The 122,355-nt window shown below is 36.0% G+C and overlaps 4 protein-coding genes and 1 long non-coding RNA gene across 18 annotated transcripts in view; 2 read left to right on the forward strand and 3 right to left on the reverse strand.

Annotated features, from left to right (window-relative positions):
* LOC147846970 (uncharacterized) overlaps positions 1-4,651 on the reverse strand; it is a 5,349-nt gene extending 698 nt beyond the window's left edge. Inside the window, exons 1-2 of the mRNA XM_087237416.2 lie at positions 1,831-4,651; positions 1-1,749 (exon numbers count right to left, since the gene is read on the reverse strand). The exon at positions 1-1,749 is cut by the window's left edge and continues 698 nt beyond it. Coding sequence (XP_087093542.1) covers positions 1-1,749; positions 1,831-2,278 — 2,197 coding nt within the window. The 5' untranslated portion in view covers positions 2,279-4,651. The remainder of the gene's footprint in view (positions 1,750-1,830) is intronic.
* Positions 1-8,607, forward strand: part of fbxo41 (F-box protein 41) — a 120,606-nt gene extending 111,999 nt beyond the window's left edge. For all 4 annotated transcript variants that reach the window (XM_087237425.2, XM_087237423.2, XM_087237424.2 and 1 more), the window contains one exon: positions 5,652-8,607. In XM_087237425.2, the coding sequence (XP_087093551.1) occupies positions 5,652-5,714 (63 nt within the window). In that variant the 3' untranslated portion in view covers positions 5,715-8,607. The remainder of the gene's footprint in view (positions 1-5,651) is intronic.
* Positions 8,608-16,448: 7,841 nt separating this feature from the next.
* On the forward strand, positions 16,449-118,291 carry smox (spermine oxidase). 6 transcript variants are annotated; one of them, XM_087235300.1, is made up of 10 exons: positions 16,449-16,797; positions 31,036-31,082; positions 46,667-46,765; positions 63,624-63,662; positions 106,596-106,830; positions 108,471-108,697; positions 110,927-111,100; positions 111,919-112,618; positions 114,720-114,880; positions 117,773-118,291. In XM_087235300.1, the coding sequence occupies exons 5-10, from the start codon at positions 106,623-106,625 to the stop codon at positions 117,920-117,922; spliced, it is 1,620 nt and encodes a 539-aa protein (XP_087091426.1). In that variant the 5' UTR covers positions 16,449-16,797; positions 31,036-31,082; positions 46,667-46,765; positions 63,624-63,662; positions 106,596-106,622; the 3' UTR covers positions 117,923-118,291.
* rnf24 (ring finger protein 24) lies at positions 21,589-68,527 on the reverse strand. 5 transcript variants are annotated; one of them, XR_015475721.1, is made up of 7 exons: positions 68,192-68,527; positions 64,479-64,532; positions 45,687-45,836; positions 35,344-35,386; positions 32,492-35,180; positions 26,840-28,015; positions 21,841-22,547 (listed from the first exon to the last, which is right to left on the reverse strand). XR_015475721.1 is itself a non-coding variant. In XM_087235606.1 (7 exons), exons 2-7 carry the CDS (start codon positions 64,493-64,495, stop codon positions 22,406-22,408), a joined length of 474 nt encoding a protein of 157 aa, XP_087091732.1. In that variant the 5' UTR covers positions 64,496-64,532; positions 68,192-68,527; the 3' UTR covers positions 21,841-22,405.
* On the reverse strand, positions 73,921-89,951 carry LOC147846971 (uncharacterized). Of its 2 annotated transcripts, none has more exons than XR_015476823.1 (3): positions 89,799-89,951; positions 78,294-78,419; positions 73,921-75,417 (listed from the first exon to the last, which is right to left on the reverse strand). It is a non-coding gene; the product is annotated as an uncharacterized LOC147846971 (long non-coding RNA). The 2 variants fall into 2 exon arrangements; XR_015476822.1 differs by having other exon boundaries at positions 73,921-75,513.
* Positions 118,292-122,355: the final 4,064 nt, after the last annotated feature.

The raw sequence follows: 122,355 nt of genomic DNA on the forward strand, positions 1-122,355 counted from the left end.
TTTTGGATGCAGTAATGGTTGCCCCATCCATCTGGATTGAAAAGTTATGGTGTAGAGTCGGGTTGGCAGAAACTACAAGCATTTCCGTTTTTGCGAGGTTCAGCTGAAGATGATGATCTTTCATCCAGTGTGAAATATCCAACAGGCAGGCTGAGATACGAGCTGGAACCGAGGGATCATCAGGATGAAAAGAGAGGTATAGCTGGGTGTCATCAGCATAGCAGTGGTAGGAGAATCCATGTCTCTGGATGACTGGTCCTAGAGATGATGTGTAGATGGAGAAGAGAAGTGGCCCAAGAACAGAGCCTTGAGGTACCCCAGTGTTTAGATGCTGTAGGTTGGACACCTCTCCCCTCCAAGACACCCTGAATGACCTGTCAGAGAGGTAAGATCTAAACCATTGTATAACAGTGCCCGCAACGCCCAGTGACTCAAGCGTAGATAGCAGGATCTGGTGGTTGACAGTGTCAAAAGCAGCTGACAAGTCCAGCAAAATGAGGACTGATGATTTAGAGTCTGCTTTAGCCAGTCTGAGATCCTCCACGACCGAGAGCAGGGCAGTCTCAGTTGAGTGGCCTTTCTTAAAGCCGGATTGCTTGTTGTCCATGAGATTGTTTTGAGTAAGAAAGTCCAGGACTTGATTGAACACTACTTTCTCCAGAATCTTGGCCATGAATGGAAGCAGGGATACTGGTCTGTAGTTTTCAAGTAGCGTATGGTCCAGGTTGGGTTTCTTTAGCAGTGGGGTTACCCTAGCCTGCTTAAATGTAGTGGGGAATAAACCAGAGTCAAGAGATGTGTTAATTATGTGAGTCAGTGTTGGTATGACTGCAGGAGAGATGGCTTGCAAGAGATGAGAGGGAATGGGATCGAGTGGACAGGTGGTTGCATGGCTAGATAGCACAAGTTTGGACACCTCAGACTCAGAGAGCTGAGAAAAAGAGGTGAGTGTGTGTGGTGTTGGTGTTGTATCTTGCGTGTTTGTTGTAGGTGCAGCAAATTGAGCACTGATTTTTGCAGTTTTGGTGCAGAAGAATGTAGCAAAGTCATCAGTAGTAAGTGTGGAGGATGCGGGTGGAGGAGGAGGATAGAGGAGGGAGGAAAATGTTTTAAAAAGTAGGCGAGGATTAGTGGCATTGTTGATTTTCAGACGGTAATACGTCTGCTTTGCAGAAGTAACCTCAGCTGAGAAAGAGGACAGAAGAGTTTGGTATGTTAAGAGGTGTGCAGGATTTTTAGTTTTCCGCCAAATTCTCTCTGCAGCCCGAAGTTTTGAGCGATGCTCACGGAGAGCATCCGAGAGCCAGGGTGCAGGAGGACTGGCACGGGCTGGCCTGGATGCAAGAGGACATAATCGGTCTAGACATGATGCTAGTGTGGAGCAGAGTGTATTAGTGGCACTGTTCGAATCAAGTGCAGTGAGTTTGCGAGATGGAGGAAGAGAGTCTGAAACAATGGTGGATAGTCTATTGGGTGAGAGAGATCGTAGGTTTCTGCGAAAGGTAACCAGTGTTGGAGTGTGTGGCGGCTCAGGAGTAATGTGGATGTTGAGAGACAGAAGGAAATGATCAGATATTTGTAGTGGAGTTACTATTGTTTGATCAGTGAAGCAGTGTCGTGTGTAAATAAGGTCTAGCTGATTACCTGATTTGTGGGTAGCAGAAGTAGGTGCTCTTTTTAGGTCAAAAGAGGCAAGCAGAGTCTGAAAGTCTGCAGCTTGCGGTTTGTCAACGTAAATGTTGAAGTCACCTAGCACCAATAAGGGAGTGGCAAAATTAGAAAAAGATGAGAGAAGAACATCCAGTTCATCTAGGAAGTGACCTAATTTACCTGGTGGGCGGTAGATGACAACCACATTTATGTAGAAGGGGTGGATAATGGTGACTGCATGGAATTCAAAGGAGCTGATTGTTGGCAGGGACGGTATCAGAGTAAATTTCCATTCTTTGGAAATTAGTAGTCCAGTCCCACCCCCTCTCCCTGTCTGACGAGGAGTGTGGGAAAAAGAGAAATTAGCAGAAAGAGTAGCATGTGTAGCAGTGTCCTCCGGCCTCAACCAGGTCTCAGTTAGAGCCATGAGATTATAGTCAGAATATGTAGCTATGGAGGTAATAAAATCAGCCTTGTTAACAGCTGATTGACAATTCCAGAGGCCCACGGAGAGAGAGAGTTGTGAAATAGTAGATACATGTATTGAACGAAGGTTGTGAGGATTACGCCTGCAGCGTACCTCCCGTGTTTTGCGAGTGTTAGTAACAACAGGAATTAGAAAACACATAATAAAAGTGCACTGACAACAAAAAATAAGTGTAAAGTAAAACAATAAAAACAATAAAGTAAAGTACTCAAGTGCTTTGTCGGTGTCTTTGCTCGGTGGAGTCGCGCAGGTAGAGTGGATGGTCTTTACCCTCGTCGGTCTTCACACGAGGCTGCCGCGACCGCTGCCGCGGTGAACTAGTTGTTTATATAACCCCAAAGCACTAGCTGATTGAATTCAGCTGGACACGCCTCGAGAGTCAAAACAAGGGCCGAAACTGAGGCGGACGACGCGAACCGCGTCTGCGTTCGCTACACAAGCTCTTATAGTAACCAAGGAAACAGTGGCTAAACAACTTCTAGTATTATACACAACCGAAAGCAAGTTTAAATGTCCTACAACTTTACACAAACAGCTGGAAACAAGTCCTCAAACCATACACAACAACTGAAACAAATCTTAAATGTACTTACAGGCTGCTGTTCTAGATGCTGCTAAAGTGCTTCTCCTGCCGACTAATGCTACCGTGCTCACTATATAGTGGTTACCTGGCGTTTGGACACGCCTCCCGAGTCAAAACAAGGGCCGAAACTGAGGCGGACGACGTGAACCGCGTCTGCGTTCGCTACACAAGCTCTTATAGTAACCAAGGAAACAGTGGCTAAACAACTTCTAGTATTATACACAACCGAAAGCAAGTTTAAATGTCCTACAACTTTACACAAACAGCTGGAAACAAGTCCTCAAACCATACACAACAACTGAAACAAATCTTAAATGTACTTACAGGCTGCTGTTCTAGATGCTGCTAAAGTGCTTCTCCTGCCGACTAATGCTACCGTGCTCACTATATAGTGGTTACCTGGCGTTTGGACACGCCTCCCGAGTCAAAACAAGGGCCGAAACTGAGGCGGACGACGCGAACCGCGTCTGCGTTCGCTACACAAGCTCTTATAGTAACCAAGGAAACAGTGGCTAAACAACTTCTAGTATTATACACAACCGAAAGCAAGTTTAAATGTCCTACAACTTTACACAAACAGCTGGAAACAAGTCCTCAAACCATACACAACAACTGAAACAAATCTTAAATGTACTTACAGGCTGCTGTTCTAGATGCTGCTAAAGTGCTTCTCCTGCCGACTAATGCTACCGTGCTCACTATATAGTGGTTACCTGGCGTTTGGACACGCCTCCCGAGTCAAAACAAGGGCCGAAACTGAGGCGGACGACGTGAACCGCGTCTGCGTTCGCTACACAAGCTCTTATAGTAACCAAGGAAACAGTGGCTAAACAACTTCTAGTATTATACACAACCGAAAGCAAGTTTAAATGTCCTACAACTTTACACAAACAGCTGGAAACAAGTCCTCAAACCATACACAACAACTGAAACAAATCTTAAATGTACTTACAGGCTGCTGTTCTAGATGCTGCTAAAGTGCTTCTCCTGCCGACTAATGCTACCGTGCTCACTATATAGTGGTTACCTGGCGTTTGGACACGCCTCCCGAGTCAAAACAAGGGCCGAAACTGAGGCGGACGACGCGAACCGCGTCTGCGTTCGCTACACAAGCTCTTATAGTAACCAAGGAAACAGTGGCTAAACAACTTCTAGTATTATACACAACCGAAAGCAAGTTTAAATGTCCTACAACTTTACACAAACAGCTGGAAACAAGTCCTCAAACCATACACAACAACTGAAACAAATCTTAAATGTACTTACAGGCTGCTGTTCTAGATGCTGCTAAAGTGCTTCTCCTGCCGACTAATGCTACCGTGCTCACTATATAGTGGTTACCTGGCGTTTGGACACGCCTCCCGAGTCAAAACAAGGGCCGAAACTGAGGCGGACGACGCGAACCGCGTCTGCGTTCGCTACACAAGCTCTTATAGTAACCAAGGAAACAGTGGCTAAACAACTTCTAGTATTATACACAACCGAAAGCAAGTTTAAATGTCCTACAACTTTACACAAACAGCTGGAAACAAGTCCTCAAACCATACACAACAACTGAAACAAATCTTAAATGTACTTACAGGCTGCTGTTCTAGATGCTGCTAAAGTGCTTCTCCTGCCGACTAACGCTACCGTGCTCACTATATAGTGGTTACCTGGCGTTTGGACACGCCTCCCGAGTCAAAACAAGGGCCGAAACTGAGGCGGACGACGCGAACCGCGTCTGCGTTCGCTACACAAGCTCTTATAGTAACCAAGGAAACAGTGGCTAAACAACTTTTAGTATTATACACAACCGAATGCAAGTTTAAATGTCCTACAACTTTACACAAACAGCTGGAAACAAGTCCTCAAACCATACACAACAACTGAAACAAATCTTAAATGTACTTACAGGCTGCTGTTCTAGATGCTGCTAAAGTGCTTCTCCTGCCGACTAACGCTACCGTGCTCACTATATAGTGGTTACCTGGCGTTTGGACACGCCTCCCGAGTCAAAACAAGGGCCGAAACTGAGGCGGACGACGCGAACCGCGTCTGCGTTCGCTACACAAGCTCTTATAGTAACCAAGGAAACAGTGGCTAAACAACTTCTAGTATTATACACAACCGAAAGCAAGTTTAAATGTCCTACAACTTTACACAAACAGCTGGAAACAAGTCCTCAAACCATACACAACAACTGAAACAAATCTTAAATGTACTTACAGGCTGCTGTTCTAGATGCTGCTAAAGTGCTTCTTACTAGTTTGCCCAGTAGCTCACCATGTATATCAGCGGACTTCAAATGAAGAGAGGAGTTGACCACGATGACACGGTTAAAATCCGGCAAAGAACAGTTCCAGAAAGCAGATAAAACAAAAATAAAAGGCAAAAAATAAAATAAACAAGTAAACAACAGGGTGAGAACATGGTAAGTTCTGAAAACCTTCTCTTTTTCTGGATTTCTTTTAAAAACACTGTCGGTTGGGTTTAGGGGAAGGGGTGATCGGGTCAATCTGTGCTTTTAAAAGCACTATTGGTTGGGTTTAGTAAAGGGGGTGGGTGGGGCGATTGGTCAGTCAGTCGACAGCGACCTCTGGTGGATTTACGCGAGAACAGCATGTGCAAATGGCACTTGCGAGAGAAATATGAGATCTAAAAAAGCATACACAGCGGCCTCTGGTGGATTTGCAAAAACAAACTGCAAAAAAATGTAGCTCCTGGGACATTTTTGATTCTCTAGAGAAATATACAAATAGCGGTACGTTTCAATAATGAGCCTGGGTTGGTATAAGCAGTTTTCAATAATATATTACATTTTGGAATAGGAATTACCCCAATGTAATACTGCACATAAGTAATAAACAAGTTTTTTTTTACAAATAAAAAGCCTGATGATCATTAAATTTTCACAATCATTCAAAATGTTTTCTCTTTTTCTCCTTTTAGGCACTAAAGAAAAGACCTGGTTTCTCTAAAATTCTCCATGTGAAGGCCGATGGCTTGTGCTAACTCTGCTGTGTCCAGGCTTGAGCCACAAAAGGTTCACTAAATATTTCAGCCTGATCGAGTCATTCTCTCCTCGATGAAAAAGGAGAAGAATCAAACACTTCTGCTTCAGTTTGAACCCTAAACGCCAGTCCACCACACCACGATGGGCGTATTTGTTGGCTTTGACATGACGCAACCAAATAGAGGAGTCTGTAAAGATTAAACAAAACAAACTCTACTAGAAGGCATTATTACTTGCCATGGATGCCACTGCAACATCAAAGACCCAAGGGTTTTTTCTCCTACTTGCCAAACACTAAACTTAAGATCTCAGAGAACATGAAGTCTCTTGAAAGGAGAAGTTTTACCTGTAACAAAAAAAAAAAAAAAATAAAATATATATATATATATATATATATATATATATATATATATATATATATATATATATATATATATATATATATATATATATATATATAAATAAATGTGAAATCCAAGCAGCACAAATGTAAAATGCACATGGGTAAGTTAATAATGTGGGAGTGTGTGAATAGCTTGATTGTTTCAACAAATCGTCCATTAGTCGCCACTTCGAACGCTGAACTTGATGCGTCAGCCAGCCATATTACTCGGACAATTTCGACATTACATGATCACCAGCTTCAGACATGGCTTTCTGAGAGCCTTACTTGGGTGCCGTTTCTCCTCAGAAACTACTAATATCTTTTGTCTAGAAGAACGAGTTCAAGCCGAGCGAAGAAGCCAGTAAACACAAGTTCTGCTGCCTCTTTCATGTCAGACCCTCCAGGCTTCAACTGTATTTCAGTGACCGGGGTTTCTCTGCAAAGGATTGTTTCTATTCTTTAGATCTGTTTTTGCCAATGCCTTCTCCATACCGTGCCATTCATTGCTCCGACATTTTGTTTTAAGGTTGGATTTTGGTCATGCCAAAATGTGCCATTGGTGAAGCAGCGAAGCCTATAGGTGTTAAGTCATACCCTATAAGGAGTGTGATTATGTAATTTAAGGGCAAATTCATGCAGTGATGGATAGAATCAAGCTCATGGTGCTGTTGTTTCTGCGTTTGTCTATGTTTTTACTTCAGATCTCAACATCTTCATCTCCTCCATCACTGTTTAAACTTCTGAGGAATTTCTTTGGAGGTCAAGATGATGCTGCTGAACATGACTGATGATTTCCATCAGTGTTAAGTTAGCATAATTGAAACACGACTTTATTATTTTGATTTTAGTTTTTCTATAATCATTTTAATTGGTTAATTTAAATGTTTTTTTTTATGTCTGTATTGTTTATTTTTAGTTTTAGTTGTTCAATTAGAAATTAAACTAAACGAAAATGATAATTTTTTAGCTGATACACAAACTTTAGGTACTGTTTATTTTATTTCAATGAACTTTTAGATGTTTTATCTTTATTTGACTATAATAATCCCATTTTTCGGGTTTACATGCTAGATGGCACTAAATAACAACTTCTCAGTTATGAATCTATACAATGCACAGTCGAATAGAAGTGACTTAACCAATACATACACAGGTATATTGGCAGAATCTGCAAGAATTCACTTCTGAAATATGTGGATTACGTTTTGGCTTTGGTTCCTTTAGACTTATAAGGTAATAATGGCCATATTAGACCAGTCATATCAGACTCCAAAATCAAGAATAATTAGCTTATAGTGAATTCAATATTCATAGTCTTGTTTTGTCAGGGCCAGGATATTTTTTTATTCTTGTTTGGAAAAGGAAATGTTCATTTATTGGTATATTTTCGAACATATCACATGACATGTCAGGCTTTGAAGATGTAAAAATGTGTTTTAGCTAGAAGTCAATCATACAACAAAACAAAAATTTCAAGTTTATTTAAAAAAAACATGCTGATGCAATAATAGTGATGCAAGTCAGTTAATCAGGCATTGCTGCTCCCCTTGGCCGATCTCTGAGCTAGAGTTAAACAGTCCAAACATTCTTCTCTTGAGTGCTTTAGTCAAGGCAAGCACTTTTGTGGTGCAACATTTTACTTCATGTCTTAAAACAAATTATGGGGCTTGAACTAGCGTGAGAGGAGCGTCTGCTTGAGTTTACTTTGAGCTCGCTTTTCTAGTGGCCGTTCGTGGAATTATGGAAAACCTTTCTCCAAACAGAAGCTGGAGAAGTTGCAAACTCGCAGCAATGATTTTTGGAGTGTGCTGGCGCTCGGTCTTCTAAGACTTTAAAAACCATGTGTATATGTTGTTTATATAGGAAAAGAGAATCGCAAACGGTGTAAATACTTGACATGTCACATACAGAAAGTGAGAACATAGCGTGTTTACCCGAGATGAGTCCAAATGTATGGAATTTGCAGTATGCCGTGTACGATAGATGCTTTATATTGAATGTGTATCAGAGTCCTATAGAGATGGAAATAATTTAAAAACAGAGTACAGTTTATTTCAACTATTTATTTCTATAAAAGAGATGTCTATGATGATGGCATGTTTGTGCTAAAGCATTATATATCATGTTGCCTTTTCAACTGTTCTGCTGTAGATGTTATAGATTATTAGACTATTATCTGAGTGCTCTGCTTGCTGCCTTTCATTTTTAGACTGAGCAACCAATGCACCATTATTCTGACAAAAGTAACTGCTAATGTTTAGTATTAAGCCGTCGATGTTCTATTTTATTTGACGTCAAGCCTTTTGAACGAATCTGACATGTAATGCACTTTTTTTATCAGAGCGCTTCCAGTGCTCTGCGATGGTTGGTTTTCTATTATTCATGTGCAATTCCTCTTTTCCTAAGCTTTGCACCAGAGGACTATCAGCTTTCCATTCAGCGTGATCAATAGTTTTAGTGACTTTTTAGCAAACTCTTGCTGTGGTCTTATTTGATGCATAGCATTACCTTGCAATATAAAAATACATAGTATTTTATATATCTATATAATCGCTTGGTCATGTAAAAGCATTTGATCATGTTTTTTTTTATTCTGAATTCATTTGCTTTGGTGGTGGAGAAAGTGATGTGGAGTGGAGTGTTGACTGAGCACTTTGACTTTTACATTTATTTCGGTATTATTACTTGATGGGGTGTTCTTGAAATTGTTGTGAAACCTTTTTATCATGACACGATGTCATGAATATGAATGATATTTTATGCATGCTTATGACAACCGCCATTAAGTGTCATTAGCTCAGTTATGTCATTTTAAATGCAAAGATAGCTGTGTGAAATTACTTGACACTACCAAGACAACATACACTCACCGGCCACTTTATTAGGTACAACTGCTCGTTAACGCAAATTTTTAAACAGCTATTTACATGGCTGCAACTCAGTGCGTTTATGCATGTAGACATGGTCAAGACGATCTTCTGCAGTTTAAATTGAGCATCAGAATGAGAAAGAAAGGGGATTTGAGCGACTTTGAATATGCCATGGTTGTTGGTGCCAGACAAGCTTGTCGGAGAATTTCAGAAACTGCTGATCTACTGGGATTTTCACGCACAACAAATTCTAGGGTTTACAGAGAATGGTTAGAAAAAGAGAAAATATCCAGTGAGCTGCAGTTCTGTGGGCACAAATGCCTTGTTGATGACAGAGGTCAGATGAGAATGGGCCGAATGATTTGAGCTGAAAGAATGGCAACAGTAACTCTAAATAACCACTCGTTACAACCGAGATATGAAGGAGAGCATCTCAGAATGCGCAACCCATTGAACCTTGAGGCGGATGGGCTACAGCAGCAGAAGACCACTCCAGGTGACACTCCTGTCAGCTAAAAACAGGAAACTGAGGCTACAATTCGCACAGGCTCACCAAAATCAGACAATAGAAGATTGGAAAAACGTTGCTGGTTCGATGAGTCTCGATTTCTGACTGCGGGTCAGAATTTGGCAACAACATGAATGCATGGATCCATCCTACCTTGTATCAACGGTTCAGGCTGGTGGTGGTGGTGTAATGGTGTGACTACAGCCATCTCCATGTCATAAAGCGTGAATCATCTCAGGACGGGAGATTTGCATCATGGATATGCAGCCGAAAAATTATGCAGCAACTGCATGATGCTATCATGCCAATATGGAGCAAAATCTCTGAGGAATATTTCCAGTACCTTGTTAAATCTACGGCACGAAGGATTAAGGCAGTTCTGAAGGCAAAGGGAGGTCCAACCCGGTACTAGTAAGGTGTACCTAATAAAGTGGCCGGTGAGTGTAACTTGTCATAAACCCGCCATAAACATGATCGTCATGAGGCAATTATAATTGTCATGTATTTTATAACATCTTTTGTAACATATTTGTTTATGTGTTGACCTCAACTACAGAGATTTAAAAAAAAAGAATTTAATTATTAAATTAAATCTCAATATTTCTAAATATTTTTGATGCTACTATAAAATTATTCAACAGTATAGATGTATATTTTACAGAAATTTTTTTAATGACAAATTTATTTTGTTCCATTTAAAGCTTGTTTAGAAACATATTCACGGCACAGTTATAATGGCGTCATCATGTTTTTTTTCTCACCTTTAATGGATAGGAAAGTATAGAGCATTGACAGGAAAGCATGGGGAGCAGAGAGAGGGGAAGGATTGGCATAGGGTTGTGAGGGATTAATCGAACGCCCCGAAGTGCATGTGTCGACGCACTAACCACTAGACCACTGGCGCCGACATGGCATTATCATGTTTATTACAGATTTATGACAAGTGTCATGAAAATGTCAAGTTTTCATGGTAAACAAAGACAGGACTTTGTATTCATGACGTGTCGTGGTTATAAAGGTGTCAAGACAGTCTTATGAACACCCCCTTTAAATAAAGCATTACCTTTTATTCTAAAAAAATGGATTGAAAGGGATATTTTACTGTGTGATCAACCCAAAACCGGACAGATTTTAAAATCAAAAGAACAATAGGGGGATAAAATCACAGAAAGCCACTTTAGGAGAAGGCCTGAAGCACTCAGAAAGAAAATTATAACTTCTATGTACGCTTAAAATTGTTTTTGTACCACTGAACAGAACTTCTTGAAACAATCAGTTATAGTGGTGTTAGCTATATTGTTAGGTGCCAGATGTTGTGACAATTCATGTGTAGCTGTTATTGTAACCATCAGATCAATGACCTATTATTAAAGACAAATCCAAAAGCAGGTTAATTATCGCTGGAGTATTATCCGCTCTTGCATGGAAATGACATGGTAAAAGACAGAAACAGGATTCACTATTTAAACAGCCATATTCGAACTCAAAACAGTGTGAACATCTAAATGCCTTTCATTTATATTTAGTTGCTCTGCTCATTAATATGGCATTCAGACATCCTTGATTGTGCAGTTTTGATGTACTGCTTTTCAAGTATTCAGCTTTGTGCCATGATATTCTCTTCATTACCTCTCTTATTTGAATGATTGTATTTTATTTCCTCCTGTCTGAACTGCTTTCATGCATTACCTCAAACATCTTGCAACAGGAATTAAATTGTTGCTTTTTTTATACCAACAGATCACATTGACCTTATTTAACAAATGCCCTGCACATTCTCTGCCGTTGCACAAAAAAGACGATCCATCACCCAAAGGTAGTTGGTTTAATATTTATTGGACGATGTTCATGTTTAAGCTCTTTTCTTGCCTGTCGGAACAACTGACTGCAGCTCATTTTGTTCATGCGTTGTGTTGTTGTGGCCTGCTCAGTAGCATTTCTTATTGTCTGTTCGACCAGTTATCCCAGTTTGCGAAAAAGCAAAAAGTGTGATGGAATTGTTTACATTCCAAATCTCATGCCATTTTGTTCCAGGCATATTCTATAAGTTATAATAAAAATCTGATACATGTACACGTTGTGTGGAGAGGTCTTAATTTCGCATGTTTCAGTTTTGATAAAATATGCACATTAAAGTTACGAGAATGAAAATGTTTGATTGACAAATTGTGTAAAAAATCATTCTATGGTTCTATTATTTTAATTTTTTAATTTTCAAAATATGTCTCATATTATTTGCAATGTCTCATTTTGTGCCAGGCATTATAATAAAATTATAATACATTTTAATAACTTTTAATTATATTAAAATTATAATTTAAAAAATTATAAATATTTTTTTTATGTCTATTGTTATTTATTTTAGTTTATGTAGCCATTTTCAGCAAAAATTAAGAAATTAATTTGTTTGTGAAACATGAAAAAGAATATTGCATTGTTTACAGAGGTGCAAAGAGTACAGGAAAATCATACTCAAGTAAAAGTACCATTACTTGCCTAAAATGTAGTGCAAGTAGAGTAAAAGTATGTGTTGTAAATATTACTCAAAGTATGAGTAAAAAGTAGCCCTTTCAAAAGTACTCAAGAGTAGTGATTATTACACTGTAAAAAGCTGATGTATTTACATGTAATTTGTGAATGTGTGTAAACGTAACATTCTGTAGTGCAAAAGTTATTGCCCAGCAGGCACACAATGTCATCAAACGTTAATATTAGGTTAGATTTAGGTCGTGACGTCAGGAAACCAAAATTCACTGTCTAGTCAGCGTCTATGGACAATGTTATTTTGATGTCAAATAACGATGTAAAGTTGAGATTAAGTTTATTTTAGATTGTGTTAGAAAGTGACCAAAGTCCAACGTCGAGCCAACATCTTAAACCAACATCATATTGATGCCAAATACTGACATTTATTTGTCAGGTATGGCAACCAAAATCCAGCATCTGATAGATGTCATAGCGTCCACCTAACGTCAAACTGTAACATCATTAGACGTTGATATTTGGTTGATTTTAGGTTGTGTTAGAAAGTTAGCAAAATCCAACGTGTAGCCAACATCTTAAACCAATGTCATATTGCCGATAAATACTGTCATTTATTCGTCAGGTATGGTAACCAAAATTCAACATCTGATAGAGGTCATAATGGTAACGTCCACACAACGGCAAGCTTTAACATTATTAGACGCTGATTTTTGGTTGGATGTTGGACATTGACATCGGCCTAACATCAACTTGATTTTAATATCCATACAAAATGTAACGTCCCCACAGCGTTGGTATTCAATGTCAATTCGATGTCATGTTGACGTCTTGTGCCTGCTGGTTGTTTAAGGTAATTTCGGTCATCATACAGTAAACATCCATCATCTTCTCATCAATAAAATGCATCTAAACAGTCTCGGGGTCACTGTGTGGAAAGATTTTGCACATCTTCTTAGACAATTTAATAAATCACTCATGTCTTGAGGTAGTTCATTTTGATACAATTTATCTTCTATGTGCGATTTGATTGGACAGGAATCACAGGACTGATTTTTCTAATCCCCATAGACAAGAAAAAATAAAGTAGTGACTGCAGGTTGAAGGAAAGTAGAGGAGTAAAAGTACCGATACTGCACTAAAAATGTACTCAAGGGAAAATAAATGTACACATCTTTAAAACTACTTAGTAAATCACAATTTCTGAGAAAAACTACTCATTTACATTAATTTGAGAAATTGTAGTTTGTTATTTCACACCACTGACTGTTCATCATTTTAAATTAAATCCAATTAGCTACAGACATATTGGATAACTTCTAATAACATATATTACATACATTGTAAAACAAACAATTAACTTTGTATTGCATGCATTCATTTAGATTATGCCAGTGACAAGGACTAATGTGACCCCACTCTTATTGACGACAGGCCTAAAGTTGTTAGTCAAGTGATAAATCCAGTATATAAAATAGGACCTGATTTGGGTAATGTTTTATCTGAGAAGAAAAAAAGACAAGAAGTGAAGTGCGTCCTTCATGCAGTATCAACATACAGGTAGGCTGACCAAAAACAGCAAATTATGAACAGAAGATTATTTTTAAAGCCCAAATTGTCATAAACAATTTGCCAATCATTACGTTATTAACCCTTACGTGCTGTTGGGGATGTTTTCATCCACTCTGAGGAGATTTTGAGTCTTAATTTGGCCACAACTTTTTCAGCTAGCAGAAAGATGTTTGGTGAAAAATCTTATTTTGACACATATTTTGAAAAAATATGTGAAAAAAATAAATAAATATATATTGTTTACTGTCATCATGGCAAATATAAAATAAATCAGTTATTAGAAATTAGTTATCATAACTATTATGTTTAGAAATGTGTTGAAAACATCTCTCCATTAAACAGCAATTGAGGAAACAATAAACGGGGGCTAATAATTCAGGGTGTTTAATAATTCTGACTTCAAGCATTTTTTGTATAAATCTATTAGTCAACCTCAGTCCTGTTTAAAACTACTAAATTACTTGTACACTCTTTAATTGCCAAATTAATAAATGATGTTGCCGAATTTAATCACAATCTTGAACATGTGAAACAACATTGTTGATTGATTTTCATTTTTTCTCCCTAATTTACTGTTAGTGGATGTTTTTGCCCCATTGACTTCTATTATGACCACATTTTTTTTTACTGCAAAACCATGACACCATATAATCATGCATTTTTGATTGTTGGTGGTTTTCCCTGTTGGGAAGAGGTAAAAATTGTAATTTTTACTGTTGATCATCAGTTGGCACCGTTAACCCTTCAGATAGGCCTATGCAAAAAAAGGTTTGTTTCTGGATTTTACATAGAGTAAAATGGAGTGTGTGAGAGTGTGAGAGTGACCTTTGCCCACTTACCTTGATGTGTCTGAGAAAATAAAAATATGCATCTCAGCTCTCAGAACTACATGGAGTAAATAAAGACAAAGACTGTGTATTCATGCACCATCAAATGTAGGTATAACGGAAGTCAATGGGGCAACCAACATTAAATTAGGGAGGAAAAATGAAAGTCAATACTTCAAAGCCAATGTTGTTATAGTTGTTAAAATGTTCAAGACTGTGATAAAAGAGCGCTTCTACAAAAACTATTACTTCATGGATATGTGCAATAACTAAGATAAAATATATGCTATAGTGAATTTTCTTTGTATTTTATTTAACCTATTTGTTTATTTAACCAATGTATCTGCCTTTGTTAAAAGTATTCTTGTAAAAAGTTAAATGCTGAGGCTGATTTATTTATTTATGTAGTTTTTATTTTATTTATTTTCTCTTTTTGTTTTCTGCTCTGATTTTCTTTTTTGTTTATTACTATTTTCGCCTGGGGTGGGTGGGGTGGAATAATAATAGAAAATGCAGTTGGTTGGTATTTTTGTCTATAACTATGTGTGCGAGTTTATTTTCAACTGTTCAATAAAAATTTAATCACAAAAAAATGACTGTGATAAAAGAGAAAAAATCTACTTTTTGCATTAAAAATACATGATTGGTTTTTTTTTTCACCAAATCAGTGACATTATTTAGGAACTTAGAAATAAAAGAGTTAAAATCCTGTAATGTTATAGAACATTTAGTAGTTATGATGTGAACTGAGGTAGATTAACAGATTTATGAAAAAACTATTTATCTATGCATTTTTACCGCAGTTTAATTCGGTGGAGATTTTCATAACATTACAAAAGGATAGTAAATTTGAACAGTGCACAATGATTATTATGTAAATTAAACAGTAGTAATCTCCATTTGACATTGACGTTTGGTTTTAGAACAATTGATTCCATAGTGTGTCCACCAGAGGCCAGTAGAGCACAGTAAATGCGAGCAGACAATCAACGTGACCTGCGGTCTTCTTCAGTTTGTGTATTGATTTATTTAATGGTTCATGTTTATTATCCTTACATTGTGTTTATTGTGTTTTATTATTCACCCCAGGAGTGCGTTTAGTAGAAAGTTGGGATACAAATACATCAGGTTTCAGGGGTAAATTTCCACAAAGAAACAGCTGTGTCTTTATTATTGTGTGCGGTAAAGAGAAGTTCTTTCTCTCCTGACGGCTTATCAGCAGAGGGAAAGTTGTGTTTGAGAAACACGTGCTAGCAGGCCAAACTGGTGTTAGTGGGTCAGTAGGCTGGAAGTAAACACACCAAGTGGCCCTTTGGACAGAACATGACCTCGTTTAGTTAGATATTTACATTTTCTAAATAAAATGTGAAAGAAAACTTGGGGTGGTTAATAGTTAATCTATTTTAAATATTTTCTAACTGCCTTCTTAAATGTATAGGCTACAAAATAACTATATAGAGAATTATAGTGTGTGTGTGTGTGTGTGTGTGTGTGTGTGTGTGTGTGTGTGTGTGTGTGTGTAATTAAACATTTTAATTAAGCTATTTAAATTAGTTTATTGTGATTGCTGGGTTTTGTTTCCACGCTGGTTATAATGTAATATTTCTATAATAAAATGTAACTAACTAACTAACAATATATATATATATATATATATATATATATATATATATATATATATATATATATATATATATATATATATATATATATATATATATATAGGTATACATATATATATATATATATATATATATATATATATATATATATATATATATATATATATATATAACAAAAAATAAATGAATGCATATACATCTTTAAAGAATGTGGATGAATAATATGTGCAAGTTAATCTACTGTATAAAAAGTTTTTTGTTAGTTAGTTTGTTTGTTTTGTTTGTTTTTATTCTTCAAACAACTACTCTTTACTTCAGCGTTCGGGGTGGCGGCCATTAACAGTTTGACAGCTTCAGCCACAATATCCGTAACCACGACCCTGTAGGTTTCAGGTGTTTTTAATTACGGTTGAAGCTAAACTGTGCAGGGCCGCGGCCATTCAGGACTGCGTGTGACACCTGTGAAATAAAGATTATAACACATGGGGTGCCCAAACTCTGTCCCAATGAGCTGGTGTCCTTCAGAATTTGGTTCCAACCAAAGCTAATCAAGCTTTTACTGGGCACAACGATTCAGAATAAGTGTGTTCAGGCAAGTCGGAACTAAAATTTGCCCGACACCGGCCCACCAGGACTGATTTGGGCACCCCTGGTGTAAAAGATGGAGACACTACCAAAGAAGAAAAAGCTCAAATTAATATCACTGGAAAATTAATTTTTATAATGTCCAAGAAACAACTACTCAAGTTAAGGATAAGCCAGGAGAGAATCTTGGGAAGACCTGGAAATGGAAGCCAATGTTGCTCTTTGTCAACATGTAAGTAACTTAACATTCCTTTTGTCATGTTTCACAGAAACAATATTTTGTTGTAATTTTTAGCTATAGTAAGTATTAGGGAAGTTTTGAGTGTCCTCATTAGAGCTGTCTGGTGCTAGCTCTGGTTAGTTATTAGCAATTTGCATGATGCAAATTTGAGCAATAAGGGGAGACATGTGTTTGTTTTGGATATTTTCTTTTAAAATAATTCTTGAATGTGAAACCAGATAACACAAAACCCCTCCAATATTTTTGTTGTTTTGTTACTTTCAATAAGAAACATAGACTTTTTTCAAGTGTTTTTGATGTTGCAGATTGTTTGGCACCTCATTCATTTTACAACTAATTATAAAAGAAAAACAGTAATAGCTCATGTAATTGCTCAACCAGTCTTCTACCCATAGCATTACATTTAGCTTTATCATTCAATGTCCTTCAGATTGTCAGTTTAAGAAAAGTCAATGAACTCTTGAGCTTTATCTAAATATTTGCTCTATATTGACCTACATATTGATGGATTGATGTCCAGGATGTGTTCGTTTTAAAATTGTAATTAAAACAAGATTCTCAAGTTGTTTTTTCACTGTTGATTATTTTTATTATATTATTATCTAATAGTTATGCGTGTCTAATAATATAACATAGTTGGGGTTCTGCTGAGAAATCTAGCTTTTCATAATAAAGTAATGTGCAAGTAACTGGTATTCAAAGTTTATGGCATTCGCTAAGATTTTATGCCATTAAGATTTTTAATTAGCATTAGATTTATTTACAGATGCAATACTTTTTAAATCGATAATTAATTGTATGTATTCAACCCCTGTCCATAAAAAAAAAAAAAAAAATTGTAACTTTTATTTTATAGTTTAACTTTTGTCTACTGTTCAAAGAATATACTAAACCATGACCTTAATACAGGCACATATTAAACCAATGAATTTATTCACATTTAGTTGGCTAACCTTCAGGGATTTTTTCCATCGTTTAATTAAACTCCTAACAAACGCATCCCTCAAAATGAGAGAAAAGAGTCTTAATTCAAATGAGACCGATTTGGTTCTAATAAAAATAAAAAATAAAATCTATTTCTGTTTCCAAAAATCATAAAGTAAATGGCATGGATGCAAAAAGACACCTAGCTTTTGTAAGGTCACAATTGTTTATGGATGTGAAAAGTTGTGATCTGTGACTAAAGATCATTGCAGAAAAGCATAAGTGATTTTCCTTCATGACAGTGAAAATTCATCTGACGTAAAAGCAGGTCAAAGTGTCTCATGAAAGTGATTTGGCTTAATTAGCTGTATTGATAAAGGATATATTATTAGATTAAGAACATCTATTTTTCAAAATAGTGATTGTGAGATTTGGATTTCAATATTCTAAATATTTAACCTGGTTAACCTTTATTGACAAAACAAGAAAAAGTGGACCAGCTTACCTCGACCAGCCTCTTATGTATGTATTATAATGCTACTGATGCCTGGTTCTAATGCTGAACTGATCACAATGTTTTCAGTCATAAAAAAAGACAACACAATTTCTTTATTGCAAAAACTTGGCAACTTTATTTACAATTCAAGTCAGTCACATGCAACATATTTTAATGAATATAACACAAAATTAGCAAAAAAAAAAAAAAAAGCGTCTTTGCATTTTTTAACTTTTCTTCAAAATGTTGATTAAATATACAAAAATATAGTTTACAAATACTGTACAGAAAATATTCTGCTGCAGAATTCTTACTTTTACAAACATGTCTGTGAGATTCACAAACATTAGCAGTGTTAAAACAAGACTGTGTTGGGAAGGGGCGGGGCTATGATGTTTACATCTGTGAGGTCACAACGGTGAGGGGCGGGACAAATATTAGATCACCTCAGACAAAAAGAGTGGCATGGTGAAGGAGGAACATCATGGAAACCTTGAAAAACCATGTCACAGATTTGACACTGAGATAGTTAATAGATAGGCAATTGTTTATTAAAACATAATATTTGAATTGCGTCATGTGCCTTAATAAGCACATTCTACAAAGTATTACTAAACAACAGAAATACTGCCGGGCTGTTCCTAACAGTCTTTTTTCACAATGTCTTATTGGTTTAAAAAGCCCATTAGGAACAAACAAGAGTTGTTAAGTAGTAAGCAAACACCTAATGTTGCCTTTTCAAATTAAAACGGGTAAACCAGATATGGCACTCTCAGTAATGATCAGTAGAAAACATTAGTTTAAATATGCTAAAAATGTGGCCTAACATTAACATTCCCAATTTTCTTGAGGACTACCACTTGTATGAACATGCTAGCTTGACTTTCTAGATATGTTTCCAAACCGATTTTGAAATTGCTTTTAGCAACAATCACAAAGCCTTGCTTTGCCTAAACACTAAATTAGAGCAGTTAGAAAGTACTATTGAAATGTTATGAGTTTTAAACTTTAGCACACAATAAATAACATTTTTGCGCCGTTTCCGTTCCACCTCAACAGAGAGGCACTAATACCACCTAAACAGAAGAATATGAAAAGTGCAGTGATGTAACTTGTACATTTTAGACACAATCAACTACTTTCACATTATAATGACACAGTTGAACCACAGCTCTCTATATGCATACATTCGTGATCAGAGTGACTCTTTAAGACCTGCTGTGTTACTAAAGCCAAAGAGATGAAGAAGAGATCCTAATTTAGGACTCAATGTTATTTGTCCACAATAAAGGGTTTTCTAAAGGAAACCCTCAGTGTTTTACACTTCGTTAAGACAAAGTACCAAAGCACACTGAAAAAAATGATTAGTGATATCAGAGTCAAAAGAGTTTCTGCACACACTCTGCAAATGCAAACAATTATTAAATATAAAAAAAATATTTAAATAAGCTTAACTTTAATTCACAATCTGCCTTTCAAGCACACACAAAAAATACATTGCAGAACACGGTGGGCAGTTTTCTTGGCAATGAATTAGCAGTACTCCATTTACTCCATGACCAGCACTTTTGATCAAACCCAATACTGATATGTATCAAGCTTGTATCAGATAATGGAAATTAAGTTTTCCCATTTGGCATCATTTATAGTGTTGAGGCCAGCTGTATGCACAACATTATGCATGTTTCACTAATAGGTTGGCTTAAAATGGTGGGCACAGAGACCCAGGATGACCTTATCTGGTTGGTGGGATGAAAAGGGCGGAAAATAGTTGTACTATAGAGCAGGAAAGTGCCAGAGTGTCTATTCTGTTACAGACTGCTGACTACATCCACCTGCTGGTCAATGATCTTTATGGCTGAGGATTCTGAGTTGCAAAGTGCTGGACTGATTTACAGATATGCTGGAATGATAACTAGACTGTGTACTGTAATCTGGGGCTGTTCACTGTCAAAAGCAATGAGTAACTTTTAAAAAGCATTACTGTTGTCTTAAAAGCAATAAGTTGACTTTATTTAAAGTGAGTAAACCTGTTGTAACTTGGAATTATGTTCACTTCACATTTACTGAACTTTAGGGCAGCAGGTTTACTTTTTTTATGTTATTTTTGATTTTTCTTTACTAGACTGACATTTAATTTATTAATATTTATTGAAGACAGATCTGGGCTCTTTATGCCAAGTATATTTTGAGAAAGCTATGCAGCACAAAATGAGAGCTTGTGTGAACACACACACACAAGCACACAGACACAAATTAGCTGCTTTGCGTAGAACCAAGGCTTCATTGGAGATATGGGATAATTAAGCAAATATTGTACAATGGGAATTAAAAACCTGACCAATTTGCATAAAAGGTAATCATGAAAGTCAAAACAATACTTTGGGATATTTAGTTGGAGTTTAAATTTGGGTAAAACCCCTCTTGGTCAATTTGTAACTTTTCCATTAACTCTATATAACATCTGCAGAATGAAAACATTCGCTCTGGATTGGGAAACTGAAGCCAGAATCTGACTAATCCTCTAACTATGATCAGTTAGTGAAGACAGAAGCGATCTTATGGCAGCAGTTTCCTAAAGTATCAGCTGACATGAATGATCTTGCGGGAGGTCTGCAAGTTCATTGCTAAATTAAAGGTGTTACTTTTATAACAGATGTTTTATTTAGTCTGGGAAATATTTTGAATTATTGCGATTTTGTTATATACAGTTGAAGTCATAACTGTTAGTCCCACTGAATTATTAGCCCCCCTGTTTGTTACCCAATTTCTGTTTAATTGTGTTGAAAAAACTTTCTCTCATTCTCATTCTCTCATCAAACGTAATAGTTTAAATAACTCATCTCTAATAACTGATTTGTTTCATCTTTGTCATGATGACAGTAAATAATATTTGACTATATTTTTGAGACACTTCTATACAGATTAAAGTGATATTAAAAGGCTTAACTAGGTTAATTAGAAAAACTAGTCAGGTAAGATTAATTAGGTTATTATTGTATATGTTATTGTATAACGATGGTTTGTTCTATAGACTATCAAAAAATATATAGCTTAAAGGGGCTAATAATTTGGACCTTTTAAAATGTTTTTTAAAAAATTAAAAACTGCTTTTATTGTAGGTTAAATGGAACAAATAAGTATTTCTCTAGAAGAAAAAATATTGCCAGACATACTGTGAAAATGTCCTTGCTCTGTTAAACATCTTTTGTTAAATATTCAAAAAAGAAAAAAAAATCAATGGGTAGGGGGCTTGGTTAATTATTCTGACTTCAACTGTATAGTGATTGGGAAAATATAAATTCTATCTAGAATAGTTTGTGTATCAGATCATATGCGTTTTCTCTTTCTTTTCCTTTTTAGGTTAGTTTCAGATTCTTATCAAATACAGCCTTGAACTCAAAGCAGTCGACGTGTGTTTGTGTGTGTGTGTGTGTGTGTGAATGTGTATTTAACACAGCCCTCAGTTTAAAAAGCATTTTCAATATAAAGACATCCACAGAACACAGATTAAATACTGCTGGGTCAGATCGTGACCCTAATAAGACAAACTCTGCATTCACATTTGTTTATGGCCATCGATGCACAAACAGTCAAACAAACAAACAAACATATACACATTGGAGAGCTGCTGTCCCTTTAATATACAGTATAAACGTAACCCTCTCTAATCAATGTAAAACCAATGGTACTTTGCTCTGTGGCTCTGCGTACATCACCTTTATAAAAAAAAAAGTTTCAAATTATAAAATATAAAACAAGATCTTGCTACTATCACAAGCAATTAGGTTTGAGTTTTGTGTAAAGTGCTTGTTTAAAAAAAAGTTTGTTAAAAAACTGTAGATTATCTTAATGTGTTTAATGCTGTTTTTAAGTCCTGTTTTGCCTCTCACTGGTATCCTCAACAAAAGTGCTTTGGCGTGGAACGGTTACTTAAACTCTTCTTCATGATCCCACAGGGGAAAAAAGCTAAATCCAAATAAGACCGATTGAGTAAATCATCTATTATTGTAATTTGGAGATCCTTTATAATCCTTTTATAAAGCCACCAAGGCAGGACTTGAGCATTTGCAGGTCACAGGTCACCGTGGGCCAATCCTGCAGTCTGTCCTTGGATACGAGCATGTACCTGTACAGGAGGGAGTGTGAAAGTAGTGGCAGTCACATTTGTAGAAGGTTCTAGACCAGGTTCTCCACCCCGGGCAGATGTTGCTGTGTTGGGGCAATGGGTTCAGACATGCTCTGCTGCTGCGCCAGCTGTAAGACTGGCATGTTGCACAGCGGGCAAACCTTCCTCACCTCCAGCCATTTAATAAGGCACCTGAGAGGAAGATGCAAAGAAAATGTTGAAGATTAAAGGCAAACTGGATAACATCATGCCTAACATTTGACAAAGCATGCGAAACTACTAGCTACAGTACAAGGAGACTCTGCTAACCCAAACTCTCAATAAAGCATGTGTGGAGTGCTTTCATATGATGTGTCTGTGTTGAGGAAGGTGGGCGTCTCGATACAGGAAGCTCATGTGAATGTGAGACTGAATCTCGGGTTCGTTGGAGTGAGATGCTGGCATCTCTGCTCTGATGAATAATTCACTGTAAGCAGACTTCTATTTTAGGCCGTGTTGGTCACATCAGGTACACAAACAGATCTATGATACACAAGTCTCTATTTAACCACTGACACAGTCTGGATTTTGACAGTTTTGTAAAACTAGTTTAAAAAAAACAACATCTTCCAATGACAGTTTTTGTTATATTGTTTCTTCTATTATACTACTTTCCCTCTGAAGCAAGACTGCCTGTACTATAAAAAAACTCATTGGATGAACTTAATTAAAATGAGGGCAGGATTTCCATTCAATAATTTTGTTTAGCACCAACTAAAAAATTCTGTTTACACAGTTGAATTCAACTGAGTTGGTCCAACATGATTTTATCAAAGTTTAAATACATTTCTTTTTTTATTTAACTTCCACTCAAAGGTCTGATATTATCATGCATATCTATTATGTGTCATACATTTTGAAGTTTCTTGAAGTTATCCTAAATGAACTGAAAGAGTTACATATACAGTTGATTGAAACCGATCTCAGAACTCATTTTAGGACAGTTATTGCTCACTGAGCAAAGCAACAAACTGCATTTTTGTTATAATTAAGCTGCAAACACCAAAAGCATGGGTGCTTCTGCATGTCTCATTTCAAAAGATTACATGGCATTTTCTAAATCTTCAAACTAAAGTGAAGATTAACCTCTAACAAGTCTTTCTATTAACTTTAAACACCTAAGATTACTTTTATCGTCAATATTTCCCTCTTCAAACCATGCAGAGAAACTACATTTCCCCTAGCCAAGTAACACAATTCCTTCATGATGTCCCAACACAAAATGCTTAAATTAACTTAATGGTTAACAAACTCAAGTGGACTAAACGTAAGAGATAAATTGGCCAACGAATTTACAAGAATTGTTTCAGCTTATTTTAAATGGGTAGTTTGAACAAGCAGCAGTAATCATTTTTTTGCGTGTGAGAGGAATTTGCATAGGGGATTTTTAAATTGGAATGAGCTGCTCAGTGCTCATGCATCATATTGTGCGACATGCAAATGATACGCAATAAGCATCATGTGATTTAGTGTCACATTATGTAACGTGTCATGGTTATGTCTATTTGGGGCCTGATTTTCATCAGGTTACACCCTTGTGTCTTTACTACAGTCACTCTGCAACCGTGCTTCTAAAGCAAAGTGTTTCTACGTATATTGACAATCTAAGTCATCATTTAAATATTTAAAGAGCCCATATTATACATGAAATAGGGTCATATCCTGGTTGTAAGGGTCTCCAACAACAGTTTAATATGCATGCAAGGTCAAAAAACACTTTCATGGTCTTATAATCTGCATTTATTTTTAGCTAATTATTCCAGCGACTCCTGTATGAATCGTCCAGTGATTCATTTGTTCCCAAACCCCTCCTTAGCGCGGAGCTAATCTGCGCTGATTGGACCGATGACAGTCTGTCGCGATTGGTCGACTGCCTTCAGTCAGAGAGGGAAATGGCCAATAGCTAATCAGCAATTTAAAAAGTAATCACAGTTCATACACGCTCGATAGTGTAGACGTGGATTTTAGCTGCCACACTATGGCGAGTGGATAGTGCCACGGATAACCGAACGAAGGAGACAGTCGTGTACTCGCCATACCACACACACACAAAAACACACACACACCTCCGGATGACAACGCTCCCGCTTCCGCCCGCACCCGCCAGGTTTTAGCCTGAGAACCCGCTCCGTTTTCTGCCCGCCGCGCCCGGTCCCGCTAGAGCGGAGAACACAACCAAAAATCACCCAGTATACAGTCCAGACAGCCAAGCTGTCTGTTTAAACACACACACACAGCACAAAGCTCGTTCGTTCGTTCGTTCGTTCGTTCGCTCTCTCTCTCTCTCTCTCTCTCTCTCTCTCTCTCTCTCTCTCTCTCTCTCTCTCTCTCTCTCTCTCTCTCTCTCTCTCTCTCTCATACGCGCGCGTGCGCACTAACATACACACAAGCACCACGCAGACTCTCTCTTTCTAATTCGCATAGCAATATCCGTGATATTGCTAGACAGCCCGCTCCCGTCCCAAATTAAACCCGTTACCGACCGCTCCCGCGATTTATTCGGAAATTTATTCCCGCGGCTGTCCCCGCGCCAGATTTCTGCGGCGCGGGAATAAATTTCCGAATAAATCGCGGGAGCAGAACTCTAGCACGGAGCTCCATAAACAAACAGCACGCGTCGCGTTTTTAACGTGACTTTGCACGCGATAAGATAAAATATCCAGTTAACCTGATACAGTACACGCGGTTACAAGTAACAAATCACAACTAAATACATTTGCAAGCTAGAGTAAACGAGGCAACAACTTTAACCGCATGTACTTACACTTGAGAAATGGAAGAAACCCATCCTGACGTCCATCAGTTACTCTTTACTGATCCTTCCTTTAACAAACTCAGATGAAGTATTCTTTGTAGCATGTAGCTTCCAGAAGTTTCCAACTGCTTGGTTATAATGCTGATGTTTCATCTTTGGGTAGAGACTCAATATAATGTCCATCTGCAGTGTGACTTCAAACGACCGGCATGTTTGTGTGCGTGTGTTTGTGGGTGTGCGTGTGTTTGTGGGTGTGTGTGTGTGTCTGGGTTTCTGCGTCAGAGGGCGGGGCCTCAGGTTTGAAATCTCCCGGGTTTGCGCGTGCACGTGAATAACTTGGTTTCGTTCGTACGTCATGGCGAAACACCTAATGAGTCGGTATCAAGGCGACTCGTTTGAAGCACTATGAGTCGACTCTTTTATAGATGAATCAACCGTTTTAAACACTGTATTCTTACAGATTTAAGCCTTAGCTGGATACTTCACTTCACTTAGAGCTGTGTTACACACTACATGGAGGGGAATTTTCAAAAACCCATAATATGGGCTCTTTAATGTCTAAGTTTATTGTAAGTCTACAATAGATTATATATAGCAGCAAATGTAATGTGTGTGTGCATTGTATTCCTTATGTTGTGCCATTAAATGTCCCCACAAGTATTGAAATATTAGTTAATTTTGACATTGTGGTCCCCATGAGGAAAATCACACAGAATGAAGTATTTTGAAGATGTAGGCATCCAGATTGTTTCCTGTGAGGGTTGAGTTTGGGTGGGAGCAGAATATACAGTCTGTACAGTATAAAAATCTTCTATAGAAAGTCTCCATAAAGATAGCTGCAAGCGTGTGTGTGTGTGCAATTTCACTTCAGTGACCTATTTAAACTCAGAAATTTGGCTGGATTCCTATGGCAAACTGAAATGTTTAAAAAGACCCGAGCTCCCCACCCCTCTGATAAATGTCCAAGCATCGGTCTGACATTTACTTTGGCATTTACTCTGACATACAGCCTAGTGCAAATGTTTCACAAAGGGGTGAAGGAGAAGATGGCTGAAGCAGACACATTTCAACTAGATCAATGCCTGATCACATCCATTTAGCACTGTGGAAACCATAAAACATTGCATATTCACATGCAGGTTAAGGCTTTTGATGGTTTATTTGTATGTAATGTTTTAATCTAGTTGTGTGTTTTTTTTTTAGACCTATCATGGCTATATAAATGTGATTCTAATACAGCTAGTAGGTGACTGCATGTTTGTTTTGAATGATTAACCGAATCATTGATTCAAACTCCAAAACATCTGATTTGCTTTGTTAAAAAAATATGATGCATTTAGAAACAAAGTGAGTGACTGTTTTTATGAATGAATCAAAAGATCAAAAAAAGACTATTCGTTCATCAATTGCTAATGTGTGTCTGAACTAATAAAATAACGATTAACCACCAACAATTATGATTGAACCACTGATCACCCATGGATGATGTTCCTGCTTTCTTTCTGTGCTTTGGATGTTTCATGACCTTTTATGTCTATGGGGAGTCAGAGAGCTCTTTGATTTCATCTAAAATATCCTAATTTGTGTTCCAAAGATGAACAAATTTGGGGGGATGCTCAAACCAACAGCTTGCAAAACTTTGTGTCTTGAGGGTCCTCATTTAGAAAACAACATATGCCAGGGTACTCACTTTCTGTGAAAGGCATGTTTACACGGACAGATTCCCAGCTCATCTTTCTGCTTGAATTCTTCCAAACACACCGCACAAATCTGGGGAGATAAAACAAACTCTAGTGAATGCACAGATAAAAAAATTCCCTTCAAAAACAGTTCTTCATAACATGCTTTTACAAGCTGTGAATTAATATAATCTTCAATGATCAGTAAGCCGAAATCATACTTTACTGCAGTATTCATGAGAACTTGTGATTGATGTTACACTGATATGCTTGAACAGTTCTTTTTCAAGGCTTTTGTTTCATCTTAAGCAATGAATCAGACTACTCTCAGAATCTAGCAGGGAGCTGAACCAGTTTGGGGAGCAGATATGACATTTCATCAGGCAAAATAGCAACATTTCATGGACAGTAGAAATACAGCATTTTTAGATAGCTGAACATGTCTGGACGCGGAGCTGTAAAAGGCAAGCCAAGCACTTTGATTAATGACTTGTCTCGCATCAGAGAGTGGAATTCTGTGAACATTTGGTCGTAATTAAATGATGTACTCTGAAAGTAGGTGAAAAACTCAGGTACTTGCTATACCTTATAAGGCTAAAAGCTACCAGCTCCTACTCCAAGTAGTCATTAACTTTGAGGAACAAGTAAGAAAATGAGAAATCAACTGAGGAAAAGCTAAACTGCTAGACAACACTTAACTAACAAAATTATGAATGAAAATAAACTCTTTCAGTGTCAGAAAAAATCATTACATGTTTTTACAAGATTTTGTCTATGTATATTGTATCAGTCTCTGTCCGTCCGTCTGTCTGTCTGTCTGTATATCTATCTATGTATATATCTGTCGGTCTATATATCTATCTATTCATCTATATCGATGTGTCTGTCTGTATATATCTATCTGTCTATGTTTACATCTATCTGACTGTCTGTCTGTATATCTATTTGTCTGTCTGTCTATGCATATATTTATTTGTCTATCTATCTGTCTATCTACGTATATCTATTTATACATCTATGTATATCGAGATATCAAGCTATATAGCTATATATCTGTCTCTATCGATCAATCTATTTATATATCTGTATTCATTCATTCATTTTCTTGTCGGCTTAGTCCCTTTATTAAACCGGGGTTGCCACAGCGGAATGAACCACCAATTTATCCAGGAAGTTTATTTAAATGTCTGTTTGTCTGTCTGTCCGTCCATCTATGTTTCTATGCATCTATCGATCTATACATCTGTCTATCTATCCATCCATTTGACCATCTGTCTGTATGTCTATCTGTCTAACAGTCTGTCCATCTGTCTGCCTGTCTAGCTGTAATAATTGCAAGTGAAGGTTAAACCTGATACATTCTCGCTACTTTTATGTAGAGCATCTTCCAGAGTTGCGTACAAAGCAAATATTTAATTAATCTTGTTGACGGCAAATATAGGCGGGTGGGGGACTCACAACTGTAGTAATTGTAAAAGGACAAAAGAGGTTTCAGACAAATGTGCCTGGACACTTGGGTGTTTTTCACAACAGTTATTTACTGTTCTGTGTGTTTCTTAAAATGGGTTGCATCTCTGTATACTGTCTGAGTGCCTGAGGTGTCATTGACCCTGAGAAGGGGGTGGCTGGAGAATTATTGAGACACAATGGTTCTCTGTTTGAGAGGAGCGAGACTGCTAGCACACGTCTCGCTGTAAGAGATTGTCTGCTGAATATACACTGTTGGGTTTTGTCTGGAGAGAATGGCATTAACAGGGCTAAGAAGGGATGTTTCATTGTAAAACGTAACGTGTAGCCACTGCATCCAGCACAAAACGGACAGTTCCTAAAAGTCACCATTGTTTTCTGTACTCTGTGTGATAGTACAGAATGGTAAACAAATATTAAAATAATTCATATTCACAGAAAAGTGTATATTTAGTAATAGTGTTGATTTTTAGATCAGATTAGTCTTTTGAATTTTAACTCTTAGCCTAATAAAACATACTTGAAGCAGCTAACCAAGGCTTTATCCGAATTTCAGGCTGCATTAAAATTTTGGGAACAATTTAGTGACAAACACATTTTGTCACTACAGTGTATGAAGTACATATGGCACCAGCAACATTGAGTACATTTATGTGGATGCCAATAATTTGATTTATAATATGATTAAGACCATACTCTGATTAAGAGTCTACCATGTAAACAGCTTTTTTTTTTTTTTTTAAATCTATTGGGTTTTGCAGGTTTTACCAAATTAAATTTAAGACCTTTTTTTTTTTTTTTTTTTATTAAAGACCATAATGAATAAAATGTAAGGATTTGTTTTCAAATGTCCCAGTTAGAAAAGATTTTTACTTGCCTTATCAAAAGTGACTAAACATTAATACATTAATACATTAATACTAAGAATAGAACAAAACATGGCTGTCAATAACAACTCTTACATTTCTGGCTAAGAAATGTATATTACTAAAATAGTCTGCTTCTCAAATTCCAACTATTTCTTTCTTCCTTTGGAAAAACTAACCTATGACCTTAACCACAAACAGGACACATTCAGAAGACTTTGGGATCTCCATTACTTTCTACATAAACTCTGAATTTTCTCAGAGAGTTCTGTCTTTTTGTTTTCTTTATTATAATAATAATAATTATTATTATTATTGTTGTTGCTGTTGTGTTATTATTTTTTAATTATTAATTTTTTTAAACTATGCAAATTATTTAATTTGTAGCGCTTGGGGATGGTTTGTTTGTCTGAATGTCTTTTGTCTTTGTTGTTTTGTACTATTTGAAGACCCTTAATTTAAAAAAAAAAAAAGATTTATGTACACCAAATTTCAGATTTAGGGTCTAAAATTTAGCTTTTGAGATTTTAAACATTAAGACTTTGAGACCCTGCGGATTTATGTAATAATCATTAATCAAACTAAACAGAAATCGAATAAAGTCGCATGTCGTACTCAATGACCTTAATTGGATTATGTGCTATAACGTGTAAAACAGGATCATGAAAGGAACATTCAAAAAGCAACTTATGTAAACACAACCATATTATTGTCTAATTCACATTAAGGCAAATCATTAGATAACTGATGTCCATGTAAACCTAGTCATTGACTCATCTAGCCAGATCTTTCTAGATAACAATGACCAAGAAAATAAAGATAAATGCAATAAACAACAAATCAAAATGCTTTAAATTGCAAGGAAGACCAAAATATTTCTGGCCACACCTGATTTGAATAAAGCATGGCTTGACTAAACAGTGATGCTATGCCACCATGAATCTCTGTTTTATTAACATCCTGGCCTCTCTGCTGGGATTCTGAATTGAAAGGACCACCTCTGCTGTTCAATCGTGACTCCCCAAGCTCTTTTTTTTATAGAAACGGAAATAAGCCTTCATAAGAATTGCTCAGTCTGTTTCACGCGGCTGCTCTCATCTGTTTGATCTCTCCGCTAGAGAGCTGCAGCTATGCAGGAGCATTATAAAAAAACAAACTGTCTCATTTTATTTCCGACAGTTTGACTGCAGTGGAATTACACACAGTAACTCTTACTCACTGATGTGGTGATATTTATGTCCATGCTGTTCTGGTTGCCAGCTGAGGATCCATATCTTGGCAACCGTCTGGCACATATGCTAGGTTTCTGCACCATTGTGTTTGCACATCAGATGCTGCGCACAAACTCTACAGTACAATGTGTTTATTCCTTTCTGTATATAATCACGTTATAAGAAGGGGACTTGATGTTTTCGAGAACTAAGATTATATTCACTCCTCTCATGCTCGGGGCCTCTGTATCTTATGTAAGATCAAGGACAGAGTTGATGGAGCAGCATGAAGCTGTATAACTCTGTTCATCAGGTCAACTACACACAGATTACCTTTCTAATGTGGCCTTGAATGAAAAAACAAAGGCTACATTCCTTATTTCATGCTTCTAGTGGTTCACTCCCTCTTAAAATGATATTTTGTCATGTTTATATGAGGTCCAAACAACTCTGGGCCTTCAGAAAATTACTGAGAAATTACAATGGTTGTTTTCATTTACATGAACAAACCAAAATGAGTAAACCATTTTGATAAAGCCCACAATCCTTAGGCTAAACAGTAGCTGTACATGTCTGTAAAATCTCTTAACTATGCAAGTGTGAAACTCTCATGCCTGTGGTGCACAATCATGACAGTGTTTTTCCCCTTTGGCTTATGTGCAGGGGATGCAGAGACCAATCAGCTTGCAGTTTGGCCCCCACCCCTTTATGTAAGACACTCTTTCTTGTTTGAGCACACATACAAGCGCAAACCAGACTTGCCAGTACAGGCGAGGGGACTACTGACCTATTTATTTAGAGTTTCACGAATCCCCTCTAAAAACCTGTTTGAGGAAATGTGCTAAGTGCTTGCTATATGATAAATACAGCAAACCACAAGTTTGTATGGGGAAGAATTTGCAGTAATGACTAAAATCAAAAATGTTTTTTTTTGGGGGGGGGGGGACTAAAATGCAACAAGGAAAATTCCTCTATAATTAATATAAAAAAAAAAATATATATATATATATATATATATATATATATATATATATATATATATATATATATATATATATATATATATATATATATATGGTCTCTTAAAACAGTCTGAAATTAGCCAAATACAGCTACTTAAAACGAGAACAGCTGCAAATCTGAACTGGGGAATGTCTCTGGGGAGAAAGGGTTGTATATTTGTGAAAACCAAAGATCAATGTCAAATATAAAACTTCTATATAAATATATAAAATAATAATTCTGTTATTTACTCTTTACTTGTCACAAACCTGTTTGTCTTCTGTTGAAGTTCTTTTGAACTGTGATGGAAACTGGTAAGCATTAACTTCTATAGCAGTGTTACCCCTACCATTATCATAGGGGGCGTCCCGGCCTCCCAATGGCTTTCCCCGCCCCCCTTGAAGTCAAGTTAATTGTATTTTATATAAAGCGCCAGATCACAACTCCTTTTAATAAATAAGCTAAATAGTCGTATGTAATATCTTATTCACACAAACGGTGAACAATTGGCACGACTGGTGCAATGTTCTCTTTGTTGCAAGAGCAGCCATTGTATTTCCAGTGTTTTGCGCTGCTGTAACACAAGTGGAGGGTTCCCCCTATCTAGCGTCTCATCCAATGCGAATTGACCTCTTTCGGAAGCTCCGCGATCACAAAAAGGAGTTAAAACACCAGACAGATAACCTAATATAATAACCAATAACCATAACAGATCGCAAGAGGCACAGTGATGGTCTAAGCATTATATTTATTAGGTTAAATGAATGGAGCAGTAAAGATATTACCCTCCCCCCTCTCTCGCTCTCTCTCTCTCTCTCATTGAGATATCTGCTGTCAATAGTTGGAGACAAGCAAAATATTTGAATGGTCATGGCAGGTATTTAGGCCTTTTTACATAAATCCACTGAAGGTTCTGTGTTGACTATTACAAGTTCAATAAAAGCTGGCTGGAATTGTTAATCATATTTATTTTTTAACATGAATATTTAATAATATAACTTCTTGTAATACACTCATTGCTATAAACAGTATTTATAGGCCTATTTCCTTTTTAGTAAAGAAGTTTTTGATTTATAGCTGTTCATTTTAACTTGTGCATCAAATGTGCTCTTCAAACTTGTTCTAGATTATTATTAGAGACGTTTTTAAGGTATTATATGCAGCATCCTTGATTTATTTTCTTAGGTAAGGCAAGATCTTCTATTAAGTTCATACTTGGAGGGAAAATGTGCTCAATGCATTATAAAGCTTTGAAGCATTAGAATCGGTGCTCAGTATCAGCCTATTACTCTGACAAGGAATCTGTACTGTAAAAGAAGTATACTTAAATAAAGATCAAGTATAAAAGTATACTTTATTAAGAAAGTACTAACATCAATGTACTAGTAGTGTACTTGAAATGTTATTCCAGAAGCCCATTAAGATACACTGCAGAGACAAAAGCTGCACGCTTTGTAGATAAAGATATAAAAATAAATGTTAATGTTTAGCTTATACTTTTGTACAGTTCAAATAATTGTTCAGTTTTTTACTGCTGTCATTTAAAAGAAACAAATGAACACCATGACTCCTTGTGTGGGTGCGCTGCTCCCCCAATCCCCCCTCGTGTTCTACAAGTGCGACTGACATTTGCTTGGCACTTTTGGGCAGTGCTGATAGTTTTTCGGCACTGCTTCAAAAGATATGACTAATGTAAAATCACTGACCGTGATGCTAATATCATTGGCACTTCTAGTACCTAAAAGAACCTTGTGTTCCTTCCTAAGATTAAAATGTTATTTTTTTCTGGTTGGGTTGTTTTTGAACAAACTTTCACAGTGTATACAGTACAGCTTGCAATATCAGTGCTATTGTATCAAGTTCAAATGGGGAAAAGGCAGACGTAAGACAAGAGGCAGATCTTTCCAGTAAAACAAACCAAACCAACAAAACCAATGTTGTTTTGCTTAAATGAGTTTCATACAATTCCACTGAGAAGACAAGTCACTTAATAATGATTAATACAGCCAGAATATTGAAAACGCAAGAAGCTTTGAGTGGACACTATTCCTTGACAGTGAGCTCATATGAGAAACAGAGCGGTAGCAAAAGATTATGAGAAATTCCAGGAGAGTTTGAGCAGTCAGCAAGAACCCTGGTGTCCTCACACCTCAATTTTTTTCATTAGCACCTACATATGAAGTCAGGACACTAGCTTATGAACACAGCCACAAACACTCAGTGAAGGTTAAACTACATAGGCTCTTGCTAATAATAAACGTGTGAAGTGTACAGGTCGTGTAAAGGTCTTGAGATTCAGGGTAGTTTGTTCTCTAACCATGAATAGATACAATGTCACTGATATTTCTTAATATCTCGACCAGCAGTTACTACTGTATGTAATCACACTTGGTGACATCAAGACTTAAATCACACAAGATGAATTGAACACTAAGACCCTAGGCAAAAATTTCTGCCATTTAAAAACACAGGAAAATCCAGTTAGATGTTAGACTGTTAATTTAAAGGACATTGATATGTTGATGTGCTCCAAAACCGGGACAATTTGCGTTTTAATTTTGAGACAATTTGAGATATAAAACCAATATAAACACCCAAAACATGTCGTTTGTCACTGTTTTTTTTCACATCACCTTATTCTTCAGTTTTTCATCAAGAGGGGAGTTTAAGCTCAGGTAGATCTTGAGAGCTCCCCTTTCATAGTGGCTGAAGAGCGGAAAGTAGTTGCTCTTTAAAGAGAAGTACTTGGTAGGAGCATGTCCATGGTGCTGATTTGGATTAGTCAATAAACTTAAGTTGCATGTTTTTGGACTGTGGGAGGAAACTGGGGGACCCGGGGGAAACCCATGTGAGCACGGGGAGAATGTGTAAACTCTGCACAGAAGCGTCAGCTGGCTTTGTAAACTAGGACCAGTGACGTTCTTGCTGTGAGGCAACAGTGCTAAGCACTGGGCCACCGTGCCACCCATATAGGAGGAGGAGGAGGAAGAGGTGGAAGAGGGATTCTTCAAAAAGAAGATAGCTGTGATGCGTAACCTAGGATATTTATAGTAGCTTAGGAATTGTCTGATTGGTGCATTATGAATTGAATAATGTGGGTCCAGCCGCAAGCAATCATAAGCATGTAATCCTCTTGAAATTAGTTTATAAATAAACTTCACTTAGTGACTCTTACAATTGCTTGTGATCTTATTTTTCTAGAAAAATACATTTTTGTGGCAAAACTAGCACTGCAAAACTGCAAAAGACAATCATAATTTTAGGTCACACTTTTTAGAAAATACTACTTGGCATTCCTGAAATTTTCTGCTTTGCAACGCTGACAAAAACATGTATCTTAATTCACATTGTGTATTACTATCTTGATTGTTGTTCAAATGTTAATTAATATAAAACCAATATACAGTCACCATGAGTGTTGCTCGCACACTATCGTTCAGCACTCTTGCTTATGATATTACTTGATTAATGTATTTGTCTGTCTATTTTAACTTTTTATTTAAATGATTAATCTCGTTTTATAAAAAAACAAAAATACAAGGGTATATTTTGCTTTCATCACTTGAAAAACGAGATTCTATTTGTGTTCTAACAGATTCTACTGTTCTACATTCATTGCCATACTTCAAGTTAGCGTGCACATTATATAAACAATTTTTTTAAATTATTTTAAACAATAAATATAACACACCTCTGTCTGATTAACATACTTGCCATTAAAAAAAGGATTTCTGCACAACTAGAAAACTAAAAGTGGAACTCACCTCATGCAAGTTTAGTTCTTTCACCTTTTCCTTTTGAATAACCTGTGAATGAAAAGATAATCAATAAGCAGATATTGTATTATTTACAGTAATATAGGTTGAGTTAAACCCTATGACAAAGAATAACACTATTGCATAATTTATAATGAATATTGTACATTTATACAATACAGTAAATGTTTGAATAGGCAAGTCATCAGCTTACCTGCTTGTATGCATAGAGCTCTTTGTGTGCCTGGTGCCGTAACCTAGACAAAAGAAATCCTTTGTTTCAGTTTTTTGAGAACTTTTTCAAAAAATTGTCTTTGTTATTATTATGATATTGATTTGTACATAACCATATATATATACAAAAGCCAAAGACATCTAATTAAATACTGATAATGAAATACAGTTCATCTTAAACGCCACTTGCTTTCTTTAGGTTTTGGCAGAGCAAAATGTGGCCATGTGCTCCATGGCCTTTGTTTACATATTCCAGCTGTATGTGGTCAACACATGCTTTAATCTTATTTTTAAGTCTTAATTTGACAAATTGTAGCCTTCAGTTCCCATACATCGTCATGCTGATCATTTATAGTCAAAACCAACATTGAATTAAAATGTAATTAACTGTACATTTCCTTTAAAATGCATTTTGATATGTTCCTCTTACACTTTTCACTGGATGCCACAAAAGCAAAAATGTTACCATTTTTAAAAATATATATTTCTAAAAGTGCTTTTGACTCACATTTTTCCTCAGATGCCAGTAACAACCAAAGTAATCCATACATACAAAAAAACAAATCTAATTAGTTAATCTAATTATTAATTAGAGAATTAATATATGTGCAATAAAATTAAAAGACAGACCAAAAAAAGTATTGAACCCATGAAGAAAGAGGGGTGTAAAGGTATGGAAAGCCCAGACAGCAGCTAAAATCTTTCTGTGCATTTATAAAGTAACCCTTGTCCTTGTAAGTGTGAATAAATAGCAGCCCAACACCTAAATTACCAGCTGAAACTACCTAAACAAAGGGAACTCATTAAAGTTGGTTTCAGAAAAGAATGTATCTCCATGTATTAAATACATTTCAGCAGTTCAGTATTCAGTGTCATTCCATTATTACACAACTCTAGATCTCATTTACCCTTGGCTGCATCAAGTTCTAGCAGTGCTGTGAGCTTCCTTGGTATGATTAAAGTATGTTTATATATTTTTCTTGAAGAAATAGGAATTGTTTGAGTCTTTCTATTGTAGTTTGGGTTTTGTATTGTTTCATCGAGCTTGACTAGACTTTAAGAGCCTGTCTGAACCAGCCTGCCCACTCAACACCGCAGCTTTGCAGAGTGTGACTGTCAGTCCAGTGCCAGACCCTTTAAATAAAACTATATACAGATACTCTTGGCTTGAACTCAAGGAATGAGGGCAGCCAAGCAATGGACAGTCTACATTTAACACTATTTTGATCTTGAGCAAGCGCGTGTGTCACAGAGAAAGTGAGAGAGAAACACTGATGGAAAATAACTGGAATGCGTCAGGCATGATTGAAGGGTCTCTAGTGTAAGAAAGAATCTATTTAAAGAAACCAGTAAATGTCACTCTATGTTTAGCTTTTGATTTGCGGTTTTACTTTTAAGATTTGTTTGAACTTTCCAGTTTTAGAAGTCCAGTTAACTTTAAAATACATTCATCCTGGCTTTTTTTATCGTCTGTTTAGCCGAATCCATTAGATTTTCTGAAACATATGACAGCACATTCACTAATGAAAAATAATACTGACTAGACCATTATGACTCTCTGTACAAAGAAAAGTTATAAGTGAAAGCCATGTATCAGAGATTAATTATCAAGGGGAAGGAGTAGGACAAATATAAGAAATTGGAGATTAACATATAAGATATAAGATTAACCTCTATTTTAAGTAAGCTTAACCTCTCAGCATGGAGAGAGAGACCTGTAAAACAGGCAGCACAGTCAAGAAGAGAAACTGAAAGAGACTATGGTGCAGGTAGTCCTTTTGGGGGACCTTATGGAGTGTTTATGGGTCTTTATAGGACATTGGTTGACTTGTGCTTTAATGCAAATGCATACAAACCCCAAAACATGTAAGATTTGCTTATATTATAAGCACCATAATATGCAACGAAAAGATTGTAAAAGTATAGTCACATTAGTTTCATTAACTGTAGCAAAGTTTTGGTTGACAAAAAGAAGTGTAGTGTAGAAATTCATGCACTACTCACAGAGAAATTACTTCTAAAACCAAACCGTGAATTTACTTAATCGACTGAAAATGAGCAAAATGTCTATTATGTGGGAAACTTGTATTGAGTTAAAACATTACAGCTACAAAGCAACAGTAAATGTGACTATAGACTGTCATTCTTCAAAATTAAATATGAATGGGATCACAAAATAAGACCAAATAACAATCAAAGTAATCCATACATGCAATAAAGACTAATTAGTTTAGAAATTTGTTTATGCAATAAAATTCAATGACACCGGGAAAAAGTGTTGAACACATTAAGAAAGGAAGGTAAAAAAAGGAATGGAAAGCCCAGAAAGCAGCTAAAATGTTTCAGTACATAGAAATCAACTCTAGACCTTGTCAGTGTAAATGCATATTAGCTGCTTTTAGTCCCATCTAGTCTGAAGAAGACGTTAAATCTACAAGTCTTAAATTTATATGACCATAGCATTTATTTTCCTGTGAAGTTGTTTATTTTACAAGTAGCTGCGGTTACAGTTTAGCTAACTTGTGCTAGGTTCACGCGCTGTCTGCGTCTGCCTTGATCGTCATGACAATAGTTATTTACGTTGTACCTGTACCACAAAACAATTTATTCAGGACGTCATTCAGTGGTGTGATTTTTAGATCTTACGTCTGTAAGGATGTAATGATACTGTAGAGCAATAATCTCCGCTTATCAGGCAGTCGCATACAAGATAACGAAACTGCCTTGAAGTGAAGCGTGCTTTTATTTTGAAAACATGAGTACATCTTCTTTTTAGAATTCCTCTATGCGAGTTAACTCAGCCATGGGACTGAGTGCACATTTTACAAGATAACATTATCATTTGCCAGTCATATGTCATTACTTATTTAATCAGTACTATAGCTGAGCACCATGTACAGTACAGGAACACCAACATAACTACTTATGATCTAAATAAACAATGCATATCTCATTTTTTGGTCTTCAATGGAAAGGCTATATTCCATATTTTAATTAATTAGATCATTTATTTAAGTTTTTAATTGTAAATATTTTGTATAAATAAATATAAACAATATTTTAATAAAATTCCACTTAAATTAAACCAAATATATTTTACTTAACCTCAAGTAGATTAAAGCCCTGCTCACACTGTGAGATTTCAGCCATGATTTTGACATCTAAGACAAATTTGGGAAATCCTAAAAGATTGCTGAAATCCCTGGCAAAAATCTGTGGTCTTTCATCGTTGGTTTGACATGTTCAGCCACTTAGTCCCCGTTGTGATCAGATTTTTCTTCCAATAAAGTTCTGGCAGTGTCAGAAGATTTTAGACACTTTCCTGCAGTGTGACAGCAGCTGCGATGAGCGTCGATCCAATAGGAGCTCCGAATTTGATGACTCAATTCATGCGACAATTCAAATGACTGCGAGGAAATGTCTAAACTGTTTTTTTCTATCTAGTTTTATTATTGAGACTCGCTGTGTTGCAAAATTGCCACAACAGATTGTTTACGTTTGCTGTGAGGAATCATTTCAGAACATTAGATTGTGAAAGTGTCATGGGTGGATGTTGTCAAACTCCTTTCGTGTTTCGTTCAGTCTGACTTCATGACAGCTGTGATCTTACAATGTGACATGGGAGCCATATTCGTGCAGTCTGACATGCTACAATCGTTGAGGATTATAAAAATTTAATAACTTTAAATTTAATTACATACATTCTTAAAAAAAAATCGCACCGTGTGAGCCGGCCTTTAGTCGACTAAGATCTTATGAAATGTAGTTGACTAAAACTAGATATCAAAAACTAAAATGGAAGTTTATTCAAAAGACAAAAACTAAATCAAAATTGGCTGTCAAAATTAACACTGCACAAAAAATAAATAAAAAATAAAAAAAGCTGCTAGAATGGCTCTCCTATTTACCTGACCTAAATTCAATAGTCATCAAGATATTGCATAATCATAGCAAAGTCATACAGTGCAGTTTGGTCTGTCTCCTGAGGTGGGCTATATACATCAAGACTAACTACAAGCAGTCATGATTTCTCATGCATCATTAGGCAAGTGTTACGATTAATTTAGTTGAAAAATCACCTTGTGACTGTTCCTAAGCAATGTAAAATAACTGGTACAGCTATTAACACATCTCACCGAGTGCTCAATCTCAGACGTGTGTGTGAATTTAAATTCTCTTCCCATGAGGGAGATTGTGCCAGACAAACACTCCTCCACCCGCCTCTATCCTTTTCGAAGTGTGTGTTTGCCAGTCACAGGGGCATTTTGCATTTGTGTGTCAGAGCTGGTGCATGGCTGCTACGTGCGGCTGATTGTGTTTGCTCTGAATCATGTCGTCCTTCACAGGTCCACTCGAGCTCACGACTCCATCATCTCTCACGATGTGAATGTCTACAGAGCTGCTCAACACTACAGTCAGGGGGTTGTTCATTCAGACTTTGAAGTGTGTGATAAAATAGCATTTTAATTTGACCGGTAACTGGCTAAGAGCCAAGTTTCTCAGATCTCGTTCATTTTGTCTTGACTTTAAAAATGGAAAGCCACTTCTGTTGTCAAATCCCTGATAGAAAGACCAGCTATATGCTTGTCTAAGCACAACGGTGTTGATTTCACTGGCAAAATGGCTTAATGCAAACAAACTTGACGAGTCTGCTGCGTGACCAGTATCGTGATGAGTATCGTTCATTCATTTAATGAATAAACCACAAAATGCAACGGATTATAAGGAAAGCTTTGGCTGTTAACTTTTTTTACTGAACAGTAGTTGTCTTTTTTCATCAAAAATGAGTCATTTATTTCATTTATTAAATGAAAATAAAACTTTAGTCACGTTACAAACACAGAAGATCTGTCGAATTTCTGCTTCGTAAAGCCAACAAACATTTTTCGCCCATGTTTTAGTTTTTAATAATTTATTATAATTGTTTTTTTTTGTTGTTTTTTTTACTTTGAGCTACAAAACTTTTAAACCAGTAGCTCGGTGTTAGTTTCACGCAACAAGAAAACTTCTGTCATTATCCCCTCATATGTGCTACACCGGCTCATACAGAAAATGTGCCCAGGGCAACATTCTTAAGAACCAAGAAATATGTGCCTCTGGTTACATAATGGCTGCATTTTTTTTTTTTTTTTTTTAAATTAACTCTATGGCGTGGTACCACTCACCATTTTATCCCCATATGGATGGCTTTTCTGGTATGACACGGTTTGGGTTGCTTGATCGCTCACTGCGGATAGCACCAAAGTTGGGAGGCAGAGCAAACTAAGGTTCAAGTCTGGCGAAGGACAGTTTCAAAAACAAGATAAAACTAAATACAAAAAAAGAGCAGTATGATACCATGGTAAAAGCATGCAGCTTTTCTCTTCTAATTTGCTTTTGAAAACTCTATCAGTTGGGTTTAGGGAAGGGGCTACGTGGGTCAGATGTTATCACATGCACATGGTGGCCTTTTGTGAATTTGTGAAAACTAAAACTGCAATAAAATGTAGTCCAGGGTACATATTTTTCAGCTCTCAAACATGTAGCTGTGGGTGCACATTTCCAATAATCCTGGGTTAGATATTTTCAAAACCCAACATGATTGATTTAATCAAACACAGTAATAGTTGCCAACATTAGTGCTTTTACAATTTGAATGCCAAACTGAAACTTTCAAAATTCATAAAGGATGCAAAAAGACCCATTTTACCTAAAAAATAAAAACAATTTAAGATGCATTTTCTTCAATCCAATACCAAGTAATCAACATTAAATGCAGGTGTAAAGACAGCCTAAATGCATTTAAGCTTGTCCACTTTTACCCACCTCCAGATGCGTTCAAACACATTTGATCCCTTTTGTAGTATAATGGCCCGTTTCCACTGAGTAGTATGGTTCGGTATGCTTTTATGGATGTTTCCACTGTCAAAAGGTACTAAAAAGTGAATTGTACAGTACCATTTTTGGAAGGGTACCTAGCGTAATTAAAGGGTACCAAAATGCGGAGCTAGACTTGCAGCTGAACACTATTGGTTTACAGAGATGCGTCACTCGCTTGTGCAAAAGCCAGGAAAATAAAAACCATGGAAGCGCCATTTTGAAATGCATAGACAAATTTTAAATACACTGTGCCATGTAGTTTTTACAAGGCCGTCTAAAGCACAAGTGGTTTTGCTTTCTTGCGTGTGCTTGCCTTTGTATATATTTGAAATAACAAACATTTTGAGCTCAAGATAATAATGTGCGTGTGATTTATTGAAGTGCTTCTTACATCCGATCCTTGATCAAATCGATCAAACTCGAGAGTGAAGCATGAAAAAGCAAAGGAGAACCCGGGAAAAAAAACAAAGGACCAAATGATTCTTTCAGCAACCTTAAAGATTAACACACTGCCATCTATAACTATTATCATCACCTTTGGGACTATTATGAACTAAGAATGACGGAATTACTTTCTAACGGGTTATATGTGCTGGTGAAGATTAAAGACACAGTTGAGAGGTTTGCACTGACTGTGAGCTATATGTTGCATGTTGTTTTTGAAGCCAAATAAGGACTAACTCTATGCTGTGTGTAGTTTTTCTGTAATCAGTAACATATCGGAGACTATAAGTCTTTATGTTTTCAAATGTTTTATTTATTTATTTTATATAATTGCAGACATTACAGTAGGTTATTTTGATCAGCAGTTATGTTCATAGAATTTATGCACAAGTATTTGTGTATAAAGCATCTGTTTTGTGAAAAGTGCTTCTCGTATGATATGTGAACGACCTGTAGAGATTTACTTTGACATTTCCTCGAGCGAGAATGAGGTTGACTGAAACTTTGTTGTACACCATTTGGTACCCTTTTGGCAGTGAAAACGTAAGCCTGATAAAGGTGACCCGTACCAACCCTTACCCTGCTGTACCACTCAGTGGAAATGATAAAATGATCATGATCATGTGGTCATATGAGTTTATATATCATATAGCCACTAAAGATCACTAACAATCTGCCTACTGACATAATGTAATTTGTTATGGGACATCTTTTAAGAAAGCGAGGTCACAAAACAATATTTATATTTCACTACATTGTACATAGCAGTCTCATCATTTTCATTTGCCTTTTTTATTTTCAATGGATACTAATGCTAGGTGTAAAGAGAGTCTTAGATGTGGTCAAAGCAACTACATTCCTTACACCTCCATACACGCTACTATTTACACCATTTGTAAAGCTGCTTTGAAATGATAATTATTGTGAAAAGCACTAAACAAAAAAACTTGAATTAAATTGAATTTCAAGTCCATCTTGAAGTAGCCTAAAACAGCCTAAAATGTTTAAAATGATATGAAAAGCCGTGGATAGTCATTGTGGACTCATGACTATTGTTTCAGTGACGCTGAAGGTATATGTGGAGGTGATAAATAGCATGCTATAAATATAGTGAATTATGGAGCTACGTAGAATGGTAGCCTACTATTTTAGTGCTTGCTGAATTTGCGATTTGTTGTCATTTTCATATTACTCAGCTGGTGTTATGTATAAATATTTCAGAGCTGCTTTTCAGAGGTACAGTGAACCATCACGACCTAACAAACATGTTGAGGAAAGAGTGCTTGTGCATTCATCTAAGATAAATTGTAGATATTTTTAAGTTAGGAATAACAATGATGCATTTTTATGTGAACCTAATGTATCTGATTCATTTTTCGGGCACTATATGTACTGTATGCATAATCATTAAATGAGAAATGAACTAATTGCATGCAAGAGGGACTGCCTTTTTTTTTGTAACAAATGACTTTGTAATCTGAATACAAAATCCAACGTTTTCAGTAGTCAAGGCAACCGATTCAGATGTACATTTGAAAATGCAAAAAGGTGGAAGCTGCGTAAATCAAACATAACGATTATATAAGAAAGAGTAAGGAGCTTAACATCTGCCCCATTGGTTAGGGAACATTTGGATAAGTTGCTGGTTCTCACTGTTTTAATTAAAAGATGCTAACTGCACATTACTGTGTGTGTGTGAGAGTATCTTTATGCTTCACGAAGAACCAGATGCTATTTCTATTTCTGTATGGTAAATATAAGTGGCCAGTTTTTTTCATTACCAGGTTCATACTCAAATGAATGTCATGAAGCAGATGCAATAGCTCACTCAGTCCTAAAGGGTGTTGGTGACACAATGAATAGTAGTCTTGTCAAGGTCAAAAATACATTTGATTGTGCAACTAAGCTGCTTGGGGTTAAGTGCATATAAGAAGCTTTTATATCCATCTACACTGAAACCACAAGCCAAATCCAAGCGGTGGGAGTTTGTAGTGGTGATTTTTATTTTTCATTTCAGATTATAAAAGTCAGTTTTCTTAGCTTCTCCAAACTGTACTGTTCAACATTCTTACTCATCATGAAAATGCTTTTTTTAGTGCACAAACAACCTTTTATTATGACGCTGTTGTTGTTGTTGTTGTTGTTATTTTTAAAACTATTATTCATTCATTCATTGTCTTTTATGTCCCTTTATTAATCTGGTGCCATCTTATCCAGCATATGTTTTACGCTGCGGATGCTCTTACAACTGCAACCCATCACTGGGAAACACCCATACATTCTCATTCACACACATACACTACGGACAATTTAGCTTACCCAATTCACCTGTACCTCATGTCTTTGGACTTGTGGGGGAAACCAGAGCACCTGGAGGAAATCCGCTTGAATGCAGGGAGAACATGCAAACTCCACACAGAAAACCCAACTGACCCAGGCGAGGCTTGAACCAGCGACCTTCTTGCTAAGAGGCCAATTTATATATATATATATATATATATATATATATATATATATATATATATATATATATATATATATATATATATACATACATTCTGGGTAACCACTATCAATAACAATCACGTTATTCGCTATTTGATCTTTTTTTTGCTTTGTCTCAAAGAAAATGAGTACACACAACCACTGAAATTAACTACTACAAACCTATTAGACCAGTATATGCTGCTGTGATTTTTGCCACAGATATGCACAAAAAAAAAAGAGAAGACTTGTTCATGTTCATCTTGTGTTTGTATACGCTTACAAGATTTATAACGAATGCTTTTTAGAAAAGCTCTTGGGTTGTGCTGCAAAAGCTACGGAGCTCAAGCATGCAGTCTGCCATAATTGTTGTGTACTGTTACGCAATGTTGTAGCGTCTGACTGTGGTCAAGACGTGGGCTGATGACATTATCATTTCACAAAATATACAGATTGGATGCTCACACAAAAACACCAGGGTGTTGTTTTCAGATTCATCCACTTTGGGACCCGGTTTAAAAAATTGGGAAACAACTATTTGATACTAAATCTTTCTGTATTGACCTTACTCTTATGTTGCAGCTGGTGTAGCCATAAGAATATTATTGGCTCGAGACTTCTGGCCTGATTCACTAGCATTGATTAGATTTTTTTAACTATAATAAACAGCTTGTTATGCTGCTTGATTTTGCAAGTTAATGATTTTTTTATTATATTGATTATATAGATTTTAATGTATAGTCATAAACACTTGTTTGTAAATCAAGTAGTTTGACCATTTATTACTCCAAGTTATTTGTCCTATAGGCAATTAAATCGGAAGTCCTAAGACAATCACAGAAAATAGCTTATTTCCGCATTGCAGAGTTCGGTCAGTATAGCAAAAAGATTCTCCATGTGGTCAGGGCCTAAGGCACGGCTCTAAAATGCAGAGCTGTTTCAATCTTCAAAGTGAGCATAATAAAAGCAAGATCACATAGACATTGTGTGAACATGAAAGAACTTCTCTGTTCCACTACCATCTGTCAGCTTTCTTTGAGCTTCTCACTGAAGTCTTTCACACTCCCCTCCATTTTTTTTTCTTTTTTTTCTTACCTTTTGACCATGATGCATTAAAACTGTCTAGATGAACACTACTGAACAATGGTTAGTCCAAGCATTTGTGGCCATAATTTCATAGTAGGTAGTATGGCGTCAGCATATGTTATTCCTGAAAATCTCTAACTGATATTTGTGGTATAACGGTGATGTTTGACGTACATTGGTGTTGTTCTACACCACAGGTTTTAACTACAATCACATGTGAATTCTTTTTAAAGCCTTTTTACTCATTTCCAAACCAATCATGATGCAAATTATGCTTAGAAAATGTTTGAATTGCAGCATGTCTGTATTGTAGTCTGTATGTTTTTGACGATCACGCCAAGACTTTCAAACCTGATGAAGGCAAATAAGGCAAAATGTGTGGCGTTTTGAGGCTTGTTGAAACACATTTTGCTGCTCTGCACACACTGTAGAAAAGACAGGTGATCTTACCGAATTAGGTAGCAGCAGAAGAGTAAGCTGAGGATGAAGACGAATATGGCCGTCCCAAAGACGACAATGTAGATATTGAGAGGAAGGTTTTGGAACCCGATATTCGGCATCCTGAAACTGTAATGCTGTAAATCTGAGGTCATGGATAACCTGGATGGAAAACGAGAGGGAAAAGAAGCATTAGATGGTGATTCATTGATCACAAAATGCTAGTGCAGATGAAAGCAGACCACATGGCCATTAGTGCAGTAAATCCATTTATGCTTTGTCAGCTCAATCCCAAAGGGAAATAATCACCCATGCACATTTAAGAGAAAGGCTCTCGTCAATATGACTGTGATTTGATATGTGACTTGGCTTGATTTCTAGACTGTTTCCACAACAACTGTATATGCACCCAACAGACCAATGAATAAACTCATTAATGCTTTAAATTGTGCATTGGGCAGTGCATGTAATATTCCAGTAGAGAGAGTTTGAGAACATTGGTCCGGCAGGAGCCATTAAGCAAATCCCACACTGTCTGTCTGTGGGAAATTAGTGTTAACGAATCTATGAGAGTCAGCGCTGCTTTTGATTTGGTCTGTTATTATCGTGTTTTTATGTCCAGTATTTTAATTTCTTGGTAGCAAAATAATCAGAAAGCCTCAGATTTTAAAGAAAGCTGAATATGGCTAAAATTATTTAACATTCAAAACCAATTCAAATGTATCTGGACCCTAAGAGTTTATATTTTCATGTGCTTGGATAGCGTTATTAAATATAAATATATTGAAGACCAAACCTTTTAAAATAGGATACTAAAACCTTTTGGAAAATCTGTTTAATAACATAATTGAAATGTGTCTTTAAAGGCAAAAGACTAGAGGCAAATTTGCAGTAAATGAAGTTGATTTCTGTCTATATTCTGAGTCTTTTGTTTGTATGTCTGTCTGTCTGTCTGTCTGTCTGTCTGTCTATCTATCTGTTGTGTAATTTAGGCCCCATCTGATACATTTTAGCAGTGGGGGTGTGTGCGCGCGACATTTTTAAAGAGCGGTGGGGGCATGTGCGCCCAACGTATCTGAAGAGCAGTGGGGGTGAGTTGTGCGCGACGAACCTGAAGAGCGGTGGGGGTGAGTTGCATTTTTCAATGAAAATGAAAAGAGGCAGTTTTGTTGTAGGCTTTGTTTTGTTATAAATTTGGATTCAGTGAAGACGACGGTCATATAAATATTTAGTTACATGACCCCTCAACATTTTTGGTGCATGTTAAGTTGTTAATATCGAAATAAAAATATCATATGTTTTCATTTTATTGTTAAGTTTGTGAAACAAAAAAAGCTAGGGAGATTTGAATAAGGTTATAAAGTACACTGTTCCCTTTGAAGATTTACCCGACGTGTCCCCAGGAGTTTGTTTTCCATATCATACTTGCGAAGTCTAAACTTTACAAGAAAATAATGCAAGACTGAACTTTGAGTACTTAATATTGAGGGAAAGAAAAGCCTTAATCACATAGGTGAATGTCTGCAGCCACACAATTTCAGACATCTTCGTTTTCCCCTATCCAGACTGACACAGAGCAGCAGCATTTTAAAACCAAAACAGCCTCTTTAGTGTTTTGAAAACTCCTGGAGTAGTGTGGACTAAAGGCATAACCATAGCAAAATTATGCGTTTTACCACTAAAGCGTATTAGTGTAAACGAGGCCTTCAATGCGGTGTTGGGAAAAATGGCAGAAAATGGCCTTAGCTCAGCCTAAACACAACAAAGGCTTCTCACCATAGTAGAAAAAAACTTAAGCAAATGCTTACAAAATAAAGAGGGTTGTATTTTTTTTCCTACAATCTAAAAGTCTAATTCAAGAACAAACGGAACCAGTAAAACATCCATACAATGGTTTTAAAAGTGTTTGTGTATGGCTCTTTGTTTATGTGTGAGAAATGACACTGGTTTTACTGGACATTAATAGGATGTTGCTCCTCCCAACAGGGGCATGTCCGGACATGCCTTTAGTAGATAAGACTAGAGTAACAGCACATGTGAGGCTCTGTGTATAAACAAAGGGGAGGTTGAAAAACTACTTAGTGATGTAACATCACATCCAGCGGATGGTTATCCATCATACTGGGTATATAGACATACTAAGAGCATTACTCTCCCTAAAAACATTGGACGCCTTAGACCTGTTTAAAAAAGCCAGAGCCTTGGACACATTCAGAAACGCTCCCACTTTCACCCAAATTCCTACAAACCTCAAACACACTGTTTACTTTCAATCCCAGAACTCTGCCTGTCATGTTCTGTCTCTGTCTGTTACAGCTCAACCCATGCGAAGCTTTCTGACAGATGAGGGTAAATAACCAAACAGAAAATCAATGAGCAGCTGCCTATACACACACTCTTTTATATCAATAACAGCATCCCTCAGAATTTCCAAAACAATATGTACTAGTGAACAGTTGTGTTTGTTTTTGTTTTAAGGCTAGGTTGGAGGTCTAAATCTGTCTGGTCCAGGATGGTATTTTGCCTCTTATTCTTTTGTTTTGTTTTACAGTCATTACTCATCTGAGCCTCCGGTGCACTGGTTTGTCACACGGCCAAAACTTCTGACATTTTTAATGCCCGCAAGCACATACGTCCATGCACTTGGGAAAACTCCACAACTTCAAGACAGGGAAAAGAATCCGGAAGGACCTACATATTAAAGGAATGAGGGGGTTGGGCATGTTGAATGGGTTCAAGACTGGGAGAGGCTCCCTTGGCCACAGTGCATTACTTTTCCTTCTTTTCTCCTCAGTGTGTCATGTATGCTACATGCTTACTTGCTTAATGTGCTACTTTTATATAACAAACGAAAGGAATGGAACTTATAACAAGCTCTGCCAATCAAAAAATGCCTCAAAAACATCTATTGGCACAATACTGCAATCACAGCACATGGGTGATTAGAAAAGTGTGCACTGCCAATCAAAAGTTTTGACTCATTATTGATATTTGTATGTTTTTGTTCTGAATCTGAAAGTATTTTTAATACCAAGATGGTTTACATAGCCACAAATTTTTAATCTAGCCCAATTTTATTAAAATGAATGGTGAACAGTTTTACCCGATAAAAGAATATCATTCAGAGAGTAATCAAGAGTATCATCAGTATACATTCAAGTTTTCATACGAGTATTTAAAGAGTGAGAATGTGCATATTCAGCCATAGTATTCACTGATGATAATAGAGAAACTTTAATTGATTTAAATCAAGGTCAATGCCAGGTTACAGTGAGCTACTCGGAGACAAAGTATGAGAGCTGGAAGTGTTTGTTACAACATCACTTTCACCCCAGTTAACAGTCACAACATTCCAAGCGAGACTTGTGTTTGTGTTTATTAACCATAATGAGGGCAAATCGAGTGCACAATGAAATTTTGTTGGGTATAAAAAAAGTCTACAACAGCCTTTAGTATGCATCGCTGTCAACATTTTGAGCCAACATTAATAAACAATAAGCAACAGCTTGCTGTGGCCCAAACAATATCCATTTAATCTGATCAGTAGCAATAATCAGTAATCATCCAGATTAGATCATCATTACTGAGGTGTACACTGAAAAACCCAAAAAGTTTACTCAAATAATTTGATGCAATCGGTTTCCTCAAATGGTTTAAGTTCAAACACTAATCTAAATGAGTACTGTGAACCTAATCCATTTGAGTAAGCAAAGAAATTTGAGCACAGTAAACCCCAATAAATGAAGAGAACTCAAGCCAGAGTACTGTAAAACGTACTAAATTATAGCAACTCAAACTGTTTTAGGAAACCGATTGCTATAAACACAATTTGAGTTAAAACAAATCTAAATGACTATTGTGAACTTAATCCATTTAAGTTGAGGTAATGAGCTGTTTAATTAACTCCTTATCTTCAACACTGTTTACAACTCCTTTCAAATGAGTAGAATTAACTTTCAGTAAATTAAGTTCACTACACATTTCATTGGATAAAGTTCACTGTTGGAATTTACAGAGTAGTAAAGATTAAAACAAAACAATGAAGCAAAACAAGTTAATGATCTAAAACAATGCCGTTTAATTCCATTTTTGCTAGCAGTAATAATGAACCGAATTTATCCAGTAATTACTATTTTACTGCTATTTTAAATACACCAGCCCTATTTTTCGCGAAGCAAGTTTTATCATGTAGGTAATAAACCTTAATGAGGCTCTCATACTTCAGCAAACCCTTTTCTGTCTGCATTGTCTAGCTGCTGCTGTCCTCATCCAATTTAGCTTTGGTGTGAGTTTGTTCCAGCACTGAAGAAAGAAAGAAAGCCATTCAAACAGAGCTGGCTCTCGTACGTGGCTTTATAAAGTTGAAGCTGAAGCGTTTTTTCCAGATAACAATCAATTTTGACTTTATGACCATGAGTAATTTTAACAGATCGTAAATTTGAAGCACTGATTTATAGCAGAATTGATTGCAGTTTATGGCACTGATAGGAAAAAAATCCTGTGTTTGCTCATGACATAACAGAAATTCACATTGGGAGTGTAAGGGGTTTTCCCCACATGTAACCCTGTGATTCTGAAATGATGTTTATTAAAAGAGAAGTAGACCTATATCCTTCCTTTCATTCTCGATGGAGCGCAGTAAGACAGTTACGTAACTTTCATGAACCCTTGCATGTACAGAGAAGCTCCAATAGTGAGCAGGTCAGATTGTCTAAAAGCTTTTGAAAGTACATGCCAGATTAACAAAAAGGAAATGAGCAAAGCATTGCAAAGGTCACAGCAGGGACAGTTTTAAGGAAATCTCCCTGTATACCAGAGTGACAGTTTCACGCACCAACTTCTGCTGGTCGAGACATTCGCAGACAGCAGATGTATAACGGAGCCACTGTCCTGCTGAGGAAAACAGCCTCCAACACAAAAGGTGTTTTGAAGTGTCTGTCAAGTCATTGCTGCCACCAAAAAAAAGGGGATGTGAAACTAAATAGCCCTTTTTTTCTGATCTTCTGTACCTCTGGGTGCAATATCTAGTCTCTTTTCACCCCTACTTCCCATCATGTCACTGAACTGACCAGACAGGATCATTCTGCAGTGTTTGCCTTGCTGTAACGACAATGCCAAATGGTATTTTCACCTCCAGTGAGGAGGAAAAGCATTTCAGTAGTGCACTGAGTCACTCTCAGAGCTAAGAAGAAGAGCAGAACACTGAAGTGGCCCTTGCTTTTGCATTTTTACTGTCATAACATATAGGTTTCTTTAAGAAAGCAAGCTTCTAGCTAAATACAGCAGTTCTCATACAGTAAAGCCTGAGACTGAAAAAATAAAGAAACAAGATTGACTATATAGTTTCCTTTTGATCATGCACCATTATCGTTTTATTAACTCAAGTATCAAGAAGTATAAAAATAAAGTCTCAATTAGGGCTGCACAATATATAATTTCAGCATCGACATCACAATGTAATCCTTTGCACACCACAGGATATATGCAACGTTGAGTTTGTATTAGAATTGATCATTTGCATGTGTTTTTGATGCCTGGAATTGTATAATGATTTTAAAAACATTCAGGCATAAGTTGTACCTCTTGTGACTTTAATTTTATTGAATTGTTTATATTTTATCACTCATTTATTTTACTTGAATACTGTTAGACTCTGGGATTGATAAAACACTTATTTTTGTAGCATCTTTTTCTTAATTGTATTTATAGATTATGCATGAAAATGCCACAGTAAAAATGTGATGAGGGATCGCTAAAAGTTTATAGATGGTTTATTAGATTTTATGGAGATGCAAATAGTAATAGTATCAATTCATCAATCATTAGCTATGTTCCCATCCAAAAATGCGAATTAACTTTACGCGCAAAACTGGATTATCCCACAAGACGAGCGAATAAAGCAGCGTTTTCATCTGATGAGTTAAAGCAAACAAAACCGTCACTTCCTGATTATCTGGCTCTAATTATCAACGGTAAAATTGTAATTTGCTGCAGTAGGAGAAGCTGCGAGAATCTTTTCCTCTTTTAATAAATGACTCTCACCTCAGAAGGCAATCCCGACACACAGTAAACGCACGGTGGCGTTTGAAGGCGTGAGACGCGGAGCACAGACACTCTTGATTCTATATAATAGAACTAATACTGAAAGGGTTAAGGCGTTTTACAATGACCAAAACTATCTTTTCAGATGTTTTAACTTTAAAGTATTAAAGATGCAAACCCCTCGTGGCACCTTCAGCAAACCTCCTGCAAAATGCAGTGTGAGTGCAGGGCATCTAGGGAGAGGGGAAGGGGAACAATGATGCTTCATAATGGTTCAAAGCAAATGTACCTAGTGTGAATATACGGATAAAGCAACAAAAACAATCTAAGAAATATTTGAAATAACATTTAATTAACATTAATGCAATTCAAATATCAGTAGAAGAGAATGTCTGACCCCTTCCTATGGATTTTAACTGCGTTGACTTAACAGTTAAAAGATCAGCAACAGACATGGGGCATGGGATGATACCGCGGTTTGAAAAAGTCTAGGTTTTAAAACCGTCAATTTTTTTTTAGGACAACAGGATCTCTAGCAGAAAAGATATTCAAAGATGCCATTTTAAGTTGTACAGAAATCTGTTTTTAAACATATGAAAACAGCAGAAGTCAATGATTCATTTGAATTATTTAGGCTGACATGTTTACTGCTAATAACATTTGCTGTAATTAATAATTTTTGTCACGCTTTAATCAAGTCATTAATGTGTAACATATGATCAGAAATAACAGAAACACTCATCTGTAATGTGTTACTTTAAATTACTAAAAACACACACATTGATCTTATTTGTAAAGACTTATAATCCAGTCCGTGCTTTCCGACACGTTTTAGTCTTTATATTAATAACATCTGTTTCTGTTCTAATCGATAATATTGGTCCTTAATCTATAGCATCTGATCAGTAATATCAGAAACACTCTGATCTGTAATGTATAACTTTTAATTATTAAAACTAAATACACATTGATTTGATGTATAAGCTTTAATCAGACCAGCAATGTCAGACAGGTTTTATTCTTGTCTTCATTTGTCCTTATCAACAATATTGGTCATAATGTATAACATCTGATCAGTAATATCAGAAACAATCTCTGTCTGATATGTACAGTAACATGTAACTTTAAATTATGAAAAATAGACACGCATTGATCTGATTTGCAATGACATATAATCCACTCAGCGATATCAGACAGGTTTAGGAATTGTCTTTTATTTGAATAACATCTGTACTAATCAATAATATTGGTCTATGTATAACATCTGATCAATAATAGCTGTAAAATAATATATTTGAAGTGTTTTTCAAACTGTAATATGTTTAAAGGGGGGAAAATCGTTTTTTTTTACCCAGAGCAGTAATCACAATACCTTGAACCCGTGATATTTTTATCCAAGGTTATCATACAGTCAGAATCTTATACCAGCCTATGCCTAGCATAAAGCACAGGGGATTGATAGCTCAGGCAAATGGATCAAGACCATTTAGGTTATTAGTAAGCGTCTCAAATTATTTCAACTTACATTTTATGAACTTCGTGGTGGCTATAAAATTCATTTGGACAGAATCTGACATCATAAAAGATGAAAGGCTATGCTAAGACTATGTAAGAACATACTGGCTGACTGTTATTCACTACAAACTACTCCAGAAATCCATAAAACATCAGAATTTACTGATACTGTATCTCTCCAGTAAAGAAAACCCTTTAATTAATTATACAATCCAGTTCTAGCACTGGAATCAAGCAACGATGGCTCAAAGTCATGCATTTTTCATTAGCTAGAACATTTTAAACCAACAAACGGACGTTAATCAATGCTTTATAGAAGGATAAAAACACATACAACTGTCAAATTGTAAAGATACAAGGTTTAACACAAGTACTTAATATTTACAAGTACACCTAAAACTTGAAACTACCCTTGAAGCCCATTTAAATGAAAATAAATGAAAAGTGCTTGAATTATTTTGACATGGTGCACAATGTCACGTTTCACTTTGTGCTTTAGCTAAGCTCCGATCGCAGTTTCAGACCTACTGTGCCCTGATGTGAACAATATAAACACGCTGTATTCCAGACAGCAGAGGAAAAGCCTGATTAACCACCAACAAATCTGCCCAAGGGAGAACAGTCCGCCAGATTGGGATACATTGAGCGCGTGCATTTACATGCATTGAATTTTCCCAGCTGAAGTCAATGCAGGCCCCGTGTCAAAGTCAACGAATCTGTGTGGTCATCATTCACCTCACTAGATCACAATGGGTATATTTAGCCAACGCTAAATCTGCTTAGTGAGGCACCCGTGACAACCATCTGGGGGAACCGTATGTAATGTTCACTCAAGAAGGGTGGCTGGTTTTAAATAAACTATCGTTAAGCTACGGTTTCATTCTAGACATCTGTAAAAACACACATGTTGAGGCGACCTCCATGTTAAAATGAGGCGGCGAGTTTAAAATGTAGAACTTCAGTTTGACACACAAAGTTTGGAAACATGTTGTACAATCAACCTCAGAAAACGTTACTTTATGGCCTGAATACTATTACCGAGACCCTACAGTTACTGTTAAACATCGGCAAATTTAAACTGAAGGTTGTTTTTATTACTAGGTATATACATACAGTATAATAGCTAATGGGATAGCTAACTATTAATGTTATTGCGTGTTTATATTGTTATTCTCATGTTTACAAGCCTTTTTACACTATATACAGTTCTATCTGCACAACTCTGGTTTGCACTCATTGCCATATGCCCTTAATGTTTTTGTATTGTATTGACCATTTTTATTCTTTCTTTTTTATTATGCTTTAGATTACAGTTTATGTATATATTTAGATCACATTTTGGTATATATTTAGACAAAATTTTAGGTAAATATTTAGATTACATTTTATGTATAATTGTATTTATTGTAAATTCTTTATTAAAACTCTACTTTTTGTATTAACATTATATGTTAGGCACCTAGGGTCTGAGAGTAACGTAATTTCGATTCTCTATATGTCCTGTACATGTGATTGAATTGACAATAAAGCTGACTTTGACTTTGACTTAATCAGATGAGTAACTATCTTTAACCAAGGGTTCTTTTTACACAGCACTCATTGAAAACATTGGCAAAATTCATTCAGCCATTTATTTACACAACAACAGTGTATAGCTTTTTCAAAACGATGCTTATTGTGTGTGTGTGTGTGTTCATATTGCATGGCACATTTTTTTGGTTGTTTTGGTCAAACTGCTTAAACTGAGATTAATTCAACAACATAGACTACTATAAATGCAGAAAAAAATACATATTTATAACTAAAGCACTGTTAGCTTAGCACAGGAGTTTCCAAACTTGTTCCTGGAGGGCCGATGTCCTGCTGAGTTTAGCTTTAATGCTGCGGCCACACTGGACTTTTCTCCTCATAGACTTCCATTCATATGTACACGAATGTGCCAGACCCGAAACGCGTTATGTATTTAAATACTATGATTGTTCCACATTTGTTGTACTGTATAACGAGCTGCTCTCAGGCCGGTTAATCATCTTGTATAATGATTATCTTTTGGAATAATTATACAAGAGAGTATTCATGATAAAAAGCCTTGGTTATAACATCACTGCAATATGTTAAAGTTTTAATAATATTATTGAATATTCCAATATTTGTTTTGTTTTTAAAATTATTCACAATCTTTCTGCTCCATTGTTAATTTTTTTTAAAATTTCAAATTACAAAGAGAAAACATCGCTTTTGACACGTTCTATGGTAAGAGGGAAATGTTTTGTACCTTAGTAGTTTTGGTCAGTCTTTTTTTATATATAAAGCAACAAATCTATGGGATTCTCTCCCAAACAGAAATAATCACATGCGCAAATTATAAGATGTTTTCACGCCTGACTAGGAGATGGTTTTTGTCAAATCAAATTTGTACACACTGGGTGAAATGTTTCTGATTTGTCAGTGTTTAGTTTTATATGGGATTTATGCCTGTATGTTTTGAACTGATTTTTTAAATTAATTGGTTATTATTATTAAAATTTTTACCTGTCTAGGGTCTGCATGTGGAAAATAGCAATCCTACAACCTGGCACAATGCATCTTTCCTTTTTGAGGTCAATATAATTTTTGTGCATGTCCCTGTAAACTAAATAAATTCATTTATTCACACATTGTGGTATCGATGCTCAAACAATATATTGTTCAGCCCTACTATTCGCATCAAAACAGTGCTTTGAGTTCAGTGTCCTTTTGTAGGGTTCAAAAACAGTTCCTTATGTTATTTAAAGTCACTTTAGATTTCTTAAAAAGGTCCAATTTGAAGTTTAACTGCTGGAATGCAACTTTAACATCATTTATATTTAATATGTTAGAGTCCACTCAGTGTGAAATATCTACACAATAAAGCATGTAACCGGTCTTTAACCGCCAGACAACGTAAGTGGTCATTATAAAGGTGTGTGCTGATGGTCTGCTTCACTGGGTTTCACACCATTACTGGCTATGCAAACACTTTAGCAATCAGAGTTGTGCACACAGTGTGTAATTATAGTTCTCTTTACAGCAATAAATGCTTCCTTTTGCGTCTGAGTGAGACATGACTCATGGACAAATTAAAAAGTGAAGTTAAATGGCAGAAAGTTCATATCCATAGACCGTATCGGCAACTGTCTATCTTGACAAAAAGAAAAAAAAAAGATTCCTATATTCTATTCCAAAAATACCCAGGTGCTTTATTCCCCTTCAGGACTTTTTAGTCTTACTGGTAACCAACATAGGCATTTCCTTGGTTTCACACAATTTCCTATTCTTCAAAGTGAAACTTTTTCATGAGGTAGGGCTGGGTGATTCATCGAAAAGTAATCAGAACCTATAATCGATCTCATTTTTTCAAGTCGATTTATTTATTTTATTCTTTCCCGATTACTTTCCCTACCATGTGTGGAGTCACGTGACCCCGATAAAGGCTGGTTTATACTTAAGTAGACCGATGGACCCATTGTTGAGCCTTCCTGAGCACTACATTGACGATGATTGGAAGCTGCACCAGAGATGCCTTGAGATGGCATATTTTTTATTACATTAAAATTATTATTTACATTAGAATAGTTGTTTACAGAAGATGCAAGAAATGCACTGTTTAAAATATTTGTTACAGGATATAGGAGTTTTTTTTGTAAGGAGATACTGCTTATTTTCTACTTTTAACATGGAAAACATTGAAAATTAATTTTGTTTCCAAAACTGCAACATATTTGTTTAAAAAAAATGTATAAGAAGAAGTGAATTGATTTTAGGCAATGTACTTTTTAATTTCAGTTGTTCAACATTGATGTTGACAAATAATCATGGTAAGTAGATAGTGTGTGTGTGTGTGTTTGCTTCAATTATTTTAAAATGGCAGTAATGCACCTTCATTCAAAAATATCTCTCTTGTAATGTGTGAGCATATTTACTTTACAAAACTTGTCCATGAACTGAAGGCAGTAAAATAAAATAAATAAATTAAATAATCGGAATAGACTTAAAATGTTGAATTATCCAGATTTTGATTTTTAGGCCAAATCACCCAGCCCTATTATGCAGGTAGTCAAACATGAGTTTGATCTTTTATGAATTGTTATAGCCAATCTGGTATGTATGGGGTTGCATTGGCCTAGTCGCTAAAGTAGTACTAGTAACAAAGGCTGTAGGTTTGAAACCATAAAAAAGCTTTTAAAATGCATGTATCAAGTGGTTTGGGAACAACGTCAGAACCTGAAAGTATAATTTAATGTGAGTTCAAGATTATCCAATGGGTTTCTATGGGTAAATTGCATCTGTGGCTTATATAATTTGACAATACTTTTAAAGCCTTTTTTCTTTACAATGTAAATAAAACTCTCATACAAAAACATCGGTGCGAATGTGTGCAGTTTGTTGTAGAACAAAATATTTAGTTAAATTCATTCATTCATTTTCCTTCAGCTTAAGGCTGACTTGGACTTCTCCGTCAAGCGCACGTGTATGCTCTGGCGCAGCCTCTACATGGTCATTTAGGCCTTCCCGTAGCTGTAAAAACCTCTCAAATGTAACTACACATCGCAACGACGCATAGCACAAGCTCTGTAATTGGTCAGATTGGTAGTGCTGATGAGTGTGAGCAAGAGTGAGAACCTCGCGATCCTGTTGGAGCGAGTGTTTACAAGTGGAGTCCCACGAAAGAGCTCCAGATGGAAACTATTGTTTTGTGTTTACCTTATGATTAAAGTTGTTGCACGTTCGCCAATTCCAGCCTCAAAATAAGCGAGTTTGAATCACTTATTTAAGGTATAGCGTTCAGAAAAAACAAAACACCAGCAAAGAAACTCGACACCGAGGAACATAACAACCTACTGCCAGATAGCATTTCAGAAGTGTTATTGCAGAGCAACACAAACAGCATGCAGAAGTGTAAATGTACGGCAATGTGCAAGGCATGCAACTCTGGTCACTCGACACAGAGTATAAACACTCATATAAACCAGCCATTAGTCCCTTTATTAATCAAGGGTCGCCACAACGGACCGAACTGCCAACTCATAAATATCCAGCACATGTTTTACACAGCAGAGGCCCTCCAGCTGCAACCCAGTATTGAGAAACACCCAAGCACAGTCATTCATACACTACGACCAATTTAGTCTATATCGCATGTCTTTGGACTGTAGGGGAAACCGGAGCACCCGGAGGAAACCCATGTCCTACAGGGAGAACATGCAAACTCCATACAGAAATGCCAACTAGCTTTGACTCGAACCAACCGTTTAAGTTAAATATTTATTTACCACATACCTCCTCATTTTACTTACAACCTAAACCTTTTTTATAACTCCATAGAAATCTCGTAAAAAAAACTATGACTTCCAGTTTCCAACATCATTCTTGCACAACTAAATTGTAGTTTTAGCCCACACTGTAATTAGTTCATTTAAAATGATTAAGTAAAAAATTAAGTCAACTTCAGTGTTTTAAGTTACAAGGGGCTCACTCATTTACTTTATTATGTTAAGTCAACTTATCACTTGGTTTTACTTTACACATTTGCTATGTTGATGGCAAAATTCAACAAAATCTGAAAGTACAGGGTGGGCCATTTATATGGATACACCTTAATAAAATGGGACTGGTTGGTGATACTAACTAAAAGTTTGTGGCACATAAGTATATGTGAGGGGGCTTGTAAATAACTCATGAAAGAATAAGGTTACGTTAAAACCAAGCACAGCATTGTTTTTTTCTTGAGAAATTCACAATAAGTTTATGAAGGTATAGCCATATAAATGGCCCACCCTGTATGTCTTTTACTTAAGTTGTACTGTTGTTATTTAGCAGATGGAGTACAGGTTAAAATTAATCAAATGTTTATAGATGGATAATTTTTCATGGCTTTCCAACATAATTTTTTTCACAGTGCATTTTGGTATTGCCTTTTTAGTAAGTGGTATGTGTGTATTTTAGATGTCAGCAAAATTACATCTCAAGTATACTGTTTTCATACACCTTTTTCAAGACAAGATATATAATGACGATTTTAAATTGCTTTTAGGGCCAGACAATAGATGACTAGGAATTGAATTTCAGATTTAATTTTAATTATAAAGTGTTTATCTAGCTTTTCATTTAAAGACATTTCAAATAAATTCAACAAAATAACTCGTACTGCTCATACTGTCAGCGCTCCTCATTGACCTCTCTACAACGTGACACACTTTTGAAGACATAGTTGCTTCAATGACCCTCCTATTCCTGTAAGTTAACACTCATATTTCTTCATGGGAACATAGTGAAGCAGAAAGAAGACTCCTCGCTGAGTACTTCTTGTAATCTTCCATCACAGGGAGTGTAGTTGTTACCCCCCACCATTAAAGGAGGAGCTCGGTATCTTGAAGCTTAGAACTGCAAATCCATGTTATTACTGTAAACGCCCCTCACTGAGTAGCAAACATTACACGCCAGCTGGCATTTTAAGTTGATCATCAGCTCTTTACGATTGTTTGGACCTCAAACAAGATATTAGTTCAGGTAATTTGTATTCCTGATGGCTAAAGGAGCAAATATTTCATGCAAAGAAAAAAGAGAAAATAAATTGCTTAAGACTGAAAAACATTAAATGTTTAAAGGTTTGAATTGCTCAATATCCTTCTATTCACTGGAGGCCTATAAAACAGAAACAGGGGTTGCCAAAAGTTGAAACCGATTTGTTTTTTTAACCATTATTTTTTCATTTTCTTTGACGGGGAAAAACGTTGTCTGTTTGCGCTCTTTCACAACAAAGTCCCATGCCAATTTCCAGCGACTTGTGGCAAGCCCCCTGCACCAGAACAAAGGCTGCTGTCTGAATTTGAAGTGGAAATTTCCACTGAGCCTTGAGCCCTGGCTTTCCCAGTTGCACATCTGAAACTTAATATTACAACTAAACTAGTGGGCCTCCAGCTTTGTAAGAGGAGTGCATAGTGCAGGTCCTGACAGAGCAAGGTTAGTGAGAATATGTGATCACTTTTTTAGAGTTTAAAAGAGTTGATGGTCTTGCAGGAGCAGTCACAATTACAAGACGAGATGCCCAGTGAACTTAAATTAGATTTGCTCTCAAGGCGTAAGTTCAGCACAGAGAATAATAGATGGTGTCAGATAGAGACTGCCAGAATATGCATAAATAAACACTTCCTTATCTGTGTAATCAGTGAATCTGTTTTCACTATTTATCACCTACTCAGACTGTGGGGTAAGGCTTTCTACCTAGTGTTAACATGCATTTTCTTTCTGCTACAGTACAAACAAACCCTTGTTATATGACTTTTGAGTGAAACAGAAAGCAAGCAAATAGATATGATGTAAATGATAATTGCATTTCAATTGAATCTCTGTTTTGGTAAAGAAGTAAAGTATAAATGAGTATACTCTTAAACATTACATATGAAAAACTGACTCCAAACCTTTAAACAAGTGTCTAATGATGAAGCTATAAGATATGTTTGGTGAATAAATGCACATCAGAAGCCATAAATATATGAAGTATAATAATAAATATATGTTAACAAAGACTGCTAATAATATTTACAGTATAATAATATTTACAGTATTTAATACAAAAAAGACTAATTTTAAGGTCATATTTCTACAGGAAGTCCTGATGATTTGGCTAATTGTCATTGGATGTTATCACATTTAAACTGTTTATATAACAATGATGCATCTAAAAGTTATAGTTTTTTTTTTTCTCCATGCCTTTTTAAAAAAGATTCAGGTCTACACCACAACCTTTTCAACAACAAACAAAAATGGCCAAAAACTCTGTATTACAAATGCCAGGCCAGTATTTGCTGCAGTCATCTTGTTAGTAAAGAGTACCTGTAGGGAAGTGACCTTATGCCGTCTCATATCAATGTATTATTTGCAGTGTGCACTCTCAGAAATAAAGGTACGCAATCGGTCACTCTTCTAAAGGTACACATTTGTACTAGAAGGGTCCATTTTGGTACCTCAAAAGTATATATTAGTAGCTAAATATTTTAAGAGGAATTACCACATTCTCCACCATTGTTGTGTATGTTTGTTTGAGCTTGTCTTTAATCTACAATTCCCTAAACGTGTACTATGATGTGCATGACGCATGATGCCATTCTTTTCAAAGACTTTTTAGTTATTTACACTGACACCACAACCTTGTTTTTAAAAACCTCCACCCTTTTTCAAATGTATGCAGTTTCAGTCCTAAAAACTGAAACTGAAAAAATGCTTAACTTAACAGACAGCAGAAATGTTGAGGCTTCGTGTAGGTACATATTTATATGACCGTCATCTTCACTGAATTCATATTTATAACAAAACGGAGCCTACAAGATAACTGCCTCCCTTTCATTTTCAATGAAAAAAATATAAAACATACTCTCTCTTTTGCTGAATATCAGTTTTAATAACCAATGATGGCCATTTTAAATGTATAACGTACAATAAGTTTATACAATAAAGGAAATAAAGACAAGCAATCAGTCAAATGTGCAGAATCAGTGTACGCGGTTACATTAATTAATATATAATATAATATAATATAATATAATATAATATAATATAATATAATATAATATAATATAATATAATATAAACTTATCTTTGCGCTCAGCTAAAACACGTTACCTGAGAACAAGTAATATATTCACAAGACCAAAGTTGGGAATATTACATTAGATTAGATTAGATTCAACTTTATTGTCATTACACATGTACAAGTACAATGCAACGGAATGCAGTTTAGGTCTAACCAGCAGTGCAATAGCAGCAAGTGCAGGATACAGGAATAAGTTATAAAGTGCAGTTATAGAAAACTATGGTGATATTTACAGATGGGATGGATGTACTATGAACATTATATACAGGTTGGATAAGCTATGAACAGATTTACAATATATGAATATATGTGCAGGTTGCTATTAATAATCAGTAGTGTGCAGATAGATAAACATGATTACAAGTGTATATGTTACAATATATGAATATATGTACAGGGATAGATAAGCATGATTACAAGTGTATATGTATAGTGGGTGTGTACATATATGTTGTTAGATAGACAAAATGAATTAAATATCACGTTTAACAAATATATAGAGATTTATGGCCCATTTCCACTGAGTGGTACGGTAGGGTACAGTTCGGTTTGGTACGCTTTTATGGCCGTTTCCACTGTCAAAAGGCGTACCGAACCAAACCGTACCGTACCATTTTTTCTGCATCCTTTCGAAAGGGTCCCAAACACAAGAAAGGGTACCAAAAGGCGGAGCTAGACGCACAGCTGAACAATATTGGTTTACAGAGATATGTCATTCGCTTGCGCAACAAGCCAGAATGTAAACAAAGGACCCGCCATGTTTGAAATACACAGCGAGAGATTACTTGCGCTCGCTGCACATCTATATCTGAAATAACTAACTTCTTGAGCTGATGATAATAACTGTGTGTACTTTTTCTGTAGTTGGTAACATATCAAGGACTTTAAGGGTCTGTATTTGTTCATATATGTTGCATTTATTTATTTATTTATTTATTTAAAATAATTACAGACGTTACATTAGGCTATTTCGCACTGCTATTGATCTGCAGTTATAATCAAATCATGTTCATAGAAAGGTTAGTAATAAACATTTATACAGAAATATTTATGTGTGTAAAACGTCTGTTTTGAGAGAAGTGCTTTTCATATGATATGTGAGCGACCTGTGCAGCTTTATTGTAGACATTTTCTCGAGCAAGCATGACGTCGACTGAAACTTTGTCATACACTACGCCCACCAAAAGGGTACCCTTGCTAGTGGAAACGCAAGCCTGATAAAGGTGACCCATACAGACCCGAACCTTACCGTACTGTACCAGTCAGTGGAAACGAGCCATTAGATCCAGCCGTAGATCCTTGATGAACTGTCCGACGTACACAGCTCTTCTCGCTGCAGTGCATGCCTGAGTGTGTGTGTGGTCACGTGATGTGTGTTTTCTGCAGTGTAGTGTGGACGGAGAGTTGTTTAGAAACACTGGGTGAAACGTCAGTATGAACACGGATCGTTTTAATTCTAAAACGCTGTTTGAAAACTAAAATGTATTAGTGTAAATGGGGCCTAAATTTGCGTTTAGGGCAACATAAAGGAACAAAATGTTGAACCCCGCATTTATTACAGTGTATATTGTATCAGTGCAACAATCACTACTATCTAAATCATTTAAGGCACGTTGTTTAGAGTGTGACTGGGCAGTGAGACTATAGTGTTTAATTCAGGGCAATAGTGTTATTCTGACAGCAAATTAATCCATGTTAGAGAAAAGCAAAGCTGTAAGTGAGGAATCAGACAGGACAAAAATGATGAACCTTTTTTTTGTTTGTTTGTTTGTTTTCCACAGAAGAACTTCACATGGGTTTAAAATCGGAACAGCATGAGGGTGAGTAAACGACGACAGAGTTTTCATTTCTGGGTCAATGGGAATACGTAGTGCTGACTAAGCACTATAAGAGAGAAGATATGATTTATATGTCCGGAACGATGATGAATGTGGTGCATGCGAATAAATAGCCTGTCTTGCAATATTTCTCTCAAATGCTTTGCTTTGCTGAAACTAAGTGCAAGCTGGCTTGTTATGCTGATCTGAGTACAGATCTGCCGACAATTTTATAAGGGGCTTCATGATCCTAAATCTATGTAAGAGGGCAAGTGCCCTGTCTTGTGAGCTTAAACTGTAACATGAGATGTTACAAACAAGTTGTAGAAGTGACACCAGCAGCTGTTGCCCCTAATTTACCCTCTCAGCCGACGTTCCCCACAGGACTCTCATAAACAACTTTGAATGATTTTTGCCCTAATCTTACTTTGGTCTCATCATGTGTTAAGTGGGTGGCCATGTATGCACACAAATATCCACAATTTAACCCTTCGATACAGAATTAGTGGTAAACAACTATGTTTTGCAGGAGAATTGGTGTTTTTTTAAACAGCAGAGAGTGATTTCTCTTTCAATGGGTCTGTAAAACCAGCAGATACCGGAAATGCTGGAGCAACTGTTCATTAAAGAGACTTACAAGCTGTTGATGCAAGAACAGTTTGAGACATTATAAAGATGAGCAACTTGCTGAGCTGAGCGATCAATTATCGTGGCCGTTTTCTTTTTTCAGAATGTCTGTAGCTGCGGTTTGGTGATCAGTTAAATGACTAGACAACTTGAGCTATTAAAGATGTTGTAAAGCATTATGTTAACACTTACACTGGCAGATATATCATCTTTGTGGGTTTTAGGCAGGATTCAGAACTCAGGAGCCTGCAAAACATGATGACTAATTCACATCTGTGTCCTTAAAAGTTACATAATCTTTTTCTTTTTCAAAAATTGAGGCGAACAAACATGCAAATCCAGCTGATGACGAATCGCCTCACTATCCAGGGTATGTTTCTACCTGAATAAAGCAATTTCCGGTCTTATGAACAGAAAGAAATAATTAGGCTCGGAATTAACTATGAGTCATGTCTGGCATGTGTAAAACTCTTCATTAGCATCATGCACGACTCAAAGACAGGCTGCTCAGCAGCTCATTTGCATGTTAAGTAACCTCAAAGTTAAAGCAAAAGCTGAATTTATGTTAGTCATAAGCACACAGTAACACAAGCATTCTGTACATGATTACAAAGCACATCAACTTCAGAAATGAGCCCTTTGGTTTTGAAATGTCACCATGTTTGAATATTAATAAACACAGAGTGGAAACAGATGGAATTGGGGCTCAATTGCCCATGAATAACCTGCTTTCATCAGTGAGCTGTAGGCAAATATTTATAGTTTTCGAGTACTGCTGCACATAAGGTCACACTGTTGACCTCTTCACCATAGGAGGCTGTTCTTTTCATTGTCTACTATTAAGTGGCCAGGATGGCATAAGGCAAATTGACATCTCTGGACATTGTGCACAAAAACAAATTCCTGATTAATTCTTGTTACATGCAGTACATGACGTTCAGCCAGCTAGACTGAAAAACAGCATGCATACACACCGTTTATTACACCAGAGACCAGACCTGCCTGCTTGGTGATGTGAGCGATGCAGTTTAAGTAAATGAATTTCTTTCCATGACATTTTGAATGATTTTTCATGTTTAGTTATATGCAAATGTGTAAATTAATAAAAAGGTTGTTAGGTTATGAAATGTGTCTCATGCTAACTGTCTAAAGATGTGCTCACACTTGTAGCTCAGTTCCTTTGCTTCATTTTGTTTAGACTAGCGCTGCTGGGCGATTAATTGAAATTGAATCACAAATGTGATGGAGCTAAATGCAGTTGTCAAGAACGACGGTTCTGTGATCAGTAGTAAATCTCCTCCGAAAGCCAGAGGTTACTCTTGCACAGAAACTCCAAAAACCTCCAATGAAGAAACCCAAGATATCCTCCTAGCATTGCCCTTTAAACCGATTATTTACCTTATTCATGAAAAATAACTGCACACTACAGAAACATCTCAGAAGTATTTTAAGTTTTTAAGTTGCTTCAAAAATAAGTATGGAATAAAAATAAAGTACTATGTGTTTTTTCACATGCACAACTTACTACACAGAGTCATCATTCGAGGTGATGCTACAAAATCAGTGATTTATCTCTGTGTCATTATCATCCAATTAAATTTCTGATGAGATTATTGGCTCCATCTAAAAGCAGATGCTGGAGGTTTATTACAACTGGCTTTGCTGACAAATGTGCATGAAAACCACAATAGATTAATCACCCAGCCCTAGTCCAGACCAAAAAAGGTTTTACATTCATTTTCAAGACCAAATGTAAAGATATGAATCTAAATAGCAGATTTTATGATGCAATTTCCAACTGAACTTGCCAAACATTCAAAGTAATGTTCCGAAGTGGGCTAAACGTGCCATTGTTGGTACATGTATATGAGAACATGTAAAAATCTGTTAAAAATGGACAGTCAAATGAGTGCCGGGAATTCCCCATAACACAAGCAAATGAAAATCTCCCATAAGGAGATGTATTTCAGATTGCTGTTTTGATCTACAATGGGCTACACTTTGACTATGATGAGAAAGATCAGAGTTTAGAAGTAGGCTACACTAACCACACCTTTTCAAAGAAATTGCACTGACACAATTGCAAAAATGTATGTTTAATAATTAAAATTTATATTTATTGATTTTTATCAAACCAAGCATGCCAAGTGTGAACACACCCTAAATCTGGTTTACTTTAGGCTAACGTGCATTTTCGCCCGCGCATTACTGTATGAAACTTTGAGCATTATGTCATGTAAATATCCCATTCCTAAGGCAAAATCTAGTGCCAGTGCATCATAACTAAACATTCTCCAGCACTGAAGCTCCTAGAGAAGTGCACCGATTACTTTTGTGTTTACATTGTGTAAGAGAAGCACGTGGTAAACAAACAGCTGGGGTCAGGCCAGCTGGCGTGTGCTCTCGAACATTCTGCGCGCGCTTCCATGTATTGTCATGATGACGTTGAGAAGTTTGACACCACACATGAATGAACGAGCATTCAGAAGAAAAAAAAACTGAAAGAAAAAAGAGCTAGTCACTGTGGGAGACACACAGTAGATAAATAGCCTCAATACTGCTCAAATCCGAAAGCAAAGACGCTTAAAATTGGATTCAGATTTAAACCATGTTTGGATTCTTCACTTCGGTTATTCTATCGCTGTATTTATGTGTTGGCCATCTCTACACATAAAATGCTCACTGCTTGTAAAAGCAGTATATGTCTAATCATAAATAACGTAAACATCACGCCATTTACCGCAACTATAAGCTTTGAGAAAGACGAATTGGCGTACTAGCCATTCCGCTATGTGCAACTGTAACGAAAAGAACCACTCTGAATCGATTCGTTTGAACAGTTCAAAAAAAGATTCAACGTTCTTTGCGTCATGACGTAATTGTGTTGGCCCGTGGTCCCAGACATTCAGCGTGTAACATGCTTCAGTAAAGACTTATGTAAGCGAATTATATTATATTCTGTTGCCACCCCCCCCCCCCCCCATTAATAACCGCCAGTTACAATAGGCCTATAGCCAGCAGTCGACATCCTAGTGCTAACAGAGTAAAACCGTTCACAGTGTGTACAAATGATGTAGGCAACAAAATTAATATTAGAGTATAGACCTATTAAATAGCAATATGTTTATTTTTAACATACGAAATGTATTTCTTAACATATATTTTGGATAAATAAAATAGAATAATACTATTATTATTATTATTATTATTATTCGTGTTAATTACATTTCAAACTTAACGTTTAAAACACCACAATCTTAAATTAGGCTATTTTAAGATCAATTTGATCTTGCCTGACAAATCAAATGTAGTCTACAACCAATAAACCAGATTTGACAAACTCCCACAGAAATCATTTAATTAAAATCGAGACTTTCTGATTTCTGCTAGGGTGTAGCCTACTCAATTATGCTCTTAGGCTTCATTTGTCATTTGTATTTACATTAAATAAACATTAATGTTAAATGAATCTTACATTTACCTGACCAGTTTCCCCTTGTGTTATATATTTAAATTTTTTAAAGTAAATTCCATAGCTTTCGCTCTATTAATGAAGTACTCAGTTCACAATTAAATAAATAAGTCTGCTATTTTTGGTTAAATACCACAAGGACCGATTCCCCAGGATTTGCTAAGATTTGAACAGACCGGTTTAACGAAACTGATCGAGTGAACCATAATAAAGATTCGACTCAGGTGACTCGTTCACAATTCGCACACCGATAACGGAATCTATAACGTTACAGGACCTCAGTTCATGCCATGTAAGGTTTAATTTAAGTTTTGAGCTTTAATCTGTGCACTTCAAGAATAAAACACAGCCAAGGATGAATGTCTGTTTATGATCCAGCACATATCTGTATTTATTTATGGTGTCATGTGGAGGTGTAGTATTATGGACTCACCAGCCGTTTCTCCGCCACTCCTCCCTCCTGCTCGATCACAAACCCCAAAACTGATGGGAAAAGGCTCAAATTCAGCGCCTCCGCGATGCAAAACCTCTACTTTATTCTAAGGAGCGACCATAAATAAATCAGTCACGTCTTTTAATCAGCATAAATCCGAGCGCGTTATTAACATATCAACACAAGCCTACATAAACAGAGGCATCGCGAGCTGGGAGTTCACCGCTGCACGTAAACAGAAAGTAAAAGCGATCCACGGGCGTCTTGAGACTAGAGTGAAGTTTGTGTGTGCTCCTCATATACGACTGCATGTGGTGGTCGATTGAGGATTTTGGTGGTGGATGTGGTTTGTGCACGTAGCCCACGACACGACACGAGCTGGTCCCTCCCCCTTCATCACATACAGAGAGGGAGGGAGGGTTGGGGGGTATTGGGAGAGATGCGGATGCTGTAGGGGGGAGGTGATGTTTTTTATTATTATTATTATTTTTTGGCTATTAAATATATATATATATATATATATATATATATATATATATATATATATATAATATATATATATATATATATATATATATATATATATATATATATATATATATATATATATATATATATATAATATATATAAATATATTTTAATTACTGGCTATTAAAGAATATAATAGGAAGTATATTACAACACAAGTTATACAACCATATCACTGTTGCTCTTTTTAGTTTAAAGAATGAATGGATAAGTGTTCATATAATTTTATTTAATAATATGATTAACAATATAATATGCCTGCAACCATATAATAGAATCGAAAGCATAACGTAATGTAATATAACTATCACTATAGGATGCTTTTTGTAGTTTGGAGAATGAATGATAAGTGTGTGTATATAATGTTATTTAATATCATGTGATATTTATACACTGTAAGTGTTTGTTCATGCACTATTATTCACTGTAGGGTGCTGTTCGTGTTTGGTGAATGAATGGATAAGTTTATTTGTAATTTAACATGTAATTTAACATGTAAATTAGCATGTAATTTAACGTGGGATATGATGTATTCTATGATGCATAAACCGTCTGGAGATAAATAAAATATATCATAAAACATACATGACATGGTTACATATAACAGTGTCTCTATTTGGCATAAGTAATTTAGAAATATACCACACGAGGATGCTCTTAGTTGTTCAGTATAGTAATATATATGACAGTTTGATATCAGATGTGTCCTGTAATGCATAAACGGTTGGGAAATTATTAGTAATATAATATAAAAATATCAATGTAATAAAAAAGCCCTACTAAAGGGTTAGTTGAAGTCATGTTATATTATATGCATGTCATAACTTGGTTACATGTGTATAAACATGCTTTGAATTCATCTCTGAAAACCACTTATTATATACATTTTCCATACTGCTTTTTCTATATGGTTGTTAAATGTTATATTGTAAACGTTTTAGAAAATGTGTAATAATAATAATAATGATAATAATAATAACTAAATAGATGATTGAATAAATGAACGATTACTTTTATTAAATAAATAAATGATTAAATAAATAAATAGATAAAATGATTAAATAAACATATGATTAAATAAATTATTAAATAGTTCATGAAATAAATGATTGAATGAATACAATAATAATTAAATAATTAAATGATTAAATAAATGCATGTTGAATAAATTGATTATTGAATAAATCAATACATAATTGAATCAATAATTAGATGATTGAATAAATGATTAAGAAAATAAATAGATGATTAAATAATTGATTTAATGATAAAATGAATGATTAAATAAATAAATGATTAAATTAATTAAATGAATAAATGATCAAAAAATAAATAAATGATTTAAAAAATGTAATTAAATAAATGCCTAAATGATTGAATAAATTATTAAATAAGCTATTAAATAGAGGGTTAAATAAATGGAATTAATAAATAAATACCCATTGAACACTGGGAGAACATGCAAACACCACACAGAAATGCCAACTGACCCAGCCGGGCCTCGAACAAGCAACCTTCTTGTTGTCAGGCAATCGTGCTACCCACTGCGCCACCATGACGTGCTGATTAAATAAATGATTTAATAAATTATGAAATAAATTAATGATTAAATAAATAAAGAAAAGAAAAAATAAATAGATGATTAAATAAATGCTTTCAATTATTAAATAAATGATTAAATAAAAAATAAATGATTAAATAAATGAATTAAACTATTAAATGATTAAATAATTAAATAAATGAATAAATAATTAAATAAATTATCAATTAAATAATTAAATAAATGATTAATTAACTGAATAATTAAATGATTAAATAAATGATTAATTAAATAAATAATTAAATGAATAAATAAAACATGATTAATTAAATAAATAATTAAATGATTAAATAAAACATGATTAATTACATGAATAATTAAAGAATTAAAATATTAAGTAAAATGATCAATTAAATGATTCATGAAATTAATAATTAAATGAATAAATAAAATAATTATTAAATCAATGAATAAAAAATTAAATAAATTTGTAAAAAAAATAAATAAATTTTAAATCGAATTGACTTTATTTAGAGCAGTTTTGAAAGTTCAAATCGTTGTCCATTTTGGATTCAACGTCTCTGGAAAGCACAGTAAGTGAGTGGGCACACTTGGTTGAGACACAGCCTGTGAGCGTGTGCCAGTGCATGCCAATGAGGTGCCACTGACAGACACGTATTGTATCAGAGCCAACTAGGCGGAATCATGGGAACCCATGAATAGCTGCCTGGGGGCGGGTCGAGAGACCAGGATGGCAGTGCTTACAAAGCCCTATTGAGGCCAACACACCGGGCACTAGACTGGCACTGAATCAACTGACATGTGGAGTATAAAGCGTGCATGGAGACAGGAAGTGTTATCCCTGGTACAAACCGATGAAGTAGAATGGAGTATTAGACTATACATTGTATCTAGACCTCTAGAGTGACAGTTAAGAAACATCTCACTGACTTTATATTTGCTGTTTTACTTACTTATTTATCACTGTCCCAAAGTTTGAATGTTTTTCTAAGTACACATTTAAAGAGTTCACCCAAAAAAGACAATTCTGGTATTAATTTGTTTATCCTCAGAATACAAAGTATTGTAGGTGAAATCTGAGAGCTTCCTCATCCTCCATAAACTGACTGCCAGGTTACCGCCTCATCTAAAGTCTTAAAAGGTAACAAAAACATCCTCAAAACAAACCCTGCACCTTTAATGGTTATATCGGAATATTATCAAGCCACAATAATATTTTTTTGTGCACACAAAAATAATGACTTTATCTGTTCTGTTTGGTTCTCTAATATGTTTGATGCCATCAAACAGTTATATAAATGCAATATCAGACTTGTAGCAGTGCGATATGGCTGTATATCATCATTGGTGGGACACTATTGACCTTATTCTAAAATGCGGAAGTGCGCCTGTTTTCGCGATTGTCTTAGAACTTCCGATTCAGTCGCCTATGGGAGAAATGACTAGGAATAATAAACGGCAGAAAATGGCCAAACTACTTGCTCAACAAACAAATGTTTGCATGACTACACAGACCAAGTAGCATTATATAATAAGAAAATATTAAATTGCAACATCAAGCAGCGTAACGAGCAGTTGTTAACGGCAAAAAATGAATGAAAGTGAATGTGACCGGAAGTCGCGAGACAAAATGAATCAAATGGCAGCGCCTACTCGACAGCTGAGAATAAGGTGAATAAGGCACTCAACCTGCAGCCATATCGAACTGCTCCATATATATGAGCAATATCACATGGATGCTGATGCGCTGTATCTCTAAAGGCTTTATAATAGGCACTTTCCTTATAAATAAACTGCATAGTTGCAATGTAAACAACTACGTTCTTGCCTAAAAAGCCTCAAAAGCACATTATGTTGTCCAACAGATGCAATATTTGTCAAACTGTAGTGAACTTATTCTTCTGCTTGTCGAGTAATACACAAGGGTGAAGAGGCTGTATTAGTGCTGTTATTGCAGAATATCACACGGCTATCAGCCAATATATATTTGTTTGTTTGTTCGTTTATCTATAACAATATTTAAACTCAAACTTATAAACTATATGCATCTATTTTATCATTGTCAAGTTTGAACTCAAAAAATGGGCCAAAATTTAAGGGGTTAATTACATTTCTTTATACTTCTAAAGACATATTTCCCTCAAATATGAATTTTTATAGACTAATAAATCAAGTAGTTTCAAACCTTTATGAATTTCTTTTTTTCTAGTGAACACAAAAGAAGATATTTTGAAGAATGCTGGAAACTGGCAGTCACTGACTTCCATAAGGGAAAATATAAATAAGGCTGTGGCTTCAGTTTTCCAATATTCTTCGGAATATGATATTTTGTGTTCAATAGAAGAAAGAAAACTGAAAGTGGTTTGGAACAAGTGATTGTAGGTTAATGATTTGCTTGAACCATCCTTTCATAGCAGGGGAGTCAAACTGGAGGGCCGCAGACCTGCACAGCTTAGCTCCAGCCCTCCCTCAACACAAGCGCCTGTAAGTCTCAAACATGCCAGAAGGACTCATTAGTTGGATCAGGTGTGTTTAATTAGGGTTAGGACTAATCTGTGCAGAGCTGCAGCTCTCCTGGAACTGAGTTTGACACATGCTTTAACGTGATCCTAATGTCCAAAGCATTCTTCTATGATGCCTAAACGTGCCGTAAAACAGTGTTTCTCAACCATGTTCCTGGAGGACCACTTTCTTTGCACATTTTTCATGTCACCTTAACCAAACATAACTGATTCAGATCATCAGTCCATTAGCAGAGACTGAAAGACCTGTAATGGGTGTAACAGACAAAGGAGACATCTAAAACATGCAGTGCGTGTGGTCCTCCAGGAATGTGGTTGAGACACACTGCCTTAAAATATCAGTTAGGTGTTTATCTGTGTCCATTTAACATGCAAAGCTAAATTTTGTTCTATGCTTGTTTTTAATAGTGGCTTTGAATCTTATGTAAATGTGGGGGGATTGTTGTGTTTCTCTTTGCATTGAGGTTTGCATGTTTTGAATCTGCTCCGTAGCAAAACAAGTAGGCTAGATGTCCTTTTCCGTGCAGTTCATTAACATCTAAATTCAATTGGCAGAGATCAATTTCACAAAGTCATTTTCTCATGTGCACATACCTGTTAATTTCACAAAGCGATTCAAATGAGACCGTATCCAAGCACTTGGCTGCGACTTTCTTTGCCCTAGTTTGCCCCACAAAAGAAGGTCAGTAGTGCATAACTAAAAGAATAGAACGGAGACTCCAGTTAAAGAATCAATATTCTATCTCAATCGCCACTACAAAAGCGCCATAAACCTCAAAGGCTCGTTTTAGCTCAAATACACGTACATCAAACGGATTGCTTACTTTTGTGTAGGTTTATCTCGCCCTCTAGTGTTTGCACGGGATGTTACACTTGAACTTGAATTGCTTGAATTACATACACACACACACACACACACACACACACACACACACACACCCTCCCGCCCCCTTTTTAAACTTTTTAATATTATTATTATTATTATTATTATTATTATTATTATTTTCCAAAATATCTTTTATGGTCACCGAGGCTACAATTATTTTCTAAAAAATAAATAAATAAATACATTTTATTCGTTCTTTTTTCATCTTCGTTTTTTTTTATTTTTTATTTTCTAAAGTTGTTTAACAAATCAAGGGAATTTTCAGTGTGTTCTAAAATATTTTTTTCTTCTGGAAAAAAAAGTTGTATGCATTTTAGTTTGGCCAGAATAAACACAGAATAAATGCAGTCCAGTGATTTGCTTAATTAATTAACAATGTTTAAATAAAAAATAACTAATTAAATGTGTTCTCTTCATAGCAAAGACAAATTGTTATTGAATAATAGTGAATAGTGAATTGGCCCCCCATTTAATGTTTTTTTTCCCCCTGAAGGATGTCAAAACAAGAAGTATGGGAGGGGAGGGGGTGAAAGGAGTGATCAACCTTTTAATACTGAGTAGTTCACCTTATAATAATAAGGTTAATAATTAAAATGATACAGGTTATAAATATACATTTGACCACCCCTATAATGGGTTATACCATTGTGAATGCATAAAAAATGCATTCACCTGTCTGAAACCAGCAGATTTAGAGCACTGATAGACATTTTAAGTGTTGACGAGACTATAGTAAAGTAACATTAGATGTATAGTTTGTATAGTTGAACCTGAAATAGTTAATCAGAGGATACTATAGGTCAGAATACACTAAATATCTCTCAAAACACTGAAAACCTAAATAGGTTTGTTTGTTTTTTATTTAAAAAAAATATATACATAAATGACAGAAGCTTGTAACAACAGTAACATTACCGAAAAAGTGCACCCTGCTGATCAATGTATAATTCGTACATTATGTATGCATGCATGTATATACTGTGTGTGTGTATTCAGCAGATTTGACAGCATAATTACTTCACTCTTTAGTGTAATCTTTTTCGAATTTACTCATGGATTTACTGTTGGAAAGTTTTAGTGCAATCAGTTAATTCAGTTTTAAGCAAACATATGGAATAAAACTTTTTAAAATTAAATGTATATTTCTTTCAATGAAGCCCTCGAATGTGCTAAAATATCCACATTTTGTTCATTAAGCATAAGCGTTTATCCAAGGTGATTTACAAATGAGTAGAGAAGTATTCAAGACAACAAAAGTAATAGGCATGTATAATAAAATAAAACATAATATAAAGCGTGTTAATGTAATGGTGTTAATGGAAAAAAAAACATTTAATTAATCGTTCAATTAAAATAAACTTTAAAAATAAAAAGAACTGCCCAAAATGTTGACTGAAAGATGCAGAAGTTCTGTGAGGAAATAACTAGCATCATTTAATGTCTAATTTAATGATGTCTAAGCACGTTGTGTTTGTTCTATCATTCTCTAAAGACAAGTTGTTATAAGAAACATCCTTTAGGCATTGAAGAGTTTTGTTTGTTGCTGTGTGGCTGGAGCATCAGCTGTTCTAATAGTTATTGGGAATGTTATTTACTACTCACCTGAAGGCAACAACTACCCTTTAACCAAGACCCAGCAGAGGTCACGGAAGAAGAGGAGCTCAGTCATGTAGCTTGAGGCTGAACATCGAATCCAATTTGTCAAAGAGAGATACAAAGATCCTGTAACTGGATGTTGTTAGAAGATTAGTGATAGGGAAATTGTTGGCAGTCTGTTGGAGATCAATAACGGATTCAAACACACATCCTTGTGGAGCAGCAGCACTGCAAGGTAAAGATAGCGAATATTTCAATATATTAAGTTAAATGTTAATATTTGTTTTTAGTCTTTAAAAGGCACCTGTGATGAAAATGTGTGTACGTATAGTGTGTCCACTGTTATATTGGAGTGATTTTTTTTATGTATTTTTATTTACTGATGTTAAAATAGGATCCAAATCCCAGTGATTTTGAGGCCCACCGCAACGTGACGTATGAGTGTGGTTTTCCTTGCCCACCATATTAATTGACGGGTGCCATGTCTCCATAATAACATGTATACACATGTCCACATAACTTTTTTATTGCAAATAAGCTGGGATTAAAACATTAGTGACAATAATTAATTTTATAAGTTTAAAATATGTTTAAAACTGTGCATGCTTGTAATAAAATGAGTAAAATAGCCATATATTAGGTAAATGCTATATTCACAACAGCCGCATGGTGTCAGTAAACACACGTGTTTCAGTATTTGTGTACAGCAAACGTCATTTGTGTGAGACTCATCATTTCAGAAAGGCTTGAATAAACTCCACCACAAATACATAAAAAAGTACTTAGTATTTTTTAACCTTCTTTCAGTTTCACCTGTGTCTGTCTCTATCAGTGATGGCTGTTTATCTGACATTATGCATGAGCAGCAGATGCACATGGGAGCGGTGGGCAGAGAAAAGCAACTACACTGAACTCAGAAACCAAAATAGGCAGATTCTGGATGCTATAATAAATTATCTGCTCAGTATTTTGCGCTGAAACTTTACAGACATATTCTGGAGACACCAAAGTCTTTTCTTGCATCTTGTAAAAGAGGTAAAATAGGTACCCTTTAAAGGTCTCATCACATTTGTTGCAAATTTGAAATAAAAATATTGTCATTTAGAGAGTTTTTTCCAGAAATATCTCAAATAATGTATTTATTTTAATCAGACCAGGGATATTCCACCAAATACTGATTAAATAAGCATCTCTGAAGAACTTGCACTGTGTTAAGAATGAACATCAACACATCTGAAAACATTGCGCCATTTATAATGCCCTGTTCCGCATTTCATTTTCAATTGGCTACAGAACAAACCACTTTTGTCGAGTGATTTGCCTAATTAACCCAGCTTGCTCAGTTAAAGAATATTGCATTGTGTTATTTACAATTGAATATGAACACATCTGAAAACATGGCACCTTATTATTATATAGCCTATGATAAATATTATTTATTTTATGCAACATTTTTTTTTTTTTTGGAGAAACGGATAGTTTTAAGTGTTTTTTTCTAATAGATTAAGGTATGTGTGAATAGCTAAATAGATGTCAAGAACATGGTTTCCATAAAATAAACGTGCTCCTGAATCTTCTACGAACATGTGTCCTCTAGGTGTCAGCAAAATACACTTTATGGCCTTGTGGCCATATTTTGTACAGGTTGTATAGACCAGGGGTTCTCAACCCTTTTAACTTCGAGGCCCATTTCTTTCTCTGATCAACTTTTGAAGGCCCACCTGTTCGACATTTTCTCTAAAATGTTTGTATGAAATGCTAATTAAAACCTTTTTTATTAACAAATAATATATTACATGATACATTTGTTGTGCCTTCCATTATTTTCAATTATCAGAACTTTCATTCATTCATTTTCTTGTCGGCTTAGTCCCTTTATTAATCCGGGGTCGCCACAGCGGAATGAACCGCCAACTTATCCAGTAAGTTTTTACGTAGCGGATGCCCTTCCAGCCGCAACCCATTTCTGGGAAACATCCACACACACATTCACACACACTCATACACTACGGACAATTTAGCCTACCCAATTCACCTGTACCGCATGTCTTTGGACTGTGGGGGAAACCGGAGCAAACCCACGCGAAGGCAGGGAGAACATGCAAACTCCACACAGAAACACCAACTGAGCCGAGGTTCGAACCAGCGACCCAGCAACCAAGCAACCTTCTTGCTGTGAGGCAACAGCACTACCTACTGCACCACTGCCTCGCCCTATCAGAACTTGTATTAAAATATTTTTTTATTTAAATTTAATTGTACATAAAACTAAAACTACATATGATCAACAGGGAGATTGCAAAAGATCAGTTTCTGCTTCAAACTGGACTGACTGAATACCTACTATTAAATAATATCTACTATTCAAAAATACAGAAACACCCAATCTGTTGAAAAATGTTGATCTAATGGCAGTTGAGTTTACAGCTGGATATTATTGAGAGATCGCTGACAGGAACAGTGAACAGCTCTGCCAGAGCACATCTGAAGCTCATATGTAAGTTTATTCTGTGGCAGGAAAGCACAATTGAGCCTCACTAGATTCTCCTGTATAAGGTGCGCGTTTGTACAAAGACTTTTACATTCACTCTATGCATAGTTTGTGAATGAACAGACTTAACTGTACTAGTTTGCAGACGCGATGATGTTGTTGCACCAAGTTTGAAGTAATCAATCAGAGTACATGAGAAAGTGCATTACTTTGATCATTTAACATAGCTATATTTTAAGCTATCTCGGGGCCCACTGGTTGAGATTTCCTGGTAGCCTATAGACCATTTTTAGAGATGTAAACAAAAACAAGGGTCTGTTTTTCATGTTTTTTATTTTCTATAGCTTCCGAGAGTCCAGAAAGTACCAAATATTGATTAATATTGTAAGGGCAGCTGTTCTAACATTAAGTTAATTGCCTCTTGTTGCAGTTATGAATTATTTTGATAACTAGCAGCAAATGTTCATGGGCCAATGACATGACCATATTGAAATGGTAAGTATAACTAATGTTTTACCTGTAATAGCAGTGTCTAGACAGCTCTAGAAATTATACACATTCTTCTTCGCCATTTCCCCCTCATTTGGAGCTGTGCTGATCGCTATGATCCATCAAGTGAATCACTGATCTTCCTTTTCAAGCCCTAGAGAAGATATATGAAGTTTCCATGGTTTCAGTGCAACAAAAGCAGAGATTATTCAGATGTTCCTACACAAGGCAGTAATTGTCTTCAATATATTTAGAACTGAACGAGTTGAGTCAAGGATGCTCACTACACTGCATGTACCGTATTTACAGGAAAAGAATATTTTTCTTAGAATACCAAACAGTTGCTGTTTTAATACTTGCAGTGTTTCTCTAATTGATTTCTTTTCTAAAGCTGTATATATGTTGCCGTTTGTTTGTATTAACAGTGCATTCTCCTGCTTTAAAAGTGCAATTAGCTACTGAAATTAGATGTGAATGAGAAACTAATCAATGTGGTCCAACAGGTGCAAAACAGTCTTTTTCACATCACAAAACCAGAGATATTTAACAGAGGATGGCTTTTTAATGTCCCTCAAATTAGTTGTTGTTTGCTGGCCGTTAGAGGACACTTCACTCCAGACATTTCACAGTCAAGCCTGTGGCATTACTTACAGCTAGAGAACAGTTGCATAACACATCCTCATGGCCTCTTTTGCTAATGAAGAGATGCGAACACTGAGCTCTTTGACTTTTTTTTTTTTTTTTTTTTTACTGATGTCAATCTCTCTCTACAGGACAAAGAGATCTGCATTCACATGCATGTGCTGTAAACTGCATTATAGTCAGGTCAGTTAGCAGTGCTTAATGGGATTAAAAAGTGTTTTAGTCTATACTGATTTCTTATTTTTAGCATGTTTATCACACTTCTTCATATCATCAAACTAGTTTACCAAATAAACAAAAAACATAATCAAAGATTGCTAAAATAAATGCATCATGCAGTTTTGAAATTAAGGTTTTGATTATTAAGAATAAACAAAATCCAAATCTACATAGCTCTGTGTGAAAAAGCATTTGCCCCCGAAACCTTATAACCGGTTGGGCCACCCTTAGCAGTAACAACTGCAATTAAATGTTTTCAATAACTTGCAAAGAATCTGTTGCAGCACTATGGAGGAATTTAGGCCAACTAATATTTACATATTTGTTGTAATTCAGCCACATTTCAGGCATGGAGCTCCTCTTTTTAAAATCATACCACAGCATCTCAATTGGATTCAGGTCAGGACTTTGAGTAGGCCACTCCAGAGTCTTGTTCTTGTTTTTTCTTCATTCAGAAGTGAACTTGCTGGTGATATTGATCATTGTCCTGCTGCAAAACCCAAGTTCACTTCAGCTTGAGATCACTTGCAGATGGCCAGACATTCTGCTTCAGGATATTTTGGAAAACAGCAGAATTCATGATTCCATCTATCACAGCAAGTCTTTCGGGTCTCGAAGCAGCTTAACAGCCCCAGACTATCTCACTTCCACATTTTACTGTGTCTGAAATGCAGTGTTACTTTTACACCAAACAGTTCAACTTTTGTCTCGGCAGTTTTCCCAAAAATCTTGGGGATCATCAGGTTGTTTTCTGGCAAAACTAAGACAAGTCTTTATGCTCTTTTCTTCCTAAGCAGTGGTTTTCATCTTGGAATATGCCGTGCAAACTTTTTTTTTTTTTTTGCCCACTCTCTCTCTTATGGTGGAGTCATGGACACTCAACTGAGGCAAGAGAGGTCTGCAGTTCTTGGGATGTTGTTGTGGGGTCTCTTGTGACCTCTTGGATGAGTTGTCGCTGCATTCTTGGGGTAATTTTTGTCAGCTGGCAGTGGCCACTCATGGCAAGGTTCTCCATTGTTTCGTGTTTTTTCTTTTTTTCCGTCTGTCGTCAATGGTTTTCAATTATCTTGTTTCTCAGTTGTTTTTGAGTTTCTTAGTGTCTTGACATGACGTCTAGCTTTTGAAGATTTTTCTGGTCTACTTCCCTTTGACAGGCAGGTCCAATTTTAGTGGTTTCTTGATTTCTTTCACACATGGCTATGTATGTTGTTGTTGTTTTTTTCCCTCAATAATAACCTTTCTTTAATTTGTCTAGATCAGCAGTCTTCATTTTGACTAATATTTAAATTAGCTTGATTTCAAACAAACCTCCCTATATTGGAATATAAACATTTTAGCAATCATACCAATTTTATATGCAATCAAAGCATGATGTGCAAATTGCATGCTTTTGATTAAAAAACATGACCACAATTAAAGGAAGAATAGCGGGGCACTTAACAATTATTTTTATTTACATTTTTAACTGTTTGATAAAATGAGGTAGTTTGAAATGCACCTTTATAAAACTACTGTTGCAATTTAAAGGTGACACTTCCCAGAGCTGTTTAAAGTCATTGTAACAGTGCTCCGTCCTGCAAACGACAGGATGCATCTGGAGGTTTCAACTGATTTTATTTAAAAATAGATTTAAATTCTGTGCTCTTTTTGTGGGTTATGATGCAGATGTTTTACTGTTTACTGCACACAATATCTCTCTGAATGATTCAGTGTGATTCAGTCTAAAAAAAATGGATACCTTACTTACACACAGTTTTGCCAACCTTTCTGGTGAATGAAATGGCAAGTGAGTGAAATTTAGGCAAACCTGATTTTGAAAGCAGAAAAAAATACAAAAGCTTTTTTTTATAATGCAATAATCCATATGTATATGCAGTATGTTAAAATGATGATTTTAATCAACAGAAAATGATTTATATATAAAAATTTAATGGCTCAGAGTTAGCAATCATGAAATTGCTTTAACTTGAAGACCCATAAGATGGACGTTTTTTGGGTGTTTTTTCTTTCTTTTTTTTCTTTTTGTTTGGAGAACAGTAAGGCTCTCGATATTATACATCCATGTAGAGTGGTATAAGTAAACACTAATTTGGTAGAACATGTTATCCAGCTGTTACTGATAAGCTGTTTGTTTAATCACTACCCCTGAAAACCAAGTTAGTTTAAGGCAAGGCAAGGCAATGCAAGTTTGTTTATATAGCTCATTTCACACACAATGGCAGATTAAAGTTTTGTACATAAAACAAGAAAAAAAAATGAAACACAACAAGTATAAGAAATAAAATAACAGAGTTAAAATGATTCATAACACTTTAAAATAGTGTTTAAACAGGTTTAAATGTAATGGAAAGAGACAAATAGTGCGGTCTATTGGGGACAGCGCGACGCTCATAAAGTAAATGCACAGTAAATTGAATACTTGACTTTATGAAAGTTCTGTCATCCTTTACTTCCCATTTGGCCATTGTTAGCTTTGACTTTCCTCCTTTGCTTAGTGAATTGATACAAGTCTTTAACCCTTTAAAGGAAAATAGATTCTGAATAATTTTTGTTATGCTCAAAATGGAGAAAATGGTCTTGAAAGTGATTCTAAATCTGATCTTCCCAAACTTGGCCCATGGTAACCTTTGATATGTCCCGCCATCCTATCTGAGAAGAACGGAAGAATGATAGGAATGGTTTAGAGATTGTCATTTCAAATCTAATGTAACTTTTTATTTCTTTGAGTTATTGTTGAAAGCTAACTGAAATTAATTGTTTTGATTTTGGTGTAAATTAATCAGATTTAGTTTAAATGTACATACTGTCACCTGATGGATAGAGGACAAATCAAGGCAAAGGCAGATTCTGCTTGACTAGTGAACTCCACTGTGTTAAATGTGATTGTTTATGGTTTTATTGCAATTGGTTATCATGTTATACTGCATTAATTAATATGATTTCAATGAATCTTTTCCAATAAATTAGGAAATTACACATGGCAATGTAATTAAGTATTTTTACCTTCGGTCCATGGCTCTCAATGATATTTGGTTTTTGGACCTTTTTACGAAAAAGTTTGGGCACCCCTGTTCTGAATCATTACACTGTGCTGTTGTTGTTATTGTGGTGGTGTAGACTTTACTCTTCTTATATTTAGATCAACTTAAAGACCTACAATAGATATTATTAGTATATTATTATCATTGTAAATGAATTTGCCTTCAGCCTAGTTGGGAGGCAAATGGGCTATAGTATCTTACAATATACAATACCAAATCTTTTAGCATAAATCTAATGTTCTTTAAACTTTTCTTTACATTATTTTTTAGAAATTTGAGATTTTAGTAAATATTAGTCACGAATCATAACCTGCACATATGTGGTGCATTTTCTTCTGTCATCTGACATGGTTTGGAGATCTTGGCGGGCTGGATAATAACAGCAGTTATCTGTGAGGCGCACAGCTGCCGAACCATCTGCTGTGTGACAGACAGGTCTGCTAGAAAATATGAACGGCAATGCAAAGTCATTAGTTCTGGGTGAGTGTGGCTAATATACACTGATATGACACCAGCTACACCAAAACCAAACACACACTGGTATTCATAACTGGCATGACTCAGATGAACAGCAGGTCCTTGTCTGGTTCAGTGTAGGAGGTCCAGCAGACAAATCTGAACTGGTACGGTTAGATTGACATTTAACAAACTCAGCAAGCTGAATAAAATTATTTGTATTTTATGTGGATACATCAAAACTCTGTATTTTAGGGATGGAGAGGCTGTCCTTTCTCCTTTAAAGCTCTGGAAATCATATTGAAGCCAATGATATTTGGCCAATGTACTTTCAGTCTTTTTTAGAAAACAGAAAAGTCTATACATAAAGCGTTAAACTTGTTTTTAATGTGTGAAATCTCCCAGAACAAAAGTTTTACCAAAATTACGTGAATCCACTAAATCCCCTTTTTTGTTCAGATTGTCTACAGTTGATATCCGAATTATTAGCCCCCCTTTGAATTCTTTTTTCTTTTTTAAATATTTCCCAAATGATGTTTAACAGAGCAAGGAAATTTACACAGTATGTCTGATAATATTATTTCTTCTGGAGAAAGTCTTATTTGTTTTATTTCAGCTAGAATAAAAGCATTTTTAATTAAAAAAAAAACATTTTAAGGTCAAAATTATTAGCCTACTTTAAGCTATATTTGCTATATTTGGTTCGATAGTCTACAGAACAAACCATCGTTATACAATAAGTTGTCTGATTACCCTACCCTAAAGCCTTTAAATGTCACTGAAAAAGATCTAGTAAAATATAATTTACTGTCATCATGGCAAAGATAAACTAAATCACTTATTAGAGATGAGTTATTAAAACTATTGTGTTTAGAAATGTGATGAAAAAAAAATCTTCTTACCGTTAGACAGAAATTGGTGAAAAAATAAACAGGGGGGCTAATAATTCTGACTTTAGCTGTGAGTTCTACGCACGTTACAGGGAACTTCTGTCATCTGTCATTCAACTTTTGTCATCATTTATTCATTCATGTTTGAAAAAAACTCTTTCTTCCTTGAAGGCTCTCTAAAAAAAATATTGACATTAGAATTAATAATTATGGTTACCAAACAGTTTCGGATCCCCTTTAACGTCCATAGTACCGTAATTTTGAATGCTATGAAAGCCGATGGACATCAACAATTGTTTGGTTTCCTATTTTTATAAAAAAAAAAAAGGTTTAATGCTTAGCAGTAAATTTTAAATTTTCAGTTTTGGTTGAACTTTCCATTTAATGTCTATGTTTTAGGATAGAAATCAACCCCTCTAACCTTTATTGTTCAAAATAAAGTTAAATTGGATGGGAAAATGCTTGAAGGTGCACTAAGCAGTTGAACACATGGAAATAACTGCTGAGCCTTAAACACCATTTCCTTGTTCTCATGTAAATCCTGGGAGAGTATAATACTGTGAAAAAACAGACCAATCAGAACAAAGCTCTGACTCTGATGCAGGCACGTGCACACATAGGGCTCAACCTGTGCAGTGCACATGCCCTTTTTAGTCTTGGATAGAAAGTGCCATTCCAAAATGATCTAAAGTGCCCCCGCAACGCGGCACACCTTCGGTCCCGCCCTTCAGTAGGCGCGCGACAACTCCGCTCTTGAGTACGCGCGCGACAACTCCGCTCTTGAGTACGCGCGCGACAACTCCGCTCTTGAGTACGCGCGCGACAACACAGCTGATCAGTATGCGCGCGATAACACCACTCTTCAGTACACGCGCATCCACCCTGCAGATCTGCAGCACCCTCCAACCCAACTCTTACCCTCACCCCCCCCCCCCCCCCCCCATAACGCCCCCCCCCCCCCAACCCCGCTCATCAAAAAATTTATCCTACACATGCCCTTTGGACGGTCTCTGCACGGGCCTGCTCTGATGATTCAAACAGGATGATTAATATGCACCCCATCAGGCAGTGTTTGACTGGCCATGTTTCCTACAATTTTTATATTTCTTGCCTTATTTTAAAGTTTATCTAAGGTCCTTTTTACACTGTCAGGTCTTGATGCCCAATTCCAATTTGTTGCGTCAATCAGATTTTTATTTATTTATTTATTTTGCATGTCAGTTTACACGTTCTTTTATTTGTCACCATATATCCGGTTCATGTGTTTACACTTACCATACAATTTATGACGTCACACATGCATAAAGGTGGGTTCTAGCATCAGCGTCACACTAGCCACGATGGAAAAAATTGTCTTGCTTTTAGCTCTGCGAAATATGTGAAGTTCGCTCAACTTTAAAAGGATTTTAAGGCGAAGGAGGAGGGAAAGGGCTGTCATCACAGCTTACGCCTATGGTTTACATATGGTGTTTTTCACCATTCATCTGGGAGCAAATTGTGGCGACTGACGACTTTCCTCCTCCATGTTTTCTTTGTTGTTGTTGTTGGTTACCGTGTCAGCTTCTCCACACACACTCTTTCCTCTACATCATTAAACCAGGAGAAGTACCACATTGTCGCAATTTTAATGACGTACAAATCAAAACGCCTTAAATCTGATCTGCCTGTTTACATGATAGTCGCTTTGTCACATATACGATTTATATCTGATTTATTTCCACATATAAAGGAGGCCTGAAACCGATCTGAATATCCAAATGCATGCGTTTTTTCATGTTTACACGGTCAGAGAACAGATCCGATCTGTCTAGCATACAAAGTTTGTATTATACTTAATAGATGAGACTCTCAGAGAGTCTCTTTGTGTTCACAGCACTACAGAAAACATAATATAGGATATAAAGATTTCAATTTTAACCCCCAAAAGTAGTTTTTGCTAGTTGAACATGCATATTGGGAATCATTCCATGTATGTTTGTAATGAGGCAACAGACACGTTTGAACTGCTTAATATGAGTGTTTATACAGCAGTTCTGTCTGATTCTAGAATCTGGTTGACTGATAGCTTTCCGATATTCTGCAAATTACAGCACTCGTCCAGTCTCTTCACCCTTGTGTATTCCTCCACCCACATACAGCAACAAGCACTCTACAGTTTGACAAATACTGCAGCTGTTGGACAATTTAATGTACTTTTGAGCCTTTTTAGTCAAGAATGTAGTTGTTTAGGTTGCAACTATGCGGTTTATTTATAAGGATAAGTGCCTATTTTAAATAGTTATAATTTCTGAGCGACAGTGCCTTGGCGGCAGAGACCGCATAATAAGCCCTTAGAAGAGAACCACAGCATAATTTCTAACTATAGCTAATCAAATCATTATTAAACTGGTAAGTGACTTTCTAAGTCGATTTCTCTCTTTTGTATGTTGTAGCGCTGTATTTATACCATAGTAATAGTAGTGTGTTGAGTGTGAGATTGGACTCTCACTCTTTGTATAACCAAGGAGTGACTCTCTTTGAGTTACTTTTTGGTTGGCCATCTGTTTCTAATGAGTCTCCTGTTTTCACTACTGCAGACTAGTCCAGTAAACAAAGATAGAAGAAATGCCTGCATGTGTTTTTCCTTATTGCAAACACAACACTAATCTGGTATAATTGCGCTGCTTTGGCTTTTTCGGGGTTAATTATTGTGATCTCCCAATTGCAACAGAGAAATACTGGGAAATCTCTATAGACTGATGGCATTTCATGCCGTTCAGCTTTATAATCTTAATGTGAGCAAAATCACCTGTTTTGTCATCACTTTAGACATTACACTAGAGAATCATTTAAATAATAGCTCTAAAGTGACTGGTGAATTAGCAACAGTTTCTGCTGTTCTGGCGTCAGCTGCAGATGTGATTGAATGGCGGAAAAAAGTAGTTCCTCTTACAAAAGAATTTTAGACTCTCCGTATTTGATTATCTTTTTTTAAATACACAATTATGCTACTGAACTATTGTATAAGCGCAATATCACACTCGTAGCAGTGTGATGTGTCTGTATATCATCACAGGTGGGACACTAAGGCAACGCACGCCTTCCAGTGTCAATATGCTGTACAACCGCATTGTACTGCTACTTATGTGATATTGTTCATTTAGTGCACATCTATGCATCGTGTCATATCACTTTGCTCTTACTTGGGGTTTTTACGAAGTGAAAGGTGCCAATAAACTGCAAAAGACTTATCTATTCATACTGAGTTTGATATTAAATTATGCCTGCATTTTCAACTTTAAATACAACTCTCTGTCTACCTCTACTGTAGAGTATAGTTTAAAGGAAGTAAAGTCTAAGGTTCTAAATGGGCTCATGAAAACATTTCTGGAGAATCTTTTCACTTACCCAAGTTACATGCCTTCTATGTAGATATCAGAGAACAATCTAACATATTATATCAATGCATGCAATGGCACTTTTAAACTATCATAAAGGTTTTACCCTTTTTTGAAATGCTTTAATATCCACAAAGATTACCTGTAGTCATAGTATTTTAATATTTAAAATTTTCAGTGATTTAAATGTAAGCGATCCTAAACGTCTCAATGCGGTCTAGTTTGTCTAGTGTTTGTTTTGAACATGATCTTCGTCTCTCAGCCGAGTTCTGAATGTCTGGGGTGAATGTATGCTGACTAACCCAGCTGATGGACTGTTTACAGTATCATTTTACAGCATGCTTTAGAGGCATGGGGTGAGAACAGCGTGAACCTGTTAGCTCTGACGCTAATAATCATGCAGCACGTCTGCGTTACCCTTTTCATTTTCTCTTGCTGTTTTTGATGAAGGATAACAATAGCTTTTTTGAAGCACTTCTGTTGCTCTGTTTCAGATGATTATTCACTGATACACATGAGTATATGTTTAGTATCAGTGGTTTATCTGGAGAGAGTGACCTGTCGATGGTGTGAAAGTGTTTTCTGATGCCTGTTCTGTTGCTGTGAGAAATCTGGAAGGGAATCTCATCTACTGTTACAGCACTACTGATTTGTGCTGTCAACTGTCATGTTGCCATTTTGAAGATCATTCTCATTGCTAATAAAATGATGATAAACTGCACAGTATCTTAGGGCAACGTGGTGGCACAGTGGGTATCGTTGTCGCCTCACAGCAAGAAGGCCGCTGGTTCGAGCCTCAGCTAGGTCAGTTGGCATTTCTGTGTGGAGTTTGCATGTTCTCCCTATGTTCTTGTGGGTTTCCTCTGGGTGCTCTGTGGTTTCCACCACAGTCTAAAGACATGCACTATAGGTAAATTGGGTAAGCTAAATTGTCTGTTGTGGATGTGTATGAATAAGTGTATGGGTGTTTCCTAGTGATGGGTTGCAGCTGAGAGGGAATCTTCTGCGTAAAATGTGCTGGATAGGTTGGCGGTTCATTCCGCTGTGGCAACCCCTGATTAACAAGGGACTAAGCCGAAAAGATGAATAAATGAATATTTTACTGTAGCAGACCCTAATAAGGTGCCATGAAACTACTTCGATATTTTGATATTGTCTCTCATCTACAAAACACTGGACATTTTTTTGCCACAATTTAGTTATTTATAGCCTTTAATAACATTCTGTAATAATAAATTATTTATTATACAGGCAAGGGTGACAACTCCACCTACTGCAGTGTGGGGGTGTTGGAGTGTTCATAAACAGTCTACCAAAAATTTGTTTAACTACGTATTGCCCTCAAACGATAAAAAAAAAAAAAAAAAAAAAAAAAAAAAAACATAATTTGAAGTACACAGGAGCCTTAAGGTACAATGGCTGTCATGGTGCGTACCTTTGCAAAAGGTGTGCCCGTGTACATTGGGTAATTATAAAGGGTACGCAATGTACAAAGTACAATGGTACATTTTAGACAGTTTTAAAAAGGTAACAATTAGTAACATCTTTTTATCAGTTTATCAGCAAAAAAAAGAAAAAAGTATAAGTATAAATATGACTATATATACAGTTGAAGTCAGAATTATTAGCCCCCCTTTGAATTTTTTTATTTTTTTTATTTAAATATTTCCCAAATGATGTTAACAGAACAAGGAAACTTTCACAGTATGTCTGTTAATATATATATATATATATATATATATATATATATATATATATATATATATATATATATATATATATATGTATATATATATATATGTATATATATATATATATATATATATATATATATATATATATATATATATATATATATATATATATATATATATATATATATATATATATATATATATATATATATTATATATATTTTTTTTTTTTTTCTCGAGAAAGTCTTTTTTTTATTTTGGCTAGAATAAAAGCAGTTTTTAACAATTTTAAAAACCATTCTAAGGTCAAAATTATTAGCCCCTTTAAGCATTTTTTTTTCGATGGCCTACAGAGCAAACTATTGTTATACAATAACTTGCCTAATTACCCTATCCTGCCTAGTTGACCTAATTACATTAAGTCTTCAAATGTCACTTTAAGCTGTATAGAAGTGTCTTGAAAAATATCTAGTCAAATATTATTGACTGTCATCATGGAAAAGATAAAATAAATCAGTTATTAGAAATGAGTTATTAAAACTATTATGCTTAGAAATGTGTTGAAAAAATCTGCTCTACGTTAACCAGAAATTGGGGAAAAAATAAACAGGGGGGCTAATAATTCAAGGGGGCTAATAATTCTGACTTTAACTGACCATGGAATATAGTGTTTACAGTGTACAGTTGAAGTTCTTGATTTGATTCTGATTGGCTGAAATGTGTGCTGATGGAAAAAAAATATATTAACTACTGATAATTTTTGCCAACACAACAATTTATGTGAAGAAACACAATTTGTTTGTTTATATAAAATATTTTCCTGTAAAAATTATATCATTTAAATGACTGATTTTTATATGAAATTCTGAACTTTTTTTAGTTTATGATTTTTATAAATTCTGAATTTTTTTAAATTTAACATCTAAAATTAAGAAATGATGTGTCTGGGACAAGAGTAAAACTAATGTATTCATACTGTAAAATATATTTTTATACCAAATATGACAAAATGGTAAAAGTTTGACTTGATCTTACAAAGAAATTCCACATTAAAAAAAAAAAAACCTTTATCAAGTTGAAATCAAGTTAATATAATTCAACTAAAAAAACAAAACAGTTTTACTGAACCAAAAGCTTTATATATACAATCTAGACATGATCTCTAATATTAAACCACAAAACAATGCTTATGAAAACTCTGATCAAACCCTTACCAGATCCCTGATGTGCAGAGAGTCTTTGAACTCACTCCTAAGGTAACTCCTCTCCGGATCTGAGGAAAGACCTGAGATGAGGATGGAGAAGAATTGTTTGAGTCCATCACCGTCACTGCAGGCTTCCTTCCTCTGATTCAGAGAGGAGGATATGGGCTATGCTATAACAGACACACCCAAAGAGAGACGGGACGGAAGGACAGACGCCGCTGTCACCTCAGCCATAACACCAATGCCTAAGAATAGCAGTGCAATACACCCAGCAGCGTGCTGTGTGCAGAGAAAGTATTATTTACCATTATAATTAACCCTATTTTTTACCCTATTTTTTACCAAATGTATACCCATTAGGACTTTTTTAGAAATTTTATGCTACCACATGGGTCCATTTTTTTAAAAAGCTTTTTACAAGTAACTGTTATATTTAGAACCTTGCCCTGTTATTATTTATTCTTTTATCTGCTTTTATTTGTTAGATATACTTCTAATATCCTACTTAAAATGTCTGATATTTGAAATTAAATTAAATGCACTTCTAAAAAAAAAGGTTCCTGATGGTAAAATTTGCAGGGATGCCATGGAAAAACCTTTTTTGTTCCCGAAGGAATGTAAAACCTTATTCCATTATAAATAAATATTGTGGAAGGAAATATTTCTACGGAAATTAAAATGGAACCATCAGTGCCACAAAAAACAAACAAACAAAAAAACAAACAGTTTTTTTTGTATTTACTGCCACTTTTTTTTATCAATACATGTCAGAAAATACCTCTGCAGGTATCTATGCACTCCCTTTCCTAACAATTTAAAATATATATATTTTTTAAAATGTCCAGAAAATTAAAGTTCTTCATGACTTTTAAATCATTCATTCAATCATTTTCTTTTTTCTTAGTCCCTTTATTAGAAGTCACCACAGCCAACTTATCCAGCATATGTTTTACGCAGCGGATGACTTTCCAGCTGCAACCCCACACCCATACACTTTTATTCACACACGTACACTACAGACAATTTAGCTTACACAATTCACCTATAGCACATGCTTTTAGAGAACATGGAACCTCCATACAGAAATGCCAACTGAACCAACCGAGGCTCAAACCAGCGACCTTCTTGCGGTGAGACGATTGTACTACCCAATGTGTCACCTCGCTGCTGCTTTTAAATCAGTAGCTATTAAATAAGAATCCTGTCAAAGCAATGTTATTATTAGTTTTTCACTGTGAGCCGTCACTTACTTTCTGGAGCTCAAACAGTCACTACAACCGGTATTTAAATCCAAAACCATTTAAATAATTGTATTCAAAATTATCCCCACCTTTTTAATCTGCCAAAAAACCTTCAAAGCCACCTTTGTTTTTTAGTTTTGCATTTTAACCATACCCCACAGGTATTTGATCCCTTCTCTTAAAATGTCAATATTTTTACAATTTTCCCTTAAACTACACATTCTCAAGTGGTGTTGTTTCAGGCAAAAAATTCTTAAAATATCTGTCACCTGTTTTGTTAACTTCTCCTTTTTTTCTGTGCCTCACCCCAGTGTTACCCTTGCTTGCTGCTATGGCGTATGATTGTCCAACACAATCTCATGGGAATTCGTAACTTTTTGATTTAGTGGCTAATTTGTATAAATTCATACAATATAATTCGTACATTTTAGTATGATTTGCTCATCACCCAATGACGGTTGGGGTTAGGGGTGGGGTTGGCTGTCACACCTCCTTTTTAAAATCGTACATTTTCGAATGCCTATACTTGTCGAATTCGTACAAATTAGCCACTAAACAGACAAAACGTAAAATACGTGCGTTTCCTCATGAGATCAGGCTGGATTGTCCCAGCCTTGTTAGACTTGTGTATTTAAGTCCCCTGTTTTTTTGTTTTGTTTTGTTTTTGTTTGTTTTTTTGTCTTCATTAGTGATGGCTACATTTGAAGCACTGTTTCATAGATTTGAAACCTTCAACCCTCAAATTGGCAAGGTTGGATGATCTGTTAACATAGCTTAATTGTTATGATTGTTTCAAATATTTAGTGGTTCTCTGCTGGGTGTGGCTACACTCAGATTGCCCCAGCTGTGAATCACTAAACAGGTTTCATAGATTTTACCTGATCTCAAATCAGTTTTAAAAGGTACATATTAATGCATAGAAAGTACAAATGTGTACCTCATAGATACATTAAAGGTACAAAAGTGAACATTAAAAGAGCAAAAGTATAAACTAAAGGTACACTGAAAAAAATTCTTCAAAGATGATTCCTTGGATTTACAAAATTTTTTATGTTAAGTGGTTGTAAACAATTTATTTTGGCTGAATTTCAGCTGATTTTTTTCAATTTCTGAGTGTGTAAACCAGGGGTGCCCAAACTCGATCCTTTAGGGCCGGTGTCCTGCAAAGTTTAATTCCAACCCCATCATACATGCGCTAGCTAATCAAGCTCTTACTAGGCTTTATAGAAACACCCTTGCAGGTGTGTTGAGGCGAGTTTGAGCTAAAATCTGCAGGACACTGGCCCTCCAGGACTGAGTTTGGACACCACTGGTGTAAACAGCCAATATCATCTCTAAACAGCACTTGACTCAAACAGAGGGGCTTAAACACACAAGGCTAACAAGTTAACGAGGGGGCAGAGTTGATAAAAAAAAAAAAAGCATCTAATTTAAAGTAGAGTTTCTGGAGCTCAGCAGTTTTCATAACAACATTTTTGTAAGAATGCTAGAAGAACCTTTTTCGGTTCCCAAAGAACCTTGTTCCACTTTAAAGAACCCTTTGCTCCTTTGAACCCCTGATGGCTATAAAGAACCTTTATGTGGACTGCACAAGAAGTTTGGCCGTAGGAGAAATGGTCGTGCTCAGATATTTTTTTCCTTTCACTTTCGACAATTAGTGAAGTTTGTTCCTTGCTGCTGTTGCCACTTACTTATATGGTTCAGGACTTGTGGAGCTGCACATTGATGGATTTGCTCTTCAGTGTTTGGACTTTCAGCAGTGAAAATTAAACCACACTGAGCTAAACTAAACTGAACTTCAACACTGAAAACTGAACTGACACAGTTTCAATTTACTAGAACTTTCATCTTAAGCTGCTTTGACACAATCCACATTGTAAAAGCGCTATAGAATTAAAGAATTGAATTGAATATGTTTAAGATTAAACTAACTGCACACTCTCAGCAGTCAGCAGATGTTTCAAATACTTTTAAAAATATCTATACACTCTCAGAAACAAAGGTACACGAGCTGTCACTGCACCTTTTTAAAAGGTACACATTTGAAGGGCCCATTTTGGTACCACGAAAGTATATATTAGTACCTAAAAATTTTAAGAGGAACACTTTTGTACTTTTCAGGTACTAATATGTACCCTCGAGGTATTAATATGGACCTTTTAGGTACAAATATGTACCTCTTGAAAAGGTACCACCCCAGTTACAGCTCACATACCTTTATTTCTGAGAGTGTATAAGATATTAGCATTTTATTATAGATTTTTATGGAAAACACAAACACAGTTTGATTCCATCTCCAAAGAACCTTACTACATACACTCCTATTTTAAGATAACAGGGATATCAAAAAATGCACAAACCACAAATACAATTTATGTGTGAACTGAAAACAGAACTTGCCTGGAGCTCAAAATGTGGTTTCAGGATGTAAAATAACAGATTTGTTCATTAATTGTTGAGTCTTAATATAATCAGCTTAAAGTGGGAGGGTGTGCAGCCCCGGTGAGTTATGGCACACTAGAAAATGAGATTTAATCATAACACAAGGTAACAGAGCACTTTGTCACATAACCACAATGAAGAGAAAGGCAGTTTTTCAGCCAAGAGGGTTGCGCAACAAGAGCTGTAAAGGGAAAGCACACAAAAGAGCCGGAGAGGAAGCAGGAGTGAGATAGTGAAGCAGTGCAGGCGGCGACGAGACTGTCTTGGCTTGCCTGGTCAGACTGGAACTCATTCATTCTTGTTGCAGAGAACAGAGTCTTTCTATGAAGTCAATTAAAATTCCTCTCACATACATCATGTCACAGCGGTTTTTGACTTTTATTTGGTTACCCTATAATTATTTTAGTAGTGAACAAACTTGAGTTTTATGGTTTAATAAAGTCAAAAAAGTATTGTTACAATTAAAAAATAATTATAAATCTTTTTAAAAAATGTCTTTTAGCTGAATAGTTTTTTCTTGATTGTGACATGATCCTTCAGAAATCATTTTGATGCTGATATTGAAGTTATAATACATTTTTCGGATTCTGTAACACTTTATTTTGAAGTGTCCTTGTTACACATGCTGACAGTTCTTATTATAGTGATTATAAATATCATTCATTCATTTACCTTCAGCTTAGTCCCTTATTTATCAGGGGTCACCACAGTGAAATAAACCACCAACTATTCCCGCATATGTTTTACGCAGAAGATGCCCTTCCAGCTGCAACCCAGTGCTGGGTAACACTCTTACACACACACACTCATACACTACAGCTAATTTACTTTATTCAATTCACCCAAAGTGCATGCCTTTGAACTGTGTGGGAAACCAGAGCACCCAGAGGAAACCCATGAGAACATGGTGGGAACAAGCAAACTCCACACAAAAATGTCACGTGGTCCCGCTGGGACTCGACCAGCCACCTTCTTGCTGTGAGGCAACAGTGCTAACCACTGAGCCACCATACATGCAACAACCTACAGACCTATTACCTAACCCTAACCATAAAAGAACATGATGTAGCTAATTAATATTACTTAGTAGTTAAAAAAAATTGTTACAATGTAATAACCTTAAAGTGTAACCAAGGATTCTTTAATAAATATGCAGAACAACATTATTTGAAATGTTTGTGTAAATTGAGGAGCAATAGTATTCTATAACTCATAGTTTTTAGTTGTGGAATTGGCCAAACCTGCGTTAAATATCTTAAGGAGAACACGAAAGGTTGTTCAGTACTAAACAAAAGACAAATCACAAATCCTGTGTCAGGTTTCCCAGGCTGATCCGGGATTAGATTACTATAGTGAAACCTTTTTCATGGAATTATTTGAATATGACCTCAAATTTTAGACAGAAGCATTGTTTTGTTCTTACTTAGAAAACAACTGAGAATGTAGCTCACCACTTATGTGACCATTTAAATTAATTTAATTAATTAATTATTTAATTAATAAAAAAACATTTCAAGTTCAGCCAACAGTTCAATTAAATTCATATAACGCTTTTACAATGTAGATTGTCAAAGCAATGTAAAGTTCTAGTAAACTGAAACAGTGTCAGTCCAGTTTTCATAGTTGAAGTTCAGTTTAGTTCAGTTCAGTATGGTCTAAATTTCACTGTTGGAAGTCCAAACACTGAAGAGCAAATGAATCAATGCGCAGCTCCACAAGTCCCAAACCAAGCAAGCCAGTGGCGAGGAACAAACTTCACCAATTGATGAAAGTGAAAGAAAAAAACCTTGAGAGAAATCAGGCTCAGTAGGGTGCAACCCTTTCTTCCCGGGCCAAACTTTTTGTGCAGAGCTGCAGTCTAGGCGTTGGAGGCTGTAGAACACTGGACATCCACCCAAAACAGAAAATTCTGTTATCATTTTCTCTCCCATCACTAGACCCACACGGGTCAGTTTGTCACAGATGTTTAGCCCATTGTTGAATTTATTTATTCACTTGTGTAAAAATTTATATTGATTTAGTTTTTAAACTAATTTCAGAAATATTATTGACTAATATGAAAGTGTTCATTTGATTTATTTACAAAACAGTTTGAAAAGTAATATCTTCCATCTTTTAGTAGGAGATATTATATGAGTTATTTGTTTACCAAATAAGTGGATCTAACTGGATTTGCATTGTAAACATTGAATAAAAGCTAAAACTCTTATTTTTTATTTCATATATTAAGTTTTATTTATTTTTATTTTTTATTTTTTTTACAAAATCCTCTGCAGAAGTGGCAAAATTGTCTGCAGATTCTGTCTGGCCCTACCCATCACTTGTCACAAACCTGTTTGAGCTCCTTTTTTCTATTGAACACAAAGGAATATATTTTGAGTGCTGGAAACCTATAACCATAGTTTTCCCCCTATGAAAGTTAAAAGTTACAGATTTTTAACCTTTTTTTTCAAAATTATTTTCCTTTGTGTTAACTAGAAGGAAAAACTTAAATGTTTGGAACCAATTGACGTTTTGGGTGAACTATCCCTTTAACAAGCAAAACAACAACACAAATCTTAGTTTGGCCAACAAGATGGCCAATGCCATCTTGATGAGAACACTTCCACCTAGTTACTGTGCTTGCCTTTTCCCATTAGTGAAAAGACACTTTCTTCCTTCTCTTTTGTGCTGTTGAGGCACATGGCCAATGCTAGAGAAAACCAAGACTGGGCGGTCAGCATTCACAACGTGCAGGCTTTGCACCCCACCGAAGTCACCAACAGTAGAGCCATTCTATATTAGATTGGTCCACTGCTGAAGGCCATTACAACATTCCACTTACCGAGGCGACTCGTGTCCTTTCATGTGCTGGCCACATAACGGCAGCCTTTTTAAGTGGCCAAGGCAAGCTTTCTCTCAAATAACACAGAAAAACAGAGCCATGTGCTAAACAGTGACAAAGGGTTTTGCCTGTTTGATTTCAGAGTGTTTGAGTGCATGTAACAGATTGGATCCACAAGTATTTCCCAGTACTGGGTTGTGGCTGGAAGGGTATTCTCTGCGTGAAACATATGCTGGAATAGTTGGTGGTTCATTCCACTGTGGCGACCCCTGATAATCAGAGACTAAGCAGAAGAAAAATGAATAAATGATCATAAAGTAACAACAGTGATTCATTTATTCAATCGTTTTCCTACAGGTAATCCATGATTATCAATGGTCACTACAGTGGAATGAATCGCCAACTGCCAACATATGTTTTACGCAGCAAATGCTCTTCCAGCTGCAACCCAGTACTGGGAAACACCCATACACACTTTCACATTCACACACACTGACACACTACAGCCAATTTAGTTAATCTAATTCACCTAGCACCGGAAACTCAAAGTCCACACAGAAATGCCAACAGGCCCAGCCGGGATTTGAACCAGCAACATTCCTGCTGTGAGGTGACAGTGCTAACCACCGAGTCGAGAGGGGTCTAATGCAGTGCAATCTGGGCTGCATCCAATGCTTTTTAATGGGCTCACCTAACCCTACCTACACTACACAGTGATGTCACTCAGTCCATTTGAGTGCATTGAGTCTGACATTGCATTGCTGAGTGATGCACTCTGTTTGCATCATAAAGGCTGCATCCAGATACTATTGACTGAAGCACCATGCCACCCCACAACAGTGATTCCTCAGATAAAGAGAACAAAAATTTAGTTTATAATTAGACTGGGTTAACAGATCATTTCGATTCAACAACATCATTTTCTGTCCCATGAAACAGCATAATAAGCATGTCTGAGAGACTTAATCTGTGTAATGGAAATACTTCACACTCAAATGGCAAATGACTTCTCCCAAAACAAACAGGGTTTTGATGCTAATATGTTGTTAAAACAGAGAAATATGACCAGTGTTTGAGGATTTTTATACTGCATGAAAAAATATATTTTTTTGGAGCGTTTTTGAAAAGTTTTGCTTTACAATAATTTTACAACAATCTAAAAAAATGACTGTATGACAGTAGGCAATTAAATGCTTGTGTATTAGTACATGTGTATTATTTTTAGTGTAATGTAAAGTGTATTTATATAGCGCATTTATCGTGTATGGCCATACACCCAAAGCGCTTCACAATCATGAGGGGGGGGGGGGGGGGTCTCTCCACACCACCACCAGTGTGTAGCATCCACTTGGATGACGCGACGGCAGCCACAGGACAACGGCGCCAGTGCGCTCACCACACACTAGCTATTGGTGGAGAGACAGTGATACAGCCAATTCGGTGGATGGGGATGATTGGGAGGCCACGATCGTAAGGACGGATTGAGGTACTTTAGCCAGGACACCAGGATTACACCCCTGCTCTTTACGAGAAGTGCCATGGGATTTTTAATGACCACAGAGTCAGGACCTCGGTTTAATGTCTCATCCGAAAGACGGTGGTGTAATGAATCACAAATCTTACAGTTCGGAAAACATATATATATATATATATATATATATATATATATATATATATATATATATATTTTTTTTTTAGTCACGTATTGGACTATTTTTCAGATCAGCCCAAAAGGGGAGGAGACCAATGTAATTTGCTTTCCATTTATTACAAAAACAGCACTGTAAGATGCATTTGGTTTTAATAACAGAACTGAGAACCTGTAATTTTAATAAAAATAAAATCAAGAAATACCCAGCTGAAAAAAGGGAATTATGAAATATTCAGTACTGTGAAAAAATAACTGTTACTACTACTTTTGCTGAATGTAGAAATCTAGCATTATAATTTGTGCACAATTTTAGTTTCATTATAAATAAACGATTCAGTTATTCACTCTTAAACCTTCATGTTTCATGCTTTCATTGAGTCATTTTTGAAGAATTATTCAGTGGCATATTTTTGATGGCTGGTTGTCACCACCTATTGGTTAAATATTGTAATTGCTGCCTACAACTTTCATTTTTGAAATGCAAGAAGAGGATTTTAATCTTTACCATAAACATCAGTAATTACATCTAAACTATAAACTGTTATCCCAGTACTTCTGTGCTATTTGACTGTTTATAAACTAAACACTGAACTCTTTTTTTTTGTTTTTGCACTTTTTCCTAACACATATTTGACTACAGCGATTCGAAAGATTAATAAACATGCAAATCACCATCATTTATAATTTGTCATATGATTGTTGAAATCCCACACTTTTAATCACTTTTAATCATGCAGCTTACATTGAATGCATTAATGCAGGCTAAAGAAGTAATGACAGAAAACACCTATAATAACCTAAGAATCCCACCACATCCTGAATAACCTACAAAAGTTTCCATATTTTACAGAAAAACCTAAATGCTATGTGTGATTTGAATGGCGCGCTCTCTCTGCGATCGTTACACATTAGTAGTAAAAAACAAAAAGTTTTGATTCATGGGTGAAGTATGTTCTTAATAAACCATGATCCGTTACACCCCTATTTTTATGACAAAGTGTTCAAGCAACGAAGATATTCGTTCACACGGTCAGATATAGAATCATACATTTCTATTATTCTTATCAATGCACAAACAATTTTAATTTATTACGTTTACAGTAAATCACATATGGCATAAATACACATAATCGGCCATTTCTTCCAGCGCTGTTGTTTTGACTGTCAAGCTTTCATGCTAATAGACTGAACATGTAAAATGGATGGAGATAATGTGACTGTTATCACAAATGAAGTTTTTTATAGTTTACATAGATGATGATAACTATTTTCAGGCTCCAAAAAAATCCCTGTTTTTATTTTACTTAAACTAAAAGATTACCTTCAATGGTAACATTTAAATTACAGAAAATGAAATCTTTTTAATAATCAAGTGATACAGTAAACAGGCATGCAGGGGGCCTTTTGTATGAGATCACATGCTTTTTGGTTGCTTTCTAATTCCCAAATGGAACGCTTCTAAATCCTGTGTTTTAATTACAATCAGTTGTGCTTTGGCACCCATTCACGAAAGGGTTTTAACTAGTTTTAGTGAAACCACATTTCAGGAACGTACTGACCACCGCTAATCCTTGTGTGCATGTGTGTGTTTTAAAACAAAGCCTGCAAGTGGACCTTTAATCACTTGGCACTAGAATATGTTGACCCTTACCAACTCAAGTTTCCAAAAAATATAGTTCCTTACTGTTTCATAAAGACACCATGATCATTTAATTCATGATTTCTGTTTAAAACCATTATAAGGTGCTTGTAGCACATTTTCCTTCTATTCAAAACAGTTGACTCTTTCCTATGCATGCTGGACATATGTCAAAGATCATTAGGAGAACAGTCATGTAAAATCAATAAGAAAACTGAGGAAAAACAGATGTGCAGCTTGTAAAAAGTATGTGTTAAACAATTGGATAAAAGCATTGACCAAAGCATCCATGAATAATAAATATTAATAAATAATGCATCTAACGCATTTTTATTGGCATTTCTAGGAAAATCGTATGAATTTAGGACATCATATCAGCACATGTCATGAACTGTAGAGACAAGCGAAACTAACAACCATTGTTTTTTCCACAGCAAGAACAGAATGTTCCACTGAATCTAAAAAAAGAGAAGTTGTGAATCTGCTGAACTGTTCATTTAACAACAACTAAGAAGAAATGACGGCTACAAAAACTAGTCTGGTGGGATTAAAAGGACAGCACACCCAAAACACAATTCTGTCATCATTTACTCATCCTTCACTTGTTTGAATCCTCTGAGTTTCTTTCTTCTGTTAAACATACGTAAAAGAAGATATTTTGAAAAGTGTTAATCTGAAACCACTGCACTGACATCCATGTTTTTGTCTTTTTTTTTACAAATGGAAATCTGTTGAGCTTTTTTCTAAATATCTTATTTTGTGTACAGTGAAAAAAAGTAACTAATAAAGGTTTGTAACCACATGATGGTTTGTAAATAGTGAGAAATGTTTCATTTTTGGATAAAAACCTTTTAATATCTTTAAAGACACAAATACAATTAAAACCAGATTGCCACATTATTACATTAATGTCAAAGCTTGCATTTAATCTTCATGACAGAAAAAAAATCAACTAATGCTGTATTACATCACAGAGCTTTGGTCAGAAAATGTGTTTAGGTAAATTAATATTTAAAAATAACCTCAGACAGGCATGCTACTTTTATAATAATTATTATACTATTATACTATTATTGTAGTGTAATAAGGCAGTGGTTCCCAAAGTGTGTGTGTGTGTGTTGAATTATATTCAATTAATATTGAATATAATTGTAATATTCAATATTAATATTGTCAGTTGCAGCAGATAGATTTTACAGCACCATGGTAAATTCTGGTGCTGTAAATTCTGACACATAATATGTGTAATATTAATAATAATAAATAATAATAATAAAAAATAAAAATAAATATTTTTTATATATATATATATATATATATATATATATATATATATATATATATATATATATATATATATATATATATATATATATAAAACAACAACAATAATAATAATAACTATTATTATTATTATTATTATTATTATTATTATTATTATTATTATTATTATTAGTTGTCAAGTAGTAGTAGCTTATGAATAAAGAGTGACTTAGGGACCAGTTGTTAAAGTTAAATATTTTAGAAACACTTATCATACGTATTTCTGATTTCATGTAGCCTGTAGTACTACAGTGAGATTGGTGTTTTTAAAACATTGATTTATTGGGCGATTCCTTAAACCATGCCTGATTAGCCTAGTCAACATTTGTATCAAAACATATTCAAAGTTGTGAAATTATTGAACACCACTCATTCTTCTCTTATAGGAGAATTTTTATCCACTTTAAATGCTGACTACTGTATTTGTTTATTTAAGTACAGGCGTTCCCCGTAGGCTAATCTACATGAACAAACGCAGTTCTACTCTCATTATTTTACAGGTAGGGTGGGCTTTGCGTGCCGTTCAAACGCCCCTGTGGCAAACAGTGAGTCACGCCAAGACTCGCTTCAGCGCCGGTTTCCTGGCGGTACGTCACGGATCCTCATATTTATTCAGCGGGGAGGCAGTGGCATCGGCTAAACTGGCTGCTTCTGGTTTCAAGACAGATAAATACAAAGAGAGACTCTCCGAATAGGCTATACAAAGAACAGAGAGGATCGTTCAACGGTTTACGCTGAAGACGATAAAGTCAGGTAAAGACCTAACACTGAACGGATGGTGTGTGTGTTTTATCACTGTAGTTTATTCTATGATTTATGTTGTTAAAGGGGAACGGTAATTCCAAATTGTAAACAACTCGCAGGACTGATTCGTGTTTTTATATCGGACAGGTTTGTTCCTCTCAGTCGTGTTTCTCATCATTCTTTGCTAAAACACAGGGCAGTGTCTGTCAGTTATCATTCAGCTGCTTCTTACAATGCACTGTTACATTGAGAAATAGTCTGTTTATTTACGCGTTTGCCTATTTTAGTAAGGTAGCCTACCTCGAAGGGTGATGGCTGATATCGTTAAAAAATAAAATGTAAACAAATTAGGTTACTGTCACACGTTGACGTTTCTTATCACCGGAGTCCAGTCGGCCGTGACAGTAGCCGAGGCAGTTACGTGGCAGCGCTGGTTCCTCTGGACGCACTTTTTGCTGAGGCAAACTTCTCGTCTCAACTCGGATGACCCAGTGTTTGGACTTTCATCTTCACACAACCACTATTTACCATATAAGAATTTTTAAAAGACTATATAAACAATAATAGGCTAATATCCACACAACATAATATGTTGTATTGGATAAATATCACAAGGAAAGCAATCCATCTGCCGGCTTTATGAAGGTTATCTTCTTCCAAAGAGACAGTTCCTGCTCTGTTTTAGTTCCCTGTGAGTCTCAAGTGCGGGTATGTTGAACTATTCAGCTTTGCTTTAATAAGCAGGGCCCATTCTGATAAGGGGATAAGTGGAAAACAACACAGTGCTTTGTCTTACAGTGTGTGTGTGAGCGGTGGAGGAGCAGGCATTATAGAGGCTGTAGGCAGTGATTTCTAGGTCATGTAGAGTGTGTGCATCCCCCAAAGCCCACCCATAATCTGTTATGAGTGAGGAGACGGGACATGTGGTGTGGTTATTATCTTACTACAAGGAGTTAACCCAAGTCTGCCATGGCTGGAGGTGAAATAAGTTCCGGAGGGGGAAAAAATCATAAAGCTGAATTAATGTTACTTCAGTGTTTCATGGAAAGAAAAGAAGAAGAAGAAAAGACACAGTGATGTAAAAGTGCTGCTTTGAGGTTGCTCAAAAAGAGAGGATTTCGAAATACATCAGCTATTTTTTATATTAAGCAACCCAACTGAAACAGTTTTATTTTTGACCATAGTAAATAAAGTCTAAATCATCAGAAAAAAGAAGAATCTGCACTATATGAAAAGTTTAGATGCAAAAACCTCTAAATGCCGTCTGAAATTTTCCTGTAAAATGAGCATTTTTTTAAAAATCAGGCTTCTGTGTATATATTTAGTAATATCACTTTTATGGCAAAGAATAAGTCCTTTTCCTGGTCTCTAAAGTGAAATATCTCAACATAAACAAAGGAGGCTGAAATTTTTTTTTCATTTTTAAAGGAAATTTTAGATGGTACTATATATAAGTGCCATCTGAAAATTTTTATATATATATATGAGCAATTTCAGCGTTATGAATGTAACATTTGCAGTAAAAACTCAAAACATAAAATCACATAGAAAGTATACGATATAGCATTATTCTGAAGCAACTGTTTATATTTCCCTAAACAACTGATCACAAAGTTATGAGATCAGAAAAAAATCAATCTGTAAACATTTTTCATATTTTAAATAAGAAAAATAAACATGCAATATGGATGTGACAGAAAAGTCTGTGAGTTTGCAGTATTCAATATATTTTGTAGAAATTCTGTGAATTAAACTGCACAACCCAAAAGAAACAATGCTAATCAAAAGGATGAGAGCCGGCTCTTTGTAGAAGAAACATTATTGATTTTATTTTATTTGACATTTTTGCATTTATGAGGGAAAACCTTGGTTATAGATGTGACAGATCTAAAATTGGCACTTGTGTGACTTTGGTAAATCAAATATAATAGTTTAAAAACACCTACAGAGACATTTTTGAGTGTTTCTAAAGTACTGGAAAATACTTGCCTACACAAAAAAAATGTAGAAACAGTTTCTCTATTTTGGTGAAAACCTCATTTTTTATGGCAATGTTGACATTAGCGTGGAGTTGCTCATATACAGACAAGAATCATAAGACATGAATAGGTCATAACAAGACATTTTTAAAAGCATTTAGCATTTATATGCTAAGCAATTCTCCATTTGTCTGTCTATATAGCACTGACTCCAGCCCAGAAGAGCATCAGTACCCTTCACTGTCCAAATTTCTTGTTGATGCTAAGGGACTTAAAATCAGGTCATCTAATATAGGATCAGTGGACTGGAAGGATGGAAACCATGCCTTTATTTATTTATTTCTCTTACATCATGGCCTCATCCTAGCTTTATAAGATGTGACCTTCTGCTTCTGCCTTGAAACCAGACATACCACAAGGCAAGGGCTTTCTCATGCATGCAGTGTTTCATACACAAACCCTCTCAACCACGTCCATTGTGTTGAAAAAAAAAAAGAGGTCAACTTTGTAGTTAAAGTTTTATTTGGTACAGCTGTTTCTAATGCCTTCAGCAACTTCTGATGTGCTCTACAAGTCTAGAATGCCTTGTTTTTTGTTAATCAAATTGCATGAGATTAGAATGGGTTAAGTTGGGTACCTGCAGTTACACTGTAGGCACTCAAGGTATACAGTGGTTCAGAAAAATCAAGCTTTTAAAACCGTCAAAAATGTCTGCTATACTGTTCCCAAATTATGTGTACAATTTTTTTTATTTAGTTTTTTTAGTTTTTAAGGAAAACATTTTCCCAGAACAGATGCCCAAAGATTTTGTTTTAATTGTAAAAAAACATCTGCTTTAGAAACTAATGAAGTAAAGCAGAAGTCAATGTTTTATTTGAATTATTTAGCTTGACATGTTTACTGCTCCAAAATATCTTTTAATGTTTCTCAAAATAAAATAATGTGTTAAAAAGGGGAAAAAGATTTTGTTTTTACCCAGACATTTAAAAGAATATATTTTAGAGCAGTAATCACAATAATGCAAAACTGTGATATTTTTATCCAAGGTTTTTACACAGTCAGAGTCTTATAGCGGCCCATGCTTATTACACTGAGGTCATCCGAGCCCTTCCATTTCAGGACTCCCATCAAAGATCTTCTCACCTATGTTATTCTCTGATAGGAGATTTTAATCGCAAGTCATTGATAAATGCCTCACCACTTCTCTCAAATGTCTCAGCAAATGTCTCATTGACCTATAAATATATTTAATGACATCACACTGTCACGTTTTCTAAATGGCCCCATTCACAATGCAAATGAGGCTTTTCTCATACTGGAACTGCTTCAGAAGCAGCTTTCTCTGCTAAAGTCATAGCAGTTTATTAAAATGCCTGCGGTCAGCTGCTCCTTACAGCATTATCTTTTCCAGAGTTTGGGAAAAAATGGTCTTCACCCTGTTATTCTGACTGGTTGTTTTTATAGCTGCAGACTACCCATTGAGAGAATTCCAGCTTCACTGCGTGTACGTGTCTAAATCTCAGAGCAAAAAAATATTATTTGTTTAGATAGATCCTTGTTACATTCACATTACTTCGCATGTTTTAGCCAGTATGGGGTTTCTTGATTTTCCCTGACACTGCTTGTTTTTGCAGGTGGATCAATTGTAATCTTTGGAAAATGTTGCAACATTAACAAACTATCTCTGTTGTTGTTGTTGAGGTCACATCCAGAATTCTCAAGAAGGAAACATCACATAGTATCACACATAATGCAGCTATCAATTGTAATCTTTACAAAATGGTGCAATGTTAACAGAAATACTTCTTAATTTTCTTTTATTTTTTTTACTTGAGTTAAGATCACATCCAGAATTCTTAAGAAGCAAACATCATATAGTATGATACATCTATCATGCAAGTTTCTTCCTGTGCTTATAAGTGCTCTGACTGCCATTGTGCGTCAGAGAAGCTGCAGGCAGCCCTTCGTGCCTTCGCCACGGTCTGATTACAAACTGTGTTAATGAATTTGGCCTGTGCAAACTCCCAACAGGAGGTTACTGTGATGTGCACTGAGAGCATAGTAGCCACAACCTCATTCATTCCAATCATATTCATTCACAGTTGTCCATCACTTCCTCAATGCACGTGAGTGGTTATGCCTACTGGGTGCATTAAAGTGTGGAGAGATAAGGAGTGTGTGTGGCTGTGTATGATTTTTTACAAAGAAGAGTATCTTTGTATGACTGGAACTACAATAGATTCTTCTATTTAACAGGAGAAATTGCTATAAAAGTTATGTTTAGTCCTCCATAACAACATCCTGTACCCACAATAATATTTTGTTAAGATTTTTCCCCATTCAGGTCTGTGATAGCTTCTCTTATGAGGTCTGTCCAACATCAGGTGCATCTTTTCCATTTGGCTGTCACACATAATCTGCTGTGTTTATGTGGAAAGCTTGCCTGAAAAGCCTGAATGGAAATCCAGGCTCATTCATTTCCTTGTGGCTATCGCAGTGTAATTATTTTCACAGCCACACACAGACTTTTTCCATTCACTAGTGTAATAGACTCTGTTCAATGACATTTTACATTCTTTTGTGTTTTATTACGAGTGCGTTATCCTGTATGGCACTGTGTCCTCAGAATGGTAATGGCTTAAAATAAGAATCAAATATACCTTTCACAAGTCTTTTTGCTTCATATTCACCCTTGTTCAGCCCTGCGGTGGTGATATAATCACTCTCAACTCACACACAAGAGGTTGGAGATAAGACTCCTTATTTTGGGAGTGGTGTTATTTAAGGTTGTGCTCTGAAAAGAGTCAGTGTTGTAGTCGGTTTTCAGAACCACATGAGTAAAAATGTAAAGTTCTGTATCTTTTCCTGCATTATTTCCTCTTCTTTCTGTGAATAGTCTCTATTTTTTGTCTTGCTAGAGGGCTTAGTATTGTAATGATTTCTCCTTGTTTCACCCTCTCTAGATTCCCTAGAAGAAGAGCTCGGACGGCATGCAAAGTTGTGAAATATCTTCAGACAGCACTGATGATCCTCTTAGTAGTGCCTTACACGGACATCGACAACCGCGAATAGTAGTGATTGGTGCGGGCTTGGCCGGCCTTGCTGCTACCAAAACCCTCTTGGAGAACGGCTTCACCAATGTTACGGTGCTAGAAGCCTCAGACCGTATTGGAGGCAGAGTGCAAAGCATTCAGCACGGTGAGACAACAGCTTCCTTTTTACTTTTAGAATGTTAGTTGAATCTAATGGTCCGTTTCTACTTACTGGTACAGTAGGGTATGGGTTGGTATGGGTAACCTTTATCAGGCTTGCATTTCCTCTGCCAAAAGGGTACAGATGGATACCAAACTTCTCACAAAACAGATGATTTATACACATAAATACTTGTGTATGAACACATACATATGCTTACAGTCATCAATATGTTACCAATTACAGAAAAACTACACAAAGCATACATTTAGTCCTTATTTAGGTTAAATAACAACTCTTAACTTATAGCCCACAGTCCGTGCAAACCTCTCTTCACCAGCACATATAACCTCTGTCAGAAGGTAATTCTGTCATTCCGAGTTTGTGATAGTCCAAAAGGCGATGATAATAGTTAAACATGGCAGTTTGTTAACGGTTTAGGTTAAGAATCATTTGCTTCATTGTTTTTTCAAGCTTCTCCTTGTTTTTTTTTACTGCTTCACTCTCACGTTTGTCTGTTTCTGAAAGGATCGGGTGTCAGAAGCACTTCAATAATCATGTGCACATGATTATCATCAGCTCAAGAACTTATTTCTAATATAGGTGCGCATGCAAGTGATCGCAAGCTCTCTGGAGCTTTCGTAAAACAAAAACAGGACAAGGCAGATTTAGGTTTGTTTGAGCTCAGGTCAAAACTGGTTCATTATTAAATGTATATATTAATACAATGTAATGTGTTGGCTGTGTATTTAAAAATGGTGGTTCCTTTTGGTTTTATTCTTTAGCTTGTGTATGCAGTAGTGACGATTCTCTGTAAACCAATAGCGTTCAGCTGTGTGTCTAACTCCGCCTTTTGGTACCCTTTTGTTGTGCTAGGTACCCTTTGCAAAACGTACCCAAAAAGTGGTATGGTACGGTTCCCTTTTAGGTACCTTTTGACAGTGGAAATGACCCTTAAAGCGTACCAAACTGAACCGTACCGTACCACTCAGTATAAATGGGCCATAAACTCATACTTACCCTGAAACTGACTTCTCACTCTCATACTGTTCTAGTCTCCTGAGACTTTCGTTCATCTTTGGAATACACATTTAGATATTTTAGATTTAATCAGAGAGCTCTCTCTTCCTCCACAGACAGCAATGGTCTAGTGATTCAAAGCCCAGAAAAGGAACCAGAAACATTGCCAAAATATTAAGTGTCACTTCAGTGGTTCAACTGTAATCATACAAAGCCCCAAAATAGTTTTGTGTGCCAAATAAAGTATGATGTATTGTCATAAAAGTGAGCAGTGCAACACACAAGCATTGCATTTTGATCATAGTAAATGTTCACTCTTATGCTATAACGAAGACACTGGTGAACAAATAGTTTTTACAAATGTTTGTTTGTTTTTTTGCACAAAAAAGTGTTCTTTAAGCTTCTTTTGATTACAAATGACGTGACATGCATTGTTTTATGGACTTTGAACATTTCAGGCCCGTTGCCATCTTTGATCAATATTGGATCTGTTGGATTACATCTAAATTATCTTATTTGTTTTCCAAAGATTTAATTTTGGGATTAACTAACTATATAACTTCATCCTAACTTTTTTAGATTCAATCTGCTTCTTTTCAATGTTCCCTTCCTTCCTATCTCTACAGGTAAAACCACTTTGGAACTTGGAGCAACCTGGATCCATGGGGCAAATGGGAACCCCGTCTACCACCTGGCTGAGGACAATGGACTGCTGGAGCACACCACAGAGGAGGAAAGGAGTGTGGGCCGCATCAGCCTCTACGCCAAAAATGGTGTGGCCCACTACCAGACCAATAATGGCAAGCGAATCCCGAAGGATCTGGTGGAAGAGTTCAGTGACCTGTACAATGAGGTGATAGACGAGAGCTGCATGGCATGTTTTATAAAATATGTACATATGATAAGTCTAGGACCTCCTCAGGATGCAAAGCATTTCCAAAATGTGATGTGGTCACTTAAGTATTAGGCCGGCTCTATATTTGGTTCATTGACATTATAAGCAGAGTTTAAAGTCGGAGGATGCAGGGTTCAACGTTAATGATTTTTTATACGGGTCCGATCGGGCCATTGCTTAAGATTTTTACTTGCCCTTTCAAAATTTTCACTAGCCCCACCAAAAAAACTAAAAAGTTAATAGCTATTTCTTAGCCACATATTTTAAATAGTGGCAAAATTATGCCTGTAGAATTTAAACATTTTAAATATGTTAATAAATGTATAATGAGCAAAATTCAAGATTCAAGATTTTTTCAAATGAAAGAGCAGTATGAAAAATGTGCTGGTGTTTTAATGCAATTCTAAATAACTTTTTATAAAAATGGCTTGCCAAACTGACAACTGTTTTTTTGTTGTTCTTTTTTTCAGTTTCTTAATTTTGTACCCATGTAATGGTCTGCTTCTAAGCCTTTAGAAACGTTTTCTTTTAGCCTCATTGTTTAAATTTGCCACCATGTTGCCATCTTTTCACTGTACTGGTTGTCACCAGGTTACAAAAAAAAACAAACAAAAAAAACATTCTCATCGTTACTGGCCGATAGGGGCCAGTAACAATCCTGTCTACTGTCCCGAGTGTCTTTCACGCTGGCCCCGGGCCACCGGGCAGTCCTTATTGTTGAGCCCTGGGATGGGCTTTGTTCATAAATGGCAAAGCTTTAGAGAATCTCAACATTATGAAACCTAATATATAGTAGTCAACATTCAAAGTGAATCAGAAATGGTTTTCAAAATTGTCCTTGGACAGGAATGGGTGTTGTTCAATAGTTTTAAGACAACTTTGGTGAAAGGTGATGATCCACTTCAAATGTTGACTACTGCATTGTAACTGCTCCTACCTGTTTTTTTTTCTCCAATGAACACACCCTCAGGAATTGTTTTTTTTTTTTGTTAGAGAAAGTGATTCAAGCTCAAGGCTGCCAGAGTAAAGTTCATATGTTTAGTTGTTGATTTCTTTTCTTGAGCTGTATCTCTCAGAGTGAACTTATCGACCTCTCTATCTCTCCAACAATCTTTTGCTAGATCCCTGTGTGTTGTAAGAGGCTATTTATTTTATAATTTTGCATTCAACAATGTATTGTCAGGCACTGTATCATACAATAAATATTTGGCAAGTTAAACTATCAGGTTTTTAACAACATGAGGGTGAGTAAATTGACACTGTTAATTTTAGGTTGAACTATCCCATTAAATAATTCATAATTTAGACAAGGGTATAAAAAAAAAAAAAAAATGTAGACAAAAAATTCAGTCCCTGCTGAGTTTAGCTCTAATCCAAACCAAACAAAACTGAACAACTAATCGATGTTAAATAGTCCAGTATTTGAGGGAACAGCAATTTGTAGCGTTCAGAAGTGCACTCAATCAATCCCATAATCCACTGCAATAACGAGTGTACAACCCATGTACACTAAACAGCAAGAAAATACCCCTAATGCACTCCAAAGTCTTATGGAAATCAAGGTCCTGACTCTATGGTCATTAAAAATCCAATGGCACTTCTTTTAAAGAGTAGGGGTGTAACCCCGGTGTCCTGGCCAGAATCCCTCTATCGGTCCTTACAATCATGGGCTCCCAATCATCCCCATCCACCGAATTGGCTCTATCACTGTCTCTTCACTCCACCAATAGCTGGTGTGTGGTGAGCACACTGGCGGCGTTTTCCTGTGGTTGCCTTCGCATCATCCAAGTCTATGCTGCACACTGGTGGTGGTGTGGACAGACCCCCTCATGATTGTGAAGCGCTTTGGGTGTATGGTCATACACACTAAATGCGCTGTATAAATACACATTACATTACATTAACTAATTCATGTGGACAAATGTAGGGAGTAGTGAATGAGGGGGTGATTTTGGATACGGTAAAGGTCTTCAGGATTTAGGCAGGTATTTTTTCAGGGTTGGAGTTAAACTTTGCAGAACAGCTGCTCTCCAAGGTCAAGGTTCTCCACCCCTGATTTAGACCATACTGTGTTTCGACCACAGTGACTAATACAATAAAACACTTGTAGTGGAAAGGACGGATGATCTGATGTCTCTTAGGTCTCTCTCTTTTTTTAAATTTTGTTTAACAACCTCTTCTGTGCAGGTGTATGAGCTGACTCAGGAGTTCTTCCAGAATGGAAAGCCTGTGGGAGCTGAGAGTCAAAACAGTGTGGGGATCTTCACACGAGACGTGGTGCGCAAGAAAATCATGCTTGATCCTTATGATTCAGAAAGCATCAGGAAGCTCAAGTTATCTATGCTACAACAGTACCTCAAGGTGAGCTGGGCTCTATGGTCTATATTTTCCCATGTTTTGCTAACCCATAGTTTCATGGTAACATACCCATTGTTCCTCCTATAGACTCTCCAGACATACCTCTCTAGACCTTATTTTGAAATATAAGGTGTGGTATCATGTTTGACATCTTAACAGGCCCCAACAGGAAGTAGCAGAGTTACTGTCGTAAGCACATTTACTGCAACTCTATGACAACAATAAATGCATTGCGTGTCTCTTCAGCTTTTGTAATACAGTAGTGATGTCAGGCTTACTGCACTCTTCCCATTCTGTCACAACAGCAAGGTTCTCTTTGTGAAATTCAAAACCATAGACTTCTGAGAAGAGGTGTGGATTCCAACCAAACCACATTTTTATTCTTTTCTCACACAGCCTAGAGTTGCAAAGGGCTTGCATTTACAATTCATTAAATAATTAAACTTTTTTTATACTGAAACTGTTTAGTCAAACTATTCATTGAGACTCGGGTAGTAATGAAAGCTATTGAAGTAAAAGTGTTAAATGTCACCATTGAATGTCAATCTGTAATGCTAGAGGTTATGGGAGGAAGGGGCCAGGACCAGAAAAAGCACTCAGTTGGCTTTATGCCTGCTAGACTATGTCTGCCTGTGTTTGTTTACAGCAGTGTACTTCAGAACAGTAACCTTAGAGTGAACGTGGTGTTTAGCAGAGCCCATGCGTTCACTGTGACAGGATGAAACCAACAGTTAATGAACCAAAGCAAGGCCATACAAGTGCCAAGAAGTAGTCTTACAGTAGGGTAAGATTAGCAATGTGTGTCTTCTTGTGTGCCTCAGGTGGAGAGCTGTGAAAGCAGTTCCCCCAACATGGATGAAGTGTCTCTAAGTGAGTTTGGCGAGTGGACTGAGATTCCTGGCGCTCATCATGTCATTCCCACTGGTTTCATTAAAGTTGTTGAGATCCTGGCTCAGGACATCCCGAGTTGTGTCCTCCACCTTAGCAAGCCTGTCCGCCGCGTCCACTGGAACTGCAGCTCCCAGGATGCAGAAGAATTTGGAGACCAGGTTGACCATAACCAGGACCAACGGCCCAGCCCTTCTCCGGTCTGTGTGGAGTGCGAAGACGGCGAGCGTCTGCTGGCGGACCATGTGATCTTAACTGCCTCTCTTGGGGTCCTGAAGAAAGCTCACAAGACTCTCTTCTCCCCAGGCCTTCCACAAGACAAGGCACAGGCCATCCAGAAACTGGGCATTAGCACCACTGACAAGATCTTTCTGGAGTTTGCAGAGCCCTTCTGGAGCCCAGAATGCAACAGCATTCAGTTTGTGTGGGAGGACGAGGCACAACTGGAGAGCCAGGCATATCCAGAAGAGCTGTGGTACCGAAAGATCTGCAGCTTTGATGTGCTGTATCCGCCCGAGCGCTATGGCCACATGCTGAGTGGATGGATCTGCGGAGAAGAGGCCCTGCGCATGGAAAGGTGTGACGACGAGACTGTGGCGGAGATATGCACCGAACTACTGCGCCAGTTCACAGGTCAGCGCATTCACTGCAATTAGACAAGTAATTATATTCAGTGTAATTATACACATTATGCAAGATTCTTATCATTTGGGTGAAATTCTTTTTAACTAGTCTTCAATTAGGATGTGAGGAAACAAGATAATTACCCCTTTAGTGTTTTAATAGCATGTTTTGGGTTGCTTCACTTTCACACCACTGCTAAGGTCCTGTTTACTTTTGGTATTAAGTTGAACTGTGGTTAAGGGGAAAGGTGGATGGGAGAGGGATCCCCATATACACTTAAATGTGCTGTATGTAAGTTTTTGACTCTTCTAAAGCATAAAAAACAATATGTTTGCAGATATTTAAGAAACATGCTAAGTGAACGTTCGTGTTTATCTGAAAAACAAGTCAGATATTCTGCTTTGAAAATGTATTTTCCATGCCGGAACATGTCTTTGTTTTGGTCTTTTTAATCTTCCCAATGCCAGTTTAGCCAACTATATTTCAGCTCCCCTGGTTGCCTTGGTAAAAAAACAGCATATTTCATTCATTCATACAGAAAGGCTCTGAAAGCATGCATCCGTGCCTGAAATGCGACCTCTGAAATGCCTGAAATGCGACAGTAGCAGACTCCAAAATGAGACACAGATTCCGAGTTCCATATGAGGTTATTAATTAGCAAATAATATAAATATTACAAACGTAAACATTAGGTGAGGAGGTTACATTGTAACCCCGTGTCCTAACTAGCTTTGAGACGAGATACGCAGTGATAAGCAATTTGGCTGTTTGCACCAGACGAAACATGACCGAAATTTAAATACAGCCATTCAGAAGCACAGAACATGCACTCACTCATGAAATGATAAGGTTTATAATCTATTTTATACATATGAACCCTCGTTAACATTATGAAATGTAGATGCTGAAGCACTCATGTGTTTAGTTCTAAAGTTTAATTTCAAACGGTTTATTTAATTTTCAAGATCTGAGGTGAACTCAGGTGATCTGCTGCTGCTGGCAATAAATGTCACGTAAAATGGCATTCAATCTCAAATTAGTAGCCTTTAACGCTGAATAAAGCACATAAGGTGTACCTGTCATAATTTTGTGTGATTCAGCTGCAAGAAATAGAAGCCGTTTCTAATATAATCAATGGTGGTGTTGGTTAGGACAAAAACTCCTTTTAATATGGAAAATATTTCTTATGTTGGGTGCCGTTGCTTTTATTTAAAACACTGTTTAAATCACTTGCTTCCGTCCTCAGTCTGGCAACCTGCGCTTGCCTTTGTTTTGATCCAGGAGTGCAATACCTAGTTCAACCACTGGGTGTCAAATTTACATACTGTACCTTTAATGTCTTAATCCTTTTTCAACTACTTCCCTGAGTGTCTACGGATGGATGTTAAAGTATTTTTTTAATCTTTTAAACCTAGAACTGTGCATTTTTTTAAATTAATTGTTACATAATGAATTTAGCTCTTTTAATACCCTCTCCAACTACATAATACCTGTTCTAAATGTAACAGTCAAGGTAGATTATTTCCAGCTTCTTCATATCATGCTTTTAAGTTAGATTCCTCCATGACATGAAAGAAGGCATACCTGTTAAATCAAGACAGAAGAACAAGGGTTAAACAAGGGCTCAAAGGTTTTCAGGGTTGTATGAAAGATTGTACTGTAAACATCTCTGCTTTCTGTTCTGGTGTAACTCTTTCGTGACTGAATGCTTAACCAGATATAAGGGTCAGTGCACACATTCTCTGTAGATGATGTCAACAGGCTGCCATGCCCCTTAAGTAGGTCAGTCTGTTTTAATCCAGATTCACGGCACGTTCCTCTCCCATCTGCCCCAGTCCTATGTAATTAGTGTGCTGAAATTGGATTTAGTCACGCCTCATGACTGATAATTGATAGGTCTCCTAATTTGTTTTCATTGTGACTGTAAACCTAAGGGTTTGTTTACTCGTGTTTTGACCACATTTACAGTGCGTGTAAATAGGGTTTTGGGTAATACCACCAACCTCATATAGTTTGTACTACAGTGTGCATCCAGTAAAAATAACTATTCATTCATTCATTAGTTTACGTAGTTTAGATGTTTATATTAACATGTTCATGTTTCTAACAGGGAACCAGAATATTCCGAAGCCAAGGCGGATCCTGCGCTCGTCATGGGGCAGTAATCCGTATATCCGGGGTTCTTACTCCTTCACTAGAGTGGGCTCAAGCGGCAGAGATGTGGAGAAGCTTGCTGAGCCCCTGCCTTACATTAAAAACACCAAGGCTCCAGTGAGTTTACATTTACACTCAGTTGTACAGAAAATACAGCACATTTTGCTCAATGTTTGTTAACTTAGGTTGAATATAATAATTTATGAAATGTCTTTATGAAAAAAGTATTGTTCCTCTGTGTTAAATGGGTAAAATATGAATTGGATTTTTATTTTCCATTAACTTAGGCCAACAGGTGTCCATTTAAGGAATAAGTTTGTTTCTGATTATTTCAATTAAAGTCTTTTTAATTATTTTAAGAACCACTTAAGCCTCACAGAACAAAGGCCCCCACACATGAGTTTTATGCTGATTTAACTGACAATCCAAGGAAATTATATTTTAATGCCAACTAATTTCGGTTTCAATGTCCCAGACTAACTGGTAGTGCAAGATCAAATCTTACTCCTCCCAGGCAGCGCAAAGAAACATCAGAATCACTCTACAAAGAAACATTTTTGATATTTAGGAGGTTTAAGTCAGGATAATAAAGCCAATACCCAGAAGCAAATTGCTGTTCAGGCCCATTGGATAGCGAAGTTGGAGGAATTTAGATTTTAAACTGTCTGAATATAGTCTGTCAAAAACAAGCTGAACATTTGTATGGACAAACAGAAACACTAGGGAGAAACACCTCAGTTTTGATGGTACTTAGTACAGTAAGTGTAGAAAGTAGCTGTTTAAAAGTGTAGCCAAAAAAATAAGTAACTGCTGTATGATTACGAGTATTTTATAGGGCATCATCTTTTGTAAGCTGTTTGAACAGAACTGTGTGTTGGTATAGTGTGTCCACAGTCATATTGGAGTGATATAAACACAATAAGTCTCCTTTTCAAAACTTTCTGACATTAAAATAGGATGCAAATTCTTACCATTTTGAGGCCGACCACTGTTTCCCCACCCACCGATTTGATTGACATCTGCGTATAAACATGTATTTGTAGTAACACGTATAATCATATCAACAATACAGGATGTGCGCAAAGCAACAGGGATTAAAAGATCTGTTCAGCGCTCTGAGATCATCAATCATCATCAAATGTGATCAAGAATGAGTTTTACAAGTTTCAAAACAAGTTTTTTTTTTGTTTTTTTTTACAAGTTTTTCAGTTTTTAAAACAGTGCATGTATCACCACAGCCGCATGTCAGTATAATTATCAAAGAAGCTTCAATCCTGGTTTGTGGACGCTAAATCAGGTTTATTTTGTACATTAACATAACAGAAATCTATACAGAGGTGGATATTAACGTGTATCCTGTCACATTTGTGTGCGAAAACAGTGCAAAGTTAAATGCGCACACTGTGTGTGTGTGTGTGTGTGTGTGTGTGTGTGTGTGTGTGTGTGTGTGTGTGTGTGTGTGTGTGTGTGTGTGTGTGTGTGTGTGTGTGTGTGAACTTTGTAACGACATTGTGTGTCACTCATGTCGACTTATAATTCTGTGACTCATTAACTCCACAACAAATACATTAAATAATCATTGGGAAAGTTCTCACTGTAGCATTTCCCACAAACATTACGTGACATCTGCTTCATGTCTGTCACTGTGCTGTTTATCTGAAGCAGCCGAGCCTGAGATTGAGGCACACTCTGACAGGCAGGTCGGGAACGGTGGGTGGGAAGAACCAGCATTAAAGGCACAGACTACAAAAACCACTACAAATTGTTCAAAGCAGAAAATTCCAATATTCTAAAAGGTATAATAAATTGTTGAGCATTTTGAGCTAAAACTTTACAGACACATTCTGGAGAAACAAAAGACTTAAAAAAAGAGGTAAAATGGGTGCCTTTAAAAATAGTTTAGTTTAATGGCAAGTACTTGACTATTGGAATCTGATTGTGTTAACATTTAGCTCTATAAATATATTAAATGTTATTACTGACATTAATTATGTAACATTACCCAGGTAACTGTACTCTCAGTAGACCAATAATACTTTAAAATGGGTTTTATCCTCTTGTATAGCATGTTACATGCAGTATCACATCATATTTTCATCCGTTACATAAAGTGTGGCCTAAAAATCATTCACAGTACTTACAATAGCCCATGATAACAATACTGTGCATACGCAGAGTTTAGATGCAAAAACCTCTAAATGCTGTTTGACATTTTCTTCTAAAGTAATTTTTTTGTGTGTAGGCTCTTTTCTTTTATATAATGAATAAGTTCTTTCCATTGCCTTTAAAGTGAAATAATTAAACATAAACATAGGAGGCTGAAGAAAATGCTCAATTTAGAAGAATATTTCAGATGGTATTTAAAGGTTTTTGCATCTGAACTCTTCATATTTATTATCATAAGATATTGTATTATTGAACACCGGCTAAAACAGTAGTAAGAAGCTGTTAAATATAGTGATCAGTTGCAATCTGCTATGTAATCTGCAAGCATGTAGGCTTGATAATCAGTGTGATTATCCCAGTTTAATAATCAGTCAGGATTTGAAAACTCCAAAACAACGAAAGCCCAGCTTTACATTGCCCTTTCACCTTTTGGATTTTGTTTAGATGTCCCTGGACTGCTCTACGGTCAGCCTAACTCAATCTGCTTGCATGGTAGTTTTTAAAAATGTGTCATGTTGACCTGTGCAGCGCCGAGACTGAAATTTGAGTCAGACGAGAAGCTTGGGTTGTACATTTGCCAAATAAACACACACATACACGCACACAAACATCATCTGGCCAATTAGGGGTCTGAAAGGAACAGTCTGACCTCAACGCTGCACACACACACACACACACACACACACACAAAACCTACGAAATCTTTTTTTTTTTTTTTTTTTTTACCGCAGAAAGGTTGAGATCTGTGCTAAAAATATCCAACCAGGCCCCAGGCAGCATGTAGTAGAACATATGTTTGGTCAAGCTAACATTTTGTCCTCCTTTTCTTTCTTCTGTCCAAAGCCTCTTCAGGTGTTGTTTGCTGGGGAGGCCACCCATAGAAAATACTATTCCACTACCCACGGTGCTTTGTTGTCAGGACAGAGGGAGGCCAACCGTTTGATGGAGCTGTACCAGTACTCCTGTGCAGAAACCACAAAGCCTAACATTTAAAACAAACAAATTGCAACAAAAACAAGAACCACTTACTAGTGACAAAAAACAATTGTGTTACGTGCTTTCTGTATTTCAGATGATTAAATTATGTATGAAAACCTAGTAGGGGCATTAAACTAATAACAATAAATCCTCTTTATACTGTATTTAGATTAGCGCTCTGTAGATTTTATTTGAGATGTACTGTACAAGGCTGCCATGTGCCGCTATCTCTGGTCCTTATTTGTTCTGATTATTTTTAATCCTTGTCAATATGTTTCTATAATTTAACCATTTTTGTAAGTGCCTTCTGTATTTAATGTCATGTCTTTAAAAAAGATTAAACAACAAAAAAAGCGATATGAATAAAATGTACATTAATGTGAATTAGACAGACTTTGCTTCCTTTTTAATTAGATTTCTGTTCGTCATTAAATGTAACTTAACATTATTCTGAGATCTAGGCCATCTTTTTTTATTTAGTGCTATATATGTGCAATTTTTTTTTTGTAAAATTATACAGTCCATACTGCTTTACTATAGCATTTTGGATGTGAAATCGTACTCATTAAGTTACTCGTGCATACTACGTAGTGTAGCATCTCTTTTTCATTTGAAAACAATGAAAATTACAAAGAAAGTACAGAAAAAAAGACCTCATCCTGCTTGCTAACGGAGTCATTATTTACAAAAACTTATCTTTAAGCCTTTAAGATTTAAGAGTTAAGTTTAAGACTTTTTAAGACATTTTTAATACAATTATGAATAACATTTTTGACCAATAAAGGGCTAAAGGCTAAGGAATTTTTCAAATGGCCCAGACGGAAAAGATTTTTATTTGCCCTATCAAAACAAATTATAATTTAATAATATAATGATAATAATGTGTAATAACAAGCAAGCTGTACTTCCATACACTTTTTTCCAACTTAAACTTTATTGAAAATAATTTAAAAAAATAAATGTTTTAAAAGTTTTAAAAACTATAATAAACTAAACCTATGCACAGCAATCTGCATCTGTGCAGATGGTCGGTGTCCTCAGATTTAAATACATGGAGAACTTTCAAACAAATGTTACTGTACGGAAAATAATTAAACCATTATGATAAATAGAGTTACAAATGACCTTTTTAAGTAAAAAGTTTTAAGTTTTATTGAGGTGATTTTTGGTGATTGTATGGGCTTTGGCCAGATTTGAAAGCAAAACGCGAACAATGGAAAATTAAGACCTGTTTAAACAAGATTTAAAATCAATATTTCAGTAAATTTAAGACTTTTTAAGACCCCGAAGAAACCCTGAAATATTACAGATGCTGTAATATATTTAAGCATCTAAGAAAACTCACTGATGAATTTACAAAATCACCTATTGACTGCCATCTGTTGGTCAAAAAGAAAATTACAATCTGTACGATTTAATCATTGATTTCAGCTTTCGTCTATTACTGCTGTCTAAAACTACCAAATATATCTTTCGCATGATTTTTTAGCTGAACATGTAGACCTTGCTCATTCAAACAGCCCAAAATGTAAAAAAAAGTATATATATATATATATATATATATATATATATATATATATATATATATATATATATATATATATATATATATATATATATATATGTATATATAAATTCATTCATTCATTTTCTTGTCGGCCTATTCCCTATATTAATCCGGGGTCGCCACAGCGGAATGAACCGCATATATATATATATATATATATATATATATATATATATATATATATATATATATATATATATAGATTCAGGGGTGTCAAAATCGGTTCCTGGAGGGCTGCAGCCCTGCACAGTTTAGTTCCAACCCTGCTCCAACACACTTAAGCTGCGGTCACACTAGAGTTTGTGTGTGCAAAATTCTGTCAAACGGCGTTATGAAAAGGGGCGGGATTAAACAAGATGACTAGACATTAAAAAGCGAGTGATTGCTCCATGTTTTAAATTTCTGTCCAGAGAGGTCATGTTTTGATCCTCGATTGGTCTCACGCAGTCAAGTGGTGCGATTTCACAGGTCAGAGTTCACCAAGCTTGAACTTTGCACCGCAGCAACCTACAAAACTTGACGCATGACCCTGCGTTTCCGGTCTGACGAATTTGCGTGCGTATGAATGGAAGTCTATAGGAGGAAAAGCCCAGCGTGACCGCAGCTTTACCTGTAGGTTTCAAACAAGCCAGGACTCAATTAGTTTGATCATGTGTGTTTAATTAGGGTTGGAACTAAACTGTGCAGGGTGGCGCAATGGGTAGCACGATTGCCTCACAGCAACAACTTTGCCAACTGACCTAATTCGAGCCACGGCTGGGTCAGTTGGCATTTCTGTGTGGAGTTTGCATGTTCTCCCCATGCTCGCTTAGTTTTTTCCTCCGGGTGCTCCGGTTTTTCCCCACAGTCCAAAGACATGCATTATAGGGGAGTTGAATAAGCTAAATTGGCTGTAATGTATGTGTGTAAATGCAAAAGTATATGGGTGTTTCCCAGTGTTGGGTTGCAGCTGGAAGGGCATCCACTGTGTAAAACATATGCTGGATAAGTTGTTGGTTCATTCTGCTGTGGTGACCCCTGATTAATAAAGGGACTAAGCCGAAAACACAATGAACAAATGAACTAAACTGCAGAGCTGTGGCTCTCCAGGAACTGAATTTGACACCTGTGATTTTGACAAATCTAAAAAAAAACTACCCATGACCACTGACGATGAGTTGAGGTGTTATGAAAAAAACAAAAGCAATGTTGTGAGTAGTCTTTCTTGCAAATATAAGCTGCTTCACTACAAAAGACCTTGATGTATCATCAGGAGCAATCGGTATAGATTTAGTTTTTCCACAATTTCTGTCAAAAATCTTTTTTTAATAAAAAAAAAAACAATCACCCACAACTTCGAAGCACTAAGAATGAGTAAATTAACAGCAAACTTTTATTTTTGGATGAGTGTTCCCCTTTGCCGTGGATCTATTTATGAGGTAAGTTTATTTAAACTTGCATAAAATGTATACTTGTGTTCAAATTTTAATTGAAGTGCTGTGAATTAATTTGCTCACATTGTCATATTCATATGCTCACAATGTTGTTTTGATTTTTCAATAGACACCAGCTCTCATCCTCTTTCTCATCATCTATAAGAGTGGATAATTCTGAATAAACTTGAAAAAGTTTTTGGGTTATTATAGGTTAGTCAAGCATCACAAGTACTTTTGCACTTCATGCACGTTTAGGTTAGAAATTAGAACTACTGTAACATAATAACACACCTTTTGCCTAATAAACATTCATTTTCTTTTCGGCTTAGTCCCTTTATTCATCAGGGGTCGACACAGCGGAATGAACCGCCAGCATATCCAGCATATGTTTTACACAGCAGATGCCCTAGCTACAACCCATCACTGGAAAATGCCAATACTCATTCACACACAAACACCACAAACAATTTAGTCTACCCAATTCACCTATAGCACATGTCTGAACTGTGCTATAGGTGAACCCAGAGGAAACCTACAAGAACATGGGGAGAACATGCAAACTCCACACAGAAATGCCTACTGACCCAGCTGAGGCTTGAACCAGAGACCTTCTTGCTGTGAGGCGACATTGCTACCCACTGTGCCACCGCTCTGCCCAGTTTGAAACGTTTTTTTTTTTAATTGAATTAAAATACTGACATTTTCTTTGAGGACAATTTTATTTTATTGAAGTTTATTTAATTTTAGTTTAAGTTTAACAACTTCTTTAATCCTGCCAGGGGTGATTAAATTAGGGCAGTAGCGTCATGGGCAACAAACATGAATCCCTTACACACAATATTAAAAAACACAATCCAACAGGCTTCATAATAACTTCATAAATATCATAATACTACTACTACAAAAAAATAAAAATAAAAAAAACATTAAAACTTGCTAAAATGTAAGGTTAAAGCCTTGGTCTCGGGACCATTAGAAGAGCATTTGATGCTTCTGAATCTTTATCCAAGAGGGTTATCTTATTTAAGACCTTATCCAAAATATAAACTCTTGTTTTAATTTTAGTGCCCAATTGTGTCACACAATCAAAATGAAGTATAAGCATACAGTATATACAGGATCCTCCTGGAGACAGCACTCACATATCCTAATACTGCTTTCTCAAGCAAAGGTGCAAAACATTCTACAAGGCTTGCTCACTCCGCAAGATGCAAAGGCTATAGGAGGAATGGAGGTGTCTCCCGTTGTAGCTCACAAGATACCAAGCTTTACAAAAGACTTCAGATGGAGCGGTCTGATGTGATGACCTGAAACCATATCCAGTTTGACAGTTTCTACTGATGAGAAAGTGAATTATTTCCATCTGATCTTAGGTCAACTTTAAACTAGTTGTGGGAGCTTTTCCAGAATTATTAGCCCAGTTTGGGGGTGGTGTAGGAGTTTTCTTAGCCATCAGCATTCTGTGC

The sequence above is a fragment of the Danio rerio genome, chromosome 1 (genome assembly GCF_052040795.2).
Source record: "Danio rerio strain M-AB ecotype USA chromosome 1, GRCz13ab, whole genome shotgun sequence".
Taxonomy (NCBI): domain Eukaryota; kingdom Metazoa; phylum Chordata; class Actinopteri; order Cypriniformes; family Danionidae; genus Danio; species Danio rerio.

Excerpts from the sequence above, each read along its gene's own strand:
- smox (XM_087235300.1), top strand. The coding sequence starts at position 106,623 with ATGCAAAGTTGTGAAATATCTTCAGACAGCACTGATGATCCTCTTAGT. Across the intron at positions 111,101-111,918 it reads TGCTACAACAGTACCTCAAG|GTGGAGAGCTGTGAAAGCAG; the intron begins GTGAGCTGGGCT and ends TGTGTGCCTCAG. Across the intron at positions 112,619-114,719 it reads ACTACTGCGCCAGTTCACAG|GGAACCAGAATATTCCGAAG; the intron begins GTCAGCGCATTC and ends TGTTTCTAACAG.
- rnf24 (XM_087235606.1), bottom strand. Across the intron at positions 26,920-35,138 it reads AAGAACTAAACTTGCATGAG|ATTTGTGCGGTGTGTTTGGA; the intron begins GTGAGTTCCACT and ends TTATCTCCCCAG. Across the intron at positions 22,548-26,839 it reads AAACATGCCTTTCACAGAAA|GTGCCTTATTAAATGGCTGG; the intron begins GTGAGTACCCTG and ends TCTTCCTCTCAG.